This window comes from Monodon monoceros, unplaced genomic scaffold (genome assembly GCF_005190385.1).
Source record: "Monodon monoceros isolate NGI ecotype Baffin Bay Population unplaced genomic scaffold, NGI_Narwhal_1 Super_Scaffold_6, whole genome shotgun sequence".
NCBI lineage: Eukaryota > Metazoa > Chordata > Mammalia > Artiodactyla > Monodontidae > Monodon > Monodon monoceros.
Window position 1 is genome coordinate 91,080,269 of NW_021703783.1, and position 143,574 is coordinate 91,223,842.

At 43.2% G+C, this 143,574-nt stretch overlaps 5 protein-coding genes and 1 non-coding gene across 10 annotated transcripts in view; 3 read left to right on the forward strand and 3 right to left on the reverse strand.

Annotated features, from left to right (window-relative positions):
* The window catches only part of DMC1 (DNA meiotic recombinase 1), a 39,675-nt gene extending 26,994 nt beyond the window's left edge, over positions 1-12,681 (reverse strand). The window contains exons 1-6 of one of the 2 annotated variants that reach the window (XM_029205629.1): positions 12,644-12,681; positions 11,132-11,215; positions 10,404-10,448; positions 9,343-9,489; positions 6,178-6,260; positions 482-534 (exon numbers count right to left, since the gene is read on the reverse strand). In XM_029205629.1, coding sequence (XP_029061462.1) covers positions 482-534; positions 6,178-6,260; positions 9,343-9,489; positions 10,404-10,448; positions 11,132-11,182 — 379 coding nt within the window. In that variant the 5' untranslated portion in view covers positions 11,183-11,215; positions 12,644-12,681. Of the gene's footprint in view, positions 1-481; positions 535-6,177; positions 6,261-9,342; positions 9,490-10,403; positions 10,449-11,131; positions 11,348-12,643 lie in introns of those variants that run through there. The other variant, XM_029205630.1, reaches the window with a different exon arrangement.
* Positions 6,569-6,634, forward strand: LOC114886250. The gene has a single exon (XR_003791260.1). It is a non-coding gene; the product is annotated as a small nucleolar RNA SNORD58 (small nucleolar RNA).
* Positions 12,682-25,529: 12,848 nt separating the features above from the next.
* Positions 25,530-103,528, reverse strand: FAM227A (family with sequence similarity 227 member A). The gene is made up of 18 exons (XM_029206736.1): positions 103,387-103,528; positions 95,389-95,471; positions 85,710-85,782; positions 85,016-85,092; positions 83,400-83,546; positions 79,253-79,354; positions 78,652-78,756; positions 76,517-76,640; positions 73,031-73,138; positions 71,051-71,120; positions 68,432-68,483; positions 67,837-67,973; positions 66,487-66,578; positions 54,234-54,328; positions 44,662-44,819; positions 42,775-42,927; positions 36,579-36,719; positions 25,530-25,668 (listed from the first exon to the last, which is right to left on the reverse strand). The coding sequence occupies exons 1-18, from the start codon at positions 103,526-103,528 to the stop codon at positions 25,530-25,532; spliced, it is 1,998 nt and encodes a 665-aa protein (XP_029062569.1).
* Positions 103,529-107,301: 3,773 nt separating this feature from the next.
* CBY1 (chibby family member 1, beta catenin antagonist) lies at positions 107,302-122,747 on the forward strand. 3 transcript variants are annotated; one of them, XM_029205909.1, is made up of 5 exons: positions 107,302-107,449; positions 119,496-119,580; positions 120,508-120,613; positions 120,699-120,817; positions 122,087-122,747. In XM_029205909.1, exons 2-5 carry the CDS (start codon positions 119,503-119,505, stop codon positions 122,165-122,167), a joined length of 384 nt encoding a protein of 127 aa, XP_029061742.1. In that variant the 5' UTR covers positions 107,302-107,449; positions 119,496-119,502; the 3' UTR covers positions 122,168-122,747. The 3 variants fall into 3 exon arrangements, with proteins under 3 accessions (XP_029061742.1, XP_029061740.1, XP_029061741.1); XM_029205907.1 differs by lacking the exon at positions 107,302-107,449 and adding an exon at positions 107,668-107,777 and having other exon boundaries at positions 119,465-119,580; XM_029205908.1 differs by lacking the exon at positions 107,302-107,449 and adding an exon at positions 116,433-116,639 and having other exon boundaries at positions 119,465-119,580.
* Positions 122,748-129,025: 6,278 nt separating this feature from the next.
* Positions 129,026-130,616, forward strand: TOMM22 (translocase of outer mitochondrial membrane 22). The gene is made up of 4 exons (XM_029206434.1): positions 129,026-129,177; positions 129,430-129,548; positions 130,018-130,135; positions 130,355-130,616. Exons 1-4 carry the CDS (start codon positions 129,046-129,048, stop codon positions 130,427-130,429), a joined length of 444 nt encoding a protein of 147 aa, XP_029062267.1. The 5' UTR covers positions 129,026-129,045; the 3' UTR covers positions 130,430-130,616.
* Positions 130,617-132,429: 1,813 nt separating this feature from the next.
* JOSD1 (Josephin domain containing 1) overlaps positions 132,430-143,574 on the reverse strand; it is an 11,909-nt gene continuing 764 nt past the window's right edge. The window contains exons 1-5 of one of the 2 annotated variants that reach the window (XM_029206433.1): positions 143,122-143,314; positions 136,344-136,527; positions 135,499-135,627; positions 135,176-135,370; positions 132,430-134,534 (exon numbers count right to left, since the gene is read on the reverse strand). In XM_029206433.1, the coding sequence (XP_029062266.1) occupies positions 134,435-134,534; positions 135,176-135,370; positions 135,499-135,627; positions 136,344-136,408 (489 nt within the window). In that variant the 5' untranslated portion in view covers positions 136,409-136,527; positions 143,122-143,314 and the 3' untranslated portion in view covers positions 132,430-134,434. Of the gene's footprint in view, positions 134,535-135,175; positions 135,371-135,498; positions 135,628-136,343; positions 136,528-143,121 lie in introns of both variants that reach the window. The other variant, XM_029206432.1, reaches the window with a different exon arrangement.

Here is a 143,574-nt window from a genome sequence, read left to right on the forward strand (position 1 = left end):
TTTTGACCACACTGTGTGGCCCGTGGGATTCTAGTTCCCCAACCAGGGACCAAACCTGGGCCCTTGGCAGTGAGAGCGCAGAGTCCTAACCACTGGACCGCCAGGGAATTCCTGACTTTTTTTTTTTAATAGAGGATACAATAAGGGAAGGGAAATCTATTCTCTATGTTCCTGAAACATGTATTTCTTAGAAATAATATCTGTCTCATTATACAACTACCCTCTGAAGGTATGAGAGAAAAAAATTCTAATCTCTTCTATAGGAATGAGAGATAAAAAGATGAAAAATGCCAATAAAACTCATCTGTTAATGTTGGAATATATTTTAATTGCAGCCCAGAATGATCTTGCATTATGATAACTGATATTTCATCATAAGTTCCCAAATAGATACAATTTACAATTGACTACTTAATTATATATATGGGTGTGTATATATACACATATTTTTCATATAACAAAATATTAAGGTTCTACCTACCTCCAAAAGCTTCTGTGATTGCCATGCTTTCAATTCCACCTCCTAGCAACTTACTAGAAATAGAAAGTAAGCTTTAGTAACAGGAACAGAAATAGAGATATCAAGAAAGGAGAAAGTGCTAATATCATTAGTATCATTTCTATCTATCTATATACCTTTCTATCTGTCCAACATGAGCAGGAATTCTTGGCTGAATAAATGGCTTCCCACCTGTTTAGATCACAGGTTATACTGTGTATGGGCAGGGGGATCAACAAAACAATTTATAAGCCCTGTTGTTCTTATCTCCTGTGTACCAATAGGAAATGGGCTATGCAGGGCTTATATTTCAGTAATTCTAAAGAACTGAACTGGAGTGCGAATAAATGATTTTTAGTTATTAATTGGATTTTTCATATTGTGCTGGGACTATGTTTCTAAAAGTCAACTGAATATCCAATTTTTTTTAATGTACTGAAAAACATGAAAAATAGATATTAGGAGAATCCAGTGATTGTCACCATGATTGGCTTATCTCACACAAACCAAAGTCTATGAAGAACACGTCAGAATAGAAAATATTCAAAGATGTGACAGGTAACGCTAGCAGATAGAAGAATAACTGTCAGATTTTGACAGCATGCACTTAACTGGTAATGCAGTGACTCAGCGCATTTAATACATACTCTTGATATGGAAAGATCTAAAGTTAATTAATCTCATTCATTCATTTAATGCAACAAATATTAATTATGGCAATTGTGCTAAGACCTGGTAAGACCACTTTTAAAATCTTTGTAGTTATTTATTTATTTTTGGCTGCGTTGGGTCTTTGTTGCTGTGCACCGGCTTTCTCTAGTTGCGGTGAGTGGGGGCTACTCTTCGTTGTGGTGCACGGGCTTCTCATTGCAGTGGCTTCTCTTGTTGCAGAGCACGGGCTCTAGGTGCATGGGCTTCAGTAGTTGCAGCACGCAGGCTCAGTAGCTGTGGCTCACAGGCCCTAGAGCGCAGGCTCAGTAGTTGTGGCGCATGGGCTTAGTTGCTCTGCGGCATATGGGATCTTCCCAGACCAGGGCTCGAACCCGTGTCCCCTGCACTGGCAGGCTGATTCTTAACCACTGCGCCACCAGGGAAGACCAAAATTCTTTGTAGTTTTTATTAGCATGACTTTTGGGACATGGTCACAGATTAGACAAAGCTTTAAGAGATGGATAATCTAACAGATTTACACTTACGTAGTTTAAGAGAGCAGCTTAAATGTAAATTGAAGTAATGTTGGAAGTTATTCACAGATTTAGTGAGGGCTATGGACTTTAATGAGAAAAAGAAAAATCTAGATACTGACCCGCATAAAGGACATGGTGGAGAGACCACTCCATTTGGTGGGTTGGCCAAAAAGTTCGTTCGCGTTTTCTGCCAAGATGTTCTGGAAAAACCCTAACAAACTTTTTGGCCAACCCAATACTTAGGGATTCTATAAACCTACCAACTATTAAAGAGAGTTTTATTGATACTTGGCCCTCCTCATCTTGAGAAAAATCACCCTGAAAGGCTATAGCTCTGGAAAATCTCAGACAAAATTTCTGGTTGATATGCTGAAAAAGTGACCCCAAAATTTAACTGAAAGGGTACCCCAAATTACTTGGGATAGCATAATTGTTCCCTTATGAAACTCAGGAAAATTTACAATTAGGTACAGAAATAGTATTTTTAAATCTAGGAAGATTTAAAAATGGAGACACAAATCAAACCCACAGATTACTATTTTCATATTAAATTTGGGAATAATCTGTGCATATTTGGTACCTGAGAATTTTCAAAATTTAAGAGAATTTGACATTTTTATAATAACACATTAGCCTCTAATTGATTAAATGATATAGACCTGCAGTTTCTAAGTTGATAACTAAGTTTATACACAGTATTTGAACATTTAAGAGTGTCTAAGACTCACTATACTTATAACTTTAATTTATTAAATTTATAAGACATTCAGATAATTGGAAAGATTTTAATAATTACACAGGTAAAGTTCTTAGAGGAAATATAATAAATTTATAAATATAATTTAAAATGTTTAAGGGAATTTAGTTAACCATATTAGAAAGGCTCCCTTAAAATTTGCCAAATTTATAAATAGACTTGCAGCTTAAGAAAAAATTATATAACATTTAAACAAATAAAATATTAATTAAAAAAAGCCTAGCTCCTGAGTAATCTTTTATGTGCCCCAAAACCCAACATCGAGGACACCAGAAAACTCACTATGAGAGTAATAATTTCTCTAAGCCGAATGGCTCTTAAACCATGATGTGGTAGAGCAACTGGAGAATATCAAGTTGTCATTTGAATCAAGTTTTATTTATTTATTTATTTAGGCTGCACTGGGTCTTAGTTGCGGCACGCGGGATCTTTTAGCTGTGGCATGTGGACTTCTTAGTTGCGGCATGCGTGTGGGATCTAGTTCCCTGGCCAGGAATAGAACCTGGCCCCCTGCATTAGGAGCATGGAGTTCCACCCACTGGACCACCAGGGAAGTCCCGGAATCAAGTTACCCTGACCAATTTGTCTTGGACCAAAGACTTTTCCTTAGCTGTTACTTGAAAAAAAGTTCTGTGATTTTAAAAATTTGAGGCAATGCTACGTTAAAGAGGTGTTTTATTTCACTGCAAGAATTCAGATCCTTTAATAAAATGTGTGAATCTCCAAGAGGAGAATATAGTATATTGTACTTCCCTAACTTATTTTATTCACTGTTTATTCATTCAATTAGTCATTCTACAAATATTTATTGAACACCTAGTTTGTGTTAGAGATTGCTCTATGCCCTTGGAGTAAAGCAGCGAACAAAAGAGACAGAAATCCATCACTTCATGGAGCTTCCATTCTAATGAGAGAACAGACAATAAACATAAGTAAAATTTGTGGTATGTCAGTTGTTATTAAATGGTATGGATAAAAATTAGATCCAGAGAGGGGATAAGATGTGCAGAGGATGAAGATGGGGAGTTTTCAAATAAATTTTCAAATAAAGTGATCAGAGAAGGCCTTAGTGAGAAGTAGACATTTTAGCAAAGACCTGAAAAACCTGACAGCAAGTCATGAACATAATGACGAAAGAGTGTTCTGGGCAGAGGGAATGCTAAGTGCAAAGGCCCTGAGGTGGGAGTGTATCTGGCATGTTCTAAGAATAGCAAAGAAGTTAGTGTGGTTGGTACACAGTAAACCACAAGATGAATTAAAGATGAGCTTAGATTTGAGATTAGAGAGGATTTTGGCTTTTGCTCTGAGTGAGATGGGGAGTCATTAGGATGTTTTGGGCAGAGGAGTGTTATGATCTGACCTATGTTTTAAAAGGATTATTCTGGCTCCTATGTGAAGAATAAATGGTAGGGGCAAGGTCTAAAGGAGGGAAGTTAGTTAGAAGTTATTATTAATAATCCAGAAGAGATACTAATAGGTGTTTTAGACCAGTGAGTGAACAAAGGAGAAGGTGGTGAGAAGTAATTGAATTCGTATTTCTTCTCTTTCTCTGTACACATATAGACACAAATAGAAAAAAAAAATGTATATATACACACACATATATATATGTAAACTTTCTATTATGGACAATTTCAAACATACAAAAGTAGACAAAAACAGTATAATAATGAACCTTCATGTACCTATAACTCAGCTTCAAAAATTATCAGCTATGAACTCATGGTCAACCTTTTTTCATATAAACCTCCAACCACTTCCCTCCCTTTTCATATTACTTTAAGCACATCCTAGGCAACATATCATTTCATCCTAAATATTTCAGTAGGTATCTCTACAAGATGAAGACTCTTATTTTTAACATAACTGCATTACCATTATCACACCTAAAAAATTAGTAATTCCTTAATATCAACTATCTAGTAAGTGTTCAATTTTCAGTCTCATATGTCTTATTATCCGTGTGTGTTTGAATCAGGATCCAAAATAAGATCCACATATTGGGATTAAGTGACATGTCTTTTTTTTTTTTTTTTTTTTAATAGTCTGTGCCTACAAGGCACCTTCAGTTTATTAACTAATTAATTTATTTTTGCTGTGTTGGGTCTTCGTTTCTGTGCGAGGGCTTTCTCTAGTTGTGGCAAGCGGGGGCCACTCTTCATCGCAGTGCACGGGCCTCTCACTATCGCGGCCTTTCTTGTTGCGGAGCACAGGCTCCAGACACGCAGGCTCAGTAGTTGTGGCTCACGGGCCCAGCCGCTCTGCGGCATGTGGGATCCTCCCAGACCAGGGCTCGAACCCGTGTCCCCTGCATCAGCAGGCAGATTCTCAACCACTGCGCCACCAGGGAAGCCCAAGTGACATGTCTTTTAAATCTCTTTTAATCTCTAGGTCTTGTCCCTGATTCCATCTCTCTTTTTTTTTAATTCCTTATAGTTTATTTGTTGAAGAAACTGGTTGGTTTTTTTTAAAATATAAGGATTGTTTTTTTTTAAAAATAAATTTATTTATTTATTTTTGGCTGAGCTGGGTCTTCATAGCTGCGCGGTCTTTCTCTAGCTGCTGCGAGCGGGGGTTACTCTTCGCCGCAGTGAGAGGTCTTCTCATTGCAGTGGCTTCTCTTGTTGCGGAGCACGGGTCCTAGGTGCGCGGGCTTCAGTAGCTGTGGCACGTGGGCTCAGTAGTTGTGGCTCACGGGCTCTAGAGCACAGGCTCAATAGTTGTGGCACACGGGCTTAGTTGCTCCGCGGCATGTGGGATCTTCCCGGACCAGGGCACAAACCTGTGTCCCCTGCATTGGCAGGTGGATTCTTAACCACTGAGCCATCAGGGAAGCCTGGTTGGTTTGTTCTGACTAAATATATTTGAAGGTAGAGCAGACAGGATTTGTTAATAGATTAGAGTTAGGGTGTGAGAGGGGAAAAGAGGTGCTAAGGATGACACTAAGGTTTCAGATCTGAGGATCAAAAAGAGCTCCGGATGAGGGAGATTTTAGGAGGAGCAGATCTGGGGCAAAGATCAGAAGTTTGGTTTCAGACCTGTGAAGTCTGAGCTGCCTAGCAGACATTCAAGTGGAGGCATATTTGACTATGAACTCTTTTTTTCTTGCAGTTTTTTGTGAGGTCAGTGTTTTGAGGAATACTTTGAAGAAATACTGCTTTTGTTCAAATTGATCTTGGCCACTGCTCTGACTTATGAAACAGTAACTCTGCCTACTAAGGTAGAGAAAAAAAACCACATTCTAGTCAACTTGCATTGGGAAGATGATGACTATGTCTCAGGAATCATAAGATAATAAATAAAAAGGGAAGTTAAAACTGCTGAGGCTGAAGAGCAAAACCAACACTGCATTATTTCTTCTAAAATATTCACTCTAACAACTGATTTTTAAGTAAAACCAAAAGTGAAATGGAATTTCCTTCATCAGTGGAGAAGAAAAGGGAAATGAAAAGTTAAACTAATTTTTTAAAATGGTTTATAGATTAATGTAGGCTGATTTAGAAACTACTTATATTTGGGGTCTGAATTTCTTGTAAGAAATTTAATCCTGTTTTTACAAGCAGTCTGGAATTTATTTGCTTCAGTTGCCTTTTGAGAAAAAAAAAAAAAAAACTTCTGCAAAATAAGAAGCTATTTCTACTACTTATAGTCAAAATAACAACCTGGATAGAGGTAAAGAAATATGGTATTCCAAAGATTATGCTTAGTGGTTATAAAAAATATGAGATACATACTCAAATTCCTGGCTCCCAGTGGTGATATGGAAAACCATCTTCCTTTTCTCACTATACTCAAATGCGGTCAGGAATCCTGGTTCCTACAGAAAGACAAAAGAAAAAGTTCAAAAAGGGTATAAGATGATGGTTTTCATTTCAAATCCCACCAAAAGCTATATACTTGATTACCAGGGTCATCATTTGATATAAGCTACAGTTGATTTGTCTTTGAAGGCAGCACAAGATCATGCTTAAGAACATAGGCTCTTATCTTCAAATAGACAACCAACAAAGACCTACTGTATAACACAGGGAACTCTGCTCAATATTCTGTAATAACCTAAATGGGAAAAGAATTTGAAAAAGAATAGAAAAAAATAGATTAATTAAATTAAATTTTTAAAAAAGACTGCAATGATGGCATTTCTTAGGACACCTTTGGATTAATCGTGAAAACAACAACTCTCTGAGTAGCTGCCGGCAGCGTTTAGTACATATATAAACTATATGAGTTACTGTAAATATATGTTGACAGAATTATTCTTGCTCACTTCCAGGTGACCTCTAAAAATGGTTCGCTATTCACTTGACCCAGAAAACCCCACAAAATCATGCAAATCAAGAGATTCAAATCTTCGTGTTCACTTTAAGAACACTTGTGAAACTGCCCAGGCCATTAAGGGTATGCATATCTGAAAAGCCACCAAGTATCTGAAGGATGTCACTTTAAAGAAGCAATGTGTGCCATTCCGACTTTACAATGGTGGAGCTGGTAGGTGTGCCCAGGCAAAACAGTGGGGCTGGGCTCAGGGTTGGTGGCCCAAAAAGAGTGCTGAATTTTTACTGCACATGCTCAAAAATGCAGAGAGTAATGCTGAACTTAAGGACTTAGATGTAGATTCTCTGGTCATTGAGCACATCCAGGTGAACAAAGCCCCCAAGATGTGGCGCAGGACTTACAGAGCTTATGGTCGGATCAACCCATACGTGAGCTCTCCCTGCCATACTGAATGATCCTTAATGAAAAAGAACAGATTGTTCCTAAACCAGAAGAGGAGGTTACACAGAAGAAAAAGATATTCCAGAAAAAAAAAAAAAGAGATAAAATAAAATTTTTAAAAAAAAGCAGTTATGGGGAAGGGATGGTGGTAATGGCTGCAACAACAATGTGAATGTATTTAATACCACTGAACTGTATACCTAAAAATGATTAAGATGGTAAATTTTATGTTATGTGTATTTTACCACAATAAAAAAAAGAAAAAATTAAAAAAAAAAAAGAACACAGGCTCTTGAGTCACCCTACCAAGGTTCAAAATATGTCTCTAATACTTATTAGCTGTGTGATGTCAGGTAAACTACTTAATCTTGCTGTATTTTGGCTTCCTCTTTTGGGTCAAACGGGGATAATAGTGTCTCTTTCATAGGTGAGTTGTAAGGATTAAATGAGATATATTTATGGCATAAAGTAGAATGGTACTTTACTAAGTGATTCAGTTGATTTCATTCAATAGCATCATTTCCCCCAGCTCTAGAAGTTGGAAGGAGCACAGGAATTTCAGTTTTCAATATTCATGATACAATATTTTTCACGTTAGATATACTACATATTGGTTGAATTAATGAGCTACAGCTGATGCAGTGTTATAACTAGTGAAAATAGGTCCTGATGTGGTCTAATGTATTCCCCTCTTTGTTGTTTTATACTATGACAGTGGTTCTCAAACTTCAGAGAACTTGAAGTGGGGGAAAAGCCCATGCCTAATCCTAATTCAATGAGCCTGGGCCTCTGTGTTCTTTACAAGCCACTCCAGATGATTCTGATACATACCACTGTACTGTGAAGTTAACTGTCTCTGTCTGTCTCCGTCTCTCCCTCTATGTCTCAATCGTTTTCTCTTTCTTTCAGAATAAATAGCTTTAGTTAAGAAAGGATAAGACTCGTGGTGCATTAGTATGTACATGAGAAGGAGAGAGGTTCTTTTCTTTGGTAATAGAATTATTTTCCAAAGAAAAGAAGACTAATGCCTAGGAGCTATAAAGTAGCAGTTTCCCAAACCCTGGGTGCTGCTCTAGGGCTTCATTAGATACCCTGGCAGTTTTGGAACTGACTTGCAGGTATACTGCCCAAGAGTACTCAGAAGGTAAAGCAACTGAGCTGTGTTCAGAGCAGTTCACTTGGGTCCTCTCCAAGCTCAGGACCACATTGCATCACTCTCATGCCTCAACTGCCTCTGGGGAAGGAAACTGGATGGCTGTCAGTAAAGAGACTTTCTAGGACTTGGTGGGAATGAGAGCCTCACATACACATGTAGAAATGAAGAAGCCTGCTCTTCTGCAAAGAGGGAGACTTTGTCTTTCTGCATGTTCTTATTTCCAGAGCTGGTGCTTCCAGTGGCCCCCAAAAGCTCTACACAAAAGCTTGGGTCAAAGGCGTGTGTTTTTGCTCGGAGCCTCTCAGCTGCATAGGTCTCTTGTGTTCTGTGGGCCCAGGTAGAAGGTATAGGTTTCACTTAGCTTTAAGCTCAGGTGCCTCAGTGAGCACATTCTTGGTCATATCTATCTTAACTGCACACATGTAGACCCAGCCACTGCTGTCGTTTTCAAATGCAATGCTCTCTTATCAAATGCCTATAGCAGGAGAGAGCAACTTCTTTGTTGCTGAGCACTTCACAACAGCCATAGATACAATGTTTGAGGAGATAAGACAAAAATAAGGAGGAGGAAGATAAAAAATATGAAAAGGAGGGAATTCCCTGGCAGTCCAGTTGCTAGGACTTGGTGCTCTCACTGCCCGGGGGCCCAGGTTCAATCCCTGGTCCCGGAACTAGGATCCTGCAAGTCACGTGGTATGGCCAAAAAAAAAAAAAAAAAAAAGAAAAGGAGAAGGAAAGGCAGAGACATAGAAAGGGAAAAAACGTAATATAAAGGGAGACAAAAAGAAAAGTTTTGGTAAAAAATAATTACCTTCATAGTTTTCCAGGTCTCTTAACCCCTGTCTCATTCTTTCAGAAATTAATTGCTTTGAAACCGACATGATGAAAAGTTAACATGGGGCGTATATCTTGTGATCTACAGGAACTCAGAGTTCTCACAATAGTTTCTAGTGTACATAATGAGAAAGGCTACAGAGACTCACAGGGCCCTTCTAAGCTAAAACAACAAAGAATGGATTTTGCTTACAATAAGCTTGTTGGCTGCTTCTTTAATCTTGTCCACTTTTGCTTCTGAGAGCCCTTTGACATTGCATAGCGCTCTTCTTGTTGTCATTTGTATCCCTTTGATGGTACAGATGCCTACTGACTTCAGTTTCTTAATGTCAGCCACATTCTGTAAGTAAAAGAATGGGTGCAGCAGATTGAGAAAATGCCAGCCTGAAAGGCTCCCATACTATGTCATGTGCTTTTGTGTCCATCTACTTCCATCATGATGCCAATTTTATACAAGCGGCCAGGTGGAACCCACCCACCATGTAGCCAAATGTTCTGGAAATATCTGAGTAGAACATACCCAGCATGATGCCAAATGTTCTGGCTGTGCCCTGATTTCCCAAGAATGTTAGTGAGACCATGGCAATGTAACAAGGAATTCAAAAGAGAAGTCTGTTGGTAGGAAAGCTAACAAATTTATCACACGTTCAACCCCCTCAATTCAGCTCCTTCCTTCTACAGAACTTCATTACCAAAATGTTCTTTAAAATTTTTTAAAGATTTTTTTCTTTACCTTTGGAGAATGCAAATAACTACATAACCAAAAGACCAGGATTTTCTCTTGCTCCAATTTTCTAAATTCAACTGAAAAAGATTAAATGTGAGGGCTTCAAAGGGTAATGTCAGAGAAGTTTTACTGCCAACTGATTGCTATTGAAATTCATCTAGCTAGTTACTTAAAAGTCTTGATTTCTGTCAACGTCATTTAATCACACGACACAGAAGGTGAATTTTCTGTTGATGAAAACAGTAGATAGCTCTGAATGCCTCCAGCTGGACCAGTGGTTCTCAACTGGGGGCAATTTTGCCCCCTGGGGACACTTGACAATATCTGGAGAAATTTTTGGTTGTCACAACTAGAGAGTTGCTACTGGCATATAGTGAGTGGTTAGGAGTCAGGGATGCTGCTAAACACCCTAGAATGCACAGGACAGTCTCCCAAAACAAAGAATTACCCAGTCCCAAATGCCAATAAAGTCAAGACCAAGAAACTCTAAAATGGACAATTTCACACAGCGTTGAAAAAATACTTACAATTCCATGTTTTTGTAACAGGTCAATGTCTTGAAACAAAGATTCCTAAAGGACATGGAACAGAAAAAAAGGAGGGTTGATTCTTCATATCCAACTGTTTCACATATTTTAAAGAGTTAATTCAGTATTATGAGTCACTCCAAAATGCCTCAAGTTCCACTTCTCTAGACAGACTGAGGTAGGATCAATAATGCTTTTTCAAACACATTGTTACATACTTAAAAGAAGTGCCAACACTGAAAGCAACACGAAGCCCAACAGGCACCTGTGATCTTAGTTCCCCGACCAGGGATCGAACCCGAGTCCCCTGTAGTAGACACACGGAGTCCTAACCACTGGACCACCAGAGAAGTCCCATGGCCTCTCCAAATTTTTTAGACCTTAATCCAAAAGAGTGGAACAGCACAATCTATTTTTAAATATGTTTTCTCAATCTTCTTCCCCACCAGACCGTGCACTCCTTCCTCTGCTATTCGGTACCAGTAAGCATAGGTACCAGGATGGCCATACCACTTGTTAAATTATTTAAATACTTTCATGCCAGCTGCTAAGTAGCTAATCTTAGCACCCCTTGCCAAACAAGTTGTTACATATTTGTAATATTGCCTCTCTCCAGAACTATGTTTTATTTCTAATCTCAGTTTCTAAAAATAGTAGTTAACAGAGAAGGAACTTCATTTTTGTAGAATGACTGAGTGTCTACATATCTTTCAACATTCTAGCCATACTTCTTCATCTTGGAATCCTGGTTCTTCCAGCACAACTTGATCCTCCTTCATATTGAAAGGTGAACAGCAGAAAAATAATCAATTCTGGAAAAATAAGAAATATTAAGAAGTACTCATAGATCATATAGTACAAAATCCTTTGCCCATAGACCTTCTTGATTTCATTTCAGATATCAAGGACCAGAAGGACAATTAGAAAAATATTTAGTTTGGAAAAACTGGGCTGGCCTATCTTCTTTCTCCAAGCCTGTGGCATTACGCCTTTTGTTGGTGTGTGTATGTGGGGATGGGGACTTAGTTTCTTTTCTCTTTCCTCAAAACTGGCCACTTTGTATCATCTTTCAGTTCCCTATAGCACAATTAATCATGACTAATAATATCTTTTTTGTTGCCTTGGAATGTTATTTAGAAGTAGAATATTAGAATTCCATATTGTTATTAAACTTTCATGTTGGTTAACAACACTCTAAGAACCTTGGCCTTAAGTCAATCTTCCTTGAATTCTCCCTGGCACCTAGAACTTAGTCTATCCTCAAAAAAAAGATATATATTTTTTCTCATATATGAGGGATGACTTCCTGCTTGGGAATTATGAATGGGCTCTCTTGTAACATATATATTTTTGTTTAATAAAACATTAGATGTATTTTGTTTATAGTATTTCCTAGTTTCATGACGTATTTTTTTTAAGATTTAAAATTATGGCAGATACCCAATATTTAAACATGATAAAATATTAGGGCCAATAAGCAGATAGAGAGTCTTTGATTTAACACTGTAGCAGTTGTTTTAAGATCTCAGGAAGCTACAAGGTATGACTGTTTTCATTAGAAAACGTGGTCCAAGTAATCAGTTTTCTTGGTCTATTCCATCTCTTTGCTTAACACCAAATTCGGGTTGGGGCCCGGCCCAGAAGGGGAACAAACTGCTAAGGTAGAGGTATGGTCGCTACCACCTAGTACCTCTGAACAGCAGAGTATTCGAGGCAAACGAGGAGACAGTGGAGATGGAATCTTCTGGAGTACGGTCCCTCAGTCAGATAGCTAATCATATGTGTGATAACCCCAACTTCCACAGTGACTGTCCTTTCTTTTCTCCCTGATAAACAAAAAGATTGTTCTCCATCTATCTCAAATAGCAATTGACGGGGTGAACAGCTGAATCCAAGGTAGGGCTCCCGGACACCTCGGCTTAAGGCACCAGAAGCTGTCCCTCATCGTGGGGAGCGCGGTCCAGATCACCCTCACCGCCTCCCCCCACCACAGCCGTTTTCCTGACACCTGACTCCCTCATAAGAAGGCCGAGGAGGTCTCCTCAAGACTTAGGTCCGACTTGGTTTAAAATAAGGATGCTGGAAATCCCTCGAGAGCACTGAGATTCCCGCCGGGGGCTGGGTTGGGGACGGGACGCACGAAGCCACCAGCCCAGCGCCCAGCAACGCCAATGACCAAAGAAAGGAAACCCTGAGTTTCCGCTCAGATTCTTCACCCGCCTTCCCTTTTTGCCACAAACTCCACTCGTACCCACAGTCTCCCGGGGGTTTTCAAGGTATCTGAATCCCTTCTGCCCCCCGCCCGGGCCTTCCAGTCCTCAAGGATTCTGCCTCAAAACCAGAACGCGGAGACGGGCGTCCTATCGCTGACAGAGAGGTTTGGCGCCAAACGACTAGTTCGGGCGAGCGGCTGGAGTGGGCGGGACCCGGACGGAGGGGCGGGCCCACCGTGGGCGGAGCGAAGAGCGAGGGGCGGAACCCGGAGCGGGGCAGAGGACGAGGGGGCGGGGTGGCGGGAGGGCCGGGAGCAACGTGGAGCAGCAAAAGGAGCCTCTGAGGGTGGCGCGCTGGGGTGAGGCGGGGCGCTCAGGTGGAGGGAGTGTGCTGAGGAGAGGCGCTTTGGTCGGAGGGGAGGCTGGGGCGTCTCTAGAGCGTAGAGAGATGCTGAGGTCGGGGAGAGGACTGACGTGGAGACACTGAGGAGACGCATCGAATTAGCGGGTACTGAGGTGGGCGCTGAGGTGAAGACAGGCAGCTGTGAGAATGAAGGCCCTTAGGTGGGGCGTGTTCTGACATGAAGAGAGGCCGCTGGAAAGGGGTCAGGAGGTGGAAGGCCATGAGGCGGGGGAGGGGTGCTGGGCGGAGGTGGCTGACGCGGTGACAGGTGACATGCAGAATGCTTATCTTAATCAGGATCCTCGGGTTAGGAGGTCGAATATGGGGGTCTTTCCCCCGGCTCAAGGCTTTTCTTTTCACTCCAAGTTTTTCATATCTGGCTTCACAGTCTGTACCTAATACCTCAGTCCGCGTTCCTACTTTCTTTCCTTTCTCTGTGACTCTCTTACCATTTGCCACTCTAGTCTGTGAGTGAGGCACCCAAGGCCCATTCACGATGGAGCGTAATTATTCTTCGTCTTAACTTGAAATTTGAAATAGACAACAGAAGCCAAACATATTTTGATCCAGCTTTTAAATAGAAATTTTAGGCCAGCCTTCATGCCAGCAGAGCCATCTCTGGCAGCGTCATCCTCCTCCCCTTAAATGGAAACTGACTGTTGAGGAGAGTCATGAAACATTTGAAAGAGCATCTGTTGAGGTGGAGGCTGCAATGCATCTTGGAAGAATATCTGTGCAAACAGTTCTTTGGGTTCAAGACCTAGTACAGGGCGACCCTTTTTCTTCAGTGTCTGAAACTTTTTTTGCTGGAATAAATAGCAAAAAATTCCCACAATAGCAGCTGGCCGTTTGTAGGACATTCCCCCTCCCCCCAGGTGGATTGTTTAAAGAACCAACAAATAGCTACCATAGTTCTTCAAAATCTGTTATTTTCCGGAAACACAGCCTGTCCATGTTAAATGGAAATTAATGCCCATTTTTGACATGAACTGGATAGTGACGATAGGCTTTCTCTTTGGACCTCACCTAAAACAATTATAGTAACTTCTGAGCAACTTGTTAGATGGAGACATCAACTGTACAGAAGAGCTGCAAAGAGCACAGCGAGATGATTTAGGGAAATATAACATATGTAGTTTGGTGTAGTGACAGCTGGGAGAGAGAAATGTTCATAATACTTGAAGGTTGTGTGCAGTACACTTAAAGAAACTGAAGCGAGCTCGGTAATGACAAATTCGTGAAGTAAGTATAAAAATTTCGTTTGGATAGGATATTGATGGTAATATACAACTTTAAAATTAAAAAAAAAAAATCCAAAACCCTGGGGTAGTTCAAAAGTACACTTGAAGATCTTTACTAGGTAGTCATCTGGAAGAAAAATAAAATTGTAACCATACTTCATACCTTATACCAAAATAAATTCCAGATGGATCAAGAAATTAAATCTGAACAATAAAATAATAAAAGTACTAGAAGAAAACATGGGAAAATTTTTACTATCTCAGAGTAAGAAAAGTCTTTTCAAGTATGACACAAAACTCAGAAGCCGTAAAAGACTTATAAGAATGACTGTATTAGAGAAAAATCCTGCATGGCAAAATGCTACTTTCCTATCCTAGATATAGAGCATGGCAAACCAAAGCTTTTGTGTCAGTTAGTAACCAATTAGTAATTGTGTCAATTAGCTTTCCCAATTTCTCAAATCCTTCAGCGAGTCTACAAGGTCTCTACAAATTTTTAAAAAGGTGTGTCATTTAATGATATTCTAAGAAATAAAAAACAGGCAGTGGAATTACAGGTGACCTGAATTTTAAACCATTACACTTTACTGCCCCTCTGTGGACAACCACCTTATAATCAAATAGAGGCATATAACTCCACCGTGTACAGTTGGGTAGCTTCAAACTGGTGCCTATGGATGCATCGTCTTGGTTTCAAGAGCTCAAATGTGAGAAATGCTTTAGTACAGAACTAAAGAATGAAGGGTCATTACAAAAACAGAATTTCATTGGGTATACCTCCCCTTAAGCACATTTATTTTTTAAAATGTGTATTGACCCTACTATTTGTCAGACACTGTGCTAGGTGTTTTTTGCCAGGGATTCAACAACAAACAAGATACAAACCCTAGTGTGGGCTATAGATAAGTTTATAGGCAATTGCAGTAGCGTATATACATATACATATACATACATACATATCAGTCATTTGAGGCTTTTCTCATTTATTTAGATTTATTTCCAAATTTGAAAAACTTCTAACTTTGGCATGCAGCTACCCAGCGAGGCATGCTCATGACCGTTTATTTAATCAACATTTATTAAACACTGTGGGACCCAGCTGTCTGCTGGATATGGAGATAAAGACAGGTCTCTACTCTCAAGGAGGGATGAGTCTACTAGGGAAGATAGATACAGAAACAGATAATAACACACATGGTGTGATAAGAGGGATTATACACACAGTTGGGAACCAAGTAGACCTCTCCCTGGGGGATCCTCACAGAGGTGGTGACCCTTAATTTGGGGCTGAAAGGATAAGTGAGGATTTGCCAGCTGGGCAGGGTGGGAAAGGCAGAGGGAACACAGAGGCTTATTTAGGGAGCTGCAAGTGGTTCTGCTGGAGTAAAAGGTACTAGGGAGAAAGGAACTCTCAGATGCCAAAGGTAACGTTTGTTGATAGCTAACACATCACTTAACTTCTTTCCACAGATGAACACATCTACTTCACACAAAGATACCATGAGGTAGGAACTATTATTATCTCTGTTTACAGATGATGGAACTGGGGCACCACAAGGTTAAGTAACTTGCCTAAGGTTCACAGTCTGGCTCCAGTGTTCAGGCTCTCAGCCTATTAATATGCTAAACCAGTATATGACAGATCTTGTATGTTCATATGTGATTTTATTTTCCATTTATAGAAGTATGATATAAGTACACATAGGCATGGCAACTATGCCAGACTTATAGTACAGTTCAGCCATTTACAAGCTATGTGGTCTTGGGAAAATTTATTTAAACCTCTTTGTGCCTCAGTTTCCTCATGTGAAAACCAAGAATAGTATTGGCACTGAGTTGTGAGAATTAATGGGTTAAGATACATGAAGTATTTGGGCTGCTGTGTGGAAAATGGATTGGAGGGGGCAAGACAGAGGGCAAGGAGAATACCTAGTAGAACACTGTAAAAGTCCAAGACAGGGGCAATGGTAGCTTCAATCAAGAAAGGCCTCAGTTTGAAAATAGAGAAAATTGTACATCGTTTACAGGGCTATAAGAGAAGACAAAATAATCTGTAAAAATATGCTTTAAAGTACCTAGTCCCCAGTAATGCCTTTAATGTTTTTAAGTAAAATGTTATAATATCCCCATCACCCAACTTCAGCAATTTTCAACACATGGCCAGTCTTGTTTCACTTATACCTCCATCCACTTCCTCCCTTTCATATTATTTTGAAGCAAATTCTACATGTCATATAATTTCTTCTGTAAACATTTCAGTATGTATCTCTAAAAGATAAGGACTCTTTAAAAACATAAACGTTAACACCATTATCGCACCCCCAAAATAATAATTTTTAATATCAAATATCCAGGCAGCATTCAAAATCCCAATTGTCTCATAAATGCCATATATTTTTTAAAGCTTGGATCAACTGGGATCCAAAAAATGTCTGCATGTTGCAATTTATTTATTTATTTTTTTTTTTGAGGTACGCGTGCCTCTCACTGTCTACGGCCTCTCCCGTTGTGGAGCACAGGCTCCGGACGCGCAGGCTCAGCGGCCATGGCTCATGGGCCCAGCCGCTCCGCGGCATGTGGGATCTTCCCGGACCGAGGCACGAACCCGTGTCCCCTGCATCGGCAGGCGGACTCTCAACCACTGCGCCACCAGGGAAGCCCCCTGTTGCAATTTATTGATACTTTTTAGGCCTCTCTTAATCTATAGATTTCCCTCTCTTTTTCCTTTGCAACTTATTTGTTTTAAAAAAAAAAGGTGGAGTCATTTGCTCTGGAGTTTTCCATAGCCTACATTTTGCTGATTGCATCCCCTTGGTGTTAACATGCTTCTCTGTCCTTTGTATTTCCTATTATCAGACCCAGATTTGATTATTTGGTAAAGACTATTTCATAGGTGGTATTGTGGTCTACCATCAAGAGGCATTTAATGGCTTTTTATCTTTCGGGGATGTAAGCAGCAACCTAGATCCATTAATTCATTAGGGTTTGCAAAATGGTGATATTTTAATTAGGTGGAATATTTCTAAAAGAGAAACTTCCCCTCATCTCTTGTTTGCTTACCTGCTAATACAGTTCATATGGGAATGGCATGATAAACGCTGATTCGTTTTATTTGCTAGTTTTCAAAATTATGAATTGGTTCCCTAGTATACTTCAGTGGTGACCAGTTAATTTTTTTAAAGTAATGATATGAACGTATGGGTGAAAACACGTTTGACGTGCTTCAATCCATGGCTATTATTATTATTATGCTTAAACTGTCCCATCTTAAGCCAATGGGATTCTCTCTAATTTGGCTACTGAGTCTTTCTGACAGGACTCTCATCTTTGGTAGCTTCCTTGCTGTCTAGTATGACAAGATGTTCCATGTTCATTTCATTATCTTCCTGCCCTAGATCTGGAACCAGACACTTCTTCAAGGATCCCTGTATCCCTTTTAGTGCAAACTGTATTTCAGAATCACAGTCCAGGTCATTGCTAGTTGGTCAGTCTTTATTTCTAGGGCATTTCAATAGACAGAGTTAGTAGGTTTCTTTTGTTGTTTGTCTGTTTGGTGTTGTTTTAAAGCTTTAAGGAGGTATAAATGACATACAAGAAACTGAACATATTTAAATATTTAAAGCCTGTATATGGTGTGTGAACCTGTGAACCCTTCACCACAATGAAGATAGTGAACAGAACCACCATGCCCCAAAGTTTTCTTGGGCCTCTTTGTATTCCCTTCCATCCTCTCCTCTCCTCCCCTCTTTAGCAACTATTTGTTTTTAAAGATAAAATATATTCTCAATTCATAATCAATTCAAAATCAGGACTATAGGATTTTAACTTCATTTCTTCTAGTTTAACATCTGAATTTCCTTACTTCCATGCTGAGAATACTGGTTCTCAGCCACAGTAAGAATGACAGAACTGGGGTATTACACAATTACTCATTTGCTTTATCCCACATCACAGTTAATGCTTCTTAAGTGTTAGTTCCCTTTGACACTCTACCCTCTCTCCATCCCCCACTTATAAAGGGCAAAGAATTCTTCACCATAATTTTCCCTTCTAATACTTACAAAGAACAGAGACAGATCTTTTCATCTTGAACTTCCTGAGAGGCCTATGGTTATGAGTCCTCAGTAATTTCTGGAAGGGGTCTGAGCAGGGATGGTCTTGGACCCAAGCTGTACAAAGGAGTATCCTGAAAGACATGTCCTGGTTTCCATGCTCAACATGTCCTGGTTTCAGGAGAAGAGTACACCTTTTAACAGCAATGGTAACAACAACAACAACAACAATAGCTGGTAGCAATTACCAAGTGAAACATGCTAAGCCAGGAACTTTGCATAAATTATCTCATTTAACCATCACAACAGCACTACCTTCCTAGGCAGGCATTCCCTTTCTGCATTCAAGAAAACAAGTTGAGAAAAGTCAAGTCACAAAAGCTACTAGGCCTAAGGTCATATATCTACTATGAAGCAGAGCAGAGATTCAAAGCCCTGAATTTCCTGGGGCCAAAGCTTGAGCTCTTCCCTTTTACCCTTCTTTCATCCCTTTACCTGGGTAATGTTCTCCAAGAGGGTCACCTAGAATTACACTCATGTTCAAGTGAAGATGTTTATCTGTGGGGGACATCATAGGTCCCAAGAATATACTTGATTGCTTCTTGGTTCAGGCAAACAGCGGTTTGCTTGATTTTTTCCCTCTTGGCTGGGTTGGGCAGACTGTTCTAACACAGAGCAGGTTACTCCCTTGTGCCCAAAGGCCCAAATGATAAAGGCCAAGCCCCTCAGCCAAACTGCAGGTCTTTCTACACACTGGCCCCTGTACCTCTGAGCCTCAGTGAAGACTCTCTGGACTTGGTTTTTCTTGGATTCCACACAAACCTCTAGCACAGCATTAATGCATTTATTGGTTTACACATCCTCCCCCTCTTCCAGACTGTGTGCTCCTTAAGGTCAGGGACTATGTCTTTTTTTTTTTTTTTTTTTTTTTTGCGGTACGCAGCCCTCTCACTGTTGTGGCCTCTCCCGTTGTGGAGCACAGGCTCCGGACGCACAGGCTCAGCGGCCATGGCTCACGGGCCCAGCCGCTCCGCGGCATGTGGGATCTTCCCGGACCGGGGCACGAACCCGTGTCCCCTGCATCGGCAGGCGGACTCTCAACCACTGTGCCACCAGGGAAGCCCAGGGACTATGTCTTTATTCATCTCTGTATCAACAGGACCTGGTATGTGCAAGCATGGTATAGGATAGATACCTAGTGAATGCTTCCTCAACCTCTCCAAGCCCCAGTGTCCTCCTAGGAGAAATGGAGGTAACAACACCCACCTTGGGAGAGAAGGGGGTAGAAGGGTTAATCTGAGATAATGTTTGAAAAGGATTTAGAGTACTTAGCACATAGTAAGTAGTCAATAAATGATGTCTCCTATGATTACTGTTATATAAAACATATAATACATACTAATATATACTCCATAGTGTTGTTATTAATAAACAAGTGAATGAAAGAGTTAGTAAGCAAATGCATGAATGAATGAGGTGACTTTATGTCAGTTTAAATCCTGACTTTGGCCCAGGGTAGGACAGGACGTTAATATTCTTTGTCCCATGGATGACTACGAATGACTAAATGTATTACAGTATTATTTTTTATTTGTTTGTTTTGTTGTTTCTATTTTAGATTAAATCCAACAACATGTGCAGGCTTCATCCAAAAAGTCCTTCTGATTCTTGGATAAGGATTCATGCAGGTGAGCTGGAAGGTGAGAGGATAAGGAAGACTACTTTTTCTGCATTGGTTTTGACTTCTTGATGACCTTTCTGTGGATGAACCATAAAGATACAAACAGAAACAGATTAAAAAACCAGTGTGATCAAGAGAATGAAGAAAGGAATCCCCAGGATTATATAAACAGCCCGGAAATCAACCACTTAGAGTGAAGCAGATCAGAAGGCTGGGAAATGAAGGTGGAATTGATAGATTATGTAAAGTGTCTGAATGTACTGGGAGACTTATACAACCAAGGGAAAATTTGGAGATAAACTGAGATGAGTACATAAAAAAAAAAAAAAGAAAGAAAGAAAGAAAACAGGTAGATTGAAAAAGAGACTTAGTTCCAGGGATAGCAAAAAGTTTTGCAAGAAATAAAAATAACCAAAGTATACTCTGTAGCTCATGGCAGTGTTGTTGATAGTATAATAATGCTGATTAATGATCCAACCAGAATCACAACAGAGACACATTGGGTGGATGGGAGAGTGGAAGTGTGTGCAAGTGAGAGAGAGCCCAGTCCTCACTTTTCCTAGTGTGAATTCAATAGATAATGCCTAACACTAAAAAATCAAGGAGCCAGAGCACCATGGTATTTAGACATATGGAGGAAAACAAATACCAAAACAATCAGTTAAGAAAGTGGAAAGTGTTGCTGGGGAATGGGAAAGGGGGTCCGGAGGAGTGCAGTTTTTTGTAACAAGCTTTGTAGAACTATTAATTAGTTAATTTAATAAGTCTTATATTATGCTTTGCATTAGTTAATTCAATCAGTTAATTTAATGTGCCTTATATATTACTTTGCATCACACACTGTTCTAAGTGCTTTCTTTACAAATGTTAACCAATTTAATCCTCATAACAACCTTATGCTATACGTAATATTATCATCCCCATTCTACAGATTAAAAAACTGAGATGCAGAGCAGTTAAATGATTGATCAAGCTTACACAGCTAGTAGGTTGTGGAGCTAGGATTAAAACCCAGGTGGTCTGGCCCCAGAGTTGCCTCTCTATTTGATTCTTAAAGGATGAATATGTATTACTTTAATTAAAATAAAAACAAAAATCTAAAAAGTGTGATTTTTAAGAGGCTTTATTCCTAACTTTGAGTATAGACAGACAAAGTTCTAAAATGTAATAAGTTATTTTTTTCTATAAGCAATTAACTGGAGCAGAATGCTAAACACACATTAGCTAATCATTAATTCCCTCATCAAGAATTTGCTGAATCCCGGGAATTCCCCCGTGGTCCGGTGCTTAGGACTCCGCACTCTCACTGCCAAGGGGCCCAGGTTCAATGCCTGGTCAGGGAACTAAGATCCCACAAGCTGCATGACATGGCCAAAAAAAAAGAATTTGCTGAATCCCTACTATGTGCCAGCCACAGGAACAGGCGCAGGAGACTCAATGCTTAATGATAAAAGGCCCTTGGGAGACTTACAGTACAGAGAGGGAGACAGACAACTCCATGACTACAGTAGGACATATTTGGTGGAGTACAAAATAGGCAGTCACTAGGGCAGTCTGGGGAGATTTCCTGGAAGTGACAACATCTGAGTGGGCTTTAAGGGTCAGATAGGATCTAGCCAGATGAAAAAGTGGCCAAAGTATGTTCAAGGAAGAGGAAAGAGCAGTGAATACTTGTTAAAATGAACTGAATTGGTTGTTTCCTCTTCCATTCTAAATTCTAAAATGGATGTCAAAAACAATAGTATTAAAAGCCCCTCTTAACCTGGAGATTCCATAGCCTAAACCAATGGGGTGCAAACCATGCTGCTATACTCCAATATCAGTGACTGTTTCTCTAATCAAAGGAAAAAATGAATTGATAAAACTTTCTTCATATTAAGTTTACCTCTTTTTTAATCTTTATTTATTTATTATTTATTTATTTTGGCTGCGCCGGGTCTTAGTTGTGGCATGCGAACTTATTACTTGTGGCATGCAAACTTATTAGTTGCAGCATGCAAACCCTTAGTTGCGGCATGCATGTGGGATCTAGTGCCCCGACCAGGGATCAAACCCCAGCCCCCTGCACTGGGAGCGTGGAGTCTTACGCACTGGACCACCAGGGAAGTCCCAAGTTTACCTCTTAAGCCTTGTTAGGCTGTAGCCCAGGCCCTGGAGTCTGACTACTGGTTTCAAATCCTGGCTCCACTGCTTACCAAATGTGAGCACCTGAGCCAGTCACTAACCTCTCTAAGCCTCAGTTTCCTCAGTTGTAAAATGAGGATAACAACATCCCATATCTCACAGAAGTGCTGTGAGAATTAAATAATACACGTATCATGCTTAGGAGAGAATAAGGACCTGGCAAACACAACTGTGTTGCATACTCAAGGTGATAAAAACAAATGAGTAAGTAAAAGTTATAATTAAGAGAAAAGTTAGTTGTGATTTCTTAACATATTATGTGTTATGTTATTTTAAGATAACTTGGCAGCTATCTAAAGATTTATATTTTATCTTAGTCAATAGTTCTTTATTACCAAAATAATTTGGTAATATTTTTATAGGCTTCTGCAAAGAGCACCATGACTTCTAGTTGTCCTGTACCCGACAGACAGGAGAATCAAGGCTCTGAACTCAGGGAAATGCCGAATATGTCAGCATCTGATCCTTTACTCTTCAGTGCAAGTGCACTTGAAGCTGGCTTCGTCCTCTATTCTAGCGCAGAAACTATGCGAAACACCTGCTGGATGCTTTCTCAAAAATGGGTCTGCCCCAAACCTCCCAGTCCAGAACGTTCCAATGTAGTTCCTTGCACTGCTTTGGGCTCAGCAAGTTTTCATGGTATGGAAGGTCTGAGAGTTTTGAGGAGAAGTGCTGAACCCTGATCTTCTGTGTGTGTGTCAGGGAAAGCTTCCTGGAGGAGTCATTATTTGCACTGACTTTGAAGAAGCAGGAGGAGCTGGCTGGGGAAGGAGGCCAGGGGTAGGAGGGGAAATTTTCCTGCAGAGGAAGAAGCTTGTGCCAAGCATGGCCTGGAGGCTGGAAGAACTTGGCCTCTTAATGCAGCTGCAGGGGCCCAATGTGGCTTGAAAGGTGGTTGGGAGTGGTGGGTGAAGACAGAGGAGAGAGGGGAGGTGGGCAGGGCCACCTCATGAAGGCCTCGAGTCTAAGAGTTTGGATTGTATCCCTAGGATCCTTAGGGGTTGAGAAGAAACTGCAGGTTTTAAGCAAAGGAGTAGCCTGATGAGATATGGATTTTTGAAAGAGACCCATGGGGCCTTAACTCAAGTGAGTCTTAGTTGCCTCCTTTGAAAAACAAGAAAAATAGGGGGACTTTCCTATTTTTGGTTAAGAATCTGCCTTCCAATGCAGGGAACGTGGGTTCGACCCCTGGTCGGGGAGCTAGGATCCCACATGCCATGGGCCAACTAAGCCCACGTGCCACAACTACTGACCCCGTGCACCACAACTACAGGTCCCACGCGCTCTGGAGCCCACCTGGACAACTAGAGAGCCCACGCGCCACAATGAAAGATCCCGTGTGCCACAACTAAGACCCCACACAGCCAAATATAAATAAATATTAAAAAAAAAAACAAGAAAAATAAAATTTACCTCACAGGACTGTTCTGAGACTTCAATAAGATAACCGATGGAATATGCCTATCACAGGGCCAGGGAAATCTTCCCTTCAATTTCCCTTCCAGTGTTTGTAACAGGAAGAGCAGGTCTGCTCTTCCTCAGGCTCCTAAAAGTCTGGGGTCACCAGTCCTTAATGATCTCTGAAAGAGGTGTCTAGGGGGACATTTTTGGACACAGGCTGTGCCCCATCTGAATGTGAAACTATTAGACTTTGGAGGCTCTTCCCTATGAATAAGAACTTGTATATTTTCTGGAAGTTCGACATTTCAGTCCCGCATGATGGGTAAGCACAGGGTAAGGACTGCCTTAAGAGACGAGAACCCAGCTGGTTCAGGGCTTAGAAGACCAGGGAGTCTTTCTGGGCTGGGGCAGACCAGTGCTCTCAAGCATGCTCGAAGGCTTCCTGGATTAAGGAATGTAAGAAGCTTATGAGAACAATAATATATTGCCTATTAATTATTGACAAGTTCTATGCCAGACTCTTTATATGGGTTAGCTTGTTTACATATTAACAAACTTCCACGTTTTTTATGGCCAAGGAAACAGGCCTGGAGAATTTAGGTAACTTAACTGAAAGTCACAGAGGGGCCAGGGCAGTCACAGAGCGGGCAGGGCAAACCCCAGATCTTTTTAGAGTCAAAGCTCCTTCTACTGCTTCATCTTCTCCTGTGGGGGAAACTAAAAGGTAACTCCCTTACCTGGTTAATTTTTACTTGGGGTTCATCCAGAGTAGTCATCCCCACCCATAGATGGATCCACAATGGATCCATTATAGGAGAAGATATTGGAACTTCTATTTATATATTTTTATCTCATTCTTTTTAATTTCTATTTTCTGTATGTATTATATTATAGTATACATATTCTATTAGCATAGAACTATATATATTATTACTGAATAATTAATATATTATTAGGGGCTGAGTTCTCATAAATGTTTTACTAAGAAAGATACAAGATCAAGAAAGCTTGGGGACTACTGATCAAGTGGTATAGTCAGGGTTTCACTTAGAGGTAAATGTTTGCCGGAGACTTTGCAAATCCCTCAAAGTACATACATACTCCCTTCATGGAGACCACCATCTGCCATCAGGACTTTAAAAATCCAAATATGGCCACGTGGTTCCCTGTTTAATATCTTTCGTGGCTCCCCACGACTTAGAAAATAAAATCCCTTCATGATTTGTCCAGGAATCTTCTCCAGGCTCACCTCTCCTGGAGCCCCTCACACACTTTCTTGACCTCCTGCCACATTACTTCCTGCCTCTGAGCCTTTGCCTCTGCTGCTCCATCTACTGAGAATGCCAACCCCTTGCCTCATCCACCTCCTCCTGCCTTACAAACATCTTATCTTTTCCAGACTCAGGTCAAGGGACGCCACTTCTATAAAATGTGTCTGCATGGCTCCCAGGCCATTGCATTCTTTGTCTCCTTTGTCTAACAGCACTTCTGGAACTTATGGTATTTATTTGTTGATATATCTGCCTTCTCTCTATCAGACTGTGAGCCCCTTGAGAATAGGGACTGTGTCTTATCTACTGTTATTTACCCAGGGTCTGCTGCAGGGAACTTTTGAAACCTCTCCAAATCTGGGCTTGTTGCTGTATAAAATGCACTGGATAATCTCTACCTCATAGGACTGTTATGAAGGTTAAAATGAGGTCATGTTTGTATAGTGTTTACCTTAGTGCTTGGTACAGAGTGAACAGTTAGTTAATGGTAGCCATGATTATTATATTATAATTTAATATTGTTAGCATGACTAAAAGTAGTGACCTAAGCAAAAATCTCCCCACTCCTGCTTTTCACTCAGCCTAGGAAAAACTACAGTGGAATCCTTCCCCTATCCTGGGAATAGTTATTTCTATTTCTCAGTGTTTGGCCCCAATTTTCTTTTTCTCCTGTTGTTGTTCTACCTGGTAGTAGAAATATCAGAGATTTTGTAGGGGCTTCCTAGTTCCAGGGAATAGAATTCATCAGGGCTTGATGGTGAGAAGGAAGAGTAGTTCAACTTCTGTTTCCATTCGCTTTCCCTCTCCTCTTTTTCCTTCCTGTGGGGGAAACAAAAAAGACATCAACAAAAATTGGCTCAAAAATTCAGTGCGATTTCTTCAAAGGTTTCAGTAGAATCTTGATAGGTATTGAAAGAAAAAGTTTACAGAACAGTCAGTAACATTGGCAATAGCAAATAACTGAAGCAGAGTGCTGAACACACTGCAACAACTCCCTCATTCATCTTCTAAGTATTGACTGAGGACCTGTTGGGTGCCAGGCCCTGCACTAGGCCCTGGGAAAAAAAGGTCATCTAGGGCAGTATTCCTGACCTTAAGGACAAACCTCAATCTAGGGAGATGGACAAGCAAATTTATAACTAGAGTAGGCTATGTTCTGTGGCATGTGATCAGGAAAGCACAAGACAATACCCTGAGAAGGCAAGTCAGGGAAGACTTCCTGGAGGTGATGCCTGAACTGGGTTTTAAGGGTTAGTGAGGGGTTAGCTAGATTAAGAAGTAGTCGAAAGGGTAGGGGAGGGACAGACTGGGAGTTTGGGGTTAGCAAATGCAAACTATTATATAAAATGGGTAAACAACAAGGTCCTACTGTATAGCACAGGGAATTACATTCAATATCCCAAGATAAACCATAATGGAAAAGAATATAAAAAAGAATGTATATTTATGTATAACTGAATCACTTTGCTGTACAACAAAAATTAACACAACATTGTAAATCAACTATACTTCAATTAAAAAAAAGAAGTAGTTGAAGGATAGTCAAGTCTGAGGGAATGACAATAATATTGGTGAATTAAAATAGTTGGCTTTTTGTATTTCTGAGAATCTAATATGGATATCAGAAAGACTGCTAATGAGTGACCATTGAACTTATAGTATTCCATGGCTCAAACAGGTGGGCCTCAAGCTAAACTCCTAGTTTAAAAAAAATGTGGTCTTTTTCTGGTTTGAAGGAAAATTTCGACTAGAAGGTTTAAGACTGAAAGTTTTCCTTGGCTAAGTTTCTTAACTCATTAAGCTTTGGTTTCTTCATCTCTGAAATGGAGAGTATAACACCATCTATCTGTGATACAGATGGTTAGTTAACAACCCATCATCCACTCGCTCCTTTTACTTTAGCAATGGAGCCAGATTTAAAAAAAAAACCTGTCACACATTTCCCAGGCTCCTTTGAAACCAACATCACCATGTGACTAATATCTGGCCCTTGAAATAAACTGGTAATGTTATATGGTATTTCCAGGGAGGTTATTAAAAAGGGAGAGGGTAATAGGAATTGACTACGCATGGGCATGAGGGAACTTTCTGGGGTGATAGAAAATTCTAAAGCTAGATTGTAGTAATTGTTGCAAATCTCTGTAAATTTACTAAAAGTCATTGAATTTTGTACCCTTAAAGTGGGCAAATCTTACGGGAAATTGTACCTCATTAATATTATAAATATTAATTATAATATTTACAATTATATCATAATTATAAATATTAATAATTATTATTTTAATAAAAGAACATTTTAAATGTTTTTAAAACAATATTTTATTAAAAAGAAAGAAATTGCTGTAGCCACATTCTAGCAATGAGACATAAGTGGAAATGTTGTTTGGGACTTCTGGAAGTGCTCGTTTTTTGTTTGTTTGTTTGTTTTTTTTGCGGTACGCAGGCCTCTCACTGTTGTGGCCTCCGAACACAGGCTCCGGACGCGCAGGCTCAGCGGCCGTGGCTCACGGGCCCAGCCTCTCCGCGGCATGTGGGATCTTCCCGGACCGGGGCACAAACCCGTGTCCCCTGCATCAGCAGGCGGACTCTCAACCACGGCGCCACCAGGGAAGCCCTGGAAGTGCTCCTTAAAAGAGAATGTGGTTATATGGAAGTGCTCCTTAAAAGAGAATGTGGTTATAGATTAAAAGTAAATGAATGCAGAAAAATATACCGTGCTAACACTGATCAAAAGAAAGCAAGAGTAGCTATGCTAATTTCAGACAGAGCAGACTTCAAAGCAAGAAAAGTTATCAGGGATAAGGAAGGGCATTATATAATGATAAAGGGGTTAGTCCTCCAAAAAGACATAACAATTCTTAACGTGTATGATCCTAACAAAAGAGCATCAAACTACATAAGGCAAAAAATAATTGAATAACAAGGACAAATAGATGACTCCACTATCATTGTTAGAGACCTCAACACCCCTCTAATCAGAAATGGACAGATCCAGCAGGCAGAAAGTCAGCAATGACACAGTTGAACTCAACAATACCAACAATCAAATGGATGTAATTGACATCTGTAGACTACATCACCCCCAAACAGCAGAATACACATTCTCCACAAGCTCACATGTAACATTCTCCGAGACAGACCAAATTCTGGGCCAAAAAATATACCTTAACAAATTTAAAATAAGAGAAATCACATTATGCCTGCTCTCAGACCAAAATGGAATCAAACTAGAAAATCAGTAACAGAGATAGAGCTGGAAAATCCCAGAATACTTGGAGATTAAACAGCATACTACTAAATAACACATAGGTCAGAGAAGAAATTTCAAGAGAAATTTAAAAATATTTTGAACTAAATGAAAATGAGAATACAACTTATAAAAGCTTGTGGGATTCTGGAAATGCTCCTCGAAAGAGAAGGTGCTTGCTGAGTGTGCTGGCAGCAGTGCTCAGAGGGAAATTTATAGCATTATACGCATACATTGGAAAAGAAGAAAGACCTGAAATCAATCGTCTAAGGTTTCCACCTTAGGAAACCAGAAAAAGAAGAAATTAAATTCAAAGTAAGCAAAAGAAAAGAAATAATAAAAATTAGAGCAGAAGTCAATGAAACTGAAAACAGGAAATCAGTAGAGAAAATCAACAAAACCAAAATCTGGCTCTTTGAAAATATCAATAAAATTGATAAACCTCTAGCCTGGCTAAGTAAGAAAACAAGAGAGAGGACACAAATTACTAATATCAGAATCATGAACATTAAAAAGATAATAAAGCAGTACTATAAACAACTGGTCCATGAAATGGACCAGTTCCTTTTTTTTTCCAGCTTCACTGTGTGGCTTGCAGGATCTTAGTTCCCCATCCAGGGATTGAACATGGGCCCCGGCACTGAAAGCACTGAGTCCTAAACACTGGACTGCGAGGGAATTCCTAGACTACTTCCTCGAAAGACACAATATGCCAATAGTCACACAAGAAGATATAGACCATATGAATAGAACTATATATATATTAAATAAATTGAATAAAAATTAATAACCTTCAGAAACAGAAAGTACCAGGCTCAGATGGATTCACTGGTGAATTCTATCAAACATTAAAGGAAGAAATTATACCAATTATCTACAATCTCTTTCAGAGGATAGAAGCAGAGGGAATACTTCTTAACTCATTCTACCAGTCAAGAATTACCCTAATACCAAAACCAGACAAAGATGTTACAGGAAAAGAAAACTATAGACCAATATCTCTCATGAACATAGATGCAAACATCCTCAACAAAATACAAGCCAGTCAATCCAACAATGTATAAAAATAATTATAGGGCTTCCCTGGTGGCGCAGTGGTTGAGAGTCCGCCTTCTGATGCAGGGGACATGGGTTCGTGCCCCAGTCCGGGAAGATCCCACATGCCGCGGAGCGGCTGGGCCCGTGAGCCACGGCCACTGAGCCTGCGTGTCCGGAGCCTGTGCTCTGCAACAGGAGAGGCCACAACAGTGAGAGGCCCGCACACCGCAAAAAAAAAAAAAATTATACACTGTGACCAAGTGAAATTTGTCCCAGGTATGCAAGGCCAGTTCAGCATTTAAAAATCAATTAATATAATCTGACACATCAACAAACTAAAGAAGAAAAATCACATGATCATATCAATAGATGCAGAAAAAGCACTATAAAAATCCAATACCCATTCATGATAAAAACTCAGCAAACTAGGAATAGGGGGAACTATTGCAACTTGATAAAGAATATCTACAAAAATATGCAGCTAACATCATACTTAATGGTGAGAAACTTGAAGCTTTCCCACTAAGATCAGGAACAAGGCAACCATGCCTCTCTCACCACTGATTTTCAACACTGTACTGGAAGTTCTAGCTAATGCAAAAATACAATACAATACAGTAAAACGTATACAGATTGAGAAGGAAGAAATAAAACTGTCTTTGTTCACAGACGACATGATCATCTATGTAGAAAATCCAAAAGAATTGACGAAAAACTTCCTGGAACTAGTAAGTGATTATGGCATACTTGCAGGATACAAAGTTAATATAAAAAAGTCAGTCGTGGGCTTCCCTGGTGGTGCAGTGGTTGAGAGTCCGCCTGCCGATGCAGGGGACACAGGTTCGTGCCCCAGTCTGGGAAGATCCCACATGCCGCAGAGCGGCTAGACCCGTGAGCCATGGCAGCTGAGCCTGCGCGTCCGGAGCCTGTGCTCCGCAACGGGAGAGGCCACAACAGTGAGAGGCCCGCGTACCGCAAAAAAAAAAAAAAAGTCAATCGTGGGAATTCCCTGGCAGTCCGTACTTTCACTGTCGAAGGCCTGGGTTCAATCCCTGGTCGGGGAACTAAGATCCCAAAGCTGTGTGGTGTGGCACCCCAAAAAATAAAAATAAAATAAAAATTTTAAAAGTCAGTCTCTTTCCTATTGATATATATCAGCAATGAGCAAGTGGAATTTGAAATTAAAAATACAATACCATTTACATTAATACCCCAAAAATGAAACACTTAGGTATAAATCTAACAAAATATGTATAAGATCTGAATGAGGAGAATTACTAAAGCTCTGATGAAAGAAATCAATAAGAACTAAATAAGTGGAGAGATATTCCAAGTTCATGGATAGAAAGACAATATTGTTAAGATGTCAGTTCTTCCCAACTCGATCTGTAGATTCAATGCAGTCCTAATCAAAGTCCCATCAAGTTATTTTGTGGATATCGACAAACTGATTTGTAAAGTTTATATGGATAGGTAAAAGACCTAGCATAGACAACACAATATTGAAGGGGAAAAACAACACTGGTGAACTGACACTACCTGACTTTAAGAATTACTATAAAGCTACAGTAATTAAAACAGTGTGATATCAGTGAAAGGATAGACAAAGAGATCAATGGAACAGAATAGAGAGCCCAAAAAGAGACCCATATAAGTATAATCAACTGATCTTTGACAAAGGGGCAAAGGCAATACAATGGAGCAAAGACAGTCTTTTCAACAAAAGGTGCTAAAACAACTGGACATACACGTGCAAAAAAAAAAAAAAAATCTAGACAGAGACCTTACATCTTTCATAAAAATTAACTCAAAAATGGAGCATACACATTTTGAGCAAAACTCAAAAAAAAAAAAAAAAAAGCAAAACTATAAAACTCCTAGAAGGTAACATAGGAGAAAATCTAAATGACCTTGGGGTTGGTGATGACCTTTTAGATATAACATCAAAGGCTTGAGGCATGAAAGAAAGAATTGATAAACTGGACCTTATTAAAATTAAAAACTTCTGGTCTGCAAAAGATGATGTGAAGAGAATGAGAAGACAAGCCATGAACTGGAAGGAAATATTTGCAAAAGACACACTTGATAAAAGATCGTTTTCCAAAATATACAAATAACTCTTAAAACTCAGTGATAAGAAAATAAAAAACTTGATTTAAAAATGGGCCAAAGGGAGTTCCCTGGTAGCGCAGTGGTTAAGAATCCACCTGCCAATGCAGGGGACACGGGTTCAATCCCTGGTCTGGGAAGATCCCACATGCTGCAGAGCAACTAAGCCTGTGAGCCACAACTGCTGAGGCTGCGCTCTGGAGCCCAAGAGTCACAACTACTGAGCCCACGCGCCACAACTACTGAGCCCACGTGCCGGAACTACTGAAGCCTGCGTGCTGTGACTACTGAAGCCCGAGCGCCTATAGCCCGTGCTCCGCAACAAGAGAAGCCACCACAATGAGAAGCCCCCAAAGATCTTAACAGATACCTCACCAAAGAAGATATACAGATTGCAAATAAGCGTATGAAAACATGCTCCACATCACGTCATCATGGAAATGCAAATTAAAACAACAGTGAGATACCACTACACACCTATTATGGCAAAAATCCAGAACACTGACAACACTAAATGTGGAGCAAGAGGAACTCTCATTCATTGCTGGTGGGAATGCAAAATGGCACAGGCACTTTAGAAGACAGTTTGATAGTTTCTTACAAAACTAAACACACTCTTACCAAAGGATCCAGCAATCACACTCGTTAGTATCTACCCAAAGAGTTGAAAACTTACATCCACACAAAACCCTGCACACGGATATTTATAGCAGCTTTATTCATACCTGCCAAAATTTGGAAGCAACCAAGACGTCCTTCAGTAGGTGAACAGATCAACTATGGTACCTCCAGATGATGTAATATTATTTAGTCCTAAAAAGAAATGGGCTACCAAGCTATGAAAGGACATGGAGGAACCTAAAATGCATATTACCAAGTGAAAGAAGCCAATCTGAAAAGGCTGTATTCTGTATGATTCCATCTATATGATATTCTGGAAAAGGCAAAACTATGGAGACAATAAACAGATCAGTGGTTGTCAGGGTTCTGAGGAAGGGAGGGATGAATAAGAGTAGCACAGAGGATTTTTAGGGCAGTGAAAATACTCTGTATGATACTATAATGATAGATACATGTCATTATACATTTGTCTTAACTCATAGGATGTATAACACCAAGGGTGAACTCTAACGTAAACTATGGACTTTGAGTGATTATGATGTGTCACTGTGGGTTCATCAGTTGTAACAAATATACCACTCTGGTGGGGAAAGTCCATAATGGGGGTGGCTCTGCAATGTGGTGGGGCAAGAGTGCATGGGAAACATCTGTACCTTACTCTTAATTTTCCTCTGAACCTAAAACTCCTCTAAAAATATATTTAAAGAAAGAGAGAGAGAGGGACCGAGAGACAGAGATTGAGAATGACATTAGCCCTCTTCTTCCCTTCCTTCTTATAGTATCTGGTCTGGAAAACAGACAGGTTGCCTGGAACTCCAGCAGCCGTCTTGGTGGAACACGGAAGTCCCAGAGGAAGGATACCAAGGGCTAGGATGGTGGAGCCTGGCTCCCTGAAGCCCCTGAAACACCGTATCAGGCTATATCATCTACCTTCAGACTTCTTTTATATGTGAGAATCAACCTTTGGGCCATTGTTATTTCTAATTTTTCTGTTATATATGACTAAATAAAATCCTAATTTATATATTACATCAAAGAATTGTTCTGAGAGTCAAATGAAAATTGGAAGTTTTTCTTGTGCTTTTGTTTTTCTTTCTGGGGAAATTAAAATAAAGAGGCTACAGTCTTGGGCATAGTAGATTAGTAGAAAATAAAAATAGTTAAGTGGAAGCTGGCTCTACTAAATGCAGGATCTTTACCCCCCTTTCCTTTCCTCTGTTTCCAGAATGCCATTAGCCAGGCATATGTCCCACAGGCAAATGATTGGAGGATTCTGCTCCTAAGAAACTGAACGGCTGATATTTGAGAGTCTCTCAAATGAGAAAGCTGGCTTGCTTCCTGATCATGAAAAAAAAGAGAGCCAACCAACTGAGAAGCCATGACCACTGATACCAACTTCCACTGTCAGCTGTTTAGAGCTTCACTCCTAAATCTAAAGACAGCCCAGGGGACTTCCCTCGTAGTCCAATGGCTAAGACTGCGCTCCCAGTGCAGGGGGCCGAGGTTCCATCCCTGGTCAGGGAACTAGATCCCACATGCTGCAACTAAGAGTGAACCTAAAACTAAGAGTTCTCATGCCACAATTAAAGATCCCGCATGCCGCAAAAAAAAAAAAAAAAAAAAGATTCCCACGTGCCGCAACTAAGACCCAGCGCAGCCAAATAAATGCTGAGAGTTCAAAGGTGAGAGTTCAAAACAAGAAAACAGTCAAAAAATGTAAAAAGGTACCCAAGAAAAAGAACCCACAGAAATAATATGGGGGTCAGAAACTTTAAAAATAAAGATTAATGTTCTCAGTAATAGATGAAAATATTGCACCCATGAAAAAGAATAGAATGCTGTGAGAAAGGAACAACCAAAATATAAGAAAGACCTCACTCTAGGAAATTAATACTACAGTAGAATTCTAAAAATTAGAAGAAGTCATTGGACGATAAAATGTAGAGACTCCTCTCGAAAGTAGGACAGAAATTCATACAGATGCCAAGAGGAGAATAAAAATAAGAAAATTAGAGAATCAGTCCAGGAGGTATAACAACTGAGTATAACAGCTCCAGAAAAACAGAGCTAAGAAAATAAAGGGAAGAAAATTACCAAAGAAATAATAAAAGAAAAATTCTCAGAATTGAAGGACACTACTGTCCAGTTTGAGAAGGCTTCCCAATCCCAATGAAACATACTAAGAAAAAGAGTCATACCAAGGCACATGATTGTGAAACATCAGAATAATAGGGAGAAAGACAATATCCTAAAAACTCCCATGGGGGGTGGGGGTGGGGAGGGTGGAGGTGACATACAAGACCATAGGAATCAGAACGGCATCAAATTTTTCAACAGCAAAACTAGAAGGTAGGAAAAAGAATGTTTTCAAATTTCTGTGGAATATTGACTTCGAATTTTATTCCCAGCAGAACATTTGTCAAATATTAATCAAGAGCAAAGTCATTTTGGACATGTAAAGACTAAAAACACTTTCTACGTACCTTTCCCTTGAGAGTTACTAGAAGATGTGCTCCAGCAAAATGAGTAAACAAGAAAGAGAAAGACATGTGACCTGGGAGACTCCAACAAAGTGAAGTTGACTAAGGGAAGCACTAGGATAATGGTGAAAAGAAGCCCCAAAATGATAACTGAGAGCAGACCTTGAGCACACCAGTCCAGACTGGAGGAGGATGAGGGCCTGAGAAGGAGAACTCCAAGATTAAAAAAATGAAGAAGAAATTATCAGAATATATTCTCACTTTCAGGATCTTCTGCCACAACTTTTTCTTAACCTTAGGAGTCTACATCTGCTTGCAATGGAGAGAAAAAGGACAAGCAGCTAACTGCATCTGTCCTGGTTATGATGACGTTACCTAACAGAATATATTAATATGATATACATAGAATATATATGGTACATTTGAGAATATGGAAAATGATGCTGCTTAGTTTTTGATAGCTTTTAACAATCTGGAAAACCTTATCAACAGATAACGTCTAAAAGGAAATCAAGAAATGCATATGTAAGCATGTTATTTAGAATAATGGATGTAAATTCCAGAATTGAAAATTATAATTTCTGTAGACTCTTGGATGCCTATGCACTACAGGATGGTAGAATCTAGAAGGTGGCATGTGAGACCCTCTGATGCCCCTCATTGCCTCAACTCTCCCTCACTCTCTAATCAGCCAGACCCAATTGCAGTCTGGTAACTTTTAGCTCTGTAAATTGGCTTGAACATCTCTCTGCCTAGAGTTCCAGCCCATTCCTCCCCTCCCCCCTTGCCTAGCAAATATAAAGAACTGACTGCTCCCTACTCTGTTCTCTGTTGAAGTCCTCTCTTAGGACCTATGCAATTTGTTGCATGTTATCTATTTCCATATCTTTTTCCTTCTTCTATACTATGAGCCCTTGAGGGCAAGAACTTTAACTTATTTATTTCTTTGCATCCTTAGTGCCTGGCACAGTAGGTCTTCAGTCAATGTTTACTTGGCTTCTCTGTGCCTCAGTTTTCTATTCAGTAAAATGGGTGTTATGCTATCTAATAGGGTTTTGTTGAGATACAAATAAACTGGGCATGTTGTTTTTGTCTGATGGCATCTCACCAATTCTACCCCATGTCACAGACTTTGCCTTGTTCTCTCAGGCCGCAGGGATGGTCAGGTCTGGCTAGTAATAGCACTGCTTCTTCCTGAACAAAGTGTTGGTTCAGAAGGGATGTGTGGAACCATGAACCAAGCAGAGCCATTGAAACCGAGAAGGGCCCTGTGGGGCTCCTGGGCACAAAAGCCTTTTTGTCCCCTCTTTCTTGTAGGCAAGACTCCAGCCTCCATGACTTTCCCCGAGTTCCAAAGGTCAGAAGAGCAGACAAGAAACCACCTGAGGCAAGATTAAAGGGACCAGAGAAGCTCATCAAGATTAGGAGACCTGAGATGGGATTAAGGGAGTGCAGGCCCTGCACACACCCTAATCTTGTCAGCAACCCTGCCCTTGGACTACTGCTATAAAACTCCTCATCAAATCCTCCCGGGTTGGGACACACAGTTTCGAGGGCAGGAGCCCTCTGTGTCCTCCTTTGCCTGACAAAGCAATAAATCTCTTATCTTCTACTTTACCCAAAACTGTCTCAGAGACTCCGTTCGGCACCAGTGTACAGTGGCTGAGCTTCTGGCATCATCAGAGACTTTTATTGAGGCTTGGGTTATGGAGGCTGGGAGAGGGTGTCTCTCTTCCTTTTAGGTCATGCACTTATAAGGACATAGGGTTGGGGCTGTTCTTGGCCCTCTTTCTTTCTTTGAGGGCAGGGGCAGCTTGAAAAGCAAGCCAGCACACAGAGGCAAAGAGGGTCAAGAAAGAAAGGGAGAGAATCTGAAAATATCATTGAGCCCTTAGGTCCATCGTGGCTGCAGCCAGCCTGAATGTGGCCTCTTCCCAGTTACTGAAGCCATGAGATTTTCCTTCCACTCAAGCTGGTTTGAGCTGGGTTCCTGGCACTTGCAACCTATGAGCTCTGACTCATAATACACTTTGTAAAGTACAGATGCTTGGCATAGAGGAAGTACAAAGTCATTGGTAGCTCTTACTACTACCATTAATAATAATAAAAATAAAGTGAGAGTTGAGTGACTAACACATAGAAGCGAGTGGACTTTTATGTATACTTTTCCACGTATTAAGAATTCCTAAAGTGTTCACATTTCTACTTTTCCCATGGTCTTCGTTCAAACAAACCTCAAAAGAAACGCAATCTCCCTCTGACGGCTTCTTCTAGATTTCTTTTCAGGGGAGTCCTCAATGAAGGTTGAAGGCTGGATGAACATGTGGTTCGCCTGTTTTTTGTCTTTTGCTCTTTGATCAATATTCTTCACCTCCCTGTGGGGAAAATCACAAAGACACATGGAAAAAGACTGAAGAGTCAGCGTTATCGGTTCACTCTATTTTCACATGAAAAGAGAGGCAAATATTTACCAATTCATTCATTACATCTGTCAGGAGCAACTGATGGAAGCAGAAAGCTGACCGCGCAGCAGCAATTCGGTCACTGAGCCCCTGCTATGTGCTGGGAGTCATATAGCCCTGGGGGACACAGGGGAATAAGATGTGGTCCCTGACTCAGTGGATCATACTCAAATTAGGAAGACAGGTGAGGAAAACCAACGATCTGAGAGAAAGCTGAAGCATGAGCTTGAGGGCAGGCTGAATTCAATTTGGGGCTCTGCCATTTGCTGTGTGTTCTTGGGCAAGTTACTTAACCTCTCCTTGCCAGTGTACTCATCTCAACATGGTAATGTAATAGAACCTACAGTAGTGGTGAGGATTAATTGAGTTACCATAGGTCAAGCGATTAGCACAGTGCCTGGTACATAGGAAGCGCTCAATTAATGTTGCTTGCTGCTGCTGCTGTTATTATAGGAGGTTTTCAGTGGAGCATGTTCAGATACGTTTGGGGTACTCAATGGAAATGCTGAACTGGAAAATATACCAGCTGATCTGTGAAATGTGAGTGGACCTCCACTCGATGAAGAAGCAGGTTATGGTCATTCAAGGCAGCCAAAAAACAATAAATATACATTCAAGTGAATTAAGATGCTGTCATATACTTCTCTGCCGCTGCAGAATAGATGTAGAAAGACTGGTGTTAAGAAACTAGTGTTGAACTTGGCCTAAACCAGTGGTTATTCCAACAGTGAGGGTCTTTCCCCAAGTCAAAGGAAAAAATTGTGTTGACACAAAATTCTCATTTTTGGCATCTTCTGCCACAACTTTTTCTTAACCTTTTGAAGCCTGCGTCTGCTTGCAGTGGAGAGACAAAGAACAAGCAGCGACCTGCATTTGTCCTTGCTGTGATGACATTTTCTAACAGGAAAACTTGGTCATAATTCCTTGATAATATTTTCTATATTGTCATTTCTTGATTTGTTGAAGTCTATACATGTCTTAGGCTCCGATTTTCCACTAGTAGAAGCATCTTTAGCTTGTATGAGAGAATCATATGTTGAAACGTTTCATAAAGCTCTGCAAAGGGCATTTTGAATTGCGGGTGCTTTGCCCCCATACAGGTTTAAGGATCAGGGCTCTGGACTCACAAGGAAACTAAGTTCTCCAGCAGCAACTGACCCCGCTCCTTCATTGTACAGCTCCATCTGCATGTGCCAGCTGGGCTCCTCCTCCACCTAGAGCAGAGACCCCAGCAAAACAGCTGCTGGATCGCCTTTTCTACGGGAGACCGCTCGCTAGGCCTCCCCAGTGGCAAACTTTCCAACTCCAAGGCCCAGTGCTGTTTTGGTCCCTGCACTCTTCATGGTGTGGGGGTCACACATATTACCTCTAAGCGCCGTCATTTTCTGAGCACTTCCTGTGAGCCAGGCACTAAGTTCGACATCTCCTTTAACCTACACAACTACTCTGTGAGTAGTGTCCCTGTTTTGTAGATGAGGTATCCAAGCTTCACATGGGCTAAATGATGGACCTAAATCATACTGAGGGTGAAACAGAGCTGTTCCTACAGCTTTGGTCTGTCCAAGGTCAATGGCAGTGCTCCCAGCTGATACGCTACATTAGGGGAACAAGTGGTAATTGATGTCCCAAAAGAGTCCTAGCCCACCTACAAGTATCAATACTATTCCACATGGGCATTTGTCACCTTTTGATCTTGTTACGGCCATCATTAAAAAAAAAAAAAAGATAGTGTTCAAAAATTTAAACATTTATAAAAGTAAATTGTATAATTAACATCATTTACCCATTATCTTGCTTCATTAGTTATCAATCTGAAGTCAGTCTTGATTCATCTGTTACTTCCTTTGCCTCCCATCCCAAATGGGTTATTTTAAGGCACATCCCAGACACCATGTCATTTCATCCATAAACACTTCATTATGTATCTCTTTAAGACATGATCCTTAAAACATAACTACAAAACTATTATAATGTCTTTAAAAAAGGGAATATACCAATAAAAGGAATTTCTTAATATCATCTAAAACCAAGTCAGTGTTCAAATTTCCCCAGTTATTTCATAATTGAGATAATTATCTCAAGCGGTTGATTTAAGTCAGGATCCAAACAATGTTTTGATTAATATATCTCTCCAGTATCTTCTAAACAATAACAGCACCTCCTCGCTCTTTTATTTTCCTTGCTTTTTATGTACTGAAGAAACCAGGTTATTTGTCCTACAGAATTTCCCATTCTGGATTTGCCAATTGCATCCCTGGAGTGCTTGACAAGGTCCTCTGAGCTCTGTATGTCCTTTAAATTGGTGGATGTAGATGGTCACCATTTTTTAAAAGTTTCTTGAAGTATAACATACATACCAAAGCGTGGACAAACTCTAAATGCGCACCTCAAGGAGATTTCATGTACTGAGCACATCCATGTAACCAGCTCCCAAATCAAGAAACAGAACAGTGCCAGCCCCCTAGAAGCCCCCTCATATCCCTGCTCAGTCATACCCTACTTTCCCAAGGGTAGCCCTGCCCTGACAACACGGATGTATTTTAAGGCCACCAGTTTTTTCTAGAGACAAAACTTTGAGAATCTCTTTATTAATAGAAGCCATGCTGAGTTTCTTGATAATACCTTATCTAACAAAAAGTGGATGTATTTGGCAATGGAATTGCTAACACATAATTACAAAGTTTCTCCTGACTTAAAAAATCTTTACTGTAATTCACCTGATAAGGATGTCATTATTAAAAAAGGATTTCCTTATATATTTCTGAAATAAATATTCTGTAGGCTTAATCTGTTTTTTGTTTGTTTGTTTTTTTTTTGGCCACGCCATGTGGCTTGAGGGATCTTAGTTCCCCAACCAGGAATTGAACCCGGGCCCTTGGCAGTGAAAGCGGAGTCCTAACCACTGGACCACCAGGGAATTCCCTCTGTAGGCTTAATCGTGAAAATTCTATATGAATTTAATGTTAACCCTAAACTATTTTTGCCTTGTTAATGCCACAGCTGGGTGTGGCTATGGGGCTAAGTTCTGGCAAATGGAATGAAAATGGAAGGTGTATTTGTGACTTCCAGGAGGAAGTCCATCTTCCTTCCTACTGGCTGGAATGTGGACCTGACGGCTGGAGCTTGAGCAGCCATATTGGAACATGAGGCTGAGGATTATGGAGTGATAAGATAAAAGGAGCTTGGATCCCTGATACTGTGAACTGCCATATCTACTGGACTCCTTTTAAATGAGAGAAATAGATTTGTATCTTGTTTTAGCCACTATTTTGTGCTCTTCTGTCACTTGAAGCCAAATCTAATTCTAATTTATACAATCATTTACTGTGGGCTTGGTTATGAAAAGGCTTTACATGCCTTATTTTATTTGATCAATACAACCCTACAAAGTAGGAAATACTATCTTCATTAAATCAACAAACAAATTGAAGCTAAATGACCTATGTGACAGATCAAATATCATAGAGCTAGTAAGTGAAAAAGCCTATATTCTGGCTGTAGCCTCTGCCATTCATGGGTCCCACCCATGAATTGTTACAACTATTGGAAGAGACAGACATTACAAAACAATGTTTTGTAAACAAAATAAAATGCCTGGTGCATAGAAGGTGCTGAAAATATTTGCTGGGACAATGAACTACAGTAACAGAGGCAGAAGCAAAGAGCCCTAAACAGCAATTCCTGTGTGCTCTCCCTTAACCCACCGTGACCTTCTCCTCCCTCACCGGCACCTCCAATCTCTCCCTCTTCATATAGGCTTGAGTCTTCCACCTTATTTTTAAATAGCCCTGTTACCATCCAATCTTGCCTTTTGATTCAGAATTTTGTTCTTCTGCCTCCTAGTTATTCCCCCCTCCCACCCCCACATGGGGACTCATACCTTCCCCTTAATGTCTCATGTTCTAGTGTCTGACTGCTCTCTCTACCAAAGCACCAAACCTGTCTCAGCCCCAAGTTTCTGTGTCTGGCACTCACACTGCTAATTACTACTTCCCCTTCTTCTCTCAGCTTCATTCTCTGTTGGTCTGCCTTTATATATAAGCTCTCCTCCTTCCTTCTGGTCATTCCTTCTCCCTCTACCCCATACTCTATCCTCTCCCACATATGCAGTTGCCCTCTAAGGTTCTGTCCTTTGACCTCAGCTTCCACATCTGTAAAATAAGGATAAACAACTGTGCCTATTTATACACACCATTTTACAACGTGATTTGGGGGCCATTAATATGTTGTGACCATCTTTCCTCGTAAAATAGAAATAGATCAACATCACCATTTTTTTGGCTGCAGAGTATGGACGTTTGATAGTTTATTTAACCAATCATCTTTTGATGAAAGTTTAGGCTGAACTGCATTTCTGTGCTGGTGCTTAACAAGTGTGTGTGTATGTGTTGTTTGTCTGTGTCCCAGCACATTTTAGAAATAACTTCATTGTATCACTTTGCATAACAAAGTATTTATCTATGAGTTCATCTTTTTCTTTCTCTCATATTATGGCAGATATAGATGGCTGTCTAGCCAATAGCAATTTCCCCCTTTCTCCCCTGCAAACTGAATCCAGTTTTGTTTTGGATAACAAAGTGACCAGTTCTGGTCTAATCCAGTCATGAAAATCTCCTTCTCCTTTCTCAGATACTTCTCAAGCTTCTCTTTCACGGTGGCCACATGAAAGAGTTATGGGGGCAGGCAGAGAAGACATGTGAGACAAAGAGTGAAAAAAGAAGGTGAGCTCCTTTTTACCAAAAAAAAAAAAAAAAAAAAAAAAGCCAGCTAATAAAAGCAGGAGGAATAGTAGACGTAGAAAATCACTATTTTGCGGCCCCAAATGTAACAACTGATTCAGGCAAAGACCCTGGATGGATGTTAAAACCACTGGATGAATGTTGTTGGGAAAGCATATTCACAGGCTCAAAGAATCACACCATTCATTGCTGACTAATTAGAAAGGCAAAAATGTAGGCTTACAATGGAGACCTCTGGCAGAGACCATCTTAAACAAGCAGCGGGGCAACCCGACATTAAGTTTCTCCTAATGAGGTGTAACAGGAATTTACAAGGTCTCTGTGAAGTATTCTTGGCAAAAAGACTTAACCTGAACCTAATCAATCCTCTAGTACAGATCCAATGTCCATCTTATAGGAAATATGAGATCAATTGGAACAAGTTAAATGATACCCCGAAGAAATAATCAGAAAAATCCAGAACGTGGCTTGAGCTTTTCAAGAAAGTCCATGTCATAAAAAATAATTATAATAATAATAACAAAGCTGGGGGCCAGGGCACTATCATAGACTAAAAGACACCAAAGAGAGAATGTCGAAATACAACACCTCCAGGTACTGGATCCTTGAATGGATCCTGGAGCAGCAAGTAAAACCAAAAATGGTACTTTGGGCACAATTGGGGAAATTTTTATTTGACCTAGTTATTAGAGAGAGAAGGAAAATGTGGCAAAGAGTGAATAATTGGTAAACGCAGTGGGGGCATAATGGTGTCCATGGCACTGTCCTTTAAACATTTCTGAAAGGTCTGAAAAATTTCTAAATATAATAAAAATATTGAAGAGGGAGAAGGCACAGGAAAATGTTCATAATATGCTGCTAATGGGGGGGAAAGTCTAAAAACAGTCTGACAGCACGATTACTACTTTTGTTTAGAGATCCAGATGTATGTGTCCAGGAGAAAAGATTGGAAGAATTTATAGAAAAATGTTGGCAATGTGTACCTGTAGGTGCTTTTCCAGGTTCTTTGTTTGTTTTCATTGAGCATAAATGTTTTTGTAGTTAGGAAAAAAATAACTTTACAAAAATAACCGGCCTCTGTTATCGTGGGGTTTACATTCTGACCACAAGAAAGCTGAATGCGCTTCACAGGTCATTACAGGGCTGGACCCCAGTTACAAATTAGTGTGATGTGTTGCCATAGACAAATGCTGAAACCATGCTTCTTCCCCTGAAGGCCCCTTAAATACCTGAGGAAGTTGTTGTGCAGCTCCTCCAGGTACGCATTGAAATGATTCCACTCACTCCAGTGAAACCGGTTCAGCTGGTGGAGGTCGTCCCTCCGCTTCTTCATGTTGCTCAGGGTCAGGCTGATGACCTCAACGTATGTCAGGGTGGACTCAGTGGCTTTCATGTCGAGGAAAACCCCACACTGTCAGTTGGTATTGACTCAGTGTTACTATTAGTGGGATGTGTCCAGTACATGGGGAGGAGGTGGGTGTGATAGCAGGATGGGGAAACCGACCTGGTTCTGGAAATCTGAGCAGGAAACCACTCCATGGCCTGCTTGGGAAAGAGAGAAGCTATCCTCTCCATGGCTAGGCCATTCCCCATCTTTTAATAAAGTCTTTCTCCCCTCCTGCTGATGGAAGGGCTAGCAAGTGCTTATTTTAGACTACCATCTAAAATTCTTACTCTCTTATCACAGTGGTGAACAGGAAGGGATTCCAACTTTCCTTTCCTCTCAGGCCCAGTCCTCATTCCCCATCTCAGGTTTGCATGTTGAAAAGTTCTCTCTACCTTCGCCACCCCTCCACCCCTTCTGAACTGGTCAGAATCTCAGCCACACTCATCATGTGCTGTGGGACATCAGACAATCTATGTCATCCTCTACGTCTCCATTTCCTTATCTATAAAATAGATGGCACCTACCTTAGACGATGTTCATGATAATAATGATAGTCACTATTTTTTTTAGTACCAGCTGTATGCCATTTAATCCTGGTCACAACACTACTGATTTGGTATAACCATCCTCACTTTAGGAATGAGTTGATAAAGATATTGAGCTTAGAGGTTAAGCTGTGCACACGAGATCTTAAAGCTAGTGGGTTGCTGAGCTGGGACGCAAATCCAGGGCCGTGTATCCCCAACCCAGGCTCCTTCTACTACACTACACTGTCTTTACAGAACAGTGAGGTGATATAAGGGAAAGCGTTTTATAAACAATAAAGTCCTATGAATTGTGTGTCGTTAATCTCTGCCTACAGATATATAAATACGCTTGTGGATATGCAGTGCTATAGGGCAGGAGTTAAGTCCTACTACTTCATTATGAAAGCTCCTCCTTATGGGGCGCTGTATTCTGATAGGTAACGTTCAATCATTTGTTACCTGCCGGGCACTGTGCTAAATAAGCCTTTACCGGTGTTGCGCCTGTTCTCCGCATTACAATTCTATGAGGCGGGTACTCTTATCCCCATTTTACAGATGAGAAAAATGAGGCTCAGAGAGAAGCTGGAACTTGTCTAAGATCACACAGCTGGTGAGCAGGTGAGTTGGTTCCTGAATCCAGGTCTATTTGAGTCCATGTTCTGCCCCTCTACGGTAAACCGTTAAGACTCAGGACACCAACACATATCACACCTGTTTTCTTAAGATCTGAGCTTTTTTACCATATTTTTAGGATAAATGTCATGAGGGCCAAGAATTTGCTGATGGGTCTGGGGAGGGGTGTGTGTGAGGAGGGTGCTGGAAGAAACATAGCCCTAGACACCAAAATTCCTGATCAATATATACTGTGGGGTCAGTGAGCATCTAGGAGGCGTTACTGAGTTGCAAAATATGTTAAGAGTCCCTAAGTAGTCCATTCTTTCTGGTAGAAAGGAAGAGATTATTGCACACACGGAAATTCGACTTGCCCAGGGTCCCACTCAGCCAGTGCATGAGGCAGATTTGGAATTAACATGAGCAAGATTCCGACCCGTAGGCTCGTAACCATGGTCACCCTTGATGGGCCCCTACTATGTGTCAGGTGCTGTGCTGAGGGCTGGATGCCTGTCTCTTCACCCCTGCTTCTGGGAAGAGGAAGCAGGGGCCTGGAGTAATGTGTGCCCGGCCCACGGTGGAAAGGATATGGGATGGTCTTGGTTTTTTCCCTCCTGACCATCAGCACGTCTTTGCCAGGCTGTTGCAGAGAGGCGTGGTTCAGGAGGAAGTACACAATCAGAGGGCTCTTCCCATAAATGTTGAAGAGGTTTGAAGTCATCTCAGGGCTTTTGCAGGCAGGGTAAGACTGAGTAGGAAAGAGATAGGAAAAAAAATAAAGGATATTATCATTTTTATGGCACATATTAAGCAATGTAAAGGTACTCATATCCTTTATCTAGTAACTCCAGTTTTAGGATGCTATCCTAAGGAAATTACCCACAAGAAAAAAAGACTTAGGCACTATAATGTTTACTGCAGTGACAATTACTACAGCAAAAGGTTACAACAACCTAAATGTTCAAGGAGTTGTTGACATCTCTACCCAAAGGAACAGTACGCCACTATTAAATTGTTTATGAAGAGTTGGTACTAAGATATTGTTTCAGGTATAATAGTAATTTTAAAAATCAAGATACAAAATTAGATAGATAATATTATATATTTTATATAAAATGAATATAATTACATGAAATCAATCAACCAAAAAAAATGGTAGATAAGAGACTAGAAGTGTAGTTACCAAAATGTTAACAATTCATCCAGCAAATATTTATTGGGTGACTACCGCGTATACACACTGATCTAGACACTGGCCTTTCAGCCGAGAATAAGACAAATTCCAGCCCTCACGGAGCTTGTATCATAGTTGAGAGAAAAACAATAAACAAATCAACATGATACTATGGAATAATAAGGGCTTTAGGTAAGAATCAAGTAGGGCAGGGGGTGTGGGTGGTGGGATGGGAGACTGGGGAGGAGAGGGATCTTTTCCATGGGGAGGTCAGGGAGGACTGCCCTGAGGAGGAGCGATCCCGGCAGACCCTGAATGATGGAAGGAAGATCTGGGCGATGTTCCAGGCAAAGGGGACAGCAAGTGCAGGAGACCCCAAGGCAGACAGGAGCTTGGTGTGGCTGAGGGACAGAAACCAGGCCTGCACGGCTCAAATGAGAACAAATGATGAGGCTGAAGAAGGAGCGGGGTCTTTGGGCCACAGGAAGAAGTTAGGACTTTCTAAGTGTGATGGAAGCCACTGGAAGGTTTTGAGCTGGGGTACATCTGATTAATTTTTCCTAAAGATCCCTTTAACTGGGACTTCCCTGGCGGTCCAGTGGTTAAGACTCTGTGATTTCGATGCACGGAGTATGGGTTCAATCCCTGCTGGGGAACTAAGATCCTACATGCCACATGGCACGGCCAAAAAATACAAATGAAAAAAAAAAGATCACTTTAACTGATGTGTGGAGAAATGACTGCAGTGGGTAAGCGTGGACACTAGAAGAGCACTTGGGAGCCTCTGCAGTGGCTGAGGCAGTGCTGGGGCTGGGAATGGGGAGGGGTGAGAAGTGATGGAATCTGCAACATACTATGAGAGCAGAATTGGCAGGATTTGCTGATGGAGTCGATGTAGGTGTGAGAAAGACAGGAGTCAAGGGTGACTCTAAAGGGTTAGGTGCCAGTTTCCCAGCTGGGAAGATGTGGGGAGGAAGAGGCTGACAGGGCAGGAAAATCAAGAGGTCTGTTTTGGATGTGCTGTATTTGAGATGCTAATAGACAACCAAGAGGCAACAGAGATCAGGAAAGAGAACAGGCAGGGGCTGAGAGTAATCTGTTTCCCTTCCTTATATTCCTCTGCCTTCTTCCAAAATGTCAGTGGTGATTATGTGCTTCTTTTGTATTTTTTTAAAAATACGTTTTATTTGGACGAAGCGGTTATAATCTAACGAGACAAAAATTCTGTCTCACGAGTGAAGGCTGCAGCGGCACCTAACCACACTCTTCTCTGTCCTATTCATTTTCATTGCTTAATGAGATTTCCTCTATGGGTAGCAGGGTCTCTCAACCTTGGCACTTTGACATTTGGGGCCAGATTTGTTGTGGGAGACTGTCCTGTGCATTGCAGGACATCGAGTGGCCTCCGTGGTCTCTACCCAAGAGATGCTAGTAGTACTCTACCCCTCACCCCCAGCTGTGACAACCAGAAATGTCTCCAGGCATGGCCAAATGTCTCCTAGGGTGCAAAACTGTCCCCAGTTGAGAACCACTATTCTATAGCAAGATCCCACTGGAATCACAGAAACTTGGGGTTAGTAGAGCACCTATAGATCATTTAGTCCAATGATTCCTAAAAGCCCATCTCCAAATGGGGGCCAGTCTGTGTTCAATGGTCTCCAGCAAAATGAGGGAAACAAGGAAAAATACATGGTAGTAGTAGGGCTTCCCTGGTGGCGCAGTGGTTGAGAGTCCGCCTGCCGATGCAGGGGACACGGGTTCGTGCTCCGGTCCGGGAAGATCCCACATGCTGCAGAGTGGCTGGGCCCATAAGCCATGGCCGCTGGGCCTGCGCGTCCGGAGCCTGTGCTCCGCAACGGTAGAGGCCACAACAGTGAGAGGCCCGCATACCGCAAAAAGAAAACAAAAACAAAACATTGTAATAAATCTGACCTAAAGTAATTTTTTTTTTTTTTTTTTTTTGGCTACCGCCACGCAGCTTGTAGGATCTTAGTTCCCTGACCAGGGATCGAACTTGTGCCCCTACAGTGGAAGCACGGAGTCCTAACCACTGCACCAACAGGGAATTCCATGACCTAAAGGAAATTTATTCACTTATGGACTCTCTTTTATTCTGAGATTGTCTTTCTACTTTTTTACATTAATGACCTTTCTTTTATGAAATGATGATGATACCAGATAGCAGTCATTTTGTTTAAATGAACTTATTTAGTGAAAAAAAAAAAAAGTTTTTCCAAGTCTAGAAAAGTCCAAAGATCTAGAACCACTAATCTAGTTCCACATTTATTCAAGTGCTGTTCTTTCAGTTGCCCAGTACCCATTCTCCTTCTGCTAACAACCCCCAATTCTTGTGTGTTTGGGGGAGTTTACTTGCCCTCTACTGCTTGAAGGACTTTAAATCAAATGTCTTGCTCCCCATGTGAGCCACAGGAGTGAGCCTTAGAAGCCTTTGTAGGCTCTGCCAGCCAGAGCCTTTCTCTCATCCACCCAGTTAGAGCCAGAGCACATGGGATAAGCTTGGTCAATCAAAACTCCGGTTTCTGGGATTTTGAGTCCTGAGTGGGGTGAAATATAGACTGAAAACACATGGGGGTTCAACCATACCAGAGATGTCACCTTGAAAAGCTGGTTCAAGGGTTGCAACTGCCTTGATTCTCCTCCTGGTCCCTGGACCGATTTTCACACTGTTCTCAATGTTCTTGCAGTGTTTGCTCAAGTTGGCATAATTTGTTACTTGTAAGCAAAGAATCCCAACTGATACACATCATTTCAATAATATTCTCAGTAGGTACTTGCCCATTTTTGCTTCCCTAACTCTGGAAACAAGGAATACACTCCCTTCTGAAACATCCAGTTCCACTGTCAGTAAGCATCCGGTTTCTCCTCCCAGGGAAAGGGCTGGCTCAGGGCCATAGCACTGGGCAAAGACAAGCCACTAGGCAAGAGGAGAGTCATTCTGGAACCTCAGCTCCAAGAGGCAGGTAGAAAGCAGAGCAGAAGCTAGAGTAAAGGGGTTGGCATCAGAGACCCGGCAAGAGGAATGACGTGGTTTGAGAGCCAGAGTGGAACAGGAACCAGCAGACAGTCTGCAGCCAAGCCGGAGGGTAGAGCTGGTTTAAAATGACAGCAGCTTGGACTCTATGAAGTTCTTTCTTCCTCTAGATAAAAATCTGACTCTCTGTAATTCCAACCCATCTCCCTCCAGACTGCGTGTTACATAACAGTCCTTAAAATATTTGAGGAGGGAATTCCCTGGCGGTCCAGTGGTTAGGACTCTGAGCTTTCACTGCCGGGCCCAGGTTCAATCCCTGGTCGGGGAACTAAGATCCTGCAAGCCGCAGAGCGTGGTCAAAAAAAAAAAAAAAAAAAAAAATTGAGGAGAGCCCTCACATCTTCTCTAAGTCTTGCTTCTCCAACCTAAACATCTTCAGTGCCTTCAGTGACTCCTGGACCCTCTTTCTCTCCAGCCTGGTCCCTCTCCCTGAACACATGTTCGATGGGACCATCTGAAGTGGGACCATCCTCTTCCTTATTCTGGGACAGTTGTATATCTTTCTAGAAAGTTCTTTGTTTTGACATTTACATATCCTTTTCTGCTATCTCTGAGAGTGCAAACATTTGTTTGTTTTTTTACAAAATAAATTTATGTTCTTTGTGAAAAATTCATACAATGCATAAATGTATATAGTAAAAGATAAGAGTCCCCATCCTCACTTGCGTTTTCTAGGAATAAATACTATTAATGTTTTTCCGTGTATCCTTCCAAACCTTTTTATAAGCACATAATGACTTTATACCAAAAATGTATTTCAAAAATAAAAATAGAATCATACTATACACCATGTTTTATTACTTTAATTTTTCACTCATCAGTATCTAAATACATTGCCTGTGGTATTCTCTTGATTTATTAATTTTAGACATTGTTGACTTTCATTCTTTCATTTGATAAGGTATAAATCTGTCTTGTTTTTAACAGCAACAGAATATCTATATTATGAACATTTCACAGTTTACCTATTTATCTACTGAAATGTTAATTTTCTTCCGTTTTTGCTGGTACAGATTAATGCTGTAAGGGATGGCCTTGTGTGAACATTTCTACAGGATAGATTCTTGGAAGTGAAACTGCCAGGTCTTCAGTGTATGCCATTAAAATTTAATAGAATATCCTAAACTCATGACAAAACACCTAAAAATGCTAGAAAAATGTTTTAAAATCCTTTTAAATGAATGAAGGAGCTTGTAAGAAAGTAAGGGAAATCCTTTGAGGCCTAGGGAGGTAAGGGAGCCCTGAAGTTGGATGCCCTGATTCAAAACAACTTCAGAGGGAGGTGGAATGATGGGTGTCCTTTGCTTGATCCTGGTGTTAAGCCAAACACCTCCACTGTCCCACTGTTCTGTAGGTTCTTTGATGCTAATGGCTTTATCAAGTTACCGAGGTCTCCTTCTATTCCTAGTGTAGAGGGATGTCAAAAAACTGACTTCGCTAGTACCAGAATACACCAGAGGGAGGGGACTGTCCTTTCTCAGGAAAACAAAGATTAGAGCCAAAGGCAGAGTGAGAGCTACATTGCTCTACATTAGAGGTGAGCAGGAGTTTGGGGAAAGAAGAGGGAGGAAAGTGCACACGACTATAGAGGATGGTCTTGCAAACTGTGGGATGACTAAAGGATTTTAAGAAGGGCAACTCACATGAAAGGTCTTTGCATTACTGTGATATGTCCCCCTTCTTCCCATCTCTTTAAACTTAGTAAAGTTTTCTATATACACAACACACCCACACAGGCCTTGTGTGAGCAGTTTTTGTGAAAATCAAGGGAAGAGGTGGTACGTGCACAGCACATGCAGGACAGAAGAGGAGCTCGGTGCCACAGAAAACATAAGTCCCCAGAGTTCAGATATTTGGGGGAAGGTATGAGGCTCCAAACAAATCATATAACAAATGCTTGAACCAATCTTTAATTCAATTCAAAGGAGTAGAGTAACCCCTGGTGACATCTGGGTTATGCGAGTAAAGTTTTTTATTAACAATAGGTGATAATATAAAAACATTGGGGGAAAAAATGGGAGAGAATATTTCATAAAATCTTGGAGTGGTAAAGATCTTTCTTAGTAGGAAATGAAATCCAGAAGCCATAAAAGAGATGACCAATAAACATGTCTGTATAAAAATTTAAATTTTCTAGAATAAAGTACCATAATTAAAGTAAAAAGATTAAATAGGAAACATTTTTTTGCCAAGTATATGACTAAGAATTGAGCTTCTACAAATCAAAAATGAGCAGAAGACTAAGAACCTTAGAAACAGAAATATTTCTACTAAGAATAGAAAACACCAAAACCAAAGGACATGAAGAGGCATTTCATGGAAATAGAAATTCCAAAGGATTATAACTATAGGAAAATAGATTTAACTTCACTTATAATTAAATAATTAATATTGAAACAATTATAACATAGCATTTTCCCCTCATCAGAATGGCAACAAATAATTTGATAATGTACAACATTGGCAAAGGTACATGGATAGTCTCTCACATGCTGCTGGTGAGAATATAAATTGGTACAACTTCTTTGGAGAGCAATTCAAGATATACAATTGATTTAGGAATTCTACTTCTAGGAATTCTTCCTACATGTATACTTGTACATATGAGCCAAGAGACACACAAATACCGAGATGTTCAAGACAGCAGTGTTTATAATAGCAAAGACTGGGAGCACATACATGTCCACGGATAGGAAAATGGTTAATGAATTATAGAATACAGGCGCAACCATGAAATAAGATTGTGATAGATCTGTATGTGCTTTCATTCGGAATACTCTCTAAGATATGTTGAAATCAGTACAGAGTCTGATTTAGAACATGGGGTCTGGAGTCACACTGCTTGGGTTAAAATCCTGGCTCTACTCTTACAACTCAACAACAAAAAGACAAAAACTTAATCTAAAAATGGGCAAAGGATTTGAACAGACATTTCTCTAAAGAAGATATACAACTGGCCAATAAGCACATGAAAAGATGCTCAGTATCATTAGTCATTAGGGAAGCGGAAGTGAAAACCACAATGAGATACTACTTCATACCAACTAGGATAACTATATCAAAAAGAATGGAAAATAAGTGTTGGCAAGGATGTGGAGAAATTGCAATCCTCGTATGTTGCTGGCGGGAATGTAAAATGGTACAGGCTCTGTGGAAACGTTTGTCAGTTCCTCAAAAAGTTAGACGTAGGCTTACCATATGACCCAACAATGCCACTCCTAGGTAGTATATATCCAAGAGAATAGAAAACATATGTACACACAAAAATTTGTACATAAATGTTCATAGAAGCCATGTCATTCATAATAGCCAAAAGGCGGAAACAGTCCAAATGTCCATTAACTAGTAAATGGATAAACAAAGTTTGGTATAGTCAAATAATGGAATATTATTCAGCCATAAAAAAGGTGAAATACTGACACATGCTACAACATGGATAAATCTTGAAAACACTATGCTAAGTGAAGGAAATCAGTCACAAAAGGCCACATATTATATGATTCCCATTTATACGAAATGTCCAGAATAGGCAAATTCATACAAACTAAAACTATATTAGTGGTTTCCAGAGGCAGCGGGGAGAGGGGGCTGGGGAGTGACTGCTAATGAGTATGGGGTTTCTTTTTTGGGTGATAAAAATGTTCTGGAAGTAGACAGTGGTGATGATTATAGAACCTTGTGACTATACTAAAAACCACTGAATTTTACATTAAAATGCTGATTTTTATGGTATGTGAATTATAGCTTTTAAAAAAATCTTAGCTCTACCACTTACTAGCTATTTGACTTTGGTCAAGATACTGAATATTTCTGAGCCTTAGTTTTCTGATCCATAAAATGGAGATAATAAATAAAACCTACTTCTCTTAGGGTTGTGTGAGGATTAAATGAATTAACATGTATGACGTGTTTAGAACAATGTTTGCTATATAAGCATTCAATAATTGTTAGCTATTATATGCTAGGTTGAAAAAGCAAAGTGCAAAATGGTGTATATATTATACCAATTTTTGTTTTAAAAAATGGTTTATATTCCTTGACATGCATCAAAAATTTCTAGAAGGATATAAGGAAAAACTTGATTCGCCTCTGGGGAGGGGGCATAGGATCTGGCGTGGAAGAGAGATTAACGTTTTTGTTTTTGTTTTTTTATGCGGTACGCGGGCCTCTCACTGTTGTGGCCTCCCCCGTTGCGGGGTACAGGCTCCGGATGCGCAGGCTCAGCGCCCATGGCTCACGGGCCCAGCCGCTCCGCGGCACGTGGGATCTTCCCGGACCGGGGCACGAACCCGTGTCCCCTGCCTCGGCAGGCGGACCCTCAACCACTGTGCCACCAGGGAAGCCCGAGAGATTAACTTTTTGTTACATATCCTTTAATACTGTTTGGTTTTACCACAGGCAAAAATTTTTTCAATAAAAACTATGGTATTAAAAAATATTAAAAATATTTAAAAATAATAATAAATAAATAAATAGAGTCATGTGTTGGCTCTTCTGTCGGGAACATCCACCCCCACCCCCGGTGAATAGCTCACTGACGCATCTCCCTTCCATGTGTCCGCCAGGCCATTCAGCTGCTTTCCACTCCTGTTAAACTCTGCCACTATCCACTCTAACTGCTGGGCTTCGCCACCCCACCAGGACAGATCCCGGAGTAGGACATGAATACTCATCTCCTTGTCTCTGTCTCTAGAGCAACCCCACGATCCCCGTCAGCAGTAAGCACCGTAACGCTGCTGGGCTTTATTTCCCCCATTTTACAGAAGAAGGTCAGTAGAGTTCAACAACTCACTCAAGTAACACAGCTGAGGAGATAGATGCAGCACCAAGATTTGAACTCACGTCTGTCTGTCTTTTCCACCAGGCCCTGCTACTTCTCAAAAGTTTCACTGCTAAATGCTGAGGGGAAATAGGCAGTGGAATAATTATGGAGAAACGAAGAACATTCAAGAAATCTTCTACAGGGAATTCCCTGGTGGTCCAGTGGCTAGGACTCGGGTTCAATCTCTGGTCGGGGAACTAAGATTCTGCAAGCTTCACGGTGCAGCCAAAAAAAAGAAAGAAAGAAGGAAAGAAAGAAATCTTCTACAATACTTGCTATACTTGATCCAAACTCTATGGCCTGACTCCCTTGCTAGTTGGTGCTTGGGGAAGCCCCAAAGCCTCTTGCCCTGTTCACGGTCCTAAGGGCCTCTTCCCACTACGTAAGACTGAACGTGCCATTGATATAACCTACCATGCACTGAGGTTTGTAGGGAAGATTTGCGGGAGGGGAGGAGAAGAGGAGAGAACACACCGTAATCCTTCGCCTCTTGTGTTCTGGGGGCTGTGCTGGTGGCAAAGCTCAGAGGTTAAGAGCTCAGGCTCAGAGTCAGGCAGATCTGCATGCAAGTCTTGGCTTTATCACTTATTTGCGTTGTGAATTTGGACAAATTAGTTACCTGCTCTGAGCATCACTTTCCTCACTAATAAACTGAAAAATAGCAGGAGTAAGGATCTCAAACGACTGTCACAGTAAAATAAAATACACTGTATGCACAGGTTTCACCTGACATGTAGTGAGTAAGTGTTCATTACATGTTAATCCTCATCACTACCTCAGGTAAACCTCATAAGAGCACCAGGACCGAGGAATTATTGTCCCCATTTCATAGAGTAGAAAACTGAGACTCTGTTCTCTTTCCATTACACCCAGGCTCTTGAGTTTCAAGCAAGTAATTTAAATCCTGGAGAAATCCAGGCAAAATTCTCACTCAACTTGTGCCTACCTCAGTCAGTAATTACCCTTACGAGATTTCCTTACTGTTTCACCCAAGACTACAATCAGAAATACCCCAGTTCTTACCCTGACATCTTCACAGAGCTAGCTCTTCTGGCCAGATCTCCTAGCCCCCTTTAAATCATCTCTCCTATTAAGTTTGCAATCACGTGCTCACCGGCTTAGGAAGCATATTCTCAAGTTCTCTTGCTGCAGATATCCTTTTGACTTGTTGTGTTGCTTTCCTCAAGACCAGAGTCTGATAATTATGCTCTGTCAATGCAATATGCACAAAAAATGATCAATAGGGCTTCTCAGCTATGATGAGAAAGAGCATATGGTAGACCTCAGCTTTCTATTAATGTGAAAATGCCTGGGTATATTCAGATCATTGGGAGGTGCTAGAGGAAATCACTCAGGTAAATTCATAGAATTTCACTTGCATTTTAGCCAGATGTACACTTGTGGCCACACATTTGTCCATTTACTAATCTATCTGCCCATCCTTCTATCCATCCATCCAACATTTTGCTGAGCCTTTACTATGTGCTGGGCCCATGCTAGGTGCTGGAAGTAGACTGTCTTCAAGGAACTCACAGCTTAGTAAGAAAAAAAGACAGGTAAATGATAAGTGTAACACTGACTCATGTGCCATGATAGAATTCTCTGTACGATACAGTATGGTCCCAGAATAAGGAAGAAGGAGCCTAAAGGCTTTAAAAATGCTAAGCAGGATCAGGAAAGGTGTTGCGATTAAAAGAGAAAAAAATATCCAACTCTTGCACGAAGTTATGGTTCTTCTGTAGAAGGTTAATAGAGAATATCTTAAAGACAGGAAGAGAGAAACAACAGATTCTCTATAAACAGATAACAATTAGAATGACTGCAGAGTTCTCAACAGTAACGATGGAAGCTAGAAGATGACAGTGGAATGAAATCACCAAAGCATTAAGGTAAACGTGTATACCCAGCAAAACTATCCTTTAAGAAGAAAGGTGAAATAAAGACATTCATAGAAAAACAAAAACCAAGGGAACTTACCAAGAGAACTGCAGTAAGGAACTGCTAAAAATTCTCCCTCTCTCTGTATATATATATGGGGGAAATTACAGAGAGGAGAGAGCTCAAGAAAGGAATCCTAAATAATTGTGTATGGATGCATACGCTCACCCCTGAGCTGCACATATAAATGTGTATCTGACCCTAAACAGATGGCTTTGAGAACTGAACTACAGGGTAGAGCACTTCTCAAGTCTCAAATGTGGTCCCTGGGTAGCACACATTTAGGACAGATCAAAAGAGCACTGCAAAAGTTTTGAAAACTGAACTAACATTGCAACCACAATCTACAAAACTTATGACCTGAGCCTAATTGGGTGAATTGCCTGCTAAAACAAAGGAAACAAAACACTCCAACATTCTTCATACATTTAAACAAGACTCAAAATATTCAAAATATCCAGAATAGAATCCAGAATTACTCAACCTACAAAGAACCAGAATATCCTGATAAATTCTCAAGGAAGAAAGACAATCGGCATCACCAATCCTGAAATGACTCAGATGTTGAAATCATCAGACAAAGGCTTTAAGGCAGCTATTATAACAGTGCTTTAAGAAGTAAGGGTGAATACTTTTGAAATAAATGAAAAAATAGAAAGTCTCAGTAGAGAAATAGAAGCTATGACAGAAAACTGAATAGAAATTTTACAACTGAAAAATACAATAATTGAAATAAAAAATTCACTGGATGGGATCAATACCAGAATGGAGGTGATGGAGGAAGGAGACAATGAACTTGAAGACAGATCAATAAAAATTATCCAATTTGTGTGTTTTCTAATATCATATGTGTGGTTTTCCACACCAGTTCTCCAATTCTCTGAAATAAACTGGGTGTCTAACAATTTAATTCAATTCCAAATCTACCTGGAATTAGTGTCAGATCCCACTAGTTAAAAGACTCAATCCAACAAGACTGTCCCCACTTCAAGCACCAGTGTCAAATGCCACCCATACTTCTATCTAGCTAACTATAAATTTGGGGGTTCCCATGACCCCCTTGGGTTCAATAATTCAGTAGAATGGCTCATGGAACTCAGGAAAGTGCTATGCTTACTATTACAGGTTTACTATAAAAGACACGACTCAGGAACAACTAAATGGAAGAGAGACATAGGGCACGGTGTGCGGGCTGGAGCACGGACCTTCCATGCCCTCTTCAGGCACATCACCTTCCCAGCACATCAGTGTGTTCAGCGACCTGGCAGTTCACCAAATCACATTGTTCAGGAGTTTCTATAACTCAGTCTCCAGTCTCTCTCTCCTCCCTGGAGGCTGGGAGGGGTGAGGCTGAAAGTTCCCACCCTCTAATCATGTTTGGTCTTGTGTTTTTTTTAATATTTATTTATATTTTTGGCTGCCTTGGGTCTTCGTTGCGGCACGCGGGATCCTCTGCTGTGGTGCGCGGGCTCCTCCTTGCAGGGCATGGGCTCCTCTCTAGTTGTGGTGTGTGGGCTGCAGAGCACGCAGGCTCTATAGTTGTGGCCCACATGCTCAGTTGTTGTGGTGCGCGGGCTTAGTTGCCCCGCAGTATGTGGGATCTTAGTTCCCTGACCAGGGATCGAACCCGTGTCCCCTGCATTGGAAGGTGGATTTTTAACCACTGGACCACCAGGGAAGTCCCTCATGTTTTGGTCTTTCTGGGTCCTATCCTGAAGCTACCTAAGGCCCCAACCTGGGTCACTATATTAGGATATACTCAGGTGTGGCTGGAAGATGCTAATAATGAATAACAAAAGACGTTTCCATCACTCAGGAAATCCCAAGGGTTTTAGGAGCTCTGTGCCAGGACCTGGGGACAAAGATCAAATCTGTATTTTTATTATATACACGATCTGAACAGTGTAGAGACAAAAGACCAGAAAAAATGAACAGAGCCTCAGGGACCTATGGGACAATATCAACAGGTCTAACATTGTGTCATCAAAGTCCTAAAACGAAAGGAGAGTGTGGTACCAAAAAAAAATTGAAAAACCTCCCAAATTTGGCAAAAGACATAAACTTACAGTTTCAAGAAGCTCTGCAAACCCCAGTCAAGTCAAAGTCAAAGAAACCCATGTCCCTACACATCCTAACAACCAGCTGAAAGGCAAGACAACTTGAGGGCAGTCTAAGAGAAATGCTTGACACAAAAGGGGGACAAGAATTTAAGTGACTGTGGATTTCTCATCAGACCCTTGAGGCCAGAAGCTGTGGAACAACATTTGAAAGTGTGGAAAGAAAAGAACTTTCGACCCAGAATTCTATAACCAGAAAAAAACATCCTTCAAGAATGAAGGTGAAAATGTAAAATCGATAGCTAGTGGGAAGCGGCCACATAGCACAGGGAGATCAGCTCGGTGCTTTGTGTCCACCTAGAGGGGTGGGATAGGGAGGGTGGGAGGGAGACGCAAGAGGGGCTGATTCACTTTGTTATAAAGCAGAAACTAATACACCATTGTAAAGCAATTACACTCCAATAAAGATGTTAAAAAAATAAAGGCAGTCTTGTGAGTAGGCCATTAAAAAAAGAAAAAAGAATGAAGGTGAAATAAAGACATTCTCAGAAGAAAGAAAACTCTAAGCAAATTCATTGCCAACAGGCTTATTTTAAGTGAAGGGTTTTCTTTTGGGAGGGGGCATGTAAGAAGGAAAATAATACCAGAGGGAAACTTGGAACTTCAGGAATGAAGGAAAAGCAACAGGAACTGTAAATATCTGGTTATATATAGTAAGTACAATATATATAGTAAATATAGAATATATATTATAAATCTATCTGGTTATATAGAGTAAATATAATACTGTATTTTCCTCCTCTTACATTCTTTAAAATATGTACGATAATCACTTCGGAATGCTGTTTGGCATTTCCTCAAAATGTTAAACATATGACCCAGCGATTCCGCCCTAGGTATACATACACCCAAGAGAAATGAAAACATATGTCTACACAAAAACTTGTACCTGAATGTTCACAGCAGCATTATTTATGATAGTTACAAAGTAGAAACAACACAAACTGAATAAAGATAAAAACACTCTATCTAAAACATTTGTGGGATGCCTAGCACGCAGAGGGAACTCTATAGCATTAAATGGTCATATTAGGGAAAAAGGTCTCCTTTTCACTCAGTTCAAAATATTTTCTAATTTCTCTTGATACTTCCTCTTTGACTCATAGGTCAATATATGTATATTTTGGGGACTTGCAAAGTCTCCCACAAATATTTACCTCTATTTGGAATCCCCTCTATACCTCTCAATGAGCGGCCCCCAAGTTTTGGGTTTTTTTAACAGCTTTATTGAGATGTAATTCACATACTTCTCCATTTCTCCATCAAGAAAAAGGATTGCTTAACTTTTTTCAAATACTGATGACATGTGTGAAATGGTCTAGAATGATACTTAAGTGTTTATGTTCTAACTCAGGCTTCTTAGGTTCTATACTTGTCTGTTTGGCATCCATTAATTACAGGGCCAAACTAATGGCCAAAGTTGTTTACAACTCCTCCATGATCCAGAGCCCATACTCTGAACTACCTCCTTTATCTAACTCTCACACCAAGCCAATATTTCCCCTGACTTAAATCAGCCCAGGCCCAGGTGCCAGACAACTAGGGACAGCCCTTATACTCCAAAGCCCACCGGAATTATTCAATATAGCCAATCCTAAGTGGTTTACCCTGTCGTGTCTTGCCTTTCCCAAGGAAATCCCAGTAAGGGCTATGGCCTGTGCTTTCCGCTTGCTCCTTTTGAAACCGAGCGGGGCCCTGTGGGGCTCCCAGACCCTGAAACCAAGTGGAGGCCGGGCACGGAGGCCTCCTTTTGTCCACCATTTCTTGTAGGCAAGACCCCAGCCTCCATGACCTTCCCTGAGTTCCAAAGGGTGGATTCAAACAGTTGCTAATCAAGGGAGGAGCAGACAAGAAACCACCTGAGACAAGATTAAGGGGGGGGGGGCGAGCCCTGCACACACACTAATCTTGTCAGGACCCCACCTTTGAACCACCGTTATAAAACCCCTCATCAAATCCTCTGGGGTGGGGTCACATAGCTTTTATGAGGCACAAGCCCAGTGTGTCCCCCTTTGCCTGGCAAAGCAATAAAGCTATCTGTAGTGGAACAACTGAGGACATGGAAAGGAGACGTAACCCATGAGCGCCCCCCCCCAACAAACTGGGGGCTAGCGAATAAGCCAGAACTGTAAACAGTTCTAAATGCTTTGAGCGCCCCCCAACAAACCGGGGGCCTACAAAAAAACATTGAGTGCTTTGGGCACTGATCCATGAGACATCCTCAGTATAATCAAAGTGGTGGGAACGCAAGGAGATGTCCTTGTGCTACTTCAGTATAATCAAAATAATGGTGGGAACTTTGTGCTGTTCTTGCGCTCAAGGACGAAGCACGGCAGGTTCTCAAGAAAGCCAATTATTGCTTGTATAATTAATAAAAACATAGGTTGCTGCTTTGACATTTCTGAAATGTTAAAAAAACAAATCTTAAAATGTAAACCTAGATAATGCTTTAATAAGAGCTACCACAGCAGGACAGACGGCGCTGTTTTGCCTGAGCGAGCGGCAGCCCTCTACTGCTGTGCTTCGGCACAAATCATCTCGTGTGATGAGCTTACTTTCGGCCCTGTCCTAAGATAAACTACAACAGCTATCCTTTTCGACTTCCCCCAAACCTCTGTCCCCGGGATTGGATTTGGCACCAGTGTCCAGAGAGGCCGAGCTTTCAGTAGCATTTTCTGCCTCCTAACCAACACTGGAGCTCCCTCCCAGGGTCCTGCATGGAGAGCTGTGCCTCCCGTTTCTAGAACTGAGAGCAACAAAGTTTCCTTTCAATGGCATTGACCTGTGTAGTCGCTCAGTCACCTTTGTAAATTAACACCCAGGTACAAATCAGTTTCTAACTCAATAAATGCTGGTTTCTGATGGGAGAGAGAAGCAGTGATCATATCTTAGATTTATTTTCTTCCATTGCCAACAATCTCTCTTCCCCACAGATATTAGCACTGTGCTGAACTCATTATCACAAAAGTGGAACTTAACTAGTGATAACTGAACTGAAAAGACAATTGTGTCTTCTCCTAAGATATTGCTTGATGTCAAGGCCCAAGGCTAGAACCACAGGTGCAAATGAGGGTGGCAGATTAGGTTCCAAAAAACCCAAGAAACTACGGTTTTGGAGATGATAACTAAATCAAAAGCCTACATTTCCCCTTTAGGTGGTTAATGTACCTTTTGAGGTATTCTGTATTTGTGAGCCATCCATTGAATTCTTCTGGGCAAAAGAGGTTCTCTCATTGGTTGAATTCATATCAGAAGATGCCAAGAGAGGAAAAAACAAAAACACAGAAGAACAAATTTAGTAAAACTGGTAGTGAGAGGAATACAAAAAGTATACGTGCAATTTCCTAGATATTTGTCATTGTTCTCAACAGAGGAACACATAGAGGGAGACCTTTCAGGCACAGCTCAATAACTCAGCCCTCCATCCTGGGAGCACGGGGGAGAGCAGTGGCTGATGTAGAAAATACGTGAGCTGGGGACTGAGGCAGACTGGGATCCAGTCCCAGCCCTGTCACTCAACAGCTGGTGATCTCGGGCAAGTCACTGAACCTCTCGATTGCCGTGGTTTCCTCGTGGGGTTCTTATGGGGATTAAGTCAGCTAATGCATGCAAAGTGCATGCATTGCTGCTCGTGGCAAGTGCTCCGCTGACACTGCACATTTGTTTATGCAGTCACTCACCGCACTTCCTTCAGGAAACATCTCATTGAGCAACTTCTAATGCGTCTGGCACTGGACAGAATCTGAAACCTAATCTCTGCTTAGAGGAGCTCCCAGTCTAGCAGGGGAGATAATAGTAAACAGACAATTATGCTAAGGTGTGGAAAGTACCACATATTAGAGAGGTAACATAACTTAGGATTAGGTTTGTATGTGAGTGACCAAGACTCAAAATTAATAGTGGCTCAAACTAGGTAGAAATTTCTCTCCCACATAATAGTCTGAAGGTAGGAAATTCGGGGTCTATATGTTATTTCTGATAAGTCCTTAGGGACTCTGACTTCTTCTAGCTCAGTTCCAACTTTCCTAAGATAGGACCCTTGTTCTTAGGGTCCAAGATGGCAACTAGAGCTCGAGTCATCACGTTCACATTCCACGCAGCAGAATGGAGAAAAGGACAAAGAGATGAAGGATTCACATGAGCTGTTTTTTGAAGGAGGGCTCCCAGAAACGGCTACAAGGCACATCTGCTTAAATCTCATTAACTGGATCTTAGTCACATGGCTACACATAGATGTAAGGGAGGTGAGGAAATGCAATCTGTATTTTATAGGTTCTCTTTTTTTTTATAGAGGGAGGAAACAACAAATATTGGGGAACAGTTAATAGTCAGCAGTACCAGCAGAGTATTCTAGGAAGCCAGAGTGGCGAATGCTTGATTCTGTTTGGGGCAGAGCTGGAGGGCTTCCAAGGAGAGAAGACACTTTTGTTCTGTCTTTAAGGATGAGTAGGAGTTTGGCAATGTTAAACAGATGGCCCACCAAGTGGCAGACAAGCAGTCCACCAGCCTCAACAATCCTCATTTTGCTTTTATATAAATATGATATTTGAATGGGAAGAAGAAAGCTGAAAGGACTTCCCATCCACCATGCAGCTGGTTGTCCAACAGCTACTGATTTGTATAGTGTTGAAGTGGTTACTCGGACTTGTTAGAGAAAAGACACTCCCGGGGCACAGTGAAGCATCATGCTCATTCTTAACAGGCCTCGGAGCGATCTGTCGTGGAGCAGAGAATAGATGCAAGGAGACGGGCTTGGATGAAGTTATTAGACCCTCGTATGTGTTGGAGAGGCAGCATGATGATGCAGAAAGAGCTCAGAATGACAGCATCACGACGTCATCTGAAGTCAGCCGTGTGGCCTGGGGCAAGTTTTCACCAGTTTGAGTCAAGTAAAGATAATAATTACCTACCGTGCAGTGCAGGGATGTTGTATGGACTAGGAGGATATATGCAAAGAAAATCTGCACATGGTGGACTTTCTCCAAAGTCCTTTCCCACCCACTCTCTTGTGTTGTGACCAGCAACCGCCCTCTGAGTATATGAGGCAAGGTGACTATTGCTGGGCTGGGGGGTAAACTAAGACTCCTCTGGGACCCCCTTCCTACCATGGCACAGAGGAGATGGAAGCATTCCACCCTGTGTCACCCTGCCGCTCAGATTCTGCACACTGAGGGCGTAGCTGTGATGGGACAGAGCAGCAGGGAAACCTGCTTTTGAGCCAATGTGAGATTCAATCTGGGGATGCCCTGGAATGTCTGCGAGGGAAGTGGGCTTTGCAGATCTGGTATCAGCAGGTATGGGAATGAGCTGCAGGAATTTGGATCATGATTGTTAAATGACCTTTATGTACCCATGCTCTGGAACTTGGGAAAATTCTGGTTTAAATGAGCAAACATTCTGACAGGACATGGCTAGACAACAATTTATGGGACATCTCCTAAACCTAGACTGAATCTATAAGAATTAATACCAGTCATGATGCCCATTTTGCAAATAAGAACAGATAGGCTCAGATTTGCTCAAAGCTTATATAACTGATAGGTGGGAAAATTTAGCTCTTCTGGAACCAAGCCTAGTATCTTTCTGCCTTTGCCTATGGCTCCATGGTGGTCACTCACTCGCAGTCCCCATATTTTGTCACAAATACATGAAACTTCGGTAGAAATTGTTTTTTCTCTAACCCTGGCCTCTCCTCTGGTCTAGCCTCGCATGTTTAACTACCTACTTGACATCTCCATTTGCACTTCTCACAGGCAGCTTAAAATTAACAAGTTCAAAACTGAACTTGATAGCTTTCCCGCATCCCTGGCCCTTCACTTTCCATCTCACAAACCCCACACACCTTCGTCTGCTTAAGCCACACACTGGGATGCATCCTTGACTCCTCCCATTTTTCCCCCTCCTCCCCACTCCCAAAGCCAATCCATTAGCAAGTGCTGAAATATCCATCACCAAAACACCTTCCAGATCTCTCTGCTTCTTGCCTCCTGCTGTCACTGCCTCTTCCTTAGACAACTGCAAAAGCCTCCTAACTGGTCTTCTGTCCCCCTCTCAATTATATTCTCCATATTCAGAAGACACTGTTCTTTTAAAAAATAGAAATCAGACCATGTCATCCCCTTATTTCAATGGATTCCCACAGCACTGAAATTACATCCATACTTCTTACTATGACCCACCCAACTCTGCAGGATCCAGCCCCTGCTACTTCTCCAGCCTCGACTCCTGCCCCTCTTCCACACACACACACTGGGCTACAGCGTCACTGGCCTTCTCTCTGTTCCCTGAATGTCTCAACTCCCTTTTTGTTTTTTTGCCTCAGGGCCTTTGCACATGCTGTTCCCTTTTCCTGGAAGGTTCTTTCATTCACTCTTCTAATGGCTGACTCCCTCTCATCCTTTGGTTCTTGGCTCAAATGGCACTTTCTGGGGGTGTTATTTGTCACATGTTCTCCATGTTCACGAGACCCAGGCCCCAAAGTGAAAGACTTAAGCTGCTCTCCCAGCTTCTTGTGTGGCTGGGTGCAGGCGTTTTACCTAGGCTCTAGCCCTCAGAGGCAACGCACCTGCCGGAGACTTCAAGATGGAAATGAGCAATGTGAGGAAGTGGGGAACCAACGAGACTCTAGCTTTTGGAGAGACTGTTGACAGGGGCAACTGGCTTTTCAAGGAAAGCAGAGTGCAGTTTTGAGCATCAGTCCCCACTACCCATTGGTCGGCGCGCATCAGTGTACCTTTGCAGGGGTGTACGGTTTGGGCATCGTTCTTGGTGGCGTGGCATTTGAAACCAAAGCACTGGCCCATCCTGGGGAGCCGTGCACCACTAATACCCTTTAATACGTTCTTCCTCTTTAAAGCAGCTGGAGTAGATTTTCCCTTGTTTGCAAACAAGAACTCTGATGATGATCCCTCCTTACAAAGGTCCCACTTGACAATTCTCTCATTTTATTAGATGAACGAATGACCCGGTCTCTAATGGGTAGGAGCCCTTATTTATAGCTGAGCCTCATGGCAGAAGTCGCATGTACAGTTAGATGCTTTTTCATTCCCACTGTGCAAATTTCCAACACAAAGTGGGAGAAGGGCAAACCACAGGTCAGAGACTTAAAATGACTGCCATTCATTCCCCCGAACTGTGGACTCCCAGACGGATTGCTGCCATTGAAAAGCACATTTTGAACACAGCCAACTATTTCCTTGAGCAGATGGGAAAGCGTGTTTGCTAAAAAGAAGAGAGAGGATCTGCCCGCACGAGGAATCTGATGACTCCCTCCATCCTGGTTTGCCCAGTAAAACTTCAGCTGCTTTTAAGGCTGGAAAGCTTTTGATTATTTCTATTTCCGGGGAAGAAAACTGACTCTCTTAGCTGGGTTTCTGAAATAACTGTCAGAAGATTTTACGTATTCCAGGACAAGGAAATATATGTGTTTGACACGGTTGTGACAGGCAGTGCAAAAACACTGAATAATATTTTGATCTCGGTCTGGGAGTGACAGCTGTCCCTCCACAGTGCCTGTTTTGTCTATACTTTTGGAGGCTGACATGTATAGAGCACCATTATACACTAAGCACAGGGTGTAGAGTTTACATAGATGACCTCCTTTGTGAAGCCAAGAGATATTTGTTGAGTGTCTTCTTTGTACATGGTCTATTCTAGGAGCTTGAGATAGAAGAGGGATAACGGAAAAGAGGTCTTGTTCTCATGGAGTTGACATTCAAATAGGGGGAGACAGATAGTAAACAACATATAAATCCTGCAGGAAGAATAGCAGAGAGTGATAAGCACTGTACAGGGAATCATAATAGGCAATGTGACGACAGAGGGTGGCCGGGGAGCCAGGGACGCCGCTAAGGCAATGACAGAAAATTGGGATCTGAAGGACAAGAAGGAGCCAGCCCTTCCCTCAGGGACCCTGAGGAAAGCACGTTCCAGGCAAAGGTGACAGCGAGTGAGGCAACTGGGCACGGGCCTGGAGCGTCCCAGAGGCAGAAGGAAGTGCAGTGAGGGAATGGAAGTGAAGCGGCTGGAGAGACAGAGATGGTGGCTGGAGGGGTCTGGAGTTCATTTGAAGGGCACGGGAGAAGCCGCTGAGGTTTGAGCAGGGAACAACCTCGTCTGGTGTCTGTCTGTCAAAGGTCACTCTGGTCGCTGTGTGGCGACTGGGCTGGGGCTAAGAGTGAAGGAAAGGAGTCCAGGAAGAGGCTACTGCCACGAGCCAGGAGAGGAGTGACACCGGGACTGGGAATCAGTGCTCTCCTCTCCCCTTGCTAAGTTGAGAGCCTCCCAGGGAGGATAACAGGGCAGTTGGACAGACCTGCCTAAGTCCCCAGCGAGGCCTGCGCGTGGAGGGGGATTTGGGTGTTACTGGCATATGCGTGGTATTTAAAGCCACCAGACCAGATGAGACCACCTGGGAAGAAGATATAGATAGAAGGGGAAGGAGCCAAGCTAGAGCTGACTGATGAGACAGGGAGCCAGCTGGGAAGGAAGACCCTTGAAAAAATCTGGCAACGTAGAAGCTAAGAGAAAAAGGCATTTCAAGAAGATGGGAGGGACTTCCCTGGTGGAGCAGTGATTAGGAATCCGCCTGCCAATGCAGGGGACACGAGTTCGAGCCCTGGTCTGGGAAGATCCCACCTGCCGCGGAGCAACTAAGCCCGTGCACCACAACTACTGAGCCTGTGCTCTAGAGCCTGCGAGCCGCAGCTACTCAAGTCCGTGCACCTAAAGCCTGCGCTCCGCAACAAGAGGAGCCACCACAATGAGAAGCCCGCGCACTGCAATGAAGAGTAGCCCCCGCTCGCCGCAACTAGGGAAAGCCCGTGCGCAGCAACAAAGACCCAGCGCAGCCAAAAAAAAAAGAAGGAGACGGGAGCAGCCCACCACATGAAACAGACCAGAAGAGTGAACAGGTTAGAGGCCAGGCGAGGTTGGCCAGAGAAGGTGCAGAGGCACGCGGAGGGCAGGAACCCACTGGAGTGGCTGAGGAAAGGAGATGCTGGTGCAGACGAGTCTTTCAAGGGAATTGTGTGGGAAAGGCAGCAAGAGATGGGGGTGCAGAGACAAGGGGGATTTTCTTTGCAAAGGCAAGAGATGCTAGAGCAGGACTGTTCAACGATGGGAGTGATCCAACAGAGCAGGGGAAAACGATGATGCAAGAAAGAGGGTGCCAAGTGCAGGAGTGGAAGCCGAGGGGCCGAGGTCCAAGCACAGGTGGGGGGCAGGGCCCTTCCTCCAGGGGCGCCGGGTTGGCAGGTGGCAAAGGTACAGATGGGGGCGGGCTGTTTCGTGGTCGGCAGGCAAGGGTCTTACTGCTGACCGCTTCTAATTTCTCAATGAAGACATTCCCTGGGAGATACTGGGGTGGAGGGCACGTGGGAAAGGCCGACGGCAGCCGGAGAATTCTGCAAAGGGAACAGAATAAGGCTTTGGAGGAGTGGGAACCTGGACGGGCTGAGGAAGCGCAGTAACGCAGGCGGGCAGGGCTGAGTGCCCAGCTGAGACGTGTGGCCGTGGATCTACAGGGAGCCCAGCCACAGTCGGTGTGCTGCAACCTTCGTGGTGTCAGGAAGAAAGCACTGTTGTTACTGTGCTCATTTCACACCTGCAGAAACCAAGTCTTAAGAGAGTTAAGTAACTTGTCTAAGTCTGCACAGCTAGAATCTGAACCCGTGAGACCAGGCTCCTAGGCAGAGATCGTCAACCCCTGTGGGGACATGAAGACTTTCCAAGGAATAGTGGGACTGCCGGTTCTAAGAACACCCATTTCCAGATCCTCAAGTTTCCTTAGTTACTGTTTGCTATGAGTGATCGTCCTGAGAATGTGCAGGTGTTGGCAGTATCCCTTAATCCCACTTTACAGAAGAAAAGCACACCTCCACCCACCCCAAACATCTTTTTGGTGAAGGTTCCAGGGTGGAAACACTCCCAACTTTGCACCAAACAAAGGGGGAAGGCTGTTCTAACAGCAGATCAAGTCTCATAAGCTACTTGTTAAGAATGAAGCATGAGAAACGGGGATGTCAGTCCAGAGCTCAAAGAGTGGCTCGGGAGAGCGCCGTGATCAGAGTCGTGACCGAATAACTATATAAGTGCTCTGAAGGAGAGGGATGTGAGCACGGATGACAAGGATCCAAATCCAGACCAGGGTCAAGACAGCCGACCCTGAGGACGAGGGCCTCGGCTGAGATGGAAGGATAAGTATGTGTCCCCTGAAACAGGGGCGACAAACTTCTGCAAAGAGCCAGAGAGCAAATGTTTCCGGCTTTGCAAGCCACTGATTCTCTACAGCAACCACTCAACTCTGCCGCAGAGTCAACGGCAGTAACCAACCAGCAGCTGTGACTGCGCCAGTAAGGTGTTATTTACCACAACAGGCAGTGGAAGGCCCCATTCTTAGTTTGCCTGGACATTTATCAGAAAAAAATAGGCCTTGATTGGTAGCGTTGGATGATTTCGAGCTACCGCTGGGAGGAGATGCTGACAATGATGAGGGCAGTGGTGGAGGGATCTTTCCTGGGACAAAAGGAACGGCAGGTCCAGAGGCCAGGTATAGGTAGGGGGTGTGGTGTCTACAAGGAGAAAGGTCCCTGCGGCAGGAGCCCCAGAGTCCGGGAGGGTGGCAACAGGGCTGGCCAGACAGGGCCCCGCAGGGCCGTCTACCCCAAGGCAGGAGGAAGCTTTCCGAGGCTTGGAAGGCGTTTTTCATTTGGGCTGAGAGGACCGTGTTTAGGGCTGGGGGAGTAGGGCAGGGCCAGGTGGTGACAGGATGATGTAATTAGATTTGTGTTTTGAAAACACTGCGGGGGGGGGGGGGGGGGGGGGGGGGGGGGGGGGTATGAGAGCCTGAGGGAGACAGGAGCCTACTGCACTAGTGAAGGGAGCTCAACCTGGGGTGTTGGGAGAGGAGTGGTGGTGCTGGGTGCTACGCAGCAGGGAAGAGGAACTGGGCAGAGAGGAACAAGGAGGTGTGGGGAGGAGGGCCAGGTTCAGGCTGGAGCTGAGGGTCACTGGGGAGGAGAAGATACAGAAGCACCTGTGCTGCGGCCTACACTTGAAGATTGCTTCCTCTCCTCTCTCCCCCCAGTCCTTGCATTTCTGGCTACCCTTTAGCGCCCCACTCATCCATGTATATCTGGAGGACTAGCAGGACCCCTCCCCGAGATGATGGGGTGGGGAGTGCAGAGGCGCGGAACCAACCGGAAGTCACTGAAGCTTAGGGGGCTCCAAGGGGTCTGGGTCTGTGCCTCACACTCACCTGAGGGCAGCAGACCTTCTTGCTCTGGGGGGACTTCTGGCTGGAGTATCTCCTAGAAGTGAGGAAAGAAAAATCTCTTCTTAGGGAAGAGAAAAAAAGTAGTTCTTCAGTTCCTTCTTGTCTTGGGGGTGACACTGCAGAGGAGGAGCTTTGAGACAGCCCCCCTCCCTGGAGGCAACAGCAACAGCGAGAGGACTGGCCTCTGACAAAGCAGAGCCTCTCGGTCATTCCACCTGCTGAGTGACCTCGGGCAAATTACCTAACATCTCTGATCCTGTTAAAGGGTGTGAATACTAACTACCTTGAAGGGCTGATGAGCCGATTAAAGCAAATGATGTATGCAGGGAGTACACAGGGCAAGCACTCAACCCATAAGAAAAAACAAAAAAGGCATTGGCTTCAAAAGAAAAACAAAAACTCAGGGCTTTGCACAACTGAGATGAATAAATGTTGGACTAAACACTTAAAAGAGTAACGATCTATCAACCTCTTAAGGTGTTAAATTTAATATTCATTGAAATGTCATTAAATTCGAAGGCAATTTCCAGGTTAGATTGTTCTTTCACTTTGAAATTCCTGTGTGTCCATGGCGACTGCTGGGAAAGCAAACCTTTTGAGTCAGTAGCTGCAAGTGCTTAGACAAATAAGTGGTGGCTATTATAATTTCCAGCTGATAACCGCAGCCATACTCTTCCCTAAGGGCTGCCAGGTATGCTCTTCCCTTGTGCCCTGGACTAGGACTTCTCACACTGGAATGTGCTTACAGATCCCTGGGAGACCCTGGCAAACTGCAGGCTCTGCTTTAGTCGATCTAGAGAGACGCCGATGCTGCTGGTCCTCGGACCACACTTAGAGCAGCGAGTCTTTGCCACACCACGGGAGCCACGTGGGGCAGAGAGGTGAAGGCCCAGTAGCCTGTCTCCTGAGCCAGGAAACCGACCCCAGGGAGGAGGCCTCACGGGAGAGGGGGATGCTGAATGAAGCACCCTGCCCTCCTCCCCTACCCATTCTACTTCCGCTCTTCTCGGCTGGCATCTAAGAGCGATGGTGTTTGCTTACACGAGGGTGGCTCTCCTACCCCCAGCCCTGTTAATCCCTGCAGCACACCTTTCTCCAGTCTGTTCTCACTTCTGTACCCCTTCCCCTGAGTCTGGGCCCCGCCTTTTGCCAGCTGATGTTAACAGCTGTTTCAAAGTTCACTGACGGGGGTTTGGAGACGCATGATGAGAACGTTTGGGAATTCGTGGGGATGTGAATATACTAAAAATCACTGAATTATACATTTCAAAGGGGTTAATTTTATGGTATGTAAATTAGGTTTCAATAAAGCCGATATATAAAGATCACCAACAACCTATCTGTATGATTCCATGGCTCCCTCCTAGGCCTTGTTCTGGGGTACGCTCTGTAGTAGTTGGCACCACTGACCATCCCTCAGTAGAGCCCACCTTGGCTGCCACAGCCCTATTCTTTCTGGGCTCCTCCTGCCTCTGATTTCTCTTGCTGTCGCCTCCTGCGTGTAGGAGGTCCCCAAGGCTCTGACCTCAGCCTCCTTGTCTCCTCCCTTCTTTGATATTCCCATTTAGAGGTAATTTCTACAAACACATGTATCTGAATAAATCCTCAGGTGGGAGTCCCAGCCCCGATCTCTCCCCTAGCCGTATCACCAACAAGGTCTTAGACATCTCCACCTGATGTTCCATCCTTCCCTCAATTTCATCATCTAAAATTGAACGTATAGCCTCTCTCCACAGACCTGATCCTCCTCTCTATTTCTTACTTCTAAGGAACATCTACAAACGCTGGCTGTTAGATGCTTAGAGCTGCTTAGAATCTGGAACCCGCCCCAGCTCCAGTCTCCTCCTGGTCCTACTGTGCTTGAAAGCTCTTGAATTTCCATGAGTTTCCATCTTGCTTATGGCTTCACGTCCATCTTCACAACTGTGCAAAAAAGCGTTAACACAGCAGTCCTGGCTACTGTCCTTGAAAAGTCCTGATTGCAAGCTTGGCCCTTGATTGGCATCTGGGAACCTAGCTTTCGGGGGGGCTCCCACCACTGATAAGAGTGGTTCACTGTGCCTAAACTGTCGGTGCAAACAATGTGGTTTACGCTGAATACCCACTTTCTGGGAGTTTGGAATCTGGGTATGTGACCACACAGGGGAGCGCCTATGTGATCAGCACCCAGGAAAACCCTGGGCACTGGGTTCCTAACGAGCTGACAGGCAACATTTCACGGGCCCAGTGGCCATGGCTCACGGGCCCAGCTGCTCCGCGGCATGTGGGATCCTCCCGGACCAGGGCACAAACCCGTGTCCCCTGCATCGGCAGGCAGACTCTCAACCACTGCACCACCAGGGAAGCCCCCCAGGTATCCTTTCAATTTAATCCTCACAACGGCCAGCTGAAGTACACATTAAATCCACTTCACAGGTGAGGAAACCAGAGTTCAGAGAAGCAACTTGCCCAAAGCCAACTTTCTTTTCGCACTTAACAGACACGTAAAGAGCGCCACGTGCCAGGCACTGTGCTAAATAAACACTGGGAACACGGCGTGGAGGCAAGCACAGCCTCCGCTGTGTGGTCTAGTGGGAAATCGAGGTCAGGCAGTTATCCTACAGTGGACTGGGCACTGGTGACAGGTATACAGGGTTCTGAGGCAGCAGCAGGAGGGGGACCCAGGCCAGCCCTGAGAAGGTCAATAAGTGGCAGGTGAAGCGAAGGACCACTGTGTTCCAGGCAGAGGGGACAGCAAGTGAGAAGACCCAGAGGCGCTGAGGGAACAGAGGCAGTCCTCGTGGCAACAATGAAAGGACCGTGATGGGCAGCCAGCCCGTGGGTGGCTAAACCAGGATTCAACTCAGGACTGTGAAGCCAGGGAGACGCCACCTTGGGTTAGGATAAATTTACGTCCTCCAGCTGGGGGCTGTCTGCCCCTTTTTATGGGACACCCCAGGGATGCAGCAAAGCCTTGTCTGTAATGGTCAGTAGGACCCAGGGAGCAGACAACATCTGGCTAATCAAACCCCCGTAGCAACATCTAGGACCCTTTGGAGGGGATAGGAGTGAGGAGAGTTGTTTTTTTTCTTAAATATGGTGAAAACAGTTCATACTGTCAAAGAGCATGTATCTGAGCACATAGCAGTAATCTGAATAAAAATAATGCTAATGCACACGTCGTTCTCTGCACCAGCCACTGTTTGACTTGTGTCATTCCACACTGCAGCTTTTTGAGAAATCCTGTCACCTCCGTCTTACAGCAAGAATTGAGGTGCAGAGAGGTTCGTGTGCCCAGGGTTTTCCAGCACAGTTGGGGAGCCAGGATTTTGTCCAGATATGCTAATCAGTCTCCTGCTTCGGTCAGTCTGGCCTCTCTGACCAGTTAAACGATCCCCTCCCTCAGTCTAACGCCCTCGGGGAAAGCAAGCGTGCTCGGCAGGAAGGAGGGACCTCCTAAGAGGCAGTGCTGTCTCACCGTGGTGAGCTTCCTATCCCTGGAGGGCCCTGGTAGAGCTGCCGCATGCTGCCTAAAAGGTTCCGTGTTGGGTGGGAAGTTGGGTGAGGTGTCCCCCAAAGACCCTCTTTCTGAAGGCTGGAAAACTGCAGTTAGGATTGTGGCTAGGATAAACGAGGGTGGGGGAACTGTCCCCAAGGCCATGTTAACTTTCGGTAATTCCTTAGGACACACGCAGGGCTCAGTGTGTAGTCGTACTCACCGCTGTGATCTATTGCAGCGAAAGGGCACAAAGCAAAATCTGCCAAGGGAAAAGACAGGGCTTCCCTGGTGGCGCAGTGGTTGAGAGTCCGCCTGCCGATGCAGGGGACGCGGGTTCGTGCCCTGGTCCGGGAAGATCCCACATGCCGCGGAGCAGCTGGGCCCGTGAGCCATGGCCGCTGAGCCTGCGCGTCTGGAGTCTGTGCTCCACAATGGGAGAGGCCACAACAGTGAGAGGCCCGCGTACTGCAGGAAAAAAAAAAAAAAGGATACCTGGGGCTTCCCTGGTGGCGCAGTGGTTGAGAATCCACCTGCCAATGCAGGGGACATGGGTTCGAGCCCTGGTCCGGGAAGATCCCACATGCCGTGGAGCAACTAAGCCCGTGCGCCACAACTACTGAGCCTGCGTTCTAGAGCCCACCAGCCACAACTACTGAAGCCCGCGTGCCTAGTGCCCGTGCTCCGCAACAAGAGAAGCCACCGCAATGAGAAGCCCGCGCACTGCAACGAAGAGTGGCCCTGTTCGCTGCAACTAGAGAAAGCCCACACACAGCGACAAAGACCCAATGCAGCCAAAAATAAAAAAATTAAAAAAATAAATTTATATATATATAAAAAAAGGATACCTGGTGCCTGGCACATGGTAGACACCGAATAACTGACATCTACTGTTTTAAAATTCCCACACATCCCAGCACTTTTGGTGTGCTGACTCTATAGTTGCTAAGCATTAACATTTCAGTCATTTTGGAGGCTAGTTTGAGGTACGTGAGAGAGAACCAGGCCTGAGGATTTCAGTATTAGAGCCCCTCCCAGCCCGGACTAGATGGTAGCTGGGTGTGGCAGGGGACAGAGGGGACGGAAGTCCCTAGCTGGCACCTTACCCTTCAGCAGACTTTCTCTCTGCAACATCAATTCTTCTCTCTGGAATCTCTCTGGATCCAGTTTCGAGTAGTCCCAGCTATTATAGCTGTGTGGGCAAGGATATATACCTAAGAGGGAGTCAAGAGTGATCATAAAAACTTCTGCAAAAGAGAAAGGAAGGCAGAAAATGGAAGACAGAGGCCTCTGAGATGCCTCTGCTGGTCCCGGGGAGGCTGAGCTTCCAGCATTATCCCTCCTCCCTCCCCCCAGTACTGGCCTTGTAGCCTTGTTTGTTTGTTCAACACACTACTACACTTTGCTGGGCTTCCCTGATGGCTCAGTGGTTAAGAATCTGCCTGCCAATGCAGGGGACACGGGTTCAAGCCCTGGCCCGGGAAGATCCCACGTGCCGCAGAGCAACTAAGCCCGTGTGCCACAACTACTGAGCCTGTGCTCTAGAGCCCGCGAGTCACAACTACTGAGCCCATGTGCCACAACTACTGAGCCTGTGCACCTACAGCCCATGCTCTGCAACAAGAGAAGCCACCGCAATGAGAAGCCTGCACACCACAACAAAGAGTAGCCCCTGCTCGCTGCACCTAGAGAAAGCCTGCACGCAGCAATGAGGACCCAATGCGGCCAAAAAATATAAATAAATTTACAAAAATAAATAAATAAACATATTTTAAAGCTATGAAAATCAAAACAATATAGTACTAGCAGAAAAACAGATCAATGAAACAGAATTGAGAGCCCAGAAATAAACCCGTGCATATATGATCAACGAATATTTAACAAAGGAGCCAAGAATACTCAATGGGCAAGGGATAGTCTCTTCAATAAATGGTGTTGGGAAAACTGGATACTCATAAGCAAAAGAATGAAACTGGACACCCCTTACACCATTCACCATTCACAACTCAAAATGGATTAAGGACTTAAATGGACCTGAAATCATAAAACTCCTAGAATAAAACCCAGGCAAAAAGCTCCCTGACATTGGTCTCGGCAGTGATTTTGGAGGGTATGATACCAAAAGCATAAGAAACAAAAGCAAAAATAAACAAGTGGGACTACATTTAACTAAAAAGCTTCTGCACAGCAAAAGAAACAACAAAATGAAAAGGCAACCTACAGAATGGGAGAAAATATTTGCAAACCATATGTCTAATAAGGGGATAATATTCAAAGTCTGTAAGGAACTTATACAACTCAGTAGCAAAAAAATCCAAACAGTCCGATTAGAGAAAGAGAAAGGATCTGAACGGACATTTTTCCAAAGAAGACATACAAATGACCAACAAGTACATGAAAAGGTGCTCAACATCACTAATCATCAGGGAAATGCAAATCAAAACCAGTATAAGATTATCACCTCTCACCTATTAAAACAGCTATTGTCAAAAAGACAAGAGACGACAAATGCTGGCGAGGTTGTGAGAAAAAAGGAAACTCTTGTGTACTGTTGATAGGAATGTAAGTTGGAACAGCCACTATGGAAGCAGTATAGAAGTCCCTCAAAAAATTAAAAATAGAAGTACCATATGATCCAGGAATCTCACTTCTGGATATACAGCCAAAGGAAATGAAATCACTATCTCAAAGGGATATCTGCACGCTCATGTTCACTGCAGCATTATTCACAATAGCCAAGACATGGAAACAACCTAACTGTCCACTCACAAATGAATGGGTAAAGAAACTATGGCATGTATACACAATAGAACATTATTCAGCAATAAAAAGGAAGGAAATCCTGCCATTTGTGACAATATGGATGGGCCCTGAGGACATTTTGCTAAGTGAAATAAGTCTCAGAGAGAAAGACAAATACTGTATGATCTCACTTATGTGTGTGTAATCTAAAACAGCCAAACTCGTACAAGCGGAGAGTAGGACAGTGGTTGCCAGGGGCTGTGGGTGGGGAAAATCAGGAGATGTGGGGCAAAGGGTACAAACTTGCAGTTACAGAAGGAACAAGTTCCAGGGATGTAATGGACAGCACGGTGACTACAGTTAATAACACTGTATTGTACACTTGAAATTTGCTCTGAGAGTAAATCTTTTTATTTATTTATTTTTTAGTGTATTTATTTTAGTTATTTATTTTTGCCTGTGTTGAGTCTTTGTTGCTGCGCACGGGCTTTCTCTAGTTGTGGCGAGCGGGGACTTCTCTTGTGGAGCACGGGCTCTAGGTGCATGGGCTTCAGTAGTTGTGGCATGGGGGCTCAGTAGTTGTGGCGTACGGGCTTAGCTGCTCTGCGGCATGTGGGATCTTCCTGGACCAGGGCTTGAACCCTTGTGCCCTGCACTGGCAGGCAGATTCTTAACCACTGTGCCACCAGGGAAGTCCTGAGAGTAAATCTTAAATGTTCACCATAAAACAACAACAACATGATGGGGATTATGTGAGGTGAAGGATGTGTTAACTCACCTGCTTGTGGTAAAAACTTCACAATGTATACGTGTATCAAATTATCACACTGTACACCTTAAACTTCCATAGTGTCCTATGTCAATTATATCTCAATAAAGCTGGGGGAAATTTTATTCCCTAGCTGACGAGTGACTCACTGCGCCTAGACTGTTTATATAACAATGTAGCTGATGCTAAACACCTGCTTCCCTAGAACTTTGGTACACGATAGACAGAGGTGCCTCCATGACCAGCCCGCAGTAAAACCCTTGGGCGCTGTTTCTCTAACGGGCTTCTGGGCAGAAACATCACACACATGTTGCCACGTGTTCACTGCAGTGGGATGAGGGGCTCTGTATAACTCCTCACGGGAGGAGGAGGGCTGCGCGTGAATTCCTCCAAACAATGCCTGTCTTTCCCCTGGCTGTGGACCCTTACTACATCGTAATAATAAGTCTTAGCCATAAATACAACTGTGTGCCGAGACCTGTGAGCTCTACCTAATCTCCTAATGTGGAACTGATCTCGGAGACCCTCAACACAGTAGGAAATGTGAAAGGTGCTTACTTAGCACAGTACCTAGTACACAGGGAACCTCTCAGTTTTCAACGACCTTAGAGGATGTCTGGGTTGAGATGGGGGACGTGAGGAAGGAGACTGAAAAGTAATTGACAAGCAAACATCAAGCTGGCACTGTGTGTGCTGCAGGAAGAGGGGGACGACAGTTGGGTCAAGTGGGGCCACAGTGCGTGTGGAAAGTGGGCTTATCTAGCCAGCACACTGCTTTTGGGTTCCTGGGTCCATCGGCCTACAGCACATTGTTAACTAACAGGGCTGTGCCGAAACCTGCTCCCAGCCGATGCAGCTGGGGACGAAAGGGGACTAGGAATGTCTCAGAACTGTTTGAGGGAGCAGAATCATGAGTACTCCTCGGGCTCTAACCACACACTTTACTTTCTTTATTGTCAAGGAGAGAAAAGAACAACTGCCTCGATGAAGAGGTGTGATGGCAAACAGGAACCTACCTGGGCTCGGGTGGAAGACATGTTTCTGGAATTGCTTTCCCCAGGAGAAAGTAGCCACCTCTCACCTGAAATCCACAGGCTCATCGTGTTACAGATGTCAGACTTGAATTCGTGAGTGTTGAACCAGGACTGAGGGAAGCAGCAGCAGAAGCTGGTGTACAGGGCTTTACTCAGAAGTGATGGCAACCTCTGGGGGGCAAGCAGAGCTCAGGCAATATTCTGGACATTTCCACACCCAGAAAAGAGCCCCTGACTTCAGAAAGGACCTGTGATAAAACCCCCTACCTGACACCGTGCTGCCTTCCTGTTCACGAGGGAAGCAATTTCTATCTGCAGCTGCCCCACATCTCGGTGGACCCCTTACCCTACCTGGGGACCACTCCTCAAACACCATGCTACGTTGGCCAGCAAAGCCCCCTCCCCCAGCTCCTCTGCATGCGGTCTGTGCCTCAGCCCCTTCTACAACCTGGCCAAAGATTAGCGCAGAAGATAACAAAGTACATTTGACATACCCATCTTACTGTCTCCCAGAGATAATATTAAGTCCTACTTCCTGGTTTGTTTTTTTTTTCCTTTCCTGTGCATAAGTAGTACTGTTGTTCCTTTTTAACTATGGTTAAGGTCAAATTATACATTTATATCTGGCTTATTAATTTAACATCATAACATAAATACTTCCCCGGGTTACTATAAACTCTTTGGGATTTTTTTTTTCCAGTAGTGACCTTCATAATATTGTGCTGAGTGACCATATCAAAATTTACTTAAACATTCAGCACCTGTGGATATTGTCTTGTTTCTAGGACTTTGCATTACAAATTATGCAGAATAATTATATTTATTTATTAAGCTAGCTCAGTGTCTGGCACATATTAAGCAATCAAAAATTTGTTGAATGCACAAAAAATTTGTTGAATGCATAAATGAAAGCAGCTTTTACTATATATTCAAATATGACTTCCAGAAGATGGTATAATAAGAGTAATAATAGCAGCTATTATATATTGGGGGCTTAGCGTGTGCTGGGTGATATGTCAGATGCCTTACAAACATCATCTCATTTAATACTCAGGACAACTCAGCGAGAGAGGCATTATTGTCCTCATTTTATGGGTGATGAAACTGAGACACTGAAAGCCTAAGCAACTTGTTAAGCAGACACTTAACTAGTGTAAGTGCCTTTCAGCCCGTCTGTCCCAATTCACTTCCCACTCAGGCTGTCTGAGTGCCATTTCCCCACGTCCTTCATAACACTGGGAATTACGTTTTTTAATCTATGCAATCTAGCAGGTAAAAAGACGTACCAAAGGATTGTTTTAATTTGTATTTTCAATTATTATTATTTTTGGGGGGGGCCGCACCACGCAGCATGCGGGATCTTAGCTCCCCGACCAGGGATAGAACCTGCGCCCCCTGCAGTGGAAGAGCAGAGTTCTAACCACTGGACCACCAGGGAATTCCCTCGATTATTGTCAAAGGTGAACTTTTTCTCCCATTTTTATTTCTTCCCTGGTGAATGTTTATGTACTTTGTCATATTTTACCAGTATTTTTTGCATAGTTTCCAGTATTTTTTGTTACCAGTATTTTTTGCATAGTTTCTCATTTGCCTTTTAACTTTGACTGTAGCAATTTAAATAATTTATATAGTTAAATCAGTCTTCTTATGGTTAATCCCTTGGGATCATATTTAGAAAGTCCTTCCCTACCCCCAAATCATGTCAATATTCACTTATATTTTCTTCTAGCAACCCTTTTAGTATACATGTACATACACATATATATAAAAAGTACATATGTATATTCATAATTTTCAAATCTCATGCTTATTTAAATACTATAGAAATAAATAAAATATAAAAGGAAGCTTCTTATAACCTTATTCCCTGGAGATAATAAGCATTGCTATGAGTTTGGTAAATATTTTTCCAGACTTTTTTTCTACTCATAGGCACACATACATATAATTTTTCTAACATGGAGTTTTGTTTTTCACTTGAAATACATCATTACATCTTCCCTATCAGTATATATAGATCTACCTTATTTTTGGTAACTGCTGCATTACAAGTCAGTACATGAATACATCACAACTTACTAATTACTCCCTTATGGAAAGCACGTTAAGGGCGTTAACTTGGCACTAGCAGTGAATAGCTATCCAATGTAATTTTTTTTCCTAAACAGCGATTGATGCTCACTTTTAAGAGAGCCTCTTCGTAGTGGGACCTGGATTCACGAGACAAAAGAAAGGCGTAGTGCTGGGCTATCCGGTCGAACAGCTTGCTCTGGACTTCCTTCTTTGGCTACCGGGAATAAAAACGGAGAAGGAATTACTAGAGCCCCTTGTTGAAGCGGCCAAGGACTGGGAATCTTAACTAAGTATTTCTCTCATTTTTAGGAATCTTATTCTCAAGGTAATTAATCTCATATTATTTATGAAATACTGCACTGATTTGTTTTATAGGATCTATAAAACACATACAGAGAGGTAGAATGTCGAGGAAAGCACCCAAACTCTGGGCCAGGAGGTCCTGACTTTACTCTCTGCCCTGCCATTGACCAGCCATGTGACACGGACCAGTTCTTAATGCTCTGGGGAGCTGCAGGACGTGGTGCAATGTTTACAGCCCAGAGTGCATGGACGAGGCATGGGTGGGGAAGGGACAGGGTGTGACAGATGAGGCTGCCGGGGCGGTCCGTGGAATCAGAAGGGCTTACAGCCCACGTTAAAGAGGCTGGGGTTTGTGCCACAGAAAAATAACTTAAGTGAGGGAGAGAAGCCATCGGATTTGCATTTACCTGGTACCTTTCATGAAAGATCCACCAGAAGCTATCCAGCCACATGGCTCTTACAGAAGGAGAACAGAGAAACTGCTCTAATTCTCTATCTGAACAGAAAGACTTGAAAAGAAACAAAATTCACATGATTACTGCTATTGTTATTGTTTATTTATTTACTTATTTATTCTTTGAAATTTACCTGGAGCCACAGCCGGATTCATAATCACCTCCACTCAAAACCCGCTTTTCCACCTATGTTCCATGGCTTTTTATTGTCATTAATCACACCACCTCCCCGCCAGACATCTTTGGAGTCAACACACTTTGGGGTCAACTTAAAAAAAAAAAAACCACCTAACCTTTCAGTGAGTGCCAACTATTTACCTTGCCAGGTTTTTTTACATGGTCTCATTTAACCCCTACAATAATCATACAAGGCATGTGTTATTATCTCCATTTCACAGATGAGGAAACTGAGGACTAAACTGATAAGTCACAGGAATCCCTGGAGGTCCAGAGGTTAGGACTCTGCGTTTTCACTGTTGAAGGCACGGGTTTGATCCCTGGTGGGGGAACTAAGATCCTGCAAGCCACGTGGCGCGGCCAAAACAAATATATTGCTGAAGTCTCTTGCCCAAAGTAACTCAGCCAGCAAGTGGCAGAGCCAGGATCGGAACCCATAACTCTAGGCAGTTGCTCCATGCTGTCATCTGTGTTCATTCAATAATAATCAGTATCAACAAACATAGATATTATACAGATGCAACTCACTGGACCATGAAATCCTGCTGAGTTAGCAGTAAGCATATGGAGTTCTAAAATTAGAACAGAATTATCAGTGAACTCAGAGAGGCAGAAAATTCAGGCTTCATTGTCCTAAACTGGGTCTTGAACCTTCCCTGACTCCAGAGCTGCTACCACGATAATATGTAACATTTGGTGAATGCTTGCCATGTATCAGGCACTGAGCTATGCCGTTCATTGTTTATCTCGCTTTATTTTTCATCATCTATCTCTGTGGTTGGTGCTGGTTGATGGAACTGTTATCCCCAATTTATAGAAGAGAAAAATGAGGGTCGAAAGGTTAGGATTCTTGCCTAAGCTTACCCAGCCTGGGAGGCTCAAAAGCAGGCAGCCTGGCCCCAGAGACATGGTAAGGCTGCCTCTCCTCTTACCATTAGGAGGAGCAGAGATCTCTCTCCTGCCCCCATCCTGGATGCAAAGGGAAAGACGCCTTGGCACTCCCTTCAAGCCTACAGAAGCTGAGGGCATGGTGCACTGATACACAAGCCACCCTAGTTAGCAAGGAGCTCTCTGAGCCCTGCTCTTGGCTTTGCCTTTTCCTCCATTCCTCACGTTTCCTTAGAGAGGCAGTATCCTCAGAGAGGTGGAGAGCACAGACTCTGATGCCGCACTGCCTGGATTCTAATCCAGCTCTTAAGCTTATTAGCTGCGTGACCCTGAGCAATGTTACTGAGACTGTCTGTGCTCAGTTTCCTCATCTGGGAAATGGAGATGATGATGACGACAGTCTCTACCTCCAGGACTGCTCTGAGGGTTAAATGAATGAGTGACACACACGCAACGCATACATACTCACTTAGAACAGTGCCAGGCACTTAGGCAACACTTGTTAAGGGTGTGCTAGCTCTTTATTGTTTATTTATTCACGCTCCTGCTTCCTTTCAAAAAGATTTCATTTCAGCTCTTCAACAGATATTTATCGAGCACCTAGGTGCTCAGGATGTTGATGGAGAGTCCCTGCCCTGAAGGTGTTCACAGGTAAACAGACATTTGAGAGAAGGAATCCCAGGAGGAGGCAAGTAAAATTTGGGATGGCCCCCAAGCAGGTTGGAAGAGGGTCCTTTTAAAGCCAGGGCACATATCTACCTTGGGTTTCCTGGGAGCCAGAGAAAAGCAGGAACCAGCATCAGTTATAAGACTAAAAGCATTCCCGTAGATGCACAGTTTTTCTTGGGATTAAGGTCTAAGGAAAACATTCCCCAGGGGACCTAAAAAATGGGACATTAAGTAGCATCGTAGTCACTGTCCTGGGGGCCACCCACACAGCAAATGGAGCAAGAGCACATGCGGCTGGGCCAGCGGGCCTGTCAGGGGCAGCAGAGGTGCTGGAAGGTCTCACAGGAACGGCGGGTCTGTGAAACACCCCATCCATTTCCAAAGGTCTTTCTTCCATTTTTAAATTATATAAAAAGGAAGAAGAAAAAAACCTATAATCTTGTACACCTGAAACTAACACAACATTGTAAATAAACTATGTTTCAATAAAATTTTTTTAAAAAACTACAATCTTATTACTCAGAGAATGCTAGTGATAGCTATGTATGTATGGTTTCACCCCAGATTTTCCTGTGTGTGCTTATGTACTGCAATTTTATATACCGATGTTTTTCATTTAACAACATAGCATAGCATGTTAAAATATACTCTTCATACATATTCACTGTAGTGGCTAAGTAGTCCATCATGTATAAACCAAAAATGACTGTACTCTTCTTCTATTATTGATCATTAAACTTTTCTAATAACATTGGTAATAAAAGCTATCATTTTTTGAGCAATTATGACTTACTAAGCACTGTGCTAAGTGTGCTAATGTATATTATCTTATTTAATTTTACAATAATACTTCAAGGTAGAGACTATTGTTATCCCTATTTTTTTTTTTTTTTTTTGCGGTACGCGGGCCTCTCACTGCTGTGGCCTCTCCCGTTGTGGAGCACAGGCTCCGGACGCGCAGGCTCAGCGGCCATGGCTCAGGGACCCAGCCGCTCCACGGCATGTGGGATCTTCCCGGACCGGGGCACAAACCCGCGTCCCCTGCATCGGCAGGCGGACTCTCAACCACTGCGCCACCAGGGAAGCCCTGTTATCCCTATTTTATAGGACAAGAAACTGGAGCCCAGAGAGCTACTTAACCACCAAAGATGTACTGCCCTCCAGTCCCTTGCTGTCACAGAATCCACGTGGTGAGCATCTTTTTACATTGTCCTGGAGAGAATGTGATGCTCTGAGTGCCTGCTGCTCCTCTACCTCTCTGATAAAGAAAGCAGGGGATCAGGTACCTGATCCCAGGGTGACCACTGCCTGCCCTGGGGACCAGCACCTGGTGAAAGGCAGCTTACTGACTGCAGTCCATGCCAGAGCCCGGCACTGGAAATCCAGCAGACACCATTGTCATACTGGGCAGTGACTGGCCTAAACAGATCATTGCTCTTAGGAAGTCTGAATGCAAGATGGAACAGAGGTAGAGACACAGCCAGAGAGAGGGCAGCAGGGAAAAATCATGAAGAGAGGGCGAAGAAGGCAGAGAAGGGAGAGGGAGACAGGGAGGAGGAGATGGGGGTGGGCAGGGAGAGGGAGAAAGAGGGAGAGATGGGGGTGTGGGTTGAAGCAGCAATGAGAAGTACAGACAGAAGAGACTGCAAAGCTGGGTCCCAAGAATGGGGGTGGGGGTGACTAGTTAGGAGCTGAGGATACAATGTCATAGCTGCTTTGGGGACCCTGGAGTTGTGCCATCGTGAAGGGCGATGAGGCACAGCTGTAAGCCTGCTGAGACCATTTTCTGGGCCTCCTCCCCTCTCCACCCCTCCTCACAACTATCCCCCAGCTCCTGAGTGGCCAGCATTGTCTCACACGCACACAGGTTCTTCAGGGCCTTCGAATTCTCCCTTCCTTCCTTCCTAAGGAACCCAGTGTGAACTGCTCTCCAAGTGGGTGACTCACCCCAAGGGGTACCACAGGGTATGGGAAGTAAATATTCTAACTAATGTCTAATTAAGAAAAAAAAGAAATTAAATTTACCAATATACAACATCGTGACTGACAACAGAACACATATATCATTTATAAAGAAACATATATCATGAGGGTGTGAACTCAAAATGTTGTGCTAATAGGATACGTGATCAGAACAGTTATTTGGGAGACCAGAGGTCTGGGAGAAAGGATGTAGGTTTTGGAGGAAACGTGGGCCTGGCATCTAATCTCAGCTCAGTCACTTGCAAACTGTGTGGCCCTCAGCAACTTAATTGCCACCACTCTTGGTTTCCTGGTGTGTAAAACTGGGACCGCTGTGTCTGCCGCGCAGGTTGGTGTGAGGCTGGCTGGATATCACAGAGGGGCTGCCGCTCTCTTTCCTTACCTTGCCACTAAGGGGGTTTCTCTCAGCCTGGATCACATTGCCCACCATGTCATAGAAGTCCACCCCATTTGGAAGGTTGTTTGGCTTAGAGTCGTCAAACTGTGGATACTGGTACAGCTCTGCCAGCATATTTTTGTCTGCTGTTTTCTGAAGAAAAAAAGCAGAATACGAAAATGGGGTCCATCATTTTGACAGTTTAAAACAATACAGTATCTGCTTTTTATCACGGAGACAATATAACAACCTTATAGACAGAGTGTTTTATAGAGTGCGTTCATGATCCCAGCACCCCTTACCAAACACCTATATACATTATTTCCACTTTCCCTTTCTGGCTTTGAGCACATGTATACAAATATGTATGTTACTTCAATCATTTTAGAATACGTATATGTACACACACACTTTTATGTCCTGCTTTATCCACTTAACTTTAGATTTTTCACATTGTTACACTGTATTCAAATTTATCATTTAAAATAATATATCTTGTTAACAAGATTGCTTTAATTTAACTACTCATCGATCACTTCAAATTAATATTATTTATTAGTAACTTGGAGCATACGGTTCACCCCTTTGGGGTTATTTATTTAGTATGAATTTCTCAAAATTTCTCAAAAATTTCTCAATAATTTCACACAACTATTAGATCAAAGGATACCACTATCCCTATGGTTCTTAACATATACATTAAATGGATTTTTAGAATAAAAATAAAATATAACTATAAAAAATGTAAAAATACAGAAAAGTAGAAAGAGGAAACCTATTACCACCACCCAAAGGCACCTACTGGAAACATTCTGAGGGACTGAGTTCCTCTCTAACTGGGCTATGGCCTTGACAATGGAAGAACTCAGTGATTAACTGCTTTGACTCTGAGTCAGATGTCAGCTCTCCCATTTACTAGCTGTCCTGCCTTGGACAGGACATTAAAATGTGCTCAGCCACCATCATGGGTAGTATGACAGTTTCAATGCAGACCGTCAACCATCGGGCTTTATGCTGTGTGGCTAAAAAGTGAAAAAAGGATAACGTGTTCTCCAGCATTTCAAGGTTTGAATACACACGAGCTGGGTAGTTAAAGAGCCAGCTTAGGAGGATCTTAACTGGGGCGGCTGTATGGCGGGGCCAGGCTGTGGTTGCAGAGGCAGCAGAGAGAGCCTGGCCGCAGGTCCGAGGATCTGAGAGGGAAGCAGGTCTCTGCTACTGAAAAGCTGCCTGATGCTGGACATGTCCTCTGACTGTTCCCGACTGCCAGCGTCCCGGGCTATCTGCAGTGACCGACAAAACCAGCACTGCTGTGGGAATGGGCCCCGCGGAGCTGCATGGCACAGTGGCTGTGTGAACTGAATCTGAACTCACTGTTTCTAAGGGCAAACATCTTCTGAGTTCTAAAAATAAACAGACAAATGACCTCTAGAACACTCCTCATTCTACCTTTTTGAGGCGTTATGAGAAATTCCAGCATTGTTAAAATACTTTAAGATTCTCTAAAAAGGGAATTCTGCCATTTTCCTGCATAGTCACCATCCAGGTGCCAAGTATCCCCTCCCTGGGAATAAAATCTAGCCCATGCCCAGCAGAAACAGACCTAGCCATAGATCCCTTACCCTTTTGATAATGAAAGATTTGACATTCCTGGATTCTGAGCCTTTGCAAATACACTGAGATTTTCTTTCGCTCTTTTCTGCAGAAGTATGGAAGAAGAGAAATAGGATGTGAGTAACCACGGGGTCTGTCCACTGCTGTGTGGTGATCATACCTGTGATTTTTCATTCAACCTGAGCAGTCAGATGACACGCACACTATTAGTCTCCCTAGATCCCACCTGGGTTGCTGACTTACTAAGATTCCCCTCATTTGATTAGACTGCTTGAGCCAGAGAAGCAGCCAGGAGGAGTAGATAAAACGTGGGCTTTGAAGTCAGGCTGGGGAGAATCCAGGACCTGCCACAGACAAGCTGTGTGGCTTTCGGCAACTTGTTCCCTTACCCCCAAGCCTATTCTCTCATCTATAAAACACTTTCTATGGCACCCGCCTCACAGGTAGGGGGCATTAGGAACCTTTAACAGGGGGATACGTATGAAAGCACCTGGTGCAGTGTGTCCCATACAGGTCGTCTGGAAATGGTGTTGTCCCTCCCCCCTTCCTTGCCCTATGCCAAGAAGTCAGATTAAAGGCTCTTTCAGAAGAGGCTAAAAATACCCTCATCTGAGACTCCAGACTCCTACTCGATTACATTTTAGATACTAAAAAACCAAACCCCACAAAAACACCATCAAGGCTATGAGAAAGGAGTTTTGCCTCTGTCTCCCAAGCTGCCGCGACTTCTCTCTCCTTTTAAAGCCTTCTTCTCCATCTCGTACTTCTCAATTGCCTTCAAAAACCAAAAAAGAAATGGGGTTTTAGGGGTTAGTGCAAATCTTAGAGGAGGGCAGGGGTCAGGGAGTAGGCCATTTCTCCTGCTGGTGTGCAAAAGGCCTGGAACAAAGTGCGTGGCAGGGCCTTGCTGTCTCCCACTAGGTGGTAGGGCCTTGGTGGCCATCTGTGTCACTGACCTCATCCCCCTGAGTGTCACCACCGATGTGTCCCCCACCCCCACGCTCTCTCACCTGCCCCTCCTCCTGGCTACGCTCCTGAGGAGTACAGGATTGGGAACAGGGTTCCGATCATGGCTCCACGGGTTACAAGCTACTGTTTGGCCTCTGTAAAGGGGGATAATAATACCTGCCTCCCAGTGCTCTCATAAGGATAAGATATAAAGAATGTAACACGCTTTGAAACACTAGCACAGAGGCTTTCAGATCGGAGCCGCTCAACAAAGGGTAACTATTATTATTATTAATCATCACACCCCTGACCTCTCAAGAGATTTCTCTTGATCTCTGACTCCTCTTACCCCCAGTCCTGCCAAAAAGGGAGGAAAGGAAAATGAATGTCAGTGACCCAGCAAGTTGTACTGATTGTCAACCAGCCCAGCGTTGAGCTTGGGTAACGAAGTTAAAGTATGATTATGTCTTCACCACCCTCAAGGAATTTACAGTCTATTCAGAGAACCAAATCAACACACGTGGAACAATTAAGTCCTAAACTGCTATGTTTAGTATTCAAAGGAGTAAGATCGGTATGGGCTGGAGCAGTCACAGAGGACTGGCCACAGGTGGCGGGGCACGAGTGTTGGGAATACGAGGGATGAGGCATCTCTCCTTAGCTTGATAAACCGTGAAATGCCCCTCCAGCCTTCCCCCGCCTTTCTCCTGAACTGGCGGCCCCGGCCTGCACGATGAGCTAAAGGTACTGGAGTGTGCGCAGGTGTGTGTGTGTGTCAGGGAAGGGGTCACACTGCTAAGCCTATGCATCAACACTGTCACTCCAATTAAGTACACTAGAGAAGGCATGATGGATGGATGAATCGGATGGGTGCGTGTCAATACAGCCATGTCTTTGATACCTGCCAGGATGTCACTGTAGCTGATATTGTCAGGGCCCGGAAGGATGGACAAGATTTGCACAGAGAAAGAACAGAAAAGAGAGTTGAACGCTGGAGGAAAAGCAAGTTTTAGGGCAAGAATGATGAGACCTGAGTTTGCATTTGAGACGACAGAAGGACTTACAGGTGGGGCTGTTCCCTGGGAAGGCAGCTCCCAAACCTGGCTGATGACCAGCCTTGCTGCGGAAGTATTCAGATATACAGGTTCATTAGAATCTGGAATAAACATCCAATCCAAGGAATAAACGTCATTCCTTATCGGGTTCTGAATTGTTTATTTATTGTGGCCCCTGAGTTGTTCTCTATTTAAATTTAAAAAACAATAAATATTTTACATGTTACAAAATCAAATACGGTAAAAAGTCTCCTTCCTACTGCTCACCCAAGACCCTTAGTTTCTTGCACAGCTTTCTAGAGATATTCTGTACCTATTCAGATGAGAGCACACACAGCTCACAGGCCTGTGCCTGGCTCTCTTCACTTTTAGTTTTTAAAAAGCTCCCAGGGGAGTCTGATGATCAGCTAGGTTTAGGTATCACTGCTCTAGGTAGCTGGGAATATGAGACTGAAATACAGGTGAGAAGACAGAATTTGCAAACATATCATTCATTCCACGAATCTTCCCTGAGCACCTACTAAAAGCCAGGTGCCGGGCTGGTGTCCAAGAGAAGATGCAGCTGTGAGCAGTGAAGCCCGTCTCTGCCCTCCGAGGGCTCAGAGACTAGCAGGGAGAAGCCGGTGATTATGAGGTGATTGATGCTGCTGTGGGGAGGGATAGGATGCCAGAAGGGCGCCCCGATGGGGCACCTACACTGATCTTGGGCTGAGGGTGCAGGGAAGGCCTTTCCAGAGGCAGTGGCCTATCGGGAGAGGAAGGAACACACCTACTGCTGGAGCGAATGGTGAAGCTGTGACGGTGGGTGAACAAGCTCCCAAAGGAAGGAGACTGGAAAGAAGAGCTAGGCAAGTTCACGGCCAAAGTCTTGGGGGGAACCCACATTTAGGGCATGGGAGAAGGAATAGAAATAGGACATGGCTGTGGGGGAAGTCGGCAGGGGGTGTCTGGGTCTCAGAAGGAGGCGGCTCCCTCATTTGCTAGTACAGCTATTAAACACTTCTTATGCACCAGGTACGTGCTAGGTGCCACGTGGTAGGGCAGCGTGGAGCCTGGCTATAGGTGCTGACGTGGGAGAAGCAGCCATACAGTCAAGGCCTGATCTATAAAGGGCAGGGCACACCGCAGCCAGCAGAGGTTGGGCAGGGTAGCCCAGGGGTGGGCTCTGGTGGCAACAGGCAGCCAGCATCTGCCGGGTCTGACCAGCTGCCTGTGCAGAGGAGCAGGAAGGATGCTTCCTCCAGGTCATGTGAGGATCCACGATTGCTCCTGCCAGCCCTGGCCCTGTTCTGAGTGGCAACAAAGAACACCGAGGAGCTGTGCCGATGCTGGGCAGCCTTGAAAAGCCACCAGATCCTGCTACTGGGAGAATAATCTCATTCATTTTCCTGGTTCTCAAGTTATCATTAAAAAAAACCACAGAACTGACATATAAATACATTCTTGTTGTAAAATACCCAAACATTACAGAAGTAGTCAGAGTAAAAACAGTTTACCCCCTTCCACCCCACTCCCTTTCCAGAACTGACTCCATCTGATATGCAACCTTCCAGACTTCTCCCCTACACATTTATACATATATAATGTCCTTCTTGTGGGCCAGGCACTGATCTAAGGGTTTTCAGGAGTCTTAACTTGTCCAGTTCTTTCAGAGATGATACATCTATGAGGTAGGTATGTTATTAATGTTATCACTATTTTACAGGAAACTGAGACTCATAAAGGTTAAATAATTTACCTAATGTCACAGTGTGAGAAAACAGTAAAGCAGCAGGAATTTAAACTCTGACAGTCTTATTTTGTGCCTCTGGTGCTATACCCTCATGCACACATACAGAGGTATAAGACTTTTTACATGGAATCATTCCAAATAGTGTGTGTGTCTATTTTGCTTTTATTTACAACTCAATTCTAGAATGTGTTTGACAGTGGGGTAGGGGAAACAGAAGCTCATGGTGTCCTTTCTGCTTCAGTGAAGAATGCCTTCACTTCTGTGAAAAGCAACTTGACTATATTTACCAAAATTTTAAATTTCACTTCTAGGGCTCTAGCTTGCAGAAATATTTGCAAATGAGTCCCAAGATACATGTACAAAAATATTCACACGTTCACTATGATGAAAATAGCACTGAAATACTTATTGATAGGGAAGAGTTAAATTAATTATGCCATATCCAACTTTTCGAATATTATGCAGCTACGAAAAGAATGGGATCAGTCAACAGCACTGACTTTGAAAAATCTCCAAGAGGTATTTATGCTAAAAATAAATAAATAAATAAGAAAAAAAAAAGCAGCTTCCAAAACAATATTTATGGTATGATCCTGATTACATTAAAAAAGAAAACAATAACCCTAAATGTCTATATGGTATATTTCTAATGTATTTTTTAAAAGTTCTGGAAGGATACACACCACATAACTAGCAATGGTTACTTCTAGGGAGGGATCTAGGGCTGAGAGGGAAAATGACTTTCACTGTTTACTTACATACTTGTAGATACCTGAATACTTTAGAATAAGCATGCATTACCTTGCTATTTAAATTTTTTTTAATAAAAGAAAAAGATTGTTGACTCAAGAGCTAAACAGGCCCAAAGGTCAGTACTGGAAAAGCTGAGGTGAGGGTAAAGCTAAAAACTGTGGAGGCAGATCACCAGGTTCAGGACCCTGGGCCAGAGGAACTTGGTGGAGAGCAAGATGACAGGTAGGAAGGGGTGAGGAGGTTTAGGTGGAGTGAACTGGCAGGAAGTAAAGGAGCAGGGTTAAGACAGACCGAAGAAGCAGAGAGAAGGGATGGGAGAGAAGGAGGGCCAGGGAGCATGGTGGACTGAAGATCAGGCCAAGTGAGAACCCACAGAGAAGGTCCTCCCAATCTACAGAACTGCACTGCCAACAAATGACTTGGGTTCTCATCTAGTCTGAGCCTCTTTCATTGTGTTTGGAGACATAGTCAGTAACATAAATGAGTGAAGCCGGCCGAGCGTAAGACCATGTGGCAACCAACACTTTGCCTCCATATCAGGAGCGTCAGGGAGTGGTGGGGACTGTGGCAACCTGGAGACCTCACGCTCTGATAAAGAGAGCCACTGCTGTTCTGCTCCAGCTGATGACCCCACGTGGAAGTGCGGAGGAAACATAACCATTCTTAAATATCCCATATAGCATTTTGTCTTCCCTCAGGAGACAATAATTTACCAGAGCCTAACCCACCTGGGGGAGGGGAAATACCCCAATTCTAGCACCATTTAGCTATCTTGTCCCACCCAAGCGGGGGAAAAAAACTGAGAAGCAATGGTGAAGTCCAGTCCAGAGGTACCGAAGGTTCATCAAAAGACTGAGACCCAACCATAGGACTACAGAACACTCCCCCCACAACGCTCACACCTACCACCACATCACTGAAGGCCTATTCACCACAGTTCCTTTTACCCAGTACGTCATATCTACCTTTCAACAAAAAATTACAAGGCATACTAAAAGGCAAAAGGCACAGTTTGAAGAGCATAAACAAGCATCAGAACCAGAGTCAGACATGGCAGAAATGTTGGACTTATCAGACCAGGAATCTTTTAAAATTATGATTAATGTTCTAAGGGCTTTTACAGAAAAAGCAGGAAACATACAAGAACAGAAGGATAATGTAAACAGAGAATGAACATTCTAAGAAAGGGTCCAAAACAAATGCTAGAGGGGATTTCCCTGGCGGTCCAGTGGTTAAGACTTCGCCTTTCAATGCAGGGGGTGCAGTTCGATCCCTGGTTGGGGAGTTAAGATCCCACATGCCTCGTGGCCAAAAAAACAAAAACATAAAACAGAAGCAATATTGTAGCAAATTCAATAAAGACTTTAAAAATGGTCCACATCAAAAGAATCTTTGGAAAAAAATGCTAGAGATCAAAAACACTAACAAAATAGAAGGATGCCTTTGACGGGCTCATTAGTTGACTAGACATGGCTGAGGAAAGAATCTGAGTTTGAGGAAATGACAATCGAAACTTCCAAAACAGAAAAGCAAAGAGAAAAAAAAAGACTGAAAAATACCCCCCAAACAGAACAGAATATCCAAGAACTATGGGACAACTATTAAAAAGTGTAACATGTGCATAATAGGAATACCAGAAGTAGCAGAAAGAGAGAAAAGAACAGAAGGAATATTTGAAGGAAAAAACGACTGGAAAATTTCCCAAATTAATGTCAGACACCAAAACACAGATCCAGGAAACTCAGATAACACCAAGTAGGATATATGCAAAAAACAAAAACAAAACCCAAAAAACTATACCTAGGTATTTCATATTCAAACTTTAGAAAATCAAAGATAAAAATCTTTAGGGACTTTCCTGGTGGTCCAGTGGGTAAGACCCTGTGCTCCCAATGAAGGGGGCCTGGGTTCAATCCCTGGTCGGGGAACTAGATCCCACACACATGCTGCAACTAAGAAGCATACTAAAACTAAAAGATCCCGCATACCACAATTAAAGATCCCACACGCGGCAACTAAGATCTCACGTGCTGCAACTAAGAGCTGGCGCAGGGCTTCCCTGGTGGCGCAGTGGTTGAGAGTCCGCCTGCCGATGTGGGGGGTGCGGGTTCGGTCCCCAGTACAGGAGGATCCCACATGCCGCAGAGCGGCTGGGTCCGTGAGCCATGGCTGCTGAGCCTGTGCCTCCGGAGCCTGTGCTCCGCAACGGGAGAGGCCACAACAGTGAGAGGGCCGCGTACCGCAAAAAAAAAAAAAAAGAAAAGAAATAAAAATCTTGAAAGAAGCCAGAGGGGGGAATAATACCTTACCTATAAAAGAGCAAAGATAAGAATTACATCCGACTTCTCAGAAACCATGCAAGCAAGAGGAAAATGAAGTGAAATATTTAAAGTGTTAAGGAAAAAAACCCTGCCAACCTGGAATCCTGTACTCTGAAAAATTATCCCTCAAAAGTGAAGGAGAAATGAAGGCTTTCTCAGACAAACGAAAACTGAGGGAATTTGTTGCCAGTATATCTGCCGTGAAGAAATGCTGAAAGAAGTTTTTTAGAGGGAAGGAAAATGATACAGGTCAGAAACTTGGATCTACATAAAGAAAGGAAGTGCATCAAAGAATGAATCAGCGAAAGTAAAATAAAAAATTTTGTTTTTTTATTCTTAATTGATCTAACAGATAGCAGTTTGTTCAAAATAATAGTAGCAATGTGTGTGTATATACATATACACACATACACAAGTGAAATGAAATGAATGATGGCAATGATACAAAAGACAGGAGGATGGAATTAGGAATATTTTATTATTATAAAGTATTTGCATTACCCGTGAAGTGGTATAGTAATATTTGAAAGTAGACTTAGATTAGTTGTAAATGTATATTTTAAACTCTAGGGCAACCACTAAAAAAAGTACAAAAAGTACAAAAAGAAGTATGATTGATATGCTAAGAAAGGAGAGAGAATAAAATCACATAAAATGCTCAATTAAAACCACAAAAGGCAGAAAAAGTTTGGAAGACAAAAGTAGGAAAAAAGGGGACTTCCCTGGTGGTCCAGTGGTTAAGAATCCGCCTTCCGGTGCAGGGGACGTGGGTTCGATCCCTGATCAGGGAACTAGGATCCCACATGTCGCGGGGAAACTAAGCCCACACGCCACAACCACTGAGCCCATGTACCATAACTAAAGAGAAGCCCATGCGCCACAACAAAGAGCCCGGGTGCTGCAACTAAGACCTGACACAGCCAAAAAATAAAAATAAATTAAAAATAAATAAATATTTTAAAACATAGGAACAAAGAACAGGCCAACAAATAGAAAACAGAACAAATATGGTAGATATTAATCCAACTATATTAATAATCACTTTAAACATGAAAGGTCTAAATATGCCAATTAAAAGACAGAGATTGTCAGAGTAAATCCAAAAACAAGATCCAAAATACTTTGTCTATAAGAAACCCATTTTAAATATAAATAAATATATAGATTAGAAGTAAAGGGATGAAGAAAGATATACCATACTAACACTAATTAAAAAAAAAAAGTATATTTCACTTAGAGCAGACTTCAGGTCCAAGAAAGTTATCAGGGATAAAGAGGGGCATTATATAATGATAAAGGGGTCAATACACCAAGAAGACTTAACAATCTTAATGTGTATGTGCCTAACAGAGCATCAAAATACATGAGGCAAAAAAAGAATTGCATGGACAATGAATCCATTGATGAATCTACCATAATAGTTAGAGACTTTAATACTCCTCTGTTAGAAAGGGACAGATCCTGCAGACAGAAAATTAGTAAGAAAATAGCTGAACTCAACAGCATCATCAATCAACTGGATATGTGCCCTTTCCTATAACCAACAATGAACAAGTGGAATTTGAAATTAAAAACACAATACCATTTATATTAACAAAAAAACGAAATACATAGGTATAAATCTAATAAAATATGTACAAGATCAAAATAAGAAAAACTATAAAACTGATGAAATAAATTAAACAACTAAATAAATGGAGATATTCCATGTTCACAGATGGAAAGGCTCAATATTGTCAAGACGTCAGTTCTTCCCAACTTGATCGATGCAGTCCCAATCAAAATCCCAGCAACTTATTTGTCAACATTGACAAACTAACTCTAAACTTTACATGGAGAAGTAAAAGACCCAGAATAGCAAACCCAGCATTGAAGGAGAACTGACACTACTTGACTTCAAGACTTACTTACTATAAAACTACAGTAATCAAGACAGCGTGGCATTGGCCAAAAAAACAGACAAATAGATCAATGGAACAGAATAGAGAGTCCAGAAATAGACCCACATAAACAAAGTCAATTGATCTTTGACAAAGAGGCAAAGGCAATACAATGGAGCAAAGATAGACTTTTCAACAAATGGTGCTCGAACAACTGAACATCCAAACGCAAAATAACGAACCCATACACAGACCTTACATCTTTCACAAAAATTAAGTCAAAATGGATAACAGACCTAAATATAAAACTCCTAGAAGATAACCTAGATGAGAAAACCTAGATGACCCTGGGTTTCGCAATGACTTTTTAGATACATCAGAGGCATGATCCATGAAAGAAATAACTGATAAGCTGGACTTCATTAAAACTTAAAACTTCTGCTCTACAAAGGACAATGTCAAGAGAAAAAGAAGACCAGCCACAGACTGGAGAGAATATTTGCAAAAGATACATTTGATAAAGGACTGTTATCCAAAATATACAAAGAAATCTTAAAACCCAACAATAAGAAAACAAACAACTCAATTAAAAAATGGGGCAAACACCTCAACAGACACCTCACCACCAAACAAGATATACAGGTGGAAAGTAAGCATATAAAAAGATGTTTAATATCACGTTATTAGAGAACTGCAAATTAAAACAGGGAGATATCACAGTATACTGGTTAGCATGGCCAAAATCCCAAACACTGACAACACCAAATGCTGATGATGATGTGGAGCAACAGGAACTCTCATTCACTGCTGGTGGGAATGCAAAAGGGCACAGCCACTTTGGGAGACAATTTGGCAGTCTCTTACTATACTAAACATACTCTTACCATATGGTCCAGGATTCATGCTCCTTGGTATTTACCCAAATGAACTGAAAATACATGTCCACACACAAAACCCTGCATATGAATGTTTATAGAAGCTTTATTCAAAGTTGCCAAAACTCAGAAGCAACCAACATGCCCCTCAGTAGGTAAACAGATAAATAAACTGTGGACATCCAAACAACAGAATACTATTCAGCGCAAAAAAGTAATGAGCTATCAAGCCATGAAAACACATGGAGAAACCTTAAAGACGTATTACTAAGTAAAAGAAACCAATCTGAAAAGGTTACATACTTTATGATTCCAATTCTATGACATTCTGGAAAAGGTAAAACTAAGGAGATAGCAAAAGATCAGTGGTTGCCAAGGACTGCGGGGAGAGAGGGATGAATAGCAGCACAGAGGATTTTTAGGGCAGTGAAACTATTCCGTATAATACTATAAGGGTGGACGCATACCATTATACATTTGTCCAAACTCATAGAATGTACAGCACAAGGAGAGAAACCTAATGTAAACATGGGCTTTGGGTGAATGTGATGTGTCAATTTAGGTTCATCAATTATAATAAATGTTCCACTCTGGTGATGGGGAGGTTGTGCATGTGTGGGGACAGGGAGGGGTATGTGGGAACTCCGCACTTTCAGCTCAATTTTGCTATGAACCCAGAACTTCTCTAAGAATAAAGTTTATCAATTTTAAAAATAGATCTTTGATACTTCTATTGTGCAAATGTGCTTTCAAATAAGTAGAGGGGCCCCTAGGGCCCTTCCTTGCTGGAAGCCTTGCCTCAGCACACATAACTTACCAGGCTGTGCACCAACGGGTTGGGACTCAGATCTGTCTCAGCAATCCCTTGGTTCACCTGCTGTATGGAGCCAGTGCAGCAGGCTGGGAGGTGAGTCTGTTAAGGAAACTTTCTGGGTGATGACTACACACAAATAGAACAGGATAGGGCGAGCCTGTAAAGAAAAGCAGCTCACTGCCTTTCTGTGCTTTTTTTTTTTTTCCCCACAGTTCATTTATTTATTTATTTTTTTAAATTTAATTAATTTTTTTATACAGCAGGTTCTTTTTTTTTTTTTTTTTTGCGGTACGCAGGCCTCTCACTGTTGTGGCCTCTCCCGCTGTGGAGCACAGACTCCGGACGTGAAGGCTCAGAGGCCATGGCTCACAGGCCCAGCCGCTCCACGGCACGTGGGATCTTCCCGGACCGGGGCACGAACCCGCGTCCCCTGCATCGGCAGGCGTACTCTCAACCACTGCGCCACCAGAGAAGCCCACAGGTTCTTATTAGTCATCAATTTTATACACATCAGTGTATACATGTCAATCCCAGTTGGTGCAATTCATCACACTACCACCCGCAACCCCCCCACCACTTTACCCCCTTGGTGTCCATATGTTTGTTCTCTACATGTGTCTCAATTTCTGCCCTGCAAACTGGTTCATCTGTACCATTTTTCTAGGTTCCACATATATGCGTTAATATACGATATTTGTTTTTCTCTCTCTGACTTACTTCACTCTGTATGACAGTCTCTAGATCCATCCACGTCTCAACAAATGACCCAATTTCATTCCTTTTTATGGTTGAGTAACATTCCATTGTATATATGTACCACATCTTCTTTATCCATTCGTCTCTCGATGGGCATTTAGGTTGCTTCCATGACCTGGCTATTGTAAATAGCGCTGCAATGAACATTGGGGTACATGTGCTTTTTTGAATTATGGTTTTCTCTGGGTATATACCCAGTAGTGGGATTGCTGGATGATATGGTAATTTTATTTTTAGTTTTTTAAGGAACCTCCATAATGTTCTCCATAGTGACTGTATCAATTTACATTCCCACCAACAGTGCAAGAGGGTTCCCTTTTCTCCACACCCTCTCCAGCATTTGTTGTTGTAGATTTTCTGATGACGCCCATTCTACCTGGTGTGAGGTGACACCTCATTGTGGTTTTGATTTGCATTTCTCTAATAATTAGTGATGTTGAGCAGCTTTTCATGTGCTTCCTGGCCATCTGTATGTCTTCTTTGGAGAAATGTCTATTTAGGTCATCTGCTCATTTTCGGATTGGGTTGTTTGTTTTTTTTAATATTGAGCTGCATGAGCTGTTTATATATTTTGGAGATTAATCCTGTGTCTGTTGATTCGTTTGCAAACATTTTCTCCCATTCTGAGGGTTCTCTTTTCGTCTTGTTTATGGTCTTCTTTGCTGTGCAAAAGCTTTGAACTTTCATTAGGTCCCATTTGTTTATTTTTGTTTTTATTTCCATTACTCTAGGAGGTGGATCAAAAAAGATCTTACTGTGATTTATGTCAAAGAGTGTTCTTCCTTTGTTTTCCTCTAAGAGTTTTATAGTGTCCGGTCTTACATTTAGGTCTCTAATTCATTTTGAGTTTATTTTTGTGTATGGTGTTAGGGAGTGTTCTAATTTCATTCTTTTACATGTAGCTGTCTAGTTTTCCCAGCACCACTTATTGAAGACACTGTCTTTTCTCCATTGTATATCCTTGCCTCCTTTGTCATAGATTAGTTGACCATACGTGTGTGGGGTTATCTCTGGGCTTTCTATCTTGTTCCATTGACCTATGTTTCTGTTTCTGTGCCAGTACCATATTGTGTTGATTAGTGAAGCTTTTTAGTATAGTCTGAAGTCAGTGAGTCTGATTCCTCCAGCTCTGTTTTTTTCCCACAAGACTGCTTTGGCTATTCGGGGTCTTTTGTGTCTCCATACAAATTTTAAGATTTTTTGTTCGAGTTCCGTAAAAAATGCCATTGATAATTTGATAGGGATTGCACTGAATCTGTAGATTGCTTTGGGTGATATAGTCATTTTCACAATATTGATTCTTCCAATCCAAGAACATGGTATATCTCTCCATCTGTTGGTATCATCTTTAATTTCTTTCATCAGTGTCTCGTAGTTTTCTGCATACAGGTCTTTTGTCTCCCTAGGTAGGTTTATTCCTAGGTATTTTATTCTTTTTGTTGCAATGGTAAATGGGAGTGTTTCCTTAATTTCTCTTTCAGGTTTTTCATCATTAGTGTATATAGGAATGCAAGAGATTTCTGTGCATTAATTTTGCAAACTGCAACTTTACCAAATTCATTGACTAGCTCTAGTAGTTTTCTGGTGGCATCTTTAGGATTCTCTATGTATAGTACCATGTCATCTGCAAACAGTGCCAGTTTTACTTCTTCTTTTCCAATTTGGATTCCTTTTATTTCTTTTTCTTCTCTGATTGCTGTGGCTAGGACTTCCAAAACCGTGTTGAATAATAGTGGTGACAGTGGACATCCTTGTCTCCTTCCTGATCTTAGAGGAAATGCTTTCAGTTTTTCACCATTGAGAATGATGTTTGCTGTGGGTTTGTCATATATGGCCTTTATTATGTTGAGGTAGGTTCCCTCTATGCCCACTTTCTGGAGAGTTTTTTTCATAAATGGGTGTTGAATTTTGTCAAAAGCTTTTTCTGCATCGACTGAGATGATCATATGGTATTTATTCTTCAATTTGTTAATATGGTGTATCACATTGATTTGCGTATATTGAAGAATCCTTGCAACCTTGGAATAAATCCCACTTGATCATGGTGTATGATCGTTTTAATGTGTTGTTGGATTCTGTTTGCTAGTATTTTGTTGAGGATTTTTGCATCTATGTTCATCAGTGATATTGGCCTGTAGTTTTCTTTTTTTGTGACATCTTTGTCTGGTTTTGGTATCAGGGTGATGGTGGCCTCATAGAATGAGTTTGGGAGTGTTCCTTCCTCTGCAATTTTTTGGAAGAGTTTGAGAAGGATGGGTGTTAGCTCTTCTCTAAATGTTTGATAGAATTCACCTGCGAAGCCATCTGGTCCTGGACTTTTGTTCCTTGAAAGAATTTTAATCACATTTTCAATTTCATTACTTGTGATTGGTCTGTTCATATTTTCTATTTTTTCCTGGTTCAGTCTTGGAAGGTTATACCTTTCTAAGAATTTGTCCATTTCTTCCAGATGGTCCATTTTATTGGCATAGAGTTGCTTATAGTAGTCTCTTAGGATGCTTTGTATTTCTGCAGTGTCTGTTGTAACTTCTCCTTTTTCATTTCTAAGTTTATTGATTTGAGTCCTCTCCCTCTTTTTCTTGATGAGTCTGGCTAATGGTTTATCAATTTTGCTTATCTTCTCAAAGAAACAGCTTTTAGTTTTATTGATCTTTGCTATTGTTTTCCTTGTTTCTATTTCATTTTTTTCTGCTCTGATCTTTATGATTTCTTTCCTTCTGCTAACTTTGGGTTTTGTTTGTTCTTCTTTAGTTCCTTTAGGTGTAAGGTTAGATTGTTTATTTGAGATTTTTCTTGTTTCTTGAGGTAGGCTTGTATAGCTATAAACTTCCCTCCTAGAACTGCTTTTGCTGCATCCCATAGGTTTTGGATTGTCGTGATTTCATTGTCATTTGTCTGTAGGCATTTTTTGATTTCCTCTTTGATTTCTTCAGTGATGTCTTGTTTATTTAGTAACGTATTGTTTAGCCTCCATGTGTTTGTGTTTCTTACTTTTTTTCCCTGTAATTCGTTTCTAATCTCATAACGCTGTGGTCAGAAAAGATGCTTGATATGATTTCAATTTTCTTAAATTTACTGAGGCTTGATTTGTGACCCAAGATGTGATCTATCCTGGAGAATGTTCCGTGCACACTTGAGAAGAAAGTGTAATCTGCTGTTTTTGTATGGAATGTCCTATAAATATCAATTAAATCTACCTGGTCTATTGTGTCATTTAAAGCTTCTGTTTCCTTATTTATTTTCATTTTGGATGATCTGTCCACTACGATTAGTGAGGTGTTAAAGTCCCCCACTATTATTGTGTTACTGTCAGTTTCCTCTTTTATAGCTGTTAGCAGTTGCCTTATGTATTGAGGTGCTCCTATGTTGGGTGCATATATATTTATAATTGTTTTATCTTCTTCTTGGATCAATGCCATGATCATTATGTAGTGTCCTTCCTTGTCTCTTCTAACATTCTTTATTTTAAAGTCTATTTTATCTGATATGAGTATTGCTACTCCAGCTTTCTTTTGATTTCCATTTGCATGGAATATCTTTTTCCACCCCCTCACTTTCAGTCTGTATGTGTCCCTAGGTCTGAAGTGGGTCTCTTGTAGACAGCATATAGATGGGTCTTGTTTTTGTACCCATTCAGCAAGCCTGTGTCTTTTGGTTGGAGCATTTAATCCATTCATGTTTAAGGTAATTATCAATATGTATGTTCCTATGACCATTTTCTTCATTGTTTTGGGTTTGTTTTTGTAGGTCCTTTTCTTCTCTTGTGTTTCCCACTTAGAGAAGTTCCTTTAGCATTTGCTGTAGAGGTGGTTTGGTGGTGCTGAATTCTCTTAGCACCTTATGGAAGTTCCCTTGTATGTTATTTGTCGTTTTACCCTTGCTGCTTTCAATAAGTTTTTCTTTGTGTTTAATTTTTGCCAATTTGATTACTATGTGTCTCGGCGTGTTTCTTCTTGGGTTTATCCTGTATGGGACTCTCTGCACTTCCTGGACTTGGGTGGCTATTTCCTTTCCCATGTTAGGGAAGTTTTCGAATATAATCTCTTCAAATATTTTCTCTGGTCCTTTCTCTCTCTCTTCTCCTTCTGGGACCCCTATAACATGAGTGTTGTTGCGTTTAATGTTGTCCTAGAGGTCTCTTAGGCTGTCTTCATTTCTTTTCATTCTTTTTTCTTTATTCTGTTCCACAGCAGTGAATTCCACCATTCTGTCTTCCAGGTCACTTATCCGTTCTTCTGCTTCAGTTATTCTGCTGTTGATTCCTTCTAGTGTAGTTTTTATTTCAGTTATTGTATTGTTCATCTCTGTTTGTTTGTTCTTTAATTCTTCTAGGTCTTTGTTAAACATTTCTTGCATCTTCTCGATCTTTGCCTCCATTCTTTTTCCGAGGTCCTGGATCATCTTCACTATCATTATTCTGAATTCTTTTTCTGGAAGGTTGCCTATCTCCACTTCATTCAGTTGTTTTTCTGAGGTTTTATCTTGTTCCTTCATCTGGTACATAGCCCTCTGCCTTTTCATCTTGTTTATCTTTCTGTGAATGTGGTTTTGTTCCACAGGCTGCAGGCCTGTAGTTCTTTTTGCTTCTGCTGTCTGCCCTCTGGTGGATGAGGCTATCTAAGAGGCTTGTGCAAGTTTCCTGAAGGGAGGGACTGGTGGTGGGTAGAGCTGACTGTTGCTCTGGTGGGCAAAGCTCAGCAAAACTTTAATCTGCTTGACTGCTGATGGGTGGGGCTGGGTTCCCTCCCTGTTGGTTGTTTGGCCTGAGGCGACCCAACACTGGAGCCTACCTGGGTTCTTTGCTGGGGCTAATGGTGGACTCTGGGGGGGCTCACGCCAAGGAGTACTTCCCAGAACTTCCGCTGCCACTGTCCTTGTCCCCACGGTGAGCCACAGCCACCCCTGCCTCTGCAGGAGACCCTCCAACACTAGCAGGTAGGTCTGGTTCAGTCTCCCCTGGGGTCACTGCTCCTTCCCCTGGGTCCTGATGCACACACTACTTTGTGTGTGCCCTCCAAGGGTGGAGTCTCTGTGTCCCCCAGTCCTGTTGAAGTCCTGCATTCAAATCCCAGTAACCTTCAAAGTGTGATTCTCTAGGAATTCCTCCTCCCGTTGCCGGACTCCCAGGTTGGGAAGCCTGATGTGGGGCTCAGAACCTTCACTCCAACGGGTGGACTTCTGTGGTATAAGTGTTCTCCAGTCTGTGAGTCACCCACGCAGCAGTTATGGGATTTGATTTTACTGTGATTGCACCCCTCCTACCGTCTCATTGTGGCTTCTCCTTTGTCTTTGGATGTGGGGTATCTTTTTTGGTGAGTTCCAGTGTCCTCCTGTCGGTTACTGTCCAGCAGCTCGTTGTGATTCTGGTGTTCTCACAAGAGGCAGTGAGAGCACATCCTTCTACTCTGCCATCTTGGTTCAGGGCCCTCTGTGCTGTCTTTTCACTTAATTATTTTCTCTGCGAACATTCACACTTCTTTTATCTTGTGTTAAATGAGTTGCTTTATAAATTATAAACAAAAATTAACCATATTCTAGACACCTTGGAAAATATAAAAAGAATCATCTATTACGCTACCACCCTAACAACTTGTTAGGTTTTCGGGAGACTTCCTTCTAGCATTATGATATACACACATTTTTACATAATTATAATATCAGTGGATGCCTATTTTACTACTCTGACTTCTCTCCTACTCATTATTATGATTATTTTCCATAAAGCTAAATAATCTTCATAATATTTTAAATGGCAGAATACAAATCCATTTAGAGAATGCATCTTAATAGACTTAACTGTACCTTGGCTATTGAATATTTAAGTTGTTTATAATTGTTTTACAAGTACAGATAATGCTGTGATGCACACAGTCACACAGAGAGCTGTTTCTGTCAGGTGAAGGATGCCTGGGTCCAAGGGCATCTCAACCTTGTTTATCACTGTTGAAATCGCTGCTCAGTTCAATGCACCCTCTTACTACCCTCTCTACGTTTGCATTTCTTTCTGTCTTAGCCTCAATTGGTCTAGGATATATCCTTTGTAAAAGCCCCATAATCCTACCACTCCTCATTGCCTTCATATATAGCAAGGTTCACTGTTACTTCCATTACCCTCAAGTGTTCTTACAAATCAGAGGATACTTGACAAATGGAGATGCCAAGGAGGGACATGACAGATCATAGGAAGTGAAATGGATTACTTAGGTTGAGATAAGTGTAGGATTAAGAAGAAAGAGGGTACATTAGAAAAAGGCCCAGGAAAGTGAGACCCTGAAATAGATCCTGATGGGATCATTTGTGCTCATCTTGAGAAGGGTTTCTGAGAGGCATGGAAAGTGAGGTGATGCAGAGGGATACATGCAGTTTGGTTGGCAGGAGGATGACTTGAAGGTAAATGAGCTCTATATAAGATGGAAAGACAGGGTTATTTATAACCTGAGAGGGTCTTTATTTGCTGGATGAGTTCTATGGTCCCCCAGAGGCGGGATTCTGTGGGTCCCTGAGATACAAGGTTCAGGGTCAGAAATGAGATCAGGATCAATAAAGGCAGAGTCAGAGAAGAAAGATGCTGGTAGAGCCTGGATGATGTCAGAAGGGGCAAAGTCTGGGCCCAAGTAGAGGTGCTGGCAGTGGCAGGTGAGAAGAGGAAAGGTCAAAGGGAGTAAAAAAAAAAAAAAAAGAAAATGAAAAGAAAGAAAAAAAAGGGAATTCCTTGGTGGTCCAGTGGTTAGAACTCTGCACTTGCACTGCCGAGGGCCTGGGTTCAATCCCTGATCAGGGAACTAAGATCCTGCAAGCTGCGGTGCGGCGTGGCCACAAAAAGAAAAAGAAAAAAATTTTTTTTTAAAGTTGGGCACTCAGCTAACTAGTCTGAGGGCAGAGGGCTGGACTACAACTTAGTTTCTATCTATAAGTTTAATTCTTTGGAAGGCAGAAGGGAAAGAAAGAGACAATGGGGTAAAAAGAACATTTTTTTCTCTTCTTCCCCATTCTTTCAATGAATATTTCCAGTATGTCTCCCTTTAGGGCTCTTTCTGATTATCTTAGTAAAACAAACTCAAGACAAACAATCCTTCACAGCTTCATATTCTTTTAAAGGACAGGTAGGGCTTAAGTAATTGAAAAAAATTAACAAACATATAAGAAACGAGCTAGTAAGTGGTGTATGTTATAGACTCGAGCCCAGGTTACACCTCTGCACGGGTGTGTTTGGTCTCTACTGCAGACGGCACCACAGAAGGATACAGGGTGGACTGTCCTCCAGATTCTTCCTCATGGCATCCTTCATTGCTTTCCGTGCAGTGAATGAGACAGGCAGGTGCTCATCTACTGGCACCATTGGCAAGGCAGTGAAATTGATGACATCCATGTTCCTGAAATCAGCCATTGTCCAGTTTCTTGTAAACTGACAAACAGTAAGTTTCCACTTTTAAGAGCCTCTCATTCCTCACTACAATCTTGTTTTCTGTTCCACCAGCCTCCTGGGAATCACAAATAGCATACAACCATCTTAGAAAGCACAACCACGCTCATCTTGTAAGCAGGGCTGATAGCGAGATACATGCTGCATGTTAATGGGGAATAAAGGCTTTTGTCTGAGAAGCCCATTTTTTAAAATTTTTATTGGAGTATAGCTGATTTACAATGTTGTGTTAGTTTCTGCTGTACAGCAAAGTGAATCCGTTATACATATACATATATCCATTCTTTTTAGATTCTTTTCCCATACAGGTCATTACAGAGTATTGAGTAGAGTTCCCTGTGCGATACAGTAGGCCCTTATTAGTTATCTATTTTATATATAGTAGTGTGTATATGTCATTCCCAATCTCCCAATTTATCCCTCCCCTGCCCCTTTCCCCCTTGGTAATCATAAATTTGTTTTCTACATCTGTGACTCTATTTCTGTTTTGTAAATAAGTTCATTTGTACCATATTTTTAGATTCCACATATAAGTGATATCATATGGTATTTGTTTTTCTCTTGTCTGACTTACTTCACTCAGTATGACAATCTCTAGGTCCTCCCATGTTGCTGCAGATGGCGTTATTTCATTCTTTTTTATGGCTGGGTAATGTTCCATTGTATATATGTACCACATGAGAAGCCCACATGTGTACATTGTATATAGGTACCACATTCTTAACAGAGAACTTCAAGGCATATATACTTTTGCTTTCTACCTGCTGATCCCCACCACCCCCTGATGAGAATTATTCTGGTTTTAAAAATAAGGCGACTAGGGAATTCCTGGTGGTCCAGTGGTTAGGACTCGGCGCTCTCACTGCCAGGGGCCCGGGTTCCATCCCTGGTTGGGAAACTAAGATCCCGTAAGCCACACGGTGTGGCCAAATAAATAAATAAATAAAAATAAGAAGACTAGACTGCTGAAAAGACGGGGCTCCAGACCATCCAGCAAGCCAGTTTCCAAGTTAGAAATCCAGTCAAATCTCTTTGGCTCTCTGAGCCTCACCTGTAAAGTCAGAGATTTGGATTAGGTCCCTAAGCCCCTTTTCAGCCCTCAGATGCTGGGCTTCTATGATACTGGGTCCATCTCCTCAGCATGAGGCTCCTAATCTAGCTGAGGCTTTCTCCTCCCTTTCAGGAAACTGGCCCCACACTACTTTTCCTCCTGGATTTGTAATATTCTGGCCAGAGTGCTCTCCTGGGTCCTTGCTTGTTGGCCAGGAGGAGTTCATCACTACCATCTGTGGGTCCTCCCTGTCCAGAGCCTGGTGGTATAGGCCTGGTTATAATGAAGTAAAAGACTCAGACCTGCCCTCAAGAAGCTCATACATAATGGAAAGACAGAGAAAAGGTATAGTTTGATGGAAAACTTAACCGAGGTGTCCTTTCACCACAGTCTCCTTTCTTCTCCTTTGGTGCATGCCTTCTGCTCTGCTGTCTTCTCCCCAGCCATCCATCCTACATGCCTGCCCCACCGAACTTTTTCCTGATCCCTGCCATGGTGTGCGCTTTGTGCCTCTATGCCTTTGTACATGCAATTCCCTCCATTCAATCAGTCCAGGTGATATGTCTTTTTGGAAAACCTTCTTGAATTACTCCAGGCCATTAATACCACCCCTTTTCTGTGAAGTCCAGGATTCTGCTTTCAACTCTCTATTACAGCACTTACAATACAGAACCAGAATTTATTTGCTTCTACGTCTTTCTCCATTAGGCAAATTACTCTCTAGGAATTAGATTCACTCAATATTTGATTCCATTTTTAACTCACTCACCATACTTCTTTCTGGTCCAAAGAGGCTATCCACTTTGGGCTGTCCTAAGTCAGCTGGATTGTAGGAAAGGTTGGCCCAGGCTCAGGTCAAAACTATTATTTCCTGCCTCCTGCTCCTAGTCTTTAGCCATACAGGCAAGGGGGTGAGGGTAAAGAGGAGGCAGGTGCATTTTAGGGCTTCTCACTTTTATCCACCCACCCACCCACCCCCGCCAGCATGACTGGAAAACTCCATGTTCTCTGAAAAGCCAGGCTTAGGGGGACCCTGTTAAGAAGCCTCTTGCTTTAGCTTAACATTATTACCCATGCCTAACAGGAGAATTGAATATTATGCTTGTTAAAAGACACATTTAAAATACTCTGTTCCCTTCTGAAATTTTCATCATATCATTTTAGGATAAGTATTCTCTGAAGCATGATAAGTTTTTACTGTCACTATTTGGGGAGAAAAAATGGGTGGGGGAGCAAACTAACTTTATTGAATATCCACCCTGTGCCCAGCACTGTGCTGTATATTAGGGGCAGGTGAGTGGAAGAATAAAAAAACGTTCTGCCCTCATGGAGCACATATTCTGGCAGCTGAGATTTGAAAGTCCGTTGTTTAAAGTTAACACATTTTAACTTAAACATGTTAAACAAGTTAAAACAATGCTGACTTTGGAGTCAGACAGACTTTTGTTCAGTTTAAACTTCAGTCATTAAATGACTACTTACTGACTGCCCAACACAGCCAGCAATGTGTCCCTACTTGGGGACAGGTTGGTGAGTTAAACCAGACTTTATCCCTGCCTTAATGGAGCTTATGTCTACTAGGGGTGACAAGTGATGATTAATTATATACATAACCATGAATTATAACTGACCACTGCTTCAAACGGAGGGACACAACGCTCTGAGAGACAACATAATAGTGGATAATGACCTAGTCAAGGGAGTCAAGACTTGAAGGAAGAGCAAGAGTTAATTAGATAAGTGGGGAGGGGAAATACCACCCAAGCAGAGGGACACACAGTAGAAAGACAGGAAAAGACCAGACCGGTGCATCACAGTAGCCACTAGCCACATGTGACAATGGAGTCCTTGGAATTTGGTTAGTGTGACCGAAACACTAAAATCTTAATTTTAGTTAATTAAAATTTAAAAACTGAAGCAGAATAAACTTTAAAATATTGATTGTATGTTGAAATTATCATATTTGGGACATATGAGTTAAAACATTAGTCATATTAACATCACCTGATTTTTTTTACTTTTTAAAAAATATGGCTACTAGAAAATTCTAAATTATATATGTGGCCTACATTATGTTTCCATTGGACTGTGCTGGGTTAGACCATGTGGTTTGGTTCTAGGACACGGAACTCTCCCCTTTTCAATGAAGTAACATGTAGTTGGAAGAAAACTGCACTTGGAGCCAGAGACCTATGGGTCCTGCCCCTCACTGGATGGATGACCTGGTGCACTCGCTAAGCAGCCAGTAAATATCCCTTGAATGACCCGGAGTCTCTTCATTTGTCAAATGGAACCAGTAATACACACAGTTAGGATTTTAGGAGATCTGGAGTTGATTTTCGAGTAGCTCTCTGCTCCTTGCTCACTGTGCGACCCTGAAGCGGCCCCTGACCTCAGGTTCCCCTGCCCGTCAAAGCCGATGAGAGGCCAGCGTGTGGAGGCTGGCAGGCAGGGTCACTGTCTGTCTGTTCATCTTACCTGAAGACATAGGCGGAATCCGACGAACTCGGAGCCTATTCCGCCACGGCTCCCTCTGGGGACCCTGTAAAGTTCTGGATGGGACACCCGACACCCGTTGTCCCCACATCCACCAGGAAGGGGTGCGCTTTGTTTTGTGGTCTGGGAGGAGGAAGAGGAGGAGGGACGTCGGGGAGAGGCCCATTTTGCGTTTGTAAGTCCTGACGTTCTCCAGGCAACGCGGGCCGCAGCCACCACTCGCGCCTTTCCCACGACAACGGAGGCGTGGCGAGCCTCCACCTCATCCGCGAGACGCCGTTACCACGGCGACGGCCCCTGTAGGCGGGGGAGACCAGACCCAGGGGTTTGTGGGGAGGGTGAGTGTGGCTCCTCGTCCTAGCCTGTAGCACGGGGCATGGAAGTGACTCCAGAAGACACTGCCTTTGTGGATTCTATTAAATATATCGGGGGTAGTCCTCAAGAGTTTCTGGTGCTTTGCGTAGGCTCGCGCTGGGGACCGTGCCGTGTCGGGTATCCCCACCTCCCTCGGTGGTAGAGCCCGGCGGGGCTGCGTGTGCGCGTGCGCGCGGCCCGCGGACTGGAGGCGCTCGCGGTCGAGGTTGCGGCGGGGGATGTGGCCTCGGCTGGGTACCTAGCGGGAGGTCGGGGGGTTCTCTTGGAACCTCAGCTTCTGGGGCACGTCAGGTACGTCTCCGAGCCCGGCGTCGCCCGAGGGCCCGAGGAGGGTTGGGACCCCCGGGCGTTCCCCAGGGGACCCAGGGCCTGTCCGCAGCTGGGGCAGCCGGAGGGCGCGGAGCAGGGGGCGGGGGCCGGGTTTACCGCAGGCCTGTCACCTCCTTTATCCAAGTGTGTTTCCTCCTTTGTAAATTGTAAATTGGGGTGGTAATTCCTCTCATAAGTCAGCTGTGAAGGTGATTAACGAGAGCTTGCGAACGAACGTTTGTTCGCTACCGTTAGTTTACAGCCCTGGGTGGGCGTGTACCTGCGTGGCTTATACTTGGTTGGCTCTGAACTCTTGGAGAATCCGATGAAAGCCAGAGACTGCTTCCTCACCTTCTTGTTAGATTAAAATAAGATAATGTATCTTATGGCCCATTGCAAACTGTAAAGCGTTGCACAGTGTTGACGTGATTATTATCATCAGCGCAGACGAGTAGACCTTATTTGAAGCCCAATTCCACCGCCTTCCCACGGCGTGACTGGGAACAAGTTACTTAACTTCTCTAAGCCTCAGTTTTCTGATCTGTAGACAGGAACAAACTACTTGATCTACTTCTGCCAGGGTTGTTGTGAGCATCAAATGCGACAGTTTTTTAAAAACACTGAAGCACAAAACAGTCTGTGAGTGGGTACTATTGTTATGCCTGGGGCCCAGGGAAGGTAAGTTGCAGGGTCCCGCTGGGGTTGAGAAGCAGAGCAATGGTTGGAACCTAGAAGCTCTCCTTTGTGCTGAGCCCTTTCTCTCCAGGGAGTTTTACTGGAAAGAAGGCTTCCTTGGGCCAAGGATACAGCTGGGACCTCTTGGTCCATACTAATGTTCTAGGATCCCAGGATCTCAGCCAGAGTTGTTTGTGGATGAGTGGATCTGACTTAAAAGCTAGTCCAGACCCTTCCTTTTCCTCATCTGTAATATATTGGTGACGGTGCTTGGCTTAAGTGTTGTGAGAATTAGTGAGGTCATGCGTGAAGTGCCCTTGTTAAAACCTGGAGGAATAAAGTAACTTGGCCGGGGTTTAGCCGGCAACTGAGGGGCAGAGCCAGGCCTAGAAGTTGGTCTGTTGTGTCCAGGTGATATGCTCAGGCTTAGTGCTCTTAGCACCACTGTGGGCTTTGCAAGAACAACTTGGCTTATTTTTCCTTCTTCAATTGGTCTCCAGATCTTGGAGGGGCAGGGACTGCTTTTTATCTTGTTTTTTGTTCATTTGTTTGGTTTGTTTTTTCATAAGTAATATATGGATATATTATCATTGTAATAATTCAGTAAATCCAGAAATATATTTCTTTAATATAACTTTATGTTGTAACATGAAATTGCCACTATTTAGCTTTTTTTTTTTTTTACCTTTAAAATGGCAAATTCAGGGAATTCCCTGGTGGTCCAGTGGTTAGGACTCGGTGCTTTCACTGCCAGGGGCCCAGGTTCCATCCCTAGCTGGGGAGTTAAGATCCTGCAAGCTGAGCGACTTGGCCAAAAAAAATTAGAATTAGAATTAAAAGTTTTTAAAAATGGCAAATTCAGTTGAGTCAGCCACCCTACTTCCTTTCCCAGATTTAACCACTGTGTGCAGTTTATTCCTCCAAATCTTTTTTATTTAGCGACCTATATGCTCGCTTTTTATTTTCTTTTTGTCTTCTCATGTGAGATTATAGTATATACATTGTTCTGTCTCTTGCTTTTTAAAAAATTAATTAACTTTTGGCTGCGTTTGGTCTTCGTTGCTGTGGGCAGGCTTTCTCTGGTTGCAGCGAGCAGAGGCTACTCTTTGCTGCGGTGCGCGGACTTCTCTTTGGACTTCTCAAGCCACTTCTCGTGGCTTCTCTTGTTGCGGAGCACAGGCTCTAGGCATGTGGGCTCAGTAGTTGTGGCTCTTGGGCTCTGGAGCGCAGCCTCAGCAGTTGTGGTGCACGGGCTTAGTTGCTCTGCGGTATGTGGGATCTTCCCGGAACAGGGCTCGAACCCATATCCCCTGCATTGGCAAGCAGATTATTAACCACTGCACCACCAGGGAAGTCCCTCGCTTGCTTTCTTAATGTTAGAGTGGTCCATGTACAGCTGTCTCTCTGTCTTTACTTGACGTCTAGGACTCCGTTATAAGAATGTGCCACGATGTATTTGGCTACACCAACCATTAGTAGGCATTTTGAATTGTTTCTTATTTTTCGCTGTTATCAACAATAGAGAACATTTGTGTGAACATGTCCAATTCTTTCTAGAGGAGAGTTTTTAGAAGCAGATTTGCTGCCCAAAAAGTGTGCACATGAAAAACTTTGCTAGCTTTTGCCTAATTGAAAAAATGATAGCATCTTATGTTTCCACGAAGAGTAAATGAAAGTATCTTTTTCTCCATATCCTCACCAGCATTGGATATTATTGAGCTCTTAAATTTTGCCAATGTGATGGATGAAAATGCTTCCTTTTATGATGTACCCCACAAGGTTTTTTTAATTTAAAAATTTTTAATTTAAAAAAATTTTTTGAATTTTTTAAATTTATTTTTTAAATTTTATTTATTTAATACATTTATTTATTTATTTATCGCTGCGTTGGGTCTTCGTTGCTGCGCGTGTGCTTTCTCTTGTTGCGGCAAGTGGAGGCTACTCTTTGTTGCGGTGCGTGGGCTTCTCATTGTGGTGGCCTCTCTTGTTGCGGAGCATGGGCTGTAGGCACACGGGCTTCAGTAGTTGCAGCACGCGGGCTCAGTAGTTGTGGCTCGTGGGCTCTAGATTGCAGGCTCAGTAGTTGTGGTGCATGGGCTTAGTTGCTGTGCGGCATGTGGGATCTTCCTGGACCAGGGATCGAACCCATGTGCCCTGCACTGGCAGGAGGATTCTTAACCACTGTGCCACCAGGGAAGTCTCCCCCACAAGTTATTAATACAAGAATAATTTGGTATACATCTTTAGCCAGCTGACCATGTCTGTGGACCTTGGGAAAATTGGATAACTTCTCCGAACCCTAGTTTTCTTATCTCTGATATGGACAGGAAAATTACCTTATGGGGTTACTACAGGGAATAAAAGAAATATATGAAGTGTGCCTAGCATTGTGTCCAAACCCTAGTGGATAAAGCAGGAAGTGATATTAGTTAGTTTTTGTTGTGACCTTTTCTTTTTTGAGTTAAAAATCTTTCTTCCTGGATATTCCCATTTCATTCCTGTTCCGCTCTCTGTAGACATAAGATTAAGTGTCTTCCCTCTTCCACCCTTTTTCTTTTCTCCAGCAGAAACAATGCCAGGGGCTTCCACTGTGTTCTGGATGACATGATAGCACAGCTTCAAATTCCCTCATCATCTTAGTCCTCAGTGGCGTCCTGTCCACCACCAAGCTGGAATCATTCCGGGTTGTCCAAGTCCTAAAGTGTTGTGCCCCACCCCAAATGCCATCTTCCAGGTTGTGGGTCTACTGCTATTTGTTGTTGTTGGTTTTTTTTGAATTTTATTTATTTTTTTATACAGCAGGTTCTTATTAGTCATCAGTTTTATACACACCAGTGTATACATGTCAATCCCAATCGGCCAATTCATCACACCCCCACCCCCACCCCCCCGCCGCTTTCCCCCCTTGGTGTCCATACATTTATTCTCTACATCTGTGTCTCAATTTCTGCCCTGCAAACCAGTTCATCTGTACCATTTTTCTAGGTTCCACATATATGCGTTAATATACGATATTTGTTTTTCTCTCTCTGACTTACTTCACTCTGTATGACAGCCTCTAGATCCATCCGTGTCTCAAAAAATGACCTAATTTCGTTCCTTTTTATGGCTGAGTAATATTCCATTGCATATATGTACCACATCTTCTTTATCTATTCATCTCTCGATGGTCATTTAGGTTGCTTTCATGACCTAGCTATTGTAAATAGTGCTGCAGTGAACATTGGGGTGCATGTGTCTTTTTGAATTATGGTTTTCTCTGGGTATATGCCCAGTAGTGGGATCGCTGGATCATATGGTAATTCTATTTTTAGTTTTTTAAGGAACCTCCATACTGTTCTCCATAGTGGCTGTATCAACATACATTCCTACCAGCAGTGCAAGAGGGTTCCCTTTTCTCCAGACCCTCTCCAGCATTTGTTGTTTGTAGATTTTCTGATGATGCCCATTCTAACTGCTGTGAGGTGATAGATACCCTCATTGTAGTTTTGATTTGCATTTCTCTAATAATTAGTGATGTTGAGCAGATTTTCATGTGCTTCTTGGCCATCTGTATGTCTTCTTTGGAGAATTGTCTATTTAGGTCTTCTGCCCATTTTTGGATTGGGTTGTTTGTTTCTTTAATATTGAGCTGCATGAGCTGTTTATATATTTTGGAGATTAATCCTGTGTCCGTTGATTCGTTTGCAAATATTTTCTCCCATTCTGAGGGTTGTCTTTTCGTCTTGTTTATGGTCTCCTTTGCTGTGCAAAAGCTTTGAAGTTTCATTAGGTCCCATTTGTTTATTTTTATTTCCATTGCTCTAGGATGTGGATCAAATAAGATCTTACTGTGATTTATGTCAAAGAGTGTTCTTCCTACGTTTTCCTCTAAGAGTGTTACAGTGTTCAGTCTTAACATTTAGGTCTCTAATCCATTTTGACTTTATTTTTGTGTATGGTGTTAGGGAGTGTTCTAATTTCATTCTTTTACATGTAGCTGTCTAGTTTTCCCAGTACCACTTATTGAAGAGACTTGTCTTTTCTCCATTGTATATCCTTGCCTCCTTTGTCATAGATTAGTTGACCATACGTGTGTGGGGTTATCTCTGGTCTTTCTATCTTGTTCCCTTGAGCTATGTTTCTGTTTTTGTGCCAGTACCATATTGTCTTGATTAGTGTAGCTTTGTAGTATAGTCTGAAGTCAGTGAGTCTGATTCCTCCAGCTCCTTTTTTTTTCCTCAAGAGTGCTTTGGCTATTCGGGGTCTTTTGTGTCTCCATACAAATTTTAAGATTTTTTGTTCGAGTTCCATAAAAAATGCCATTGGTAATTTGATAGGGATTGCATTGAATCTGTAGATTGCTTTGGGTGGTATAGTCATTTTCACAATATTGATTCTTCCAATTCAAGAACATGGTATATCTCTCCATCTGTTGGTATCATCTTTAATTTCTTTCATGAGTGTCTCATAGTTTTCTGCATACAGGTCTTTTGTCTCCCTAGGTAGGTTTATTCCTAGGTATTTTATTCTTTTTGTTGCAGTGGTAAATGGGAGTGTTTCCTTAATTTCTCTTTCAGATTTTTCATCATTAGTGTATATAGGAATGCAAGAGATTTCTGTGCATTAATTTTGCAAACTGCAACTTTACCAAATTCATTGATTAGCTCTAGTAGTTTTCTGGTGGCATCTTTAGGATTCTCTATGTATAGTATCATGTTCTCTACAAACAGTGCCAGTTTTACTTCTTCTTTTCCAGTTTGTATTCCTTTTATTTCTTTTTCTTCTCTGATTGCCGTGGCTAGGACTTCCAAAACTATGTTGAATAATAGTGGTGACAGTGGACATCCTTGTCTCCTTCCTGATCTTAGAGGAAATGCTTTCAGTTTTTCACCATTGAGAATGATGTTTGCTGTGGGTTTGTCATATATGGCCTTTATTATGTTGAGGTAGGTTCCCGCTATGCCCACTTTCTGGAGAGTTTTTTTCATAAATGGTGTTGAATTTTGTCAAAAGCTTTTTCTGCATCTATTGAGATGATCATATGGTTTTTATTCTTCAGTTTGTTAATATGGTGTATCACATTGATTGATTTGCGTATATTGAAGAACCCTTGCATTCCTGGGATAAATCCCACTTGATCATGGTGTATGATCGTTTTAATGTGTTGTTGGATTCTGTTTGCTAGTATTTTGTTGAGGATTTTTGCATCTGTGTTCATCAATGATATTGCCCTGTAGTTTTCTTTTTTTGTGACATCTTTGTCTGGTTTTGGTATCAGGGTGATGGTGGCCTCATAGAATGAGTTTGGGAGTGTTCCTTCCTCTGCAATTTTTTGGAAGAGTTTGAGAAGGATGGGTGTTAGCTCTTCTCTAAATGTTTGATAGAATTCACCTGCGAAGCCATCTGGTCCTGGACTTTTGTTCCTTGAAAGAATTTTAATCACATTTTCAATTTCATTACTTGTGATTGGTCTGTTCATATTTTCTATTTTTTCCTGGTTCAGTCTTGGAAGGTTATACCTTTCTAAGAATTTGTCCATTTCTTCCAGATGGTCCATTTTATTGGCATAGAGTTGCTTATAGTAGTCTCTTAGGATGCTTTGTATTTCTGCAGTGTCTGTTGTAACTTCTCCTTTTTCATTTCTAAGTTTATTGATTTGAGTCCTCTCCCTCTTTTTCTTGATGAGTCTGGCTAATGGTTTATCAATTTTGCTTATCTTCTCAAAGAAACAGCTTTTAGTTTTATTGATCTTTGCTATTGTTTTCCTTGTTTCTATTTCATTTTTTTCTGCTCTGATCTTTATGATTTCTTTCCTTCTGCTAACTTTGGGTTTTGTTTGTTCTTCTTTAGTTCCTTTAGGTGTAAGGTTAGATTGTTTATTTGAGATTTTTCTTGTTTCTTGAGGTAGGCTTGTATAGCTATAAACTTCCCTCCTAGAACTGCTTTTGCTGCATCCCATAGGTTTTGGATTGTCGTGATTTCATTGTCATTTGTCTGTAGGCATTTTCTGATTTCCTCTTTGATTTCTTCAGTGATGTCTTGTTTATTTAGTAACGTATTGTTTAGCCTCCATGTGTTTGTGTTTCTTACTTTTTTTCCCTGTAATTCGTTTCTAATCTCATAACGCTGTGGTCAGAAAAGATGCTTGATATGATTTCAATTTTCTTAAATTTACTGAGGCTTGATTTGTGACCCAAGATGTGATCTATCCTGGAGAATGTTCCGTGCACACTTGAGAAGAAAGTGTAATCTGCTGTTTTTGTATGGAATGTCCTATAAATATCAATTAAATCTACCTGGTCTATTGTGTCATTTAAAGCTTCTGTTTCCTTATTTATTTTCATTTTGGATGATCTGTCCACTACGATTAGTGAGGTGTTAAAGTCCCCCACTATTATTGTGTTACTGTCAGTTTCCTCTTTTATAGCTGTTAGCAGTTGCCTTATGTATTGAGGTGCTCCTATGTTGGGTGCATATATATTTATAATTGTTGTATCTTCATCTTGGATTGATCCCTTGATCATTATGTAGTGTCCTTCCTTGTCTCTTCTAACATTCTTTATTTTAAAGTCTATTTTATCTGATATGAGTATTGCTACTCCAGCTTTCTTTTGATTTCCATTTGCATGGAATATCTTTTTCCACCCCCTCACTTTCAGTCTGTATGTGTCCCTAGGTCTGAAGTGGGTCTCTTGTAGACAACATATAGATGGGTCTTGTTTTTGTACCCATTCAGCAAGCCTGTGTCTTTTGGTTGGAGCATTTAATCCATTCATGTTTAAGGTAATTATCAATATGTATGTTCCTATGACCATTTTCTTCATTGTTTTGGGTTTGTTTTTGTAGGTCCTTTTCTTCTCTTGTGTTTCCCACTTAGAGAAGTTCCTTTAGCATTTGCTGTAGAGCTGGTTTGGTGGTGCTGAATTCTCTTAGCTTCTGCTTGTCTGTAAAGCTTTTGATTTCTCCATTGAATCTGAATGAGATCCTTGCCAGGTAGAGTAATCTTTGTTGTAGGTTCTTCCCTATCATCACTTTAAGTATATCATGCCACTCCCTTCTGGCTTGTAGAGTTTCTGCTGAGAAATCAGCTGTTAACTTTATGGGAGTTCCCTTGTATGTTATCTGGCGTTTTTCTCTTGCTGCTTTCAGTAAGTTTTTCTTTGTCTTTAATTTTTGCCAATTTGATTACTATGTGTCTCGGCGTGTTTCTCCTTGGGTTTATCCTGTATGGGACTCTCTGCACTTCCTGGACTTGGGTGGCTATTTCCTTTCCCATGTTAGGGAAGTTTTCGAATATAATCTCTTCAAATATTTTCTCTGGTCCTTTCTCTCTCTCTTCTCCTTCTGGGACCCCTATAACACGAGTGTTGTTGCATTTAGGTTGTCCCAGAGGTCTCTTAGACTGTCTTCATTTCTTTTCATTCTTTTTTCTTTATTCTGTTCCGCAGCAGTGAATTCCACCATTCTGTCTTCCAGGTCACTTATCTGTTCTTCTGCCTCAGTTATTCTGCTATTGATTCCTTCTAGTGTAGTTTTCATTTCAGTTATTGTATTGTTCATCTCTGTTTGTTTGTTCTTTAATTCTTCTAGGTCTTTGTTAAACATTTCTTGCATCTTCTCGATCTTTGCCTCCATTCTTTTTCCGAGGTCCTGGATCATATTTACTATCGTTATTCTGAATTCTTTTTCTGGAAGGTTGCCTATCTCCAGTTCATTCAGTTGTTTTTCTGGGGTTTTATCTTGTTCCTTGATCTGGTACATAGCCCTCTGTCTTTTCATCTTGTCTATCTGTGAATATGTTTTTTGTTCCACAGGCTGCAAGCCTGTAGTTCTTGCTTCTGCTGTCTACCCTCTGGTGGATGAGGCTATCTAAGAGGCTTGTGCAAGTTTCCTGAAGGGAGGGACTGGTGGTGGGTAGAGCTGACTGTTGCTCTGGTGGGCAGAGCTCAGCAAAACTTTAATCTGCTTGACTGCTGATGGGTGGGGCTGGATTCCCTCCCTGTTGGTTGTTTGGCCCGAGGCAACCCAACATTGGAGCCTACCTGGGTTCTTTGGTGGGCTAATGGTGGACTCTGGGAGGGCTCACACCAAGGAGTACTTCCCAGAACTTCCGCTGCCACTGTCCTTGTCCCCACGGTGAGCCACAGCCACCCCCAGCCTCTGCAGGAGACCCTCCAACACTAGCAGGTAGGTCTGCTTCAGTCTCCCCTGGGGTCACTGCTCCTTCCTCTGGGTCCCGATGCACACACTACTTTGTGTGTGCCCTCCAAGGGTGGAGTCTCTGTTTCCCCCAGTCCTATCGAAGCCCTGCAGTCAAATCCCACTAGCCTTCAACGTCTGATTCTCTAGGAATTCCTCCTCCCGTTGCCGGACTCCCAGGTTGGGAAGCCTGATGTGGGGCTCAGAACCTTCACTCCAGTGGGTGGACTTCTGTGGTATAAGTGTTCTCCAGTCTGTGAGTCACCCACCCAGCAGTTATGGGATTTGATTTTACTGTGATTGCACCCCTCCTACCGTCTCATTGTGGCTTCTCCTTTGTCTTTGGATGTGGGGGATCTTTTATGATGAGTTCCAGTGTCTTCCTGTCAGTGATTGCCCAGCAGCTAGTTGTGATTCTGGTGTTCTTGCAAGAGGGAGTGAGAGCACGTCTTTCTACTCCGCCATCTTGGTTCAGGGCTCTTTACCGCTGTTTTCTTTGTTTGTTTGTTTTTGCGGTACGGGCCTCTTGTGGCCTCTCCCGTTGCGGAGCACAGGCTCTGGACTCGCAGGCTCAGCGGCCATGGCTCATGGGTGCAGCCGCTCCGCGGCATGTGAGATCTTCCCGGACCGGGGCACGAACCCGTGTCCCCTGCATCGGCAGGCGGACTCTCAACCACTGCACCACCAGGGAAGCCCTCTACCACTGTTTTTAATCACAAAGACACACCAGTAAAACTCTCATGAGCACACACCTCTAAATGTCTTATTTATTTATTTATAAGTCGTTTATGCATATATTTCTGTACAGTGTATGTATGTATTGTAAAGCTTCCAAAGAAGCTTCTAAACTTTTATCATTAATTTTAGTGATGTTAATTTCTGCATCACTGAAAACAGCACAGAATTTCTTCTTCATTTTCTCATTGAATATATATCTTGCTAATTGTGATGAATTCCTACTTTGAGTTATCGTTTAATGATAGTTGACATAAAACCTTGTTTCAGATAGTCTTGAGAAATTCCCTCTTTTTTTGGCCAACTTCATGTCAGATATGATAAACTCATTACTATTTCTATCTCATAATGTGGTGAAGGAAGATTTTTATACCTAAGAGTAGGAAAAGTGAGAGCTGTGGTTCTTTCTTTTCGCTCACCTGTGCTTTCATTATTGTTATCATCAGTCTACAGTTTTTTAGAGGGAATCTTTTTTTTTTTTTGCAGTACACAGGCCTCTCACTGTTGTGGCCTCTCCCGCTGTGGAGCACAGGCTCCGGACGCACAGGCTTAGCATCCATGGCTCACGGGCCCAGCCACTCCACGGCACGTGGGATCTTCCCAGACCAGGGCACGAACCTGTGTCCCCTGCATTGGCAGGCGGACTCTCAACCACTGGGCCATCAGGGAAGCCCGAGGGAATCTTTTTAAGCTATTTGTGTATTACACATTAAAATTGGGTAATACATGGGAAGAAATGAACCATGACCCTGCCCTACACCACATACAAAAGTTAATTGCAGATGAGTCATAGTCCTAAATGTGAAAGCTGCAAGAAGAAAATTTCCAAAAGTTAATATATGAAAATATCGTGACCTTAGGCAAAAATTTCTTAAATAGGACACAAAAACACTAATCATTAAAAAAAGTTTTTGATAAGTTAGATCCCGTTAAAATTAAGAACTTCTTTAATCAAAGAGGAACCAATAGGACTTCCCTGGTGGCGCAGTGGTTAAGAATCTGCCTGCTAATGCACGGGACACAGGTTCGAGCCCTGGTCCTGGAAGGTCCTACGTGCCGCAGAGCAACTAAGCCCGTGCGCTGCAACTACTGAGCCTGCTTTCTAGAGCCAGTGAGCCACAACTGCTGAGCCCTTGTGCCACAGCTACTGAAGCCCATGCACCTAGAGCCTGTGCTTCACAACAAGAGAAGCCACTGCAATGAGAAGCCCGTGCACCACAGCAAGGAGTAGTCCCCTCTCGCTGCAACTAGAGAAAGCCCGCGCTCAGCAACAAAGACCCAATGCAGCCAAATATAAATAAATAAAATTTTAAGAAAAATGAAAAAAACTTAAAAAGAAAGCAATAAAAAAAAAAAGGGGGGCTTCCCTGGTGGCACAATGGTTGGGAGTCCGCCTGCCGATGCAGGGGACGCGGGTTCATGCCCCGGTCCGGAAAGATCCCACATGCCGCGGAGCGGCTGGGCCCGTGAGCCATGGCCACTGAGCCTGCGCGTCCGGAGCCTGTGCCCCGCAAGGGGAGAGGCCACAACAGTGAGAGGCCCACGTACCACAAAAAAAAAGAAAAAAAAAAGAAAAAAAAGCAAGTCCCAGGAAAGGCTTCATTTCTTGAAAATGGAGTGTATATAGAAGCTGTTGCCCTAGCTGTGAGTCTTACCAGTGTTCAGGAATAAGTAGGATCACATGCCTTGCCCCAGAGTGTAAATCTGGTGATGCCAATTTGTGACAAAGCTTAATACAGGCCAGTTAGGCACTTGCCTGTGGTTAACATGAACTGTAGAGCCACACAGACCTGCATTCTAATACTCACTCACACTTAGGACCTTAGTCTTTGTAAACCTCATCTGTCAAATAGGTATAGGAAGAGGAACTAAACGAAGAGTGGTTGTGAGGCCTGAGATATTGCCAAGGTTTTGGCACTATGCCTAGCACATAGTGAGCACTCAGCACGTGGGAGCTGAGGATTGTTACCCAGGATTGTTAATGGCCACGTGATGAGATGTGTGTTTTCATGATTCCGGGACAGGGGCGCAAGGTCACTGACCCAACTCTTTGTATCCCTGACTTTTTCTGACCCTAGGAGAAGAAAGCATTGACCTTTCCTTCATCAGGCCAAAGATGCCTCTCTTTGGGAGTACGTTCAGTCCGAAGAAGACGCCCCCTCGGAAGTCTGCGTCTCTCTCCAACCTGCATAACGTGAGTGTCAGCACGGGGCTCGACCTGGTGTGCAGCGTGACTGGAGCATCGAGCCTGGTTTCTTATGGAAAGTGTGGTCCTCCAGAGGTATCCTCGTGGGAGGGCATCCTTTTAATTCATGTTATTGCTGAAAATATTTTTAAACTCCTTTTTGGGAATTATTGTCAGAGCTTGTTGAAGAACCTTAAAAGGTAGTCGTCCTCATTATCATTTTGGGGACCAAATGATGTTATCCATTTTGACTTCACTTGACTCCCAAGACTTGTCCAGGAATCAGTTTTACTCATGTCTAAGAATCAAATTTATTCTCAAAGGATGATGTTTTGCTATCATTAAGAGCATTCAGAAGGATATATCACAGCTCCAAAGACAGTTTCTGAGCTCCTTGAGGGCAGAGGGGTTGCATTCATTTCTGTATATCCAGTACCAGTCCTGGTGCAGGGTGGGCGCTCAGTGAGCTGTAGAAACACTGAAAAACACATTAAAGAACAGCTACTACTACTCCTTGGGCCTTAGCATTTTATGCCTTTTCCAGGACATACATGTAGCTCCATAAGAAACAAATGATAGCTCGGGCTTATTACATTTAAAAAGAATTTTTCACTTTATTCAAAATTTACAGTAGGATTTCTTAAACTGCTAAGTGCCCTGTACATACGAAATAATTCAGTTTACAAATTTCAGCATATATAGCTTTTCCAGAAAATATCTATGGTATAAAGCTGTACGTTTCTTCTCTCTTACAGTTTAAAAGTTTTGGGGGTACCTTATTTAATTTTCTGACTTAAAAACAATTACTAAATGTGCTGGGTAATGATTATAGAGAAGAAATGAGTTGTTGGGATCATACCGTTAGCAGAAGAGGTGCTGGGCCTCGAGCCCCTGTGCTCCGGCCTCCCGAAGCCAACATGCGCGTCTCCCCCACAGTTGGATCGGTCGACCCGGGAGGTGGAGCTGGGCCTTGACTATGGAACGCCCACCATGAACCTGGCCGGGCAGAGCCTGAAGTTTGAAAACGGCCAGTGGATAGCAGGTGGGCTGCATTTCCTACCATTTTGCCCAGCAAGATGGTGGAAGGAATCCTCGCCTTGTGACTGCTGCCTGTGTCCTTCCACCAGAGACAGGGGTTAGTGGAGGTGTGGACCGGAGGGAGGCCCAGCGCCTCCGGAGGCGGAACCAGCAGCTGGAGGAAGAGAACAATCTCTTGCGGCTGAAGGTGGACATCCTGCTGGACATGGTGAGGAGGGTGGTGGGGAGGGAAGCCTTGGCTTTCTCTAGGCAGGTCCACTGTGAGTCCTTTCAGCCAGCCCACACCTCTCGAGTGCCAGTTTGCTCAGGTACATTGCTGTGAATCCAAAGATACAAAACCAAATCAGACACAGTCCCCACCCTCCAGGGCTCCCAGTCTAGTGGGGAGATAGACAGTAAACATAGTGACAGTGCCTCATGGTAAGGGCAGTGATTAAAGTCTTTCCACGGCCTGGTATCCACACATGGGAGAGAGAGATTCATTCTGTCCAGTCGGGAGGATGTTGCAGGGGAAGGGATATTTGAGCTGAATGTGGAAAGATAAAGGTGGGAATGGAGGCTGGGATGAAGGCATTCAGGAAGGAGGACAGCCTGCTCCTGGCTGGGCGAGGTCCTGCACCACGCAGCCATTAGTCAGTGCCCTGCGCAGACCTGCCGACGGGCACTCTGCGTTGGCATTGGTTTCCTGTGGCTTTTAAAAACCCAACAACCTTTTGAGCCTAGGGCTGTGTGTGACGGTTGGTTGAGAGGCAGCAGAGCACACACTGCAGTGGTTAAGAGCAGGTGTCTAGAGCTAAACTGCGCAGGTCCCTGGCCCAGCTCCACCACTGGCTGTGTGACTTCAGGCAGGTTACTTAACTGCTCTGTATCTGTAAGAAACGTAGTATCTTCAGCATTAAAATGGGCGCCATAGTAGGATCTACCTCATTAGTGAGTTAATAATATAAGCAAAGCTCTTGGAATAGTGTCTTGCTCAGGAAGTGCAGCTCCTCTGTTTCACAGTAAGCTGACCTCTGGAGTCTGTGCCTCTCCATCCCTGCCTGGAGTATCTTCCACCCTCTCCTCTAAAGACCACTGAAGGATTCTGATGCGGGAAGTGGCATGCTTTTTTAAACGTTTTTATGTGAGCCACGACTCAGAAGCAACTTAGACCTTAGTCCTTTAACCTTAAAAGCGCCAATATTTGCCTTTTTCATCCCCTGAAACCTGGTGTCCTTCGCGCAGTGAGTGCCACGCAACCCTAGGTGATCAAAAATGTTGATAGAATGGATGGTGAATGTTCTTCAAGTGCTTGAGGCCCTGGGTCATCAGGAGGTTACTTTCTGCCCAGTTACCAAGGGGTTCCCGTCGTGGAGGCTGCCGGCAGCGTTAAGGGAAATGCCATGGGGCTTCTCCCAGCGCGCAGGGCTGGCCTTGCCAACCTGAAACGTAGCCCAGAAACGTCCTTCTTTATAACGGTTTGCTGCTCTACTTCCAGCTCTCTGAGACCACTGCTGAATCCCACTTAATGGAGAAGGAGCTGGATGAACTGAAGAGTGTCAGCCGGCGGAGAAAATGAAGACCCCAAAGCCACCCGTTAGGCGCACACGGGGAAACCCTTCGTCAGAAGAGGAGGGTGTGGCTGAGGGAATTTTTAACCAAACTAGTGGATTAGGTCCTGGGAGAGAGTATCATATAATGGGGCCAAAAGGCACTGGCCCCCTTAGGTTGGCAGTAGGAAGGTGACAACGTAGTGGATTCCAGGCCAGTCCTGTGCTTCACAGCACAGGGAGGCCTCCTCAGGGAGGTCTGGGGTGACGGAGACCTTTGGTGTCCTCCAGTTACTTAACACACAAACGCCCGTGGCCCAGGCTCGCGCTTATTGGACGGAGTTCATCGTATCATCCCCTCACACTGTTGTGTGTGGTGTGGCATCAGGTGTACAGAGCCTTGTTGTTAGGGGTCTCAGATAAGAAGGTCTCCTGGTTCTCTGCCCTTCAGGCCACTCTCTCCCTCCTTTAAAGAATACTTGTTCCCCAAATCCACAGCCTCCTCTGGCTTCAGCTTCTCAGCAGCAAGCACCGACCTCCCACGGCAACACTATATTTTTGTGCTACTTTCCTGTCTACCCTACTTTTTTAAATTAAATGATGTTCTATAATCTCTCTCTGGCCAAAGTGACTGAGAAAAGAAACATCAGTTCTTGAAGAAGTAAGTAATGGAGGCTGGGTTCTAAGCTTCCGATGCTCCATCCAAAGACAGAACTTTTAGGTTGTGGGGGAAGGTCACCGTTGCAGAAGAAGCATTCCAGCTTCCTGGGCACCAGCAGAGGCTGATCTGGAACAGAGCAGTCTCTCTGCTCAGATTCCCCTGCCTTCCTCTTTCGGGGTGTTGGAACTAGCCTGGACCGGGCAGGGACCGAGTGGTTGGGATGGGGTCCTGGTTTCCTGGAGTGGGAATCTGTGTCTTTGAGTGAGCTGGGCTTCTCTGGCTGGGCGAGGGAGCCAGCCAAAGGCAGTAAGAGGGAGTCGAGCTTCCAAAGTCAAGGGGGAAGGCACTGAGGGTGGGGACACAGAGCCCCAGGCTTTAGACCAGGGATGGCTACTAAGGTCAGAACACCTGTTTCCCACCTGGACAGGGCTCAGGATGTTGCTCACACTCTCATTTCCTCCTCAGCTCAGCCCTGTGGAGCAGGCCCTCTCAGTCAGCACGCCTATTGGCAGATAGGGAAGCAAACCCCAGGAGGTTCAGAAACTGGTCTAGGATCAGACAGCGGAAGTGTGGGAGCCCGCTGATTCCCAGCCCACATTGAAAGAGGGGAGCTGGGTGAGGGGCTGCCTCAAATGGAGGCTGCTGTGCGTAGGCCACCCTCAGGGCCAGCTCCATGGGGGATGGATAGAGAAGCATGATCTGTAGCCCCAGCCCATAACCTTCCTTCCTGCTAATAGGAGAGACTAATTCAGAAGACACTGGAGAAGGATGTTACGTGAGGGTGTAAACCTTCCGGTGCAGATAATAGGCGCAATTGAGTTTGCTTATTCCTAGACCAGCATCGTTAGCGACCCTTTACCCTGCGCCCTGGGTACCAGACATCTGTAGACAGTCCCCCTGACTTATGATGGTTCGACTTAACATTTGTCGACTTTATGGTGGTACAAAAGTGGTACACATTTAGTATAAACTGTACTTCGAATTTTGAATTTTGATAGTTTTCCGGGCCAGCAAAATGCAATATGATGCTCGTGATGCGAGGCAGTGGCAGTGAGCTGCAGCTCCCCATCAGCACGCAGTCACGAGGATAAACAATCAACACACTTAAAACCAGTCTGGACCCAGACAACCACTCTGTTTTTCATTTTCATTTCAGTACAGTATCCGAAAAATTACATGAGATAGTCGACACTTTTTGTAAAACAGGCTTTGTGTTAGATGATTTTGCCCGCCTGTAGGCTAATGTAAGTGTTCTGAGCCCGTGTAAGTTGGCTAAGCTACGATGTCTGGTAGGTTAGGGGTATTACATGCATTTTCGACTTATATTTTTAACTTATGATGGGTTTATTGGGACATAAACCAAAGAAGGGCTATATTTCTAATTCTCATGAGAATTTTTCAAGTTTGTTATCGTCATCCCCTGCTTTTAGATGAAGAAACAAGCCCAGCAAGGTGATACAGCTGGGAGGGAAGGAGCTAGGACTGCAACCTTTGGAGTCAGGAGGGGCACGTTTGGTTCTCATAGTGACGTGGGTCCTGGTCCCCTCTGTACCACCACTGGCACCTGAGGGGGCTGCAGCCATGTGGGACAGCTCTGCAGTGAAGGAGGACTTGTATTTGGGGTGATGAGGGAAGCAAGCCATTGGTGAGTTTCAGCAGAGGAATGCTCTGATTGACTTAAAAAGATCCCTCTGGCTTCTGTGGGGTCAGAACAGACTGAAGAGCTCAAGGCTGGGACCAGGGAAGTGGCAGCAGAGGAGGTGAAGTGGGCAAATTCTAGGCAGGAATTGAAGGTGGAGCCCACCATCAAATTGTAAGTTTGCTGATGGATGTGGTGTGTGATCTGAGTCAAGGATAATCCTATTAATGAAAATTTGTAAGAAATAGGAAAAAGAATCAGCTATATGTCACCACCCTAACCTTTGTTGGTTTATTCCCCCCCGCACTGAAATGCTACGTACTTTCAGGAATTCCCTGGAGGTCCAGTTGTTAGGACTCTGCGCTTTCACTGCTGAGGACCCAGGTTCAATCCCTGGTCAGGGAGCTAAGATCCTGAAAGCTGGGCGGTGTGGCCAAAAAAAAGAAAAAAAAATGCTACATACTGTAAAGATTTACCTTTTTGTCCGATACATCTATTAGGTTCTGCCTAAAATACTTCCTCCTCAAAGCCTTTATTGACCAAGTCTACTACTTCTGGGGGCACTCAAGTAAGTAATGCTGTCTACTTGACATTATCATTTGTAATCACTACAGCGGTTTTGTAAATTTCTGAGCTGAGTGTCAGATAAGGGAAGAACTGTTACTGAAGAGCTGAGATTGAAAGTTCTGCGGGTGTGAGGGAGGGAGTGCAAAAAAATCAGAGGAAATCTTAACAGTTTGAGGCTTAACAAGGGGATCCATATGCACAATTGTACAGAAATGGGCTAATGTGTATGTTTTATTGGGGGGGAGTACTTACAGCTTTTGTAAAATTCTCAAAGGGATCTACGCCCCACACCGAACCGAACTGAATTAGGAACTACTATATTACCAGTTTCACATTCTGACACGACAGGAACAGTAAAGGTGGAAACCATGGACTTGAGGGATAGGGAATGAGAGGAGCTGGGGGGGGGGGTGTTTCTAGAACACCTCATCATCATCTAGATGGCAGAGTCAGCTTTGTGCCCAGCATGAGACATTAGCACTTACTTGATGGCACCCTTACTTGTGCCTCGATTGAGGCCCCTGGGCTGCCATCAATCTTACCATATGTCTTCTTTGCTGCCACTGAGCATTTCCCCTCGAAACCTTCAGTGAAGGTTTCCCTTCTTCATCTCCAGCAGCTCCTCCTCGAATCTCTTGGATTTGGGGGAAGGAGGTGCCCCCTCCCCGCCCCTTTGGGGGATTTTTGGGGGAATAGTTGTTCTGTTCTCTTTTTTTTTTGCTTTTAATTAAATTGTTTTATGTGGCAAAACGCATAACATAAAATCTACCATCTTAACTATTTTAAAGCAGTTAAGTAATGTTAGTACACTCATTCTGTTGTACAGCCATCACCACCACCCATCTCCATAACTGCTCATCTTGTAAAGCTGAAGCTGTTGTATACCCATCGAAAACGAACTCCCCATCTCCTCCTCCCTGCCAGCCCCTGGCAACCACCATTCTACTTTCTGTCTATGATTTTGACTAAGTAACCCCTGACCTGTCTGATTCCACAGGGCTCTGTCTTTCTCACTTTGCCTTTTCTGGATCATCACATCTATTCCTAAGGTTTGAATACTCTGCATGGCATGATTCCCAATATTTTTTCTTATCCTTGGACAATTTTATAAATATTGAAAGAGATCTTTCAGCCTTAAACATGGATTTTTAAAAAAAATCATGTACTGTTTGTGAATATAAACAAAATTAATTGGTCAAAGTTTTCCAAAAACTTCTTCATATTAGCATCGTGACTTTCCACTTGGAGTTGTCGATGGAAAAAAAAAAAGATTAATCAGTCAATCTAAGAAAGAAATGGAGGCTTTTATTTGAGCCAAATTGAGGATTATAACCTGGAGAAAGCCTCTCAGAAAGCTCTGAGAATTTTTCCATCTGTTAGAGGTCAAAGCACAGTTACATAAGTTTTTGAGACAGAGTGCTATATGTTAAATGACGTATTATTGACAGTTTACACAATCCAGATCTATATGTACACAGGGAGTAGTGGGTCATGGGTCATCATGGCCTTTTACAAGAAGGAAGGTTATCTCCTAAGGAGGTCTGGTTAATGCAGGTGCACAATACACACTAAAGGGGAGGGAGGAGGCCCAAACAGGCAAAGAAAGATTTTATGTTTAAATTTTTCTTGTCTTGCCATAAAATATGAATTTTATTTCATCAGAGCCAATGATGTCTGTAGTTTCCACATAAGACTGCCTTCTCTACCCTTCAAGAGTGTTGGTCTAGGGGCTTCCCTGGTGGTGCAGTGGTTGAGAATCTGCCTGCTAATGCAGGAGACACGGGTTCGAGCCCTGGTCTGGGAGGATCCTACATGCCGCGGAGCAACTAGGCCCGTGAGCCACAACGACTGAGCCTGCACGTCTGGAGCCTGTGCTCCGCAGTAGGAGAGGCCGCGATAGTGAGAGGCCAGCGCGCCGCGATGAACAGGGGCCCCCGCTTGCCACAACTAGAGAAAGCCCTCGCACAGAAACGAAGACCCAACACAGCTAAAATAAATAATTTTTTTTAAACAAAGAGTGTTGGTCTTCCAGCATTTCTTAAAAGAGCCCATAAGAGAATCAAAAGCCATTGGCATTTGATTGCCCTTGCATTTATGTAGAGCTAGCCTGTTACTAACTGGTTCAGCTGCTCACTGCTCAAAAGCCAATACTCAGACAAGTGTTGGTTGGAAAAGAAAGCTTGCTTTATTCAGGAGGTCAGCAACCTGGGGAGAAGGCGGACTCCAAAGATTCTGGGAGAATCATTTGCGGAGAGGGTCAGAGTCTTCCTTATCTTCCACTGTGTGCAGACTTTCTTCTGATTGGTTGGTGGTGAGGTAACAGGGCGGTGCTGCAGGAATCTTGCTCTCAGCCTGAGTTTACCATCCTCCACCTGCGTGGGGTCCTTAGTTCCTGCAGAAGAACCCAAAGGTTATGTATATCTCTTGAGGAACCAGGATTGCTGCACTGTTTCTTGACGGCTCTTCCTTTGTTTCTGCTTTCCCTCCCTTCCCTGATTAGCAACTGTTTGAACCTGCCCTTTGGAACTCAGGGAAGGTCAGGGAAGCTGAAAGAAGCCGATTTCCTACAAACAAGAAACAGGGACAGGGAAAGGATTTGTACCCGGGAGGGACCCACAGGATCCTGCTTGGTTTCAAGCCTACTTTAAAAAAAAATTTAAATACATGCAAAAAGTATAATTCATAAATGTACAGCCTGACAAATTATCCAAAATGGGCATACCCATGTAAACACCACACACGTCAAGAAATAGAACTTTACCAGCACCCCAGAAACTCTCCTGCCTTCCCAAACATTACCTCCTCTTCCTCCTCAAAGGGAATCACTACCTTTCTCACCATAGATTGGTTTTGCCTGTCTTTTAACTTTACCTAATGGAATCAGACAGTAGGTACCCTTTTGTGACATGAAGACTTTTTGTAGTTAGAGCTGCCCTGTCCAAAGATAAAGAGGACTGAGGGCTCTATCTGGAGAAAGTGCAAACCCCGCCCCCCCTCCCCGGAATATGTAAACACGGGACAAGTCTCTCAAGTATCAGATAAGGATCAGGACTGTCCTGTCCTGAGATTCTTCGGTTCCATGGTCAGTTGTCTAAAGAGGTATATCAAACTACCCTTGTATTAATAACTTGTGGGACACATTATAAAAAGGAGCATTTTCATCCATCATATGAAAATATGGATAATACCTAATGCTGGGGAGGGTGTGGAGAAAAGGACACTTCCATTTGCTATTGTGAAAGTATGTGATATAATAATTCCGAGGGCAATTAGCTAATACCTACCAAAATTTTAAATGTTCATACGTTTTGGCCAGCAAACCCACATCTTGAAATCCATCCTCCAGAAATACTTGCAGCAACCCTGTACTGTGCCTCAATCTCCTCATTTCTAAAATGGGGACAATAGGAACTTCCCTGGTAGTCCAGTGGTTAAGACTTGAGGCTCCCAATGCAGTGGGCACTGGTTCCATCCCTGGTTGGGGAACTAAGTTCCTGCATGCGGCATGGCCCGGCCAAAAAAAATGGGGATAGTAGCACCTCAGTGGGTTGATGCAAAGATTAAATGAGCGCCCCTCCCACCCCCGCCCTTCGCACGCACAAACAGTGCCTGGTACACTCTCGCCCTTGTTTTAGTACATTGGGACTGTTTACTTGACGTTTTCCCAGAAGACCAATACATCTCCAAATCTCTAATTTGCTCCTACCAAACACAGCCCTCAGGGAAATGAAACTGGATTCGTGTTTGTCTACGTGCGATCTCTGGGAGGCTTGTTAAAATGCAGATTTTCGGGCTCACCCTAAGCCCACAGAACAGAATTAACAGCTGACGCACCCCGATTCAGGGCTTTAATAAGTTTCCCACGTGTCTCACGTTCTCCGACCTCCCGGCCGCCCTTTGCTGAAGGCCGGTGAAGCCTGCCTACCAGAGGGCGGCGCTCTTCCCCAGCTCTCCAGCCTCCGGCTCCCGGAAGGGCGGCTCTGTCCGCCGTCGGCGCCGCACTCGCCTCTTCTCTTCCGCTTCCGGTGTTCCCCACAGCCATGGCTGCCGCCGCCGCCGCCGCCGCCGCCGCCGCCGCGGGCCCTGGGGCGCCGCTCTCCCCGGACGAATTGCTTCCGAAAGGCGATGCCGAGAAGCCTGAGGAGGAGCTGGAGGAGGAAGACGACGAGGAGGTACTGGGCACTGCGGGGCGGAGCGGGGCTGGGAGGGTGCGGGCGGGGAGCGGGGGTGGGGGCTCCGCGTGCTGCAGGAGCGGGACGAAGGCGCGTCGCGGAGCCTGGAGAGGTCCGAGCAGAGGCGTCTCCGGGAGGCGGGGTGAGGCTCCGCTGTGGCCGGGGTGCCCTAGCTCCAGGAGACCGGCATGTCCCGGCGTCGGGGGGTGGTTACCGCTGCTTCGGCCCATATCCGCGCCTCCTCCACCACAGTTAGATGAGACTCTGTCGGAGAGACTGTGGGGTCTGACGGAGATGTTCCCCGAGAGAGTCCGGTCCGCGGCTGGAGCCACTTTTGATCTCTCCCTCTTCGTGGCTCAAAAAATGTACAGGTAAGGGACGAGGGCAAAGACCTTGGGGTGTGCCTGGGGTGACTGAGGTGCCCTGAATGAACACGGGCTTTGGGAGCCGCAGACCTGGGTTGGAGGCCAGCCCGCCAGCTAGATCACTGAGTGACCTTGGACTGGTGCTACTTTAACCTTTCTTGGTCTCTATATCCTCGTCTGTAAAGTGAGGATTCTTATTGGGCAGGGTCGTTGTGAGGATCACCTGAGATCATGTGATATAATTAATGTACAAGCAGCACTGTGAGAACTCAGGAGACTGTTCAGACTACTCTCACTAGACGTACAGGCCCTAGAGCTGCTCCTCCTGTTTCCGGTAGGAGTACAGCGCAAGAGTCGGGTAGGACACGCCTACCAAGAACACTGGAATGTGCAGGGCGAGAGATTTGGCTACTGGTGAGTTCTTGGTGAAGCTGTGTATTTTTGTCTTGCCGTCGGGCTCATGCTCCCTCCGCAGGTTTTCCAGGGCAGCCTTGTGGATTGGAACTACTTCCTTCATGATCCTGGTTCTTCCGGTCGTCTTTGAGACTGAGAAGCTGCAGATGGAGCAACAGCAGCAGCTGCAGCAGCGGCAGGTGAGCCCAGACCCTGGGCTTGTTGCCAGTAGTGGAGACATAAGTTGTCTGTTCCTCCGGCACCTAGGTAGGGCGGTTAGTGTGCCGGGAGGGATTGGGATCCGGCCCACCCTCCTTTAGGTGTCTGACTGTGCCCTCAGCATTGTTTTCATAGACCTTGTCTGCCTGGATGGGTATGATGGAAATGAGAGCCCTTACACCCCTCCTTTTCTTTTCCAGATACTTCTAGGGCCTAATACAGGGCTGTCAGGAGGAATGCCTGGGGCTCTACCCTCACTTCCTGGAAAGATCTAGATTGTTACTGCTATGTTTGGCCTGTCTTGGTGGGAGAAGTTTGAAAATTCAATAGTGTTTGAACTGCTGAGTATTGGGGTTTTTTTTATTTTTATTTTTTGAACTTTGGCACATTGATTTATCTAAACCTGGTGGGGAGAATTCTCCCCACATTGTCTCATGGAGAGACTCCTCACTTGCAACTGTGCCCTCCATGCTCTGCTGACTTATTTCTTCTGTCCTCACTCTGATACCAGAGTGCAGCAATGCATATGGTTACTCCAGCTCCGGCCATCCCACCCCTTTCACGAAGTTACTTCTGACGGAAGAGCTCCTCACTGTCCCGTTGTGGGGCAGGAACTGATGCCGTCGGGAAGGATGTGCCCCTGACCATGAACGATTGTTCGGTTTTTAAGAATGGGGATGTTGGGGAGGGACGTGCACGCGAGATAGAATGCATTACAGCTGTGCTGTGAATTTCTATGTTGGAAAGGATGGAGAGGGCTGGCAACAGCTTCAACCACAACGTGGGGACTGTGGAGGACAGAGCAGGAGCTCATTTCCTCTGCATATTTCGGCTGTTAGACGTGTGTGTGTCTAAAAGAGAAAAAGAAGTCAGTGCTCACTTTTTCTATTTAAATATTAAAAAATGATTCCAACCAAAAATGTCTTCCAAGTGCTCGTCATACATACCTTAAAATTATTTAGACCATTTTAGAAGGGCAAAGAAAACAGCCCCTCACATTTTCTCTCACCTGAGCCAGCACCACCGTTTAATACTGACTGATCCCTTAGGCCCAGGTCAGTTAAATTCCCAGAGGTAAAAAAAAATCCGTCTTTGACCAAGAACCTCTCTGAGCTCAAGCAATCGGTTTCAGATCCACCAGCAAAGGATTGGGTCCATGTACTTGCACAGTCTACAATGACATTATACAGTTATAAAGGGGGAATTCCCTGGTGGTCCAGTAGTTAGGACTGTGCTTCCACTGCAGGCAACACGGGTTCGATCCCTGTTTGGGGAACTAAGATCCCACATGCTGTGAAGCTCGGCCAAAGGAAAAAAGAAAGAAAAAATAATTATAAAGAACTTGCAAAGAATGACATAGTATTGCTATCTAGTCTGGGGATAGGAAGGTTGCAAATAGAACATCTTGGGTTTGTTCTTTTTGAAAATACAGTTGACCCTTGAACAGCACGGGGTTAGGGGAACTGACCCTCCTTGCAGTCAAAAGCCTGTGCATTTCTTTTAAAAATCATTGGCCCTCTGTGTGTCTGCTGTCCAACCAATCACAGTTCATGTGGCACTGTAGTATTTCTTGAAAAAAGTTCACGTGTAAGTGGACCCCCCGAGTTCAAACCTGTGCTATTTGAGGATCAATTGTAATTGCTGATGAGCTATTGACTGTGAATCCAGCTGTAGCCCTATCTTTGAACTTTGTGATTTTTCCATTTCACACACATTTTTATTGGCATTGTGCTAGTAACAATACTAAGTCCTTTATGTGGGTTGCTGGAACTATACTATACAATTTAGGAGGTGGTAGTATTCTCATTTTACAGAAGAGGAAAACAGTCCCAGAAAGGTTAAGTGATCTGTTCCAGGCTGAATAGAAAATGCCTGATCTGAATTCAAATCTAGTCAGTTTGGCTCGGAATCCTGCTATGTACTTGGTGCTGGGGCCTCCCAGGTCCTCTGTGTAAATACATAATCTTCCACCTGTTAACCAGGGAAGAACAGTCACTTGTCAGTAAAGAAAACTTGTACTTAAGATCAGGGTTAGGGTTCTTCATGTTGTGGAGCCTAGTTTTTACAAATTAAGTCGAAAAGTGTCTCGGGCTTTTTCTGAATCAAGTCCTACTTGGTGAGTATTTTGTCTGGATTTTTGAAGTGAGAGGTCTGGCCAAAGCACAGTATGTCTCTAAAAGATGACTTATGGTGGTAGTGAATTCCTTCCAAAGCAGCATCATACTAAACTACACTTTTTTTAATGTACATAATTATAGAATTCAGACAGATGAAATTTATGTATGGAGTTTTCCATTTTTAATATTTGGTTAAACAAAATACATCTTTTGTAAACAAACCCAGCACAAGGCCAACAAAAAGGAATAAAAGCAAGAAAAACAAAAAGCCTAGGGTTGCCCCTTACTGGGCATCAGGGTCAGGCCTGCCCCCTTTCTTAAAGGAAGTGGGGCTTTTTGCCCTTGGGCATCAGCATAGGTCCCTGTTCCTAAGCACCAGAATTGGATATGAACAGAGAAACCAGCCCTGAAATGTTTAAGCGTCTTTGCATATATCCCACTGGCTCATGGACTCCAAGTGCATGGGGACTCCTTTGAAGTGCCATTTGCACAGGCCCAAGCAGATTGGTGGCGAGGAGTTTCCTTCTCCCAGGAAATGGCTTACATCACTGACAGTGCCAATGGACCCAAGGTCCTGCTTGTGACAATGAGCAAGGTTGGCTGTAACTTCTGGCTGGTGGTGGTTGGAATGTCATTGTGCGGGGGTGAAGAGCTCCCTGTGGTGCCAAGCAGGTCTGCTGTGGAAAATGGTGCAGAAGACAATGCGGCCACTTGCTGAGAGGGTGTAACGCAGTTGCCGCTTGGTGGCCTCTGTTACTCAGCAGAAAAAATGGCCTTGTTGGATTGAAGATACATGTGCAGAAAAAGTGCTGGTGTAAACATGCACTCCAGTCACAGTGGGGAGAAAGCCTCAGCTTCATCCCGTTAAGCTTGCTCAGGCTGGACATGCAAGCCCCAGGCTGGCTCTGCTATTGGAGAGGTCTGGCCAGTGGGGCAGCTCTCAGACCTGCCAAAACCACTGACCTGTGAGGGCTGGACAGGCCATCCTTGCCTGCCCACCTGCCCTGAGACAACCACAGCCACTGTGGTGACAGGCGGTGTAGTATGACCCTTACTTCTCCTTTTGTTTTCCCAAGTTACGGGGAGAAAAGTGGCCTACAACTATTTAAAGAGGTAGGGGGCAGGTCCATTCTCAGTTGATCTGTAAAGGAAGCTACAGAGATGACAAAGCGTAACGCACATATCCACCCAATGTGAGGGCTCTGCTTCTTGTCACTACAGTGACTCCAAGCCTAGGACTTCTACCCATTCTAGCTGCTCCAAGTCTCTGAAGGCTTATCTTCCCAATACTTTCCTTGCCCAACTCTGTCTCAAACTAGTAGAATTTGATGTCAAAGGCAGTCTTATTTTTTTCCTGATTTCTGCCAGAGTGGGTCAGCTGGGAAAACTGCCCTTTTGCCTATCTTGTGCCTCAAAGCCTCCTAAACCAGTGCAATGCAGTGAAGTGGGAGGGATGATGCTGGAGTGAGGCGGACAGGCTGTCCATGCCTGCCCCGGCCTGGTTCTGGCCACATCCTCTTAGGTATCTAGCTCACCCTGTCACACTAGAATATCGCAGGATTCAACCGCCTGGCATGGAATATTAGAGAACTTTTCATTATAAAACTCCAAGGATGGCCATAAACCACTCTTAAAAACGGGGTAAGGGCGGCATTAAGGGTTGGAGACAGCATGCTGTACTGCTGCTGCAGTTTTGGAGATGGTTTCCTGAGAGGCCTTTTTGCTCTAAGTCCTTCAAACCCGTCAGCATGGGCTTTGCCTGTACTGTGTCTTCAGACCCACTGGTTGCCAGGAAAGGGGAAGTGAAGGCAGCATCTCCAGGTGAGTCAGAGCAGCAGTGAACTCCAGCAGAGCCTCTGGCAAGTCCTCAGAGAAACGGGGAAATAAGCTAAGACCCACCTTTCTTTCTCCTCTCTTAAATAAAACAAAAGTCTTCCATAGCTTGCCTTAAGCACACAGAGCTCCTACTTTCCTTTCCCAGAACAAGTAACGCTGGTTCGTTCTGTAACAGTCTACACGTCTGTCCTATTGCACTGTCAAATGTGAGGGGAAAAACCCGATGAGATGTTTGGGGACGTGGCAAGGGCAGACCCACTGTAGAGGCCACAGCACATCACAGAGGATTTCGGGGGTTGAGGTGAGGGAAGGCTGGGTAGAACTGTGTTACACATCAGCCCTCCAACTCTGATGGGCCTCCACCTCTTCTGGTACCACCAGCAGGAGTTCACAGTTCTTTCCTCGCAAATGATGTTTTAAAAATTTCCTACAGGAAAAAAGGGTAGATGAAAGAGAAAATGAAAATACTAGTAAAATTGCAAACTCCAGTCTTGGGGCCACATGTTCGCCAGACAGGACCCTTGTTATTTATACCCTTGGCTGCCCTAAACACACTCTAGTAGTGATCTGTTCTTGGAGGAGTCCACATTTGGTTACCCCTCAATCTGTCCAGTTAAATTTCCAATCTGAATTTTTGCTCATCCTCATATGTTACTGCCAACAGTAGCCAGTTCTGTGAGGAACAGAGCCCAAAGTACTCTAAAGGACTTATAATTGTAAAAAAAAAAATTAAGAAGAAGGAGGAGTTTCTTCTTTGGTTCCAGGGAAATTTAGCCCCCTCTGGCCCAAATGTTTGCCTTCCTTTCACTGAACTGGCAGCTATACTGTCAAGTTGGAGAATGTTACAATGCCAGTCCCGCCAGACTAGGAAGCCAGCATCCCAGGTAATGGGACTTCTCTACCAATGGGATTTAACGTCTTCATGGGCCATCGAAGATTCAGGTCTTTTTAAAGTCTGAAACCCTATGATTCTAAGTGACAATAAGGAGAGGACCCAAGGAACTAGGAATTTCATTTCCTTTGTCCAAAGATAAGCTCAACTTGCCACTACATCAGCCACACAGGTACCTGAGCTCGCCCTCGCCTCCAATCCATTCGGGCATCTTCAGTTTGGAGTCGAGGTTGTAGTAGGCACCTCCCACCTCTCGAACACAGATCCAGTGCTGCCTTTTGAGTGGCAACTTCAGTGGACCCCAACACAGGCTGGAGGGCAGATTCATGATGAAGCCCATAACGTTAGTGAGAGCAATGGCGCCGACATCCCTGCAGAACAGAAACGGTGTCGGGCTCTGCAGCAGCCAACTCCCCCGGATTCCCCGGCGGTAACACCACCACTGGCCACCTCCCCGGCTGAATGCCAGTTCTCATCAAGTCAAGCCTGGTTCAATTACCTGCGCTTGTCCCACCAAACAGCTTCATAGCCTTTGGTTTGAAGTGCTGCCATAATGACGTTCACATCGTAGTTCCCATTTCCCAGCATGCTCTTCTTGTGGGGGGTCACCATGGTGTTTGGAGACAACCTGCAAATGTGAAAGGAGGAAAGCTGAGACTTGCTGGTCAACCTAACCCCTCCTGGCCCTGCACTGGCAGGGACAAAAGAGTACTTTACACCACTGCCCCTGGAAGCTTGTTTCCTCCCATTCAAGTAAACGTAACAAGTTTTTTCCAAAGTATTTTGAAGTCTGGGCTCCTGCTTCCCTAGGGATTACCTTTCCTTTTATGAAAAACAATAATTCAGTAGCAGTGGGGCCTATTTGCCTGCCATTTAGAAAGTGTGTCTCCAGTGAATTCAATGGATACAGAGAATGTTCCACGAAGGAGTCTCATCTATGAAATCCCCAGTCTTCCCATTTCTGCAGTCTTCTTCCTTGCTGATCTTCTTGCCTTGATACAGCCTTTTGTTTAACATTAAAAATAGTATTTGATAGTTTGATTGCATGGGTAGTATTTCTTACTCTCATTTCTTACACTTTAAATGCTTTCTGTTTAAGGCTTGCATACTTGGTAATCATCAATCATTAAATACTCAAAGGCCTACAGGGGCTCAGACAGGTAACATAAATGTATGAACTGGGGCCACATAAGGCAATATAAAGTAGTAAGGCCCATATTAAACTGAAATTCATGAACCACCTAAAGGTATTCTGAATATACACGTGTGTAAAATACCTGAATTAAAAAAAACAAACAAACACAAATTGGAAAAAAATTTTGTACCAGATAAACAAAACTCAACTGCAGTGTGGTTTGCTCACTGGCTTTAAGCCACCTTTGCCCAGGCCTCTTTAGCCACTCCTCCATCTCATGACAAGGTCAGTTCTGAAGGCATTCCCAATCCTATTAATTTGCTTTCATAGGCGGCGCAGGCCGGGACCTGAGGAAAGGCCATCTTGAAGGAAGGGGCAGCATGCCTTTCACCTCTGTGTGAAGGGGAGGAAGGGAAATGACGTGAGTTCCTCAGGAATAAAAGTGGAGAGCGGATGTCTAGGAGGTTGCTAAATGCCATCTCCAGGAGAGAATCAGATCTTTAGGTCAACTCTAAAAACTTAAGAAATCTTATACTCTATATACAGCAACCATACTGATATTTTTCCAACATAAAACATACTCCTGCCACTACTTAAACCCTCCAAGGCTCCCAAAGCACTTAAATATGATCTAAACTACTTCCTCTGGCCTGCAAGGCCCTTAGGATTCTGCTGACCTCATCCCTACCTCTTAGCACAAACACCTTCTCTCTGCAGTCTGAACACACAGAGCTCCTTCTCACTGGAGGGCCTTTGCACTCACTGTTCCCGCTGTCTGGAATCCTCTTCCCCTAGATCTCCACTTGCTCTGCTCCTCATTTTTTGGGTCTCAAGTGTTATTGCCCTAGAGGCCTTTTCTGACCACCCAACCTTACGTTTCTCCCAGTCATTTCCTCTTACATCCACCTGCTTTAATTTAATTATAGCTCGTGTTACTACTGGACATGTTTTCTGACTTGCGTGTTTTCCCACACTAGAAAGACAGCAGGGGCCTTCTCTACCCATCACCAGACCTCAAAGAATACCTGGCACGTGATAGGTGCTCGAGGGACGTTTGTTGAAACGTTTTCCATGTTTATTTTGTTTTCCCTCTCTCTTGCCCTGTAAATATTAGCAGACCCTTAAAATAATAAGGGCTTATATGCTAGCCTCCAGAGTTAGCAAAGAAGGGGATCTGAGGACACTAAACTCCACTCTGCAACCAAACTTTGTTTTACCTGTGACAATAAATACCGTTTAGTGAAAACTTCTCTGCCATGCCTGATGATAGATGCTTTCATATATGTATCTCATTTAATCCTCACAATAAACCCATAAGAAGGTATGAATTATTACCATTTTATGGGTTTAGAAACTGAAGTTTGGTGATTTAAAATGACTAGCCCATGATCACTTCCCTTATAGATGACAGAACTAGGATTCAAACTCGGGTTTGTTTGAATCCAAAGTTCTGCTTGCTGTCTTACGGCAAGGACTCATGAATCAGAGTGGCTGGTGGCGGTGGGCTGATAAGAGGAAAGGCCAGCTGAGTCCCTTGGCCTGGGCCTAAAATGTAGCTTAACAGGACAAAGGCTCTCAATGGGTTCTTGGGCACTTGGATTAAATGAGAAAGCATATGAAAGTCTATCTCAAGATATATCAAGTTGCTCTCCCTTCACCAGCTTTTCAGTAGCTTCTCAATACCTTCAGAGAAGTCTCCAGACAGTAGACGCATGAAGGTTCCAGCAAAGAAACTGCTGAGTCCTCCATCTCTTTCACCATCTAACTCCCTACCAAGCTCAAACCTTAGTGCTGCGTTTCCCCGCAATGCGCTCCTCAGAGGATCACAGAGGCATTTAATACAATAGCTGAATGAATCAAGCAAACAGGTTTCCTACAGGTTTTCTTGAAGCCCCTAATATGCTAATATTTACCTTGAGTCTCAGGGAGAGGGTGTACAAAAGGTTTCAGCTCCCAAACAGGTTTGACCACACATTTTTTTTGAGGTGCACCTTCTAGGGCTAGTGTTCCGAGTGTCTCTTCTCCTTGTCCTACATCAATCTCAGATTCAAATCCTTGCCTGTCTATTCCTACTCTCTCCCCTAACTGGAGGCTCCTCACCTCACACCTGGATTTAAAAAAATTTTTTTTTAATCTTTTGGCTGCACCATGCAACATGCGGGATCTTAGTTCCCCGACCAGGCATCGAGCCCTCGTCCCCTGTATTGGAAGCGTCTTAACCACTGGACCACCAGAGAAGTCCCACACCTGGATTTTTTGACACAGGTTCCTAAATTGACCTCCTTGCTTCCAAATGCTCCTTCCACCTATTCAGCCTTTATGTTCCTGCCACCTTCACCAAGGTATCATTTCACTCGCTTACATAAGAACTGTCAGTGGAGCCAGTTGCCTGGTTGGCCAACTCCAACCCTCCCAGCCCCACTTGACCTGCTGTTTCCCTTTCATTGGGCTTAGTGTACTTCAGGCACCATGACCATGTGGCCTCTCTTCTTTTATCCTAGTTCTTGTTTCAAGCTAAATCCTAAAGCTTCTTCAAGCTCAACCTAACATCCTACCTCTTCCATGGAATCCTTCCTGGCTCCAGGGCAGTAGAAAAAGGAGGGAGATCAGGAGGACCACACACATCTGAGTTCACATCCAAGCAGAATCAATATCAATTCTGAGATTTAGTCTCCATGCCTGTTAGCTTCTCTGTAAAAATGGGAATGATTCCTATCTTATAGGACCACTGAAGAATTCATTTATTTTATACGTGTCCAACAAAATAGTAAATTCCCGAAGCAAAGGGGATGACTCATCTCCTCTGTATCTCTCACAGCTGGGCAATGGCAACTGCATAACCGTGTGTCTGTCAAACCAATCAATATAGGAAATGCTAAGAATGGTTTCCATCTCACTCCTAGAAGAGTGGCCATTTGAGTAAGTGGGATCCATCCAGTGTGCCCATTATACCAGTGCTTGTTTTTACTTTGACAATAATCAAGTGCCCACTGTGTTAGCTATTTTTATGAGATTTATCACTTAATCCTTCCAACAATCTTGAGATAGAAATTAACCCCGTAGTGTAAGTAAGGAAGCTGAGGTACAAAGAGGTTATGGTGACTTGTACAGTCATATACAGCTAGTGAGTGGCAGAGCTAGGATTCTACCTCTAAACCTAAAGCTACAATGAACAGTCTCCTGGATATTTCAACACACTGATCCCACTGAATTCCATGGGAATTCTACTCTGTCCCAGTGGAATGTTTTCTTGAGACTCCTCGGCAAACTCCTATTCAGGACTGTCTTAATTATTTCCACGGAAATTCTGGACTGTACGCTAGCCTCTCATTTTTGTCACCATAGGCAGAGGTTAGAGCCATAAGATTTGAAGTGATCTACAACTGAGAAGATGGGTTCTAGTCCAGGTCTCTCCACTGATGTCTGTGCCCTCAGTTAAGTCTCTGGTCCTCTCTTATAGTTACCACTGTGTCTGGCTAAGGTGATGTTTCAGGTTTGAATGAAAAGGAGATGTGGAAACATGTCATCAAGATTCCTTTTTTCCCTTAATTTTTTCCTTTTTATAAGTTCTGAGGTGTGACCTTAGAAAATATGGCTCAGAACTTCCTAATGTGTTTTTAAATTATTAAATACATAAAGCACAGCTTAAATACATAAAGCACAGATCACAGCGCCAGGCACACAAAAGTACTCTGTAGGTGCTGGCGATGGTGATGACGAGAAGGAGTCTGCCCGGCCCTTGGATGAGAAAATTTAAATCTCTAGAGGTTAACACTCAACAACACCTTTTCTCCATTTACAACCGCCATACCTTTAAAGGTGGCCCCTTCCTTTAAATGTGTGCTCAGGGACTTTTTAATGGGGAGGCAGGAGGGCTTCTCTGTGGTAGAGGATGTTCACCAGTATCTATAATCTCTTATAGTCTGACCTTTTCTCCAATTGCAGTTGTTCATCCTTTTCAAACCGATGATCTCTTTTTGACCACTATCTTCAAATCCTGGATTGAGCCTGTCACACCTGACTCCTCTCTTGCCTGTTCCTGTGTTGCTGCCGAGTCATTAGCTTAGTCCTGTCTAAATTCCTATTCATTTCTATTCCAACCATGAGTCATCTCATACCCACAACTGCATTGTAACTCCACCCTGCTTTTGTATTCTGTCTGGCTAAAATTCAACTGCTAGAATGAACTTCCTCTCAACAAATGGCATTAATCAAAAATTGTGTCCCATTTCTACCATTCATCAGCCACATCTTCAAAACAGCATAGAACTTAAGATCTGGGAATTAAAAATTATCTAGTTAACATTACTGCCAACGTTACTCTTCTTTTCTGTTAAAATCCAAATACATTATCTTTCTCCCTTTAGATTGCTCTGAGTTCCATGGTTCTAAATTCACTTCAGTCTTTTCTCAAGGCCGGGTCAATGGACGGTTCTAAGACATACTTCTCAGCAGCTGAGTCTTGTTCAGCTTGTTTTCTTTACAGTGTGTAGTGGTGCCTGGCATACTGAAGGCAGCTAGTAAATGTTTCTCGTTTAAAAAATTCTATCTCCTCTCCCTCACCTCTCCTCCCTTTCACACTTCTTTGTTTCTATCTATCCACACCGAATCTTCCCATATTAAATACTCCATACAGAATTCCACCTCTGGAGTGGTAGGGTACATGTATTCTCATATGTACTGGTCTGCTGTTACTCTGAGGTGGATCTTGTGCTGATAGGTACCTGGGGGAATGTAGTACAACTTGCTAAAGCTTCAAAAGCCAGGAATAGAACTTTGGTTCCATGTGAGTGTTTAGCAAATATTTAGCATTCTTTCATTCAGGGAAAACATAGCTGAAAAAGTCCTGCTATTATCCACAAACAGCTTATAGTCCACATCTTCAAACCCAGGCCCAACTTCCTAGCAGGGTGAACAGCTACGGATGATGTCATTGCTCTGAGACGCCTTCCCAATACTCAGGAAGTAGCAGAGCAGATCGGAAAGCAGGCCCTCCATTCACAAAGCTTGGGACCAAATCCTACAACGAATAGCTCTGTGAACTCTGTTCCCTCATCTGGAAAGATGAAAAATAACAGGATCTACCTTTTTTTTTTTTTTTGGCCGCACAGCATGTGGGATGTTATCTCCCTGACCAGGGATCCAACCGGTGCCCCCTGCAGTGGAAGTGCGGAGTCTTACCCACTGGACCGCCAAGGAAGTCCCAGGATCTACCCTTAAGATTGGTGTCAGGAGTGAGTGAACACAAGGAACGCACTCAGAACAGTGCTTTGCACAGAGTGTTCATCTGTGTTAGTGATCACCATCATGTCAGGTCCAGGCCAAATTTAGAGAAGTGGAAAACTTCTGAATGGACACACCGAGTCTTGGAATTGACATTGACTAGTGAGTGAAACTGGGCAAATTGCTTAAATGGAAACCTAGTTTCTCAGGATCACTGCTGATAAGGTTGTTGCAGGGCTGTCACAGAGTACCGAGTACCAAGCAAGTTCAAGGACTCACTGTCAGTCTTTTTCTTCTCCCTAGACTTCGATTAGGAAATAATCTGAAAATATCCAATTAGGAGAAGAAGATATATTAATGGCTGCCAAAAGGAAGCAGTCTAATGGACTGGCCTCCTTTCTGCTTTCAGCTACACGACCTAGCAATCTGAGACAAGTTATCTCACCTCCCAGGGCCCTGTTTCCTGAGAAGAGTTAATTCTACTTGCCAGATGATGGCCATGACGCAAAGGACACATCTGCCCTGCTAAGGCATTACTATGGTTATTACTGACACTGGAAAATAATTACTCTCATTACAATTTTGTCAGCACACTGGGATTAACATTCTTTTAAGAGAGGGCCTACGGTTCTTTCAGGGTAAGTGGTCCATACCTATGCTTCATAAATCACCCCAAATAGGTTGTTCCCAGCTGTAATTCAGGCCCTCTGGGGCAATCATTTCATTTCTGAATGGAGTCAGAGAAGGGTCTTCTGGAACTGCCAATACACATTGCTTGAAGAATTCTTGGGCTTTCTCTGCACTGAGAATTGAGCGGGATAACTCTTTATAAGCTGGTGTAGTGAGACAGGCGCACTGTCAGAGTTGCTATGGACAGCACACGTGCTGAACCAGCCACTGCAGAACCATTTCTCATACCCTTTGAGAGAAGAATTTTAGAACATCAAAGCTGACAGAAGAAAGCTGAACTTCTATCAACCTGTCCGGTAGCGTTTGGAAAGTGGATAAGAAAGGCCCTCTAGAATGAAGTAGAAAGGGGAGGGGACCTAGAGTCAGCTTCAAATCACAGCTTTGCTACTTAGAAGCTATTTGGACAAATTACCTGACCTTTCTTTCTGTTTCTTTATCAGTAAAATAGAGACAGTAAATCTACTGTTAGGAGAGCTACACAAAACACCATATGAAAAGCACCAACCCCAGCACACGGCCTCGTAGAAAAGCTGAGCACTGTGTATATACCCTTCTTATGGAACCCACTACATTCCAACTCTGATGACAGGTGACTGAGTGTGTACGTATCTTGTCCCCCTTCTAGACTCTAAACTCCTTGGGGGCAGGACTTGAGAGGCATTAACAGCATAGTGGTCAACAGCACAGCAACAACAAACCTGGATTCAAGCCTGGCTTCATCTCTTGTTATGTTACCTTGGGCAAATTACTGAACTTCTCTGAGCCCTGTCTTTATCCATAAAATGGAAATGACAACACAGATTCCAATGGATTGTATAAGGGATCACTTGAGGTAACACCACTGAGGCTCTTAGCACTGTGCCCAGCCCACTGTTAAGTGCTCAGTAAATGGTCCTGATTATTCACTTTCCCATTCCTGTGTCCCTTATACCTGCTAACAGCATTTAGCTGTTAGCATTAACAGCATTAACAATCCCTGTTGGTTTGAAGGTTTATGCAGCAGAGACGCTGCCCCACGCGCAGAAATTCAAAAAGAGCACAAAAGGATAGAGACACCAAGAAGGAGTCCCCTACCTCTGGAAAATCTCTTGCAGCGTGTCCCGGGTGAAGGCATTGCTGTCCTGGAAGACATTATTGAGGGCGTGCAGAGCACAAAGCTCCCTGCGCTGTTTCTCATGGTAGATTTGTAGGGGTGCAGCCTGGGGTAGCTCCAATGATTCGGATTTGGCCTTGTCTCCTTTCCATGGCACGCAACTCATGTTTTTCGTTTTAGGTTCCAGAGAGGGCTAAAAACACCCCACTCTTTCCTCCTGAGGAGGAATGTAAGCTTCTCAGTCTTTGCAGGATTCCTGAGGTCTACCTTATTTTCTGATGTCCATGATTTATGCTTTGTCACGGGGAGAAAAGGTCATAATCAAAAGGAAAAATAATCCCCTTCTCAAAACAAAGATAACTTTTGGATTTAGTGTATTTTGCCACCACTGTCGAAGTGCAGAAGTTTAAAAAAATCATATAAAATCTAAGACC

Excerpts from the sequence above, each read along its gene's own strand:
- CBY1 (XM_029205909.1), top strand. The coding sequence starts at position 119,503 with ATGCCTCTCTTTGGGAGTACGTTCAGTCCGAAGAAGACGCCCCCTCGG. Across the intron at positions 119,581-120,507 it reads CTCTCTCCAACCTGCATAAC|TTGGATCGGTCGACCCGGGA; the intron begins GTGAGTGTCAGC and ends TCTCCCCCACAG. Across the intron at positions 120,818-122,086 it reads TGGACATCCTGCTGGACATG|CTCTCTGAGACCACTGCTGA; the intron begins GTGAGGAGGGTG and ends CTCTACTTCCAG.
- TOMM22 (XM_029206434.1), top strand. The coding sequence starts at position 129,046 with ATGGCTGCCGCCGCCGCCGCCGCCGCCGCCGCCGCCGCGGGCCCTGGG. Across the intron at positions 129,178-129,429 it reads AGGAGGAAGACGACGAGGAG|TTAGATGAGACTCTGTCGGA; the intron begins GTACTGGGCACT and ends CCTCCACCACAG. Across the intron at positions 129,549-130,017 it reads GTGGCTCAAAAAATGTACAG|GTTTTCCAGGGCAGCCTTGT; the intron begins GTAAGGGACGAG and ends CTCCCTCCGCAG.
- FAM227A (XM_029206736.1), bottom strand. The coding sequence starts at position 103,528 with ATGGCTGATTTCAGGAACATGGATGTCATCAATTTCACTGCCTTGCCA. Across the intron at positions 85,093-85,709 it reads CGGCAGCTTGGGAGACAGAG|AAAAGAGCGAAAGAAAATCT; the intron begins GCAAAACTCCTT and ends ATACTTCTGCAG. Across the intron at positions 68,484-71,050 it reads TCACCAGTGCCCAGTCCACT|GAGATACTCCAGCCAGAAGT; the intron begins GTAGGATAACTG and ends CCTCACTTCTAG.